The sequence below is a fragment of the Pituophis catenifer genome, unplaced genomic scaffold (genome assembly GCF_029215685.1).
Source record: "Pituophis catenifer annectens isolate HBS135680 unplaced genomic scaffold, rPitCat1.0.hap2 SCAF_8, whole genome shotgun sequence".
Taxonomy (NCBI): Eukaryota; Metazoa; Chordata; class Lepidosauria; order Squamata; family Colubridae; genus Pituophis; species Pituophis catenifer.
In genome coordinates, this window is record NW_027256888.1 from 46,819,800 (window position 1) to 46,939,079 (window position 119,280).

General features: G+C 35.8%; 4 protein-coding genes and 1 long non-coding RNA gene across 7 annotated transcripts; 4 read left to right on the forward strand and 1 right to left on the reverse strand.

The window, feature by feature from the left end:
• The first annotated feature begins 5,799 nt into the window (after window positions 1-5,799).
• Window positions 5,800-29,835, forward strand: INTU (inturned planar cell polarity protein). Of its 2 annotated transcripts, none has more exons than XM_070948785.1 (16): window positions 5,800-5,888; window positions 9,818-10,401; window positions 13,198-13,283; window positions 14,425-14,625; window positions 15,500-15,618; window positions 16,344-16,433; window positions 16,755-16,832; window positions 18,347-18,527; window positions 21,089-21,142; window positions 22,659-22,721; window positions 23,186-23,404; window positions 24,643-24,936; window positions 25,833-25,930; window positions 28,819-29,008; window positions 29,233-29,381; window positions 29,724-29,835. In XM_070948785.1, the coding sequence occupies exons 1-16, from the start codon at window positions 5,800-5,802 to the stop codon at window positions 29,833-29,835; spliced, it is 2,607 nt and encodes an 868-aa protein (XP_070804886.1). The 2 variants fall into 2 exon arrangements, with proteins under 2 accessions (XP_070804886.1, XP_070804885.1); XM_070948784.1 differs by lacking the exon at window positions 5,800-5,888 and adding an exon at window positions 7,493-7,629.
• A 3,256-nt stretch (window positions 29,836-33,091) lies between these two features.
• Window positions 33,092-44,388, forward strand: SLC25A31 (solute carrier family 25 member 31). Its single transcript, XM_070948458.1, has 6 exons — window positions 33,092-33,308; window positions 36,618-36,745; window positions 39,126-39,243; window positions 40,223-40,377; window positions 42,231-42,356; window positions 44,188-44,388. Exons 1-6 carry the CDS (start codon window positions 33,092-33,094, stop codon window positions 44,386-44,388), a joined length of 945 nt encoding a protein of 314 aa, XP_070804559.1.
• A 7,509-nt stretch (window positions 44,389-51,897) lies between these two features.
• HSPA4L (heat shock protein family A (Hsp70) member 4 like) lies at window positions 51,898-84,341 on the forward strand. Its single transcript, XM_070949120.1, has 19 exons — window positions 51,898-52,148; window positions 54,705-54,762; window positions 55,083-55,223; window positions 55,663-55,785; window positions 57,063-57,162; window positions 58,068-58,201; window positions 58,942-59,186; window positions 59,270-59,346; window positions 62,110-62,261; window positions 62,680-62,786; window positions 66,685-66,818; window positions 67,999-68,195; window positions 70,829-70,927; window positions 74,996-75,127; window positions 75,330-75,455; window positions 78,558-78,665; window positions 82,699-82,818; window positions 83,169-83,330; window positions 84,115-84,341. The coding sequence occupies exons 1-19, from the start codon at window positions 52,042-52,044 to the stop codon at window positions 84,298-84,300; spliced, it is 2,508 nt and encodes an 835-aa protein (XP_070805221.1). The 5' UTR covers window positions 51,898-52,041; the 3' UTR covers window positions 84,301-84,341.
• Window positions 61,284-91,594, reverse strand: LOC139320685 (uncharacterized). Of its 2 annotated transcripts, none has more exons than XR_011600718.1 (3): window positions 91,237-91,594; window positions 77,764-77,933; window positions 61,284-61,564 (listed from the first exon to the last, which is right to left on the reverse strand). It is a non-coding gene; the product is annotated as an uncharacterized lncRNA (long non-coding RNA). The 2 variants fall into 2 exon arrangements; XR_011600719.1 differs by lacking the exon at window positions 61,284-61,564 and adding an exon at window positions 75,756-76,115.
• A 336-nt stretch (window positions 91,595-91,930) lies between these two features.
• Window positions 91,931-117,085, forward strand: PLK4 (polo like kinase 4). The gene is made up of 16 exons (XM_070948512.1): window positions 91,931-91,960; window positions 97,592-97,687; window positions 98,292-98,387; window positions 98,464-98,578; window positions 98,868-99,897; window positions 100,287-100,387; window positions 102,343-102,689; window positions 103,600-103,704; window positions 103,992-104,094; window positions 107,315-107,464; window positions 112,016-112,143; window positions 112,492-112,580; window positions 112,707-112,833; window positions 113,097-113,234; window positions 113,824-113,930; window positions 116,782-117,085. The coding sequence occupies exons 1-16, from the start codon at window positions 91,931-91,933 to the stop codon at window positions 116,879-116,881; spliced, it is 2,862 nt and encodes a 953-aa protein (XP_070804613.1). The 3' UTR covers window positions 116,882-117,085.
• The last annotated feature ends 2,195 nt before the right edge of the window (window positions 117,086-119,280 follow it).

The window sequence follows — 119,280 nt, forward strand, 5'->3', positions numbered from 1 at the left end:
TCCTTAGAGAAAAAGTCTGTTATGTAAATAGATGGTTAGGGTGTACATCTCTGCATATTTAAGTAATGCATATTTAAAATGGATGAGAACAATTAAAAAATTGATTTGATGATTGATTTGATTGATTTGAGTGAATTAGCAAAGAATACAACCAAAATGAAAAGGGAGACCATTATTTGAAAGTGTGCAAAGTGGATCTTGGGGACCAAAAAAACTTGGAGGAAGGGAACCAAATTAGAGGAAAGTAGAATTATTACAGGAAGAGTAATCTGCCAACACAATTATGCAGACAAATAGATACAGAAGAAACTACTTTGAAAGAAAATAATGATGTGTACAGAAGGATGTATAGTTTTATTAATTGAGTACTCTAGAAAAAGAATACAATTTTAAAAAAACAATTAAAAGGTGATGAGAGGAAGAAACAACATAATTACAAGATAATTACACTTTACCTGGGGTGGAGATGCATAACTGGGTATCATCAGTGCATTGGTGTTACCTCATCCAATGGAGATAGATAATCTCACCCAGCAGTTTCATGTAGATGTTCAACAGGACCTCCACAACTTGACATGGTCAACACAACCAAAGATCTTTCTATCAATGAAGCACATAGTGTCTTCTTTAGGGATTCTTTGGTTTTCTCAATTTGTCAACTAACCAGAATGGATCAGCAGCATTCCTTAGCCTTTTCTAAAACCTGCTTGAAGCTGGGATATCATTAACTGGGGAGAGACTTTTAAGGATAATTCCACTTTTTAAAATAATTGGTTCTTTCCACGAGTAGAGATACCACACTATATATTTTCAAGTAAACACTAGCTATCAAGTAGTTACACTAAACCTATTATACCTTATCCATTGTTAAAGAAATAATAGACCACTAACTTTTCAGTTATAATCTTATATCTGTAATAAACATAACTAACTTTAAGCTCCTTTTACCATTTAGAATCTAAACATAACACTGTTTTATTTTCTGTGCTGTTCTGTTCTGTACCAACACTAGGTGGAGCTGATTCACTTTAAAAATACAGGGAAAACTCACCATGCATTTGTTAAGACTAATATATTAATACATAAAAACTAAATTTCAGTTTCCCAGATGTGCTTATGATTCTGCAATCGACTTTGCATGAAATTAGAAATATGTGATTTTATCCTAAATTATTTCTGGAGAGTGGACATATCTCAAATGTGCACAAAATGTGGGTCCAAAGCAATTCGCTTTCTACTAAACATTCACTGGTTGCATTTTTTTCAATGAACAAGTTCCTTTCCAGTTGAATAGAATGGAACAATAATGCTTAAGTAATGTAAATAAGTGTTGACCCTGCAGAAAAATAGAAGCGGACCAAATCTTTTGAATTTGTAGACTGATTGCTTTATATTTGTTTTAGCATTTTTAAGGCATGCATTTTAAATAGTACATATGTACTGTATATTTTAGGACTCCAGACAGCACATTTCTGTTGAGCAGTTAATGGTAAATTACTTCTAAAGAAAAAGAAAAAATAATCATTTGCTCTGAAACATATAGGAGGAAAAATATAACCCTTTAATATGATGTATGTTGTACAAACTATATTTAGCTAAAGAAAATGGGCTAAGTTGTATCTCATGATTCAAGAAGATAAATTTTCTTCAAGGTCACAGCAAGTCAAAGTTTAGGCTTTTTCTTTCTTCCTTTACCCCTCCAGATCCTTCCACACAAACTAATGGGATTAGAGCTAGCCTTGACTGATCAGGAAAAGATCGTGTTAGAGATAATGGGGAATGGTATTGAAAAGAGAGATGCCAATATTATAATGCCCTGATAAAAATTAATGGTATGGCTTTATTCATGAATATTGTGTGCAGTTCTGGTCACCGCACCTCTGCACCTCCAAAAGGATATAGTAGAGTCGGAGAAGAATCAGAGAAGGAGAATTAAGATGATCAAAGAGTTGGAGCAATGAGAAAAACTTGTGACATCTGGCTTTTTAGTTTAGAAAGGAGGCAAATGAGAATGAGAGTGATGCATAAAGTTATACTTTCTTTTTTATATATATAAAAAGTTTTTTATTTATAATACAAATTAAAAACAATGGACATAGCATGACATCTCCGGTTTAAACATTTTCATCAAATTTTATCATATAATTGATACATTTCCTTATCTCTATGCATATTTATACTAATTATCATATTTCAAATATATATATTCTTTCATCCATATAAGTTACATCGATATCTAATTCAATCATATCTATCATAACAAATTGGCATAAAAACTTCTAAACATTTTACTCGTCAATGGTCCTTTATCTCAGCATTCCTCCTTCTTTCCAGCCAATAGTAAAATTTGTTCCAGATTTCATGATTCGTTCTTATCTTTAAGTTCCAAAGTCATGCATAAAGTTATACATAGTGTGGATAAAGTGGACAAAGAGAAGCTATTTTCCCCTTCCCAAAATATCAGAACCAGGGGTTATCCAATGAAACTGAATCTTGGAATAATCAGGACAGACAAAAAGAAATATTTTTATATAACATGTAATTAAATTTATAGAATTTGCTATTATGAGACATGATGACGGCTTCCAGCGTGGCTGACTTCAAAAAAGGATTGAACCAATTCATGGAAATCATGAGATCAATGACTATTAGCCTAGATGGCAATATGACTCTCTGAGGGCCATTAGCCGATAGACTACTAGGATTTCTGCAGTTGGTTGGCCACCGTGAAAACAAACTACTAACTAGACCCTTATATCCTATTTTTAGCCTTTTTAGTTCAAGCTAGTTTATGTTTTATGCAACATTCTTGCAATGTTCATTCAAGTAATAATAGTTATTTGCAGTTTTGCCATGGAATTGTGGGGAAAAAATACCAAAGGAATATATTAAGTAAATGCTGCTTGTGAGATTTTAAAATATATTTTAATTAACATTTATGAAGTATAAGAGATCACCTTAAATGAAAGAACTATTGTTTTATTTTATATCTTCTCCAGAATAAAACTGAACAAGTATCAAATAAGAAAAAGAACAGTCAGACTATGTACTGTCTAAAGCATCCTCTGTGAAGTATATTTTTATGCATTTCTTGTACTTCTGCTTATCATTTAATATGAAATGTTCTTCCACACTGTGAAAACTAGATTTTTTTTCTATATTGTTTTTTTTATTTTTATTGATACATTTTTTCCTTTACTATACATAAGTGCTTAGTCAACAATGTATTGTCTGAGTCCATTTACTTATATAAGATCATAGTAGTCGTTCTAGTAATAATAATAACAATAATGATATTTGCTTATATTTAGTAATAATCTTTCCTCATTTACTTTTACATAACAATAAATTTCTACGTCTTTTATCCACTGATAAAACAAGTCTCATGTTATTAAATATTCTCTTTCTTCCTTATCTTTTATTTGTAATGTCAATCTATCCATCTCCGCACAGTCCAAGATTTTTCTAATTATCTTTTCATCTGTAGGGGTATCTTTATTTTTCCAATATTATGCGAATACAATTATCACTATTGTCAACACATTATTATTAATAATATTATTATTAATATTAGATACGTATTCCCTTTATACGTATAAATGATACGTATAACAAATGATTGAGTTGGCTTTGAGTACTGCTAAATAAGTATTAACTACTTACTCAAACAATTCTTTTCTCCCATATTAGGACACAGGATGTGTTCTAATATAGGAGAATCAAATATTTTGATTTATTGACTCCTAGGTATCTTTTTTTCTTAAAAGGTAAGAGAAAGTCCATTAGATTAGATAATGTTTATATGTTACAGGAAGTATGAGCACACAGTAACTCTGATTTCTTATTATCGATACACACTAATTCAAAACTTTTTTAAAAATTGGAAGTTGTAGGGCTTTAGATATAATGACAATATTTTCATCTGCAATTTACATTAACAGATATTCTGCTTCATTTATAGTAATACTTTTAATTTCCTTATTTGGACATAAGGCAATTGCCAGATATTCATATATGTATAGCATTGATAACTGGAGTCATGCTTTGTTCTTTGTTCTTGTTATTTTACTTTATCTACTGCTTTATGCTGAGTGCATTAAATAGGCCATACATATATATTTTATAGAAATCAGAAACAAATCAATATATATTTGAAATTTTTAAAGAAATTTCTATTCAGTCAAATTAATCTCTCCTCCCCCCTCCTCTCTCATGCGTCAAAGTGTTTGTTGATGGAATTGCTTGTGAAGTGCAAGGCACATCAACTTATAACCAGTCTATGAACCTTGAGAATTCAAATCAACCACACAACTAACCAGCGATGCCACCGACCCTCAACCAACCCCCACAACCCCCACCACACCCACAAGGACTTTACCTCCCAATGACTCTCACTTGATGTGGCCTCCCCATCACCAGACCCATCAGCAGACCCATACCTGACTTGACTCTCCCATCACAAGACCTCCTGACCACACAAAACCTTTATAAGCAGAAGAACACCAACACTGACACTCCCTAAATTCTGCCTAAAATGTTACCTAACCTGGTAATGAAACATTACCAACCAACCCATAAGTTCGGAGAATGACCCTTTACCCTCATCCTACACCCAAGCTACAGATATTTGCCACTATCGCAAATTCTAAGTTTAACAGGGAAATCCAGGTCCTAGTCTAGCTATGGAACCTTGCTGGGTGTCTTTCAGTCTAACCTACTTCACAAGATTATTGCCAAGGAATAACATGGAAGAGAGATGTGAGTACCACCTATAGTTCTTCAATGAAAGGTGAAATATCAAATCTAATAAATTGTGTAAATGCAAATTAATAGAGTAGAATTCTTTATTGGCCAAGTGTGATTGGACACACAAGGAATTTGTCTACTTAATCAGTAGAAATCGTACACAGATGAAATGAGATTAGCCAAGGATTCCTATCAGATTTATACCTACTACTATGTATACAATAATAAATGAAACTGTATAAAACATATTGATGTATCATGCTAAAATCAGTTGTGTTTAAGTATTTGTATATAGCATTAAATAATGCCATGTGAAAGAAATGAGAGAGGTGATTTTTGTAGGTTCTGATATATTTATAACTGAGAGTCCCCGCAATGGTCCTATCACTTGGTTACAATGCATTGCATCTTTTTTTGGATCACCAGGATGATTTTCCCCTAATCCCTAAAGCACTAGGTACTAAATTAACAAGGTTTGGGAAGTCTTTAAGACCCAGGAGCGTAATATAAGAAGGACAGGGCTGAAAGGTTCCCACCTGTGTTTTTAGAAGCAGTATTTCTGAATCTTGGCAATTTTAAAACGGGTCGACCTCAATTCCAAAATTCCCCAGCCAGGGGTATTCTGGGAGTTGAAGTCCACGCGTCTTAAAGTTGCCAAGGTTCAGAAACACTGAGCTAGAGAAATGGGCTTTCTTTTCTTTCTTTTTAAACCTGCAGAAGAGTTTCTGTATGAGCGCGGAAACTTAAACTTCTTTCGTGCTTACAGACAATCTGACATCCTCAAGAAAAATCGTTACGGTAAATCGAGACTTTTTAAAGGAGGCGGAGCTCACCGGAGGCTCCGTACACCGGAGAGTAGTTTTTCTCAAACTCTCCCGGCAGCCGGCAGGAGCTGTTAAGCATTATAGCTTTTGATTTCCACATTGCTCCTTCCCTTAGCTGTTATTTTTTGCCTAGGGGGAATGATCCGAAAGGTCCTACATTAAACTCGATAAATACTGCGGACGCCGTTTTGGAGGCAGCTAATGAAGAGGCGCTTACTTCTTCAGCACCATGTTCCACGCTACGAAGCAGAGAATCCCCAGGCCGCTACCTCGGAATTTAGAAGACCTAGACTCGGTGCAGAGCATCCTGCTGCACAGGTAAAGGTGTAAGTTTGCGAAAGGAGGAGATTCCCAGTGAAAAAAGATGTGCTCCAGATTTCTTCTCTGCTAATCTGCATTAGTTGGTCTCAGATGTATGGGATAACAACACCCTAAGTAAACGATGGGTTTTTCAATGCCGCACTGGGGAAAGTTGATGTATATGCAGGTTTTGTCTTTCCAGTTTGCAACTGAGTTGATTTACATTACACATTATATTTCACTAACTCCAGAAGGCCTCTTTCTTTTTTAGTTCCACACAAAATTGATCTGGCAAATCTTAAACTGTCAACTAACCTTCCCACATAAAAGGTTTCTTCCATAGAAAAAGTGTTTATTTTTCTGATGGTGAAAAAGGTAATGCTTTATTATCTAAGTATCACATAATATTGTTTAGTGGACAGGTTTTGGAATGTTAATTTTTATCCAGATACAGCACATTGTAAGATAGACTTGTACATATTCATGCATGCATGTAACACTATTTATACCTGTGAGCACTTTGGAGAGGTTTCTGAATTTATATTATTAATATTAATTGGAGATTGATTAATTGATTTACAAGGCTAATATGCTGCTCTAATCAAGAGCATGTCTGAGCTGCTAGTTACATAATTAAGATAAAAATGAGGTCTTAATATAATAAATAATGCAAAACAAAAGTCAGTAGCACAGGTAGAAAAATACCCCCTTCATCAATTTTCAAATTGCAGAAGGCAAGTCCAAACTCTTTTTGTGTGAGGAGATGGTTACTTTCAGTGTTTCTGGGGATAGATGATAAAGAATAGCCCCAAATAAAATATGATTTAATGTATGGATTTTTTTTTTAACCCAAAGGGACTTGTGCAATGAACATAGAATCGAGGCCAGCAAGGCATTTAAGGTTCAAGACTGATTCAAAGTTAAACCACCACACCATATCCCAAAAGCAGAGAAGTTAATTAGTTGAGACACTGATTTAAACCAGTAAAATGTAATCTTCAATCTCACTTGATCCAGTGGAAATCCCTTATGGAAATCCACTTGATCCAGTGGAAATCCGTTATCCAAGAAATGGATTCCTCGGGACTACTTCTAAGTTAATATACATGTTATTGAACAGTTAATTCTTAGCGTAGAGGGGGGGGGAGTATCAAAGATAGGGTGGCTTTTGAGGAAGGACTTAAAATAATCTTTGCTCTGAAAGGTGAATGATGCCAGGGTCACAGAGTTGGGTTTTGAAGGCAGTTCTTTTATCAGGCTGAATGCATACAAACCAGTATGCAAGTTTTTGAGAGTTTGCAAGAAATGCAATATAATTCAGGCAAGGTGATTGAAAATCTGGGCAAAATGCAAAGCGAAGAAGGGAGACTAAGTATTAAGTCTAATGTTAAGTATTTAAGCCCTAGTCTGATTTTAGGAGTTTTAGGGAAAGTTTTTGGACAGGGGCGGAGCGTATGCTTGTCAGGTCTCTCAGCGCTTCTCTGGTCGCCATGGTTTCCCCAGCCTTTGCCAATCAAGACGCGGCAGAGGGTGACGTTCTGCTTTTTTCGGATTCCAGTGTCATGGCGGCAGAGGGTTTGTAGGGATCTCGGAAGAAACTGGGTTTGCCCCCCCCCCTTGTTATGGAGAAGACGGCGCTGCCTCGCCGGTCTTTTGAGATTCCCCGAGAGCCGTCGGTTGAGGATTATGAGGAGTCTAAGGGCGGCGACTCGACTCAGAGGGGCGATTCCTGCTCTCCGTCTTTGTCCAGCAGTTCCGAGTAAGGAGAGACAGCGCTTCTTTCCCGCTTTTGCGACCGATTAAGGCCTGCAGTCTGCGCATGTGCTGATTCCCGGAGGGAAGGCAGGGAGTTGGGTTGGGAATAAATGATTTGAAATGAACCGCCTTCCAAATGTGCTGTTCCTTGTTGCTTTTAGAAACGCGGAAAGTGTGGAATTGCAATTTACCCAACGGAATGCTTTTCATTTGCCTTCATCTAGGAACTTTACTGATTGATCCCTTAGGCTCTTTTATTCCCTTACCCTTTCCTTCCCAAAGAACAGTTTGGCATTTCAGCATAGGAGATTATGTCTATAGAGATTCTCAGTCATCCAGGTCATGGTTATCTCAAAGGTGCTTTTTCAAGAAGCAACTGGACTTTCTTGTTTTTTTCTTTGAAAAGATGTTTCACTTCTCATCCAAGAAGCTTCTTCAGTTCTGACTGGAGAATGGTGGGGAATGGAAATATTAGAAATAGGATAATGCAGTCGTTTTCTGTGTTTCTTTTTGGAAAGCCTTCATTCTCTCTAGCCTATTTGTATCTGAAAGAGTGAGTGGGAATTTGCCCCGTCTATATTTATTCTGAATGAATGGGGAAGTATCCTGGCTTATTAGCTGGGAAATATTCACTTTTAATCCCAAACCAATAATTAAATACTAAATAAAAATTCTACATGCTTTCTTCTTCCTTCTCAGATCACAGATTTTGCTCTCCTTTTATCAATTGTCCATCTTGAAACTTTGCTGATAGTTATTAAATTTATATGCCGCCTTTCTCACTGTCAAGTATATCTGGGCGGCTAAATGCACAAAGTGAAACATTTCATCTGAAAAGAAGTACAGTATGTAGCAATAACCCCTACGCCTTCAAATATCCAGTTTCTAAACAAATACAAGGTCACACATCACACAATTGGCAATATTTGATCTGATGTGGCAAAAGTGTGCTACATCTCTCAATTATTAGCAATCTGTAAAGATTTAATAATCTTTCCCATATAATATGTGGAATATATAAGATTGAATTCACTATTGGATTATAGGGAATGCTAGCTTCAGTCTTAATAACTTAATGGTAACTTTGGAAGCGGTAGCTCTTTGAAGAAGCAGGTATATACTTAGAGTCGTCCTAGACTTTTAGCTACTACTCAAACGACAGACAGGCTATTCCTGGAGTGATCTTTGTCCATATTTGGCTGGCATGTCAGTTGCATCATTTCCTGGAGAAGGAAATCCTGGCACTGTGACATATTCCATAAACTTTACTGTAATGTTGCTGCTCTTGAAATCTATTTGGAAGCTGTATTTAGTCCAAAATTTGGAAGCCCATCTGTTGGTGGATGACAGATTCCAGGACAATTAAAAGTGCTGGTAGTCACCTTAAAAGCCTGATGGTTTGGGACCTGAATATAAATGGGATCACCTTCACCCATACAATAATACCTAGTGGAGAAGGCACTTAAGTGTTGTTTAACATAATTGAAGCACTGTTTCCATTAGAACACAAAAGTAAGCCTTTTCTGTTGCTGCTTCCTCCTTTGAACAATATTCCATTCAAGTTTAGATCAGAACCAACCTGCTGGCATTTAGACAAACTGCTAAAGCGTGATTATATTGGGAAGTGTTTGCAGATATGTAATGTTGAATTCCTAATTTACAAAAGAATGTTATTATGATGAATTTCACTTAAATGAATGGCATAGGTTATTATAATGCCCAGTGCAGCAAAATAGATTAGAAACCAGTAAAGGAGTTTTGTACCTCAGGATTGAAATGAGGGGTCCTTGGTGCTCTCTGAGCTTGGTTGTTTTCTTGCAGAATTTCATTACCCAAACTAGGTAACATTATCAGTGCTAGTCAGTGATGTTACCTAGTTTGGGTAATGAAACGTCTACAAAAAAACAACCAAGCTCAGAGATCATCAAGGACTCCTCAGATTAGAATCCACCAACCTCTACATATACACTTTTTATATTTTAAAAATCATGATCAATATTCACAACCATTGTTATCATGACTAATTTAGCTCTTTATATGTTGTGACAAAAGTGTTGGTTTCAGAAACCAATGCTTTTGAAGCATCCAAATAGTAAATCTTTTGAGTGATAGTTTCTTGGTCCTCTTCTGCACTTCATAACTGCTTTTATGTTAATTACAAATTAAATATACTGTTGTCATCTTGTTCATAGTGACATTGAACCTGAGTGGTTGGATAGTGTACAGAAAAATGGAGAATTATTCTACCTAGAATTAACTGAAGATGAAGAGGAAACCATCCTTCATGACAATTCTCTTGCTAGATCTATGATGAACCATGTGAGATTTAATGAAAATGAAGCTGAAATTTTTCATGAGAAAGCTGTAAAAGACAGAAAGTGTGAACATAGATTGCAACAGTTTACTAATTTATTAAAGAATAAAGGTCTTCTGAGGCATTCTGAAAAGAAGAAAGCAAGTAGTAAAGACTGTGTCCACAATTATGGCCCAGCATCCATATTGAAACACCATTCTTGCCATAAGATGGGAGATGTCGACCAACAGCTATACAAGGACATCTACATTTATGTAAATCCACATAAAGACTCAAATGCTGCAACAGGGGACCAACATGGGCTTCTGGAATCCTTAATAGGAATTGTCCACCAACCACCATGGACAACAGCTGAAAAATACAGTCATGGTACTGAATCTAGAAGTACTAATGAAGAAAAAATTACAGTGCGTGGTTTTATCCCAGGAAGCTCAGCAATAAAGTCTGGACAGATCTTAATTGGTAAGTTCAATATTTTACACACTTCTAACAAAACCAGTATTGTGGAAGATGGAGGGGCTTATTTCAATTTTGGTATTGGTCTTTTGATTAAGGAATAGTCATGGTTTGAGAGATATTAGTCTTATTTGAGCAATAAATATTTCACATATTATATATCAGGGATGTCAAACTCACGTTGTAATGGTGGCATGTGACATATCATGACTTTTTTCCCCTTCGCTAAACCAGGCCGTGGACGTGGCCAGTGTGTGACACATTCAATCTGCGGGCCACGGGTTTGACAGCCCATGTTCTACATAATAAAACAAGAACATATTAGGAAGTCAAATCACATCTTAAACATATTTTTTAAAATTTCAACAAGTATATCTGATAGTCTTTCTGGGCCTTTAGAATAATATATTTTTTCCCTGATCAGATGTTTGTTAATTCTCAACTTATAGCATACATTCACAAAAGTAACCAATGTAATTGCAATAGATATTAGGAGCAGGAGAATATAAAATAAATTATATTCTAGCCAATATTGTTTTCTGTTTGTCGGTAATATGAAATACAGGTAGACCTCAACTTACAAGTACAATTGAGCCCAAAATTTATGTTGCTAAGTGAGACATTTGTTAAGTGAGTTTTGCCTCATTTTACAACTTTTCTTGCTACAGTTGTGGTTGTGTGGTTGTTAAGTTAGTAACACAGTTGTTAAGTGAATCTGACTTTCCCATTGACTTTGCTTGTCAGAAAGTTACAAAAAGTGATCATATGACCCCAGGACACTGTGACCATCATAAATATGAGTCAGTTGACAAGCGTCTCAATTTTGATCACATGACCTGCAATGTCATATGATGCTGCAATGGTAGTAAGTGTGAAAAATGGCCATGTCACTTTTTTCAATGCTGTTGTAACTTTGAACAGTCATTAAATGAACTGTTGTAAGTCGAGGACTACGTATGCTCTTTGAGTATGTTGAACCAAGAATAATGTAGTTATTGCTTTCATTCATTATAACTTTATGTCATTTGTACAAGTGAAATGTGATTATATAGTATTTTTAATGATCATACAATACATTGGGACTCTTCAAAATCATCAAGCCTACTTAGGGGAAAAGGTAGGGAGTTCAGAAATTGTTACCAACCCAAAGATTCTCAGCATAAAATCATTGTAAAGACTCATATGCAGGGGAATATTGCAAAGCTAAGTAGCAATAGCACTTAGACTTATATACCGCTTCATAGGGCTTTACAAACCTCTCTAAGAGGTTTACAGAATCAGCATATTTCTGTTGTGGCCCGCCAGTAGCCAGCAGAGCTGGCAGCAGATTCGGACAGTGAGGCGGTTGGGGACGAACATGGGCCAGTCCTGGAATCTGGGGAAGGCTCTGATGAGGGCTCTGTGTCAGAGGCAGAGAGGGGGCCATGGCCGGATGCCAGTTATCAGCTCCCTTCAGAGTCAGATATCAGTGAGGCAGACAAACAGCTGGAGCCTGTTCCCAGTGTGCACATGCGCAGAGTTGCCAGACGAAGGGAACAGCTAAAGAACAAGGGTCGACTTGGGAGTAAGGCCATAGGTGGATGATGAATGACCCTTCCCAGAGGGAATAAAAGAGGGGCGAAAGGGGAGTGGAGTTTGCAGGAGACCATTAGTTCACCTAATTGGTTTGTGACTCTCCGAGACTCTTTGCCAAGTTTTGAAGATATCAGCTTGGCAGCTCTCCAAACCAGATAAGGTCTGTGACTGTAAATTCTCCCTTGAAAGACTTTGTTGAAGGTGAATGAGAGGAATTCACTGTTTGTTAATAAAAGAGGTTTTGTCAGGACCAGGATTCTGCTTCGTGCTTTTTGGGGAAGCCTAGGTCATAACAATTTCCCCCAACAATCTGGGCTTCATTTTACTGACCTCGGAAAGATGGAAGGCGGAGTTAACCTTGAGTCAATGAGAATCAAACTGCTGGCAGTTGGCCAGCAGTCATCAGAATTAGCCTGCAGTACTACACTTTAACCACTGTACCACCATAGCTCTTACCTACCTATATGTAGGTATTACATGTAGGATAGCAGGAAGAAAGGAAAACTCCTGTTTTCTTTGAGAAAAATGGAAGATCATATATAGTTGAAAATATTTTGAATAGGATACAGTATGTTATCTTACATTTTATAAGGATATGGTATCTTTTTTGGCAAACAGGCTAACTCTTGATTGTTAACTAGAATTAAAGCCTTAAGCAACTGAGATATAAAATAAACATATGTCATTGACAGTGAATTCCAATTTTAATAGAATGTTCATAAAGATCTAAGGCAAAGGAAAAAATGAGTAGTGCAGATTTTTTAATAATTAATTTTATTTAAATCCAGATTAGCATTTTGGAAAGCATGCTATCATATTCTAATATAGCAGTTGCTCTTTTATAGGCCGGTCAGTTTTTACTTCTGCTCTGGCAAGGTTCTTTTGACTCCAAATTGACAAGCGATTCCCAGCCCACAAAACAAAAACATCAACAACAACAACAAAAAAAACCCTTGTCTGAGGAGAAAATTAGAAGATTATATGTCCTAAACTAAAGCAACATAATTGGAATTGATAGTTGCTCATATCTTGTTACAAGAGCAAATTACATTGCTGGAAAGGGAAGCAAAGAGAGCAGATAATTTGCATATATAAATGTCTCAAATGAAATAAATATTAATCTTCAGTGCATGCGTATAAGTCAGCCATTCTTAAGGAACATCCTATCCATCATTTGGAATTTTATTTTGTTTGCTTCCTTAATTTTGCTTTTCCTTCTGCTTTCAGGAGATGCCCTTGTTGCTGTAAATGATGTTGATGTAGACTCTAAAAATATAGAAAGAATTTTGTCTTGTATTCCTGGTCCTATGCAGGTATACTTCAGTTGACTTTATTTAGACAAGCATGCAAACATTAAGTTTTTTATACTAGTTTTTTATATGAACCTTACATAAAACACAACTTTCTTTGTAATCCTTGATGAAAGTAAGTTGTTGTCAGGGCACTGATTTGCAGAAGAGAGCACATATTTTAGTCACTGACTAGGATGAGTCTCTCAGACTCTTATTTGGTCATATTCCTTTAACTAAAAAGGATAAAATGGATGATCTTGAAAATAAAATATATATCTCATATTTATTTTTTTCAAGGTATGTATGTTTAGAACAATGATGCTCCAGCCGGTCCTGTCTACCTACCTACAATACAAATATTAAAAATTAATAAGACAGGAATAGGGTCAAGGAGAGGCATTAAAACTTTTAGCACTAAGCAGAAAGATTGGACAGACATATTGTTGCCTGAGCAGTTAAGATATTTCACTCTCCTAAACTGAAAAGATGCCTTTTTTACCATTTGACATAGTTTCATAATCAGATGCGATTATGCTGTAAACATCATTTACAGAACTACATTTAGAGAGTTTGGGAGGAACTCTTCTATATTTTGAAAATGGCACCGTGCTCTGAATCGGTGATGTAGAGCCTTAAAAACTTTAAGTAATCATAACAATATAGGGACAAATGTGAAAAACACACAGAAATAGGAATGGGTGGTGCATAGACGGTCAACTTTCATTTGAAGAAAATCAAATCATAAAGTTAATGAACCAATAATAATTACATTAAATGATATTTTTCATAGTGAGACAAAAAGTATGAAGCAAAAAAGACATTCTATAGCAACTGATAATACTGAATATCACTTGCTGATTCCAATATGACAAATGCATTTGACTTACTTAAAACATTTCTATGCTCCATTTTAAAAAATCTGAGAGATTACACTTAAATTATACAGTTGTGTTTACTTCAAGTCTTTACTATCAGGTTTTACTTGTGCACCTGTTAATAGTGAATAATTTGGATTCATTACTTCATTATATTTATGAAAACCATACTGTTGTGTATGTTTAAAACCCCACTGTTGTGTATGTTTAAAACTACTTCCTGTCTAGAAAACATTTCTAAAGATCCAAATTATACCCAGTGAAAATATTATTAATTCTTTTAACAGGTAAAATTTACATTTGAAATAGCAGCATTTGAACCAACAGGAACATCTCAGTCAAGGAGTAAACAGACAGAATCCTCTGAAAACAATTTGGTGAAGCTGCTATGGAGAGACCATAATAACGATTTGCAGTTCTCTCTGCAAAGTATACCACATATTGTAATGTATCTCTCACTTAACTTGGAATCTGATTCATCTGATGAGGTAGGAATACATTTCTAAAATAGTGCATATATCCTCTCTTTCAACAAGAAAGGTGATAATAAGACAAACACAATAATAAGACAAACACAAATACAACAAAAAAGCAATGAAAATAAAAAATTGTTTCCAAGAAACTGGAAACAGCAAGAATCATATATAATTGTAAGCGAAAGAGTGGCAAAACGTGGGGGTGGAATTTAAAAAAGGATCAGCCTAGAGTCCCTATGTAGTCAGGAGAAACTTATCAATAGTTTGAGGACCTATAATTTAAAAGAGAAAAATTGCAAAGTGGGTTTTAGAACTCTCTTATAACTTGAAATGCCAATATTATAATCTCTGTTTTCTGAATTTTAATGCAACAGACTTCACACATAACAGAACAAAGTGTACAATAATATCATTTTACAAAAAAGAGTGACATCATAAGTATTGATTTAAATAATTTGTATAATGTCACTTAGGGAGTTTGTGGGATAGCAGAGACCTATTTGGTCCACTAAAGCAGGATTTCATATTAGAATTTGGATTCAGTGATAATATATAGTCTCTTTATTTTCACAAAACAGTAACATTTTTAACGTGGCTTGCAATTAAAAACTTTTTAATTACAAATGATTTTATTATAAAATTTAAAAAAGGGTGCAAATCATTTAATAATATATAGTTCTAAAATCAGCATTAATGAAATGTATTAGCAAATTGTATACACAAATTTCCCAAGGAATGCATCCTTTATTCTTGAATGTGAAGTTTTTACAATACATTTCCCTGGTGAGGATTTTTAGATGAAATCAAGAAAGATCAATTTTAAGTATGGATATGGATTTTCCCATAATTTTCTTAACTGATACACAAACTGACATTTCTTTGACAGCAAGAAATTATTTACCAATATCCCATATCAAAAGCATCTCAAAAAATAAAAAGTGTAAGAGGAATATTTCTCACGCTGTGTGATATACTGGAAAATATGACTGGGACACAAATAATTAGGCAAGTATTGTTCTTATTAATCATTTTTGCACCACCACCACCATCACCACCAGATTTCTGATTTTTTTCTTTAGAATTTAATAATTTTATATCTTTGCTTTAAATTTGCTGTCCCTGATCTCTCATAAATCATGATTATTGAAAACTATTACCTGTTTTTATGAGAAATAGGAAAATAATATAATATATACCCAAAAATAGACATATCACAATTTTTTAAAAAGTCCATCAAATCAAGTTGAATGCTGTTGAATATTATTAATGGGCTGCCAAGTTATTGTTATTTATATTTATTGTTGGTTTTTGTATTTTAACAATTAGTATAAATTATTTAGGATCATAAGAACTGATTAAGTATTGTAAGCTAAGTAAGTATTGTAAAATAAATAATAAATTGAACATGGTCCTGTGCTTCTTGAATTCTAAATGTTACCCTGGCTATCAAAAGATGTCCAACACTGGATAATATGACAAATCATAGAGTAGTACTAACTTGGCATCCATTATGTTATTTACATAGTCCAAGCTGCCTATTAAGATAATATACATATAGGAGAATAATAAAAAAAAAAAAACTGATGGGAAGAATTTTAGCAATTAACTATTGCCTAAAAGTTAAAATAGGAAAGAAACTGAGTTTTTATGCATGGTAATAACTGACCCATTTGAGCAATGATATAATTGCATGACCATATTTTCTTTATTATTTTGTTGACTTTTTATAGTTCATCTATGTTTTTATGTGGGAAATTGATCCATGTGGCTTATTGGAAGAAGGCTGACAAGCTGCTCATAATTGGTCTTCCAGCTGAAAGGTACATTTCTCTATTTTTCCCTTTTTATTTTATTTTATTTTTTTTGCTACATAAATTTAGTCCCTAAAATTATTCATAAATATTTACTAAAATCAAAAGATCATCCTTCTAAGATAGTTGTAATAAAATATCTAGTCTCTTATGGCATGTAACAAAATTAAAACAATATTTTAAATATAGAACCCTCAAAATAAGTTCATGTCCTTTCCATTTGCTTTTAATGTCAGGATTGTGTGCTATCCTTGCACACATTCTTCCTTCTCCCTTATATGCATTTATTCCATTAGAAAAATTATCTAAAGGATTATTCTGGTTTTCTAGTGTACCTCTCTCTCAGCTAAGGAACGTGATTGCAGATGTTGTGAGAATATTGACCTTCATGTACAATTCCTTGGATAGGTAAGCATTCCATTTCGGGACCATTGTAACTAAGCCTATGCATTTTAGTTTTGGTTGCATACTTACATTGTTTAAAATGTACTTGTAAGATTTTATTTAGATGGACAGATCTAGTTATCGTATACTGAATTATGCTTAAAAATTCTGTCAGTTTCACATGTGATTTGCTCTGCAGAATGGGAAACTGAAAAATCAAACTCAAATTATTTAAATTCCCAGGAGATAAAGTGTAGCTTTGTTTGCTAGATATACTTTATATGTTTTAAATAGCAATATAAAGATGAATCTCTGAATATATCAAGTTAAATATTTTGTTTTGTTTTCTCAGTTTTTCATAATAAAGCAAGTTGTTCACAGAGTCAATTGTTTGTTCAAATGTTTTTTTCTCTTACATTCTTTAAAGATCAGTTTCCTATTGGAATCTCAAACTGTTTCAGAAGCTCCATTTAGAATCTGAAAGTTTTGCTCTTCCACATTTTGACCTGTATATAGAATATTTTTCTATAAGGACCTTTTTCTAACCCCAACATGGTCTAGAACAAGAGTGTCAAACTCGCGGCCGTAAGGTTGGATGCATCACGTTCTGGCCACGCCCATCCCCATTTTAGCGATATGTCACATGACAACAACGTGACAGTGCGAGTTTTAACACTCCTGGTCTAGGAGATGCCACTGTTGTGTTGGATTTTTATCCTTTATACTAGAGGTGTCAAACTCAAGGCCCAGGGTCCGGATTCGGCCCACGGGGTGCTTAGATCTGGCCCGCATGATCACCCTAGAAACAGCAAAGCATTGGTCCGTGGTGCCTCTGCCAGCAAGAACGAAGCTCAGGAGGGCCATATGTGGCCCTCCTGACCTCCATTTTTATTGGCAGAGGGTTGCAGGAATCCATTGCAACCAAAAACTGAGCTTGGGCCCGTTTTCATTGGCAGAGTGCTCGGGCTACCCCAGGCACCCCGACACGAGTGACTTCGAGCTGGCCCTGGCTACTCTGGCCATGCCCACACCGGCCCCCGAGGTCAAACACAAAACTGATGCGGCCATCAATGAAATCAAGTTTGACACCCCTGGTTTATACCATAGCCATTAAACAAAGTCTAAACAATGTAAAAGTGGAAGCATCTTGAAAATCATGTATACTCTTTCATATTACATTTACATATTACATATTGAATTACATGTAAGTACTATTGTCTAATAAAAGAACATAATATATTTAGCTTATAAAGATTGTACTTTTACCAGAATAACAGTAATCAGATCATTCCACGTAGGAGAATGGTTACATTTAAAATAACTTGATTTTAAAAATGATTACAGCCAAATTTTTCTTCCTTTCTTTTTCATACTGTCCTTTCCAGTACCTCTCTCCTTTTTTGTTTCTGTTTTTATTTTGTTTTCTGATTGCTTAAGACTATCTATATCGTGTTATAAATATCTTATGCTAGGTAGATAGATTATAGCAAGAACTAGCATATTTCTCATTTTTTCCAACTTTTCATTTCCTTGTTCAGTGCTTTTTGTAAGGCAGGAAATACTTCTCGATTGGATTACTTCTTCAGCCTGTTTTTCCAGCAAGTTCTTCAGGATACCAACTCCAAAGCCAACCCTGGTTCTCACCACTATGATAACAGCTCATTACTTTTATACAATTTTCCAGGAGTACGATGGCTGTTGTTGCCCCAAAATATTAAAGTAAGCTCGATTACAGATTTTAAAAATCGGACATTAGTCTAATTGAAGTTACCAAGATACACATAGACATTTTCATGTATGTGCCAAAATATTCTGACCAGGGGTGGGTTCTATTTACCTTTACTATCGGTTTGCATCGTGCCCGCACATGTTTTTCTGCGCATGCACAGAGGCTTCTGCGCATGCGCAGATCACCTATGATGACATCCAGGTCTCTGGGCAGAGCTTCCTGCCAGTTTTACTACCGGTTCTTGCGAACCAGGGGCAACCCACCACTGATTCTGACTCAGTATTGTTTTATCCCTCAGTCTGAATAACTAGCATATATATGAATTAACATAGTAAATTCAAATAGTCATAATATACTAACTAGATCATGTCCTGAACTGTAGCTCCAAATAGCATATACTCAGAAGTTTGTATTTCTGAATATTTAGCTGGTAAAATGCAGAGCGCATGCCATGCCCTAATAGAAATTCATGGGAAGTTACAAGGCAGAAGCCACTGCTCATTTAAAAAAATATTAAAATTACTTTTAAGCTTAAAAAATAGCTCATTGATACAGACCTCTGGAAGAATGACGTATGGACAGATGAATCAAATCTAAAAATGTTGGGGCTACCTGGGTATTATTGTGAGTTGCAAGCACTGAATTCCATAATAAAATTTTAATAGCAGCTGTGAAGCATGAAACTTGTAGTGGCATAGTTGGGGATGTTTTGCTTCCTTGGGACCAAAGCAATTTCTGATCTTTGAAGAAATTATCAGTCTGCTTTTTATCAGAAAATTGTACAAGAGAACATCAGAACCTTTGTCAGTTGAACCTGAACTGCCAGTAAGTAATGCAACAAGACAACGTGCCCATGCCTTCAAGAAAATATACAAAAGAATGAATGAACAGGAACAAAATACATGTTTTGGAATAGCCAAGCCCAGACTTGAACACAGTGAGAATGTTTCTTTATGATCTGAAAAAATAAGTTGATGCAAGTAAAGCCTCAAATACTACTGAGTTGAAGCAACTTGTTATGAAAGAATAGATCAGAATATTCATATAGTGATTGCGAAATTGTTCACAATTATAGGGTAATTTTGTTGTAGTTACTGCAGCTAACAGTAGTTAATCAGTTACAAACTTGAAGGGGCAATCAGGTTTTCATGCTAGGTTATCCCATGTTGCATGTCTTTGTCTATGAAAGGAATGAAAGAACTAACAGCTACGGGTGCTGTTTGTTTACTTGGGCTCTTTATATAGAATCCACATGGTAACATTCAGTGCCAAAATAAAATACAAATACAGAATCAAGGTGCTCTTTTCACAGAATCACACATGATCCTCTAAAATTTTTCAAAAGTTTATGTTTTTAAATCTATATTGTTGCAATGCTCCCCTCCCCATCTCTCTATGCCCTCAGACACATGCACACACATAATGTATTTCTACATAGAAATTACTGACAAATTATTTGAATTAACATATAGGTCCCATTCTTGAAGCAGATGATGTTTTAGCAATTCAAGACTGGGACAAATTTAAATGTTATTTAATTTTTGGCCTGATACATTTCTGAGTGAATTTGTTGTGGTATGTGGTTTGACATTTCAAAGTTTGGATTTTAAGAAAAACAGACTATACCAGAAAAGTGGCTTATTATGTTATAAAATGGTAGATTATGATATATCTATAATAAGAATTAAGAAAAAGTGACTTCCCAAAATAGGGAAATGTCATTTGTTTTCAATTTCAGACATAAAAGAACAGAGGAAATGAATGATATAAGCACCAGCTCTGTGGCTAACAATTTTGGTAACATCGGTTAAAAACTACTGTTTTTCAGAATATAGGGAGTACCTCTGCTTTCTGACAAATTTTAGAACAGACATTTTTACATTTGGGATATAATTAGTATAATTAGGTTATATAATTAGGTTATATAAATAAAACTGATTTTTTGTTTCCTAGGCAAAATAAAGATATTATGTGAGAATTTGTGAAAAACGTTCCATAGAGATAAAGGCTAAAGGCTTAATGAAAAAGATTTTCTAATAATTCAGTGAGGATGCTATGTCACATTTCAAGGAAACTGTGCCTTGTAATTCATTAGCATGAGGGTGAATGTCTTACATTTAGCACTGCATTGGAGGCCTAAAAAGTATAATTGTTTTTGCTTTATCTGCAAAACAGCCAATGCCTAATTACTGTATATTTTTCTTTTGATCCAGTTTACAGTAGTTTCCAACAGTTGGCTGATATTTAATTTGTTAATTATTGTGGATTGAAAAATGTAGTTGTGTATATTAAGATATTGTTCAGTATTGAGAAGCTTTTACAAGACTGGGAACAAAAGTCATGCTTGCTTGCTTGCTTAATTAATTAATGTCCACAGATGATTCCGGTGGCTTACAAACATTAAAACTACACATTAAAATAATAATAATAATAAACAACAAAGCACTAAATAACAGTAATCAATACTATTAAAAGATAGGAAGGAGGGGAACACAAAATACACAAACATATATGAATATATATATGAATGTTTTCTGCTTATGTATTTTAGGTAGAAATTGATGCAGCTCTGAGTGACCTGGAGGCAGCAGACTTTGCAGAATTGGTAAAGACTTTATTTTTAATCAAGTGTTTTGTGCATTCTGTCATTTCTTCATCTATTTAGTAGAGAAATAATTTTAAAATTGCTGATTTCAGTGGTATGCCAGTTATTCATGTAAGAGCCAAAATTAGGATGTGATTCATCAATGCTACAATGGAGGCTCTGCTCCTATCATTGTTCTCCTCTTTTTCATTACTCTTGCTTTGGTCATGTGGTTCAAAGGGAGAGTATGAATTAAGAGTAAGGGTCACGCAAAAGAAAGTCTCATCTTCTTTCTCATAGATCCAAATTCCACGTAGTAGTTGTTCCTTCTTACTATCATTTCCTATTTTTTTCATAGGAAAAAAAGTAAGGAGAACAGCAAACTACAGTGTGTTTAATAAGAATTGGATCTATAGGAATTGGGAACAAAAATAAGGTGAAGTACTGCAGGAAAAGATGAGATAATCCAAATAGGTTGACTGTCTTAAAATATGGAATACCATTCATTCATGTTTTAAATGAAAAAATGTAGATGAATTACTTTTTAAAAACATTTCAATATTTATTTCTAATATATGGGTCATTAATGTATGAAATGTCTATTTGCAAACCTTGTAATTAACTGCAAAGACATGGAGTGACAACGATTAGGCCTATATATATATATAACAATCATAAGTACAATTTTGAATTGTAGGATCATGATAAATTCATTTTAATTCCCCAGTTCATGTAAATGGTGAACAAAAGGGATGAGAGCATCAAGACTTGTTGCACCCTACAAGTCAGGGGCTAAAGACACAATTTCGCCTCCTGTTAACACCACTTGAAATTGGGCACAAGGAAAGAATAATCACAAAATAGTACCCTCGATACTGATCAACAGTATAAAAAGCCACTGAGAAATTAAGGAGTACAAAAATGGACATAATAACCTCATAATGGCTCTGCTCCAAGCCGTTCAAAGCGCAACCATTTCCTGTCTCGATTTGGTGATCCGGTCTGAAATCTGAGTGAAAGTAGTTCAGATAATGAATTTCTTCCGCAATCTTCTGCAGGTGAAGCCCAACTAAACAGGGAAGGTTGGAGACCAAACAGAAATTCTCCAAAATCATTGGGTCTAGCAATCAATCACTTCTTAAGGAAGGGTCACACTATAGCCTCCTTCAAGGCTGTTTAATAATGCCCTCCTTCAAAGAAGTAGATGTCACCACATAGACCCAGAGCAGGATCTGGATCTTATAAACAGGTGGCTGAGCTCACAATCCTGACGTGCATTCTACTTCCTCAGGTTTTTTTCACAGGCATACAAGTTTCCAGATAAACATACCAGACTCTGTCCTAGTCATCTTCACTGTATCTGTTCAGTTGGTGTCTTCTCTGGAATATACTGCATCATATTCTGTGTCAAATTATACATCCTGCTGATCAAGAAAATAAGGCAAAATTAGAAATATTCTATTCTATTCTTTAAAATATTCTAAAACTACACATTGGATCAGCTAAAATCCAAAATTCATTGTCTTTCTTTTTATAGTCTGAAGATTACTATGATGTGAGACGACAGTATACATTTTTAGGCTCATGTCTCTTCTATAAGGTAAGCTTTTGCAAACTTTACTGCTTTCTGGTAAATTGATTACATTCAAACAACAAAGCCAATTTTAATTGAACCACAGACAAGGTGTTAATTGAGGGGGGAAAGATTTTAAAGTCACAATAACTATAATAAGACATAAGGTGGGTTTGGGTGGTTTGTCTTATTCTATGTATATACTGTCAAACCTATTGCCTTTCTGAGCTATCTCTACAGAATAATAGTTTTTAATTTTCACAACTCAATTCATCTGAAGATGGTAGGTAATTATACATTAGGAACAAATAAATTTATCATTATCAATAAAAATGACAGTGCTTAATTTAAATTTGTTATGATTCAATTGGTTTGGACTGAGTTTTGTGACAATATGTAGTACTTTTAAAAAAATATGAACTAGTGTAAGAAGTTCTAAAAAAACTAGTGCATGACTGTATAATAATGTGTTGTCTGTGTTTTTATTTTAGGGATATTTAATTAGTAGTCACTTGCCAAAAGAGGACCTTATTGATATTGCATTATACAGCAGGCATTATTGCCTTTTGCCCTTAGCAGCAGAACAGCGAATCGGTCAGTTAGTAATATGGCGAGAAGTATTTCCACAACATCATCTTCAGGATTCTCAAACTTCATATGAAGGATTCCAAGAACCCCTAGCAAGATACTTCTTACTCATTGTTGGCTTGGTAGGTTTTCATAGCATGAACATTGCTTCCTGCGGTCTTTGTTATTCTTAATTGATGCAATTCAGCTTGTAGTGAGAATATGGTAAATTTCCATCTATGTAATCCTGCACCAAGCTTTCAAGGGTCTATGTAATGCTGTGTAAATTATTTCAAAGGGATGCAGATAATTTCAAAAGCAAGCAGGGTACCATTCCTCAAGTCATTAAGGCATTTATGTCCTCTAAAAGACTCACTATAGCTTCTCTGATGGTTCCTCCATGAGCACATGCATAGACAACTCTTTACTCTGTCTATGAGTGAAGTAGCTTTGCATGTACAGGTAATCTTACTTAATGACCAAGTTGTGACTGACAACTCCATTGCTAAGTGAAATGGGCATTAAGTGACAGATCCTGTAACCACAACTTGCAATTGTACTGCCAGTTACTCCAATGACCTTTTTTTGGAAGCCAACTGTGAACTATGCAAATGGAACTCATGTGACCATGGGATGCCGTGATGCTAAAAAGGACAGTTGTTAAGTAAGGACTACATGTATATACACTCAAGAACTGGAAAAAGACTTTAAAATATGTTGCAGGAGAAATATAACTGCTTTAATACTTCAAAGAGGGATTCTTTGCTCATGTCAGGACATGTTGTGATATACCCATCAAATACTTTATACAATGGTAGTAAAAATTAGCATTTCTTGTCTATTCATGTTGCTTCAAGTATCTAGGTTGACCTTGTTTAGCAACTGCTTCATTTAGCAACTATTCACAGTTATGATGATGATAAAATAATAGTGTGACCAACTCTTGGATTTATAACCTTCTCAGGATTGTAAAGCAAAGGGGAGCTGAATTAAAACATAAGCACAATTGTGGTTTCATTTAGCGACTGCTTCGCGTAACAACCAGATTGCTGGCCCTTGTTATAGTCACTAAATCTATATAATAAATACCTGCATAAGGTTGATAAGGGAAGGCTTATCAGCTATTCCCACAACACAAATGCATTCCATATTCTAGTACAGAAGTGTATTTATATAGTTTATTTATAAGTGCTATAGACCATTTCATTTGTTTTTACCCCCAAACCTATTTTTTAATTTTATTTCTCCCAGGTGTTTTGTTGAGTGCTGATTTTTAGTTTTAGAGTTTACTTTTTATGGTTTACTTTTATGTAACCTATTTTGTATGTATGTAAAATAAATGCAGTGGCAGAAATAGTTTTTTTCCCCCTTTTTTTTTTAGAAGCATTTTATACTGAGTGTATTGCTGGAAGCAGGAGGTTGTTCTTCCAAAGCTATTGGAAATCCTGGACCAGATTGCATATATGTTGACCAGGTGAAATCAACTATCCTTCAGCTGGATGGAATAGATCTTAGCATAGATGGGAGATTAGAAACAGCTTCTGCTCCATTGGTGTGTTGCGTAGATTGGTTCTTCCCTTCATCGTCTGACAAATTGGAGGGCTTTTCTAATTCGTCTGTTCTCAGCAAATTGCATCATATGTCAAGTACTGCACCTTCACCACCAAACAAAAAAGTGAGTTCTGGTAACTCTGGCTTGAAGACACATATGTTAAGTCCCTCAAGGAGTAGTCAGTGTCCTGTCAATGGTCATGACACTCCTGAAGGAAGAAATGGGAATTCAGTCCATATACCATATACAATTGAAAAGTCTTAGTGGATTTATTTCTTATTTAAATAATGGTCTGTTTAAGGTGCTGCTGCATTTAATAATGTCCATAGGTAATGTAACTTACTTTCTGTATTTATAAAAAAGAAGTTACAGTGATACTTAATAAGTAAAAGAGAAAATTGTTCATGCCCATGATGTAGCTTTTCAGGATTTTTCTGTTTCATTAAGGTTTTATACTATTCCCCACCTATATGTACAACATACTATAGAGCAAATATGACTTGTCAAAAAGAAGACAGTACTAATAGTATATACACAGCAATATCAAAGGCAACTGTAATTCTGTTTCTAGAATGAACTGACTATGACCATTGCAAAATTGGGCCATTATTTATTGCCATTCTTCCCATAACTCAAGTCAGTTCCTACTGTGGTCTTTTCTCCACAAGAATGAGCTTTTTTAATTCTAAATTTAAGAAGTAAATAAAAGTTGAATGCATTCAGCATAATTTATTATTCGTATAAATTAATGAAATCTCTATATATTTCCCAAATACAAATCATTTAATAAATAACAGCTTTGTTCAAGTGTTAGTTTTGTAAAAATGTATTGCAATAAAAACAGTACTTTTTCATAGCTAGGATGACATGTCCACTAACACAACAACTCAGCATTGTTCACAAAACATATAAATTGCTTTAACAGCTTAGTGCATTTTGAAAACACAGCCATTTGCCATCTATGAATTCTAAGGCTTGCTAACTCTCTTATTATGAGGCTGTTCTTTTTTGTTTCTCAGATCACTAAAAAGAAGCCTGTTCTTCCAAACCCATTTACTTTTGGAACCATGAAAAAGAATGTCTCAGATAAGGAAGCTGAATTATATAATGCTATGAAGTAAGGATTTTTATTTATAGCTAATTTATAGTATTTATAAAATATCTTTTCTGAGTACATTAATATTTTCCTAGAGAATGTGCAGTTGGACATATCAAAAATAACTTTTTGTTGCTGATTTTTTAAAAAAATCCTTTTTTTAAAAAAAAAGTATTTTCAAAAAAGGGATTATTTTTTAATGGATAAATAATTACTGAAATTACACAATGAATGTTCAGCATAATGTTAATAAAAAACAAACTTACGCAGAATATATTAAGTTTTGTCGTGATATACAAGTAATCCTCAAGTCATTCTTTTAGTGACCATTCAAAGTTACAACAGCACTAAAAAAAGTGACTTGTGACCATTTTTCACACTTACTACCATTCAGTATCCCACGATTATGTGATCAAAATTCAGACGCTTAGCAATTGGTTCATATTTATGATGGCTGTAGTGTCGTGGAGTAAGGTCATAAGTAAGTTTTTGTTACCTTCTGACAAGCAAAGTCAATGGGGAAGCCAGATTCATTTAACAACCGTATTATTAACTTAACATCTGTAGTGATTCAATTAACAACTGTGGCAAGAAAGGTTGTAAAATGGGGCAAAACTCACTTAACCACCACTCATATAGGAACAGAAATTTTGGGCTCAATTGTTGTAAGTCCAGGACTACCTGTACATAGTTCAAGACTACCTGCATAAATGTGATAGATAGATAGATGATAGATAGATGATAGATAGATGATAGATAGATAGATAGATAGATAGATAGATAGATAGATAGATAGACAGACAGACAGACAGACAGACAGACAGACAGATAGATTGATTTGAATACTAAAATCTCCATTGTATTATTATTTATAAATGTAAATTATTATGTATTTCTATGTTTATATAAAATATATAAATATGTATTTATAAATGATATAGATGTTATAAACGTTAAAGAAGAAAAGAAAAATAACACAGTGTTGTGTTGGCTAATTTAGAATAAATCTGTAAACCATTCTTACTTAAATTTAACAGACGCTTAACTAAACGTTAATAAGAATGGTTTTCATATTACCAAATTTTGCCATTGCTGCATATTCTTTTAAGCTTAGCTTTCCAATCAAATATTGTTGGTACTATGTCTTTTAAAGGTTTAATTGCTGAATTAACAATAATGTCATTTAGGTGGCAGTCAATCTTTGTTTTCCTATTACAGTGTTTCATGATAATATACCGTATGCATTTCCACAAACAAGTCCTCAAATCATGTTGAACATGGGTGCTGCATAAAGACTTTTTGTTAATATTTTCTCCTACAGGTATCAGCCTGTATTTCAGTGTTAAATCAAAATATAAATTTACACTGTAATAGAATGAGGAGCTGATAGATAGTGATCCTTATGGATAGGTCATGCTGTCTAATAGCAGCTCTAAATATTTTATAACTATAAAGCTACTATCCTCTTTGTATGGGTGGTAGGGATTGGGATTTGGGAGGGAAGTACTGAATTTACTATACCTTGTCAATTGTTGAGATCTTCAGAGATGTAACAAAATTAAGACGTGATCCTGGAATACAGGCCCAATACCCCTGAACTGAATCAGTAAGATATACAAATTCTGCATCCATTTTCAGTCTCTTTGTTTGCTTCACTTATAGCACCAGTCTCCAACCTTTCTAGGCGCAAGTAAAGCTGTGCACATGTGCATGCTTGCACACTGTTTCCACAGCCCTGTTCTGAACAGATTTTGGCTCGTAGTGGGTCACGGCCTGGGGGTTGGGGACCCCTGATTTATAGGACATTGACTTCTAGTTTTAGTATGCAGGTTTCAGCCTCAAATAATATGGTGAAACTAATCAATTGTTTAGTTCTTTATTACCTTTATTAAAATAAAAAGTCTGTTGTATCAGAATTGGGTTTGAACTACCACCACATGCTGCAAACCTGATTGGGCTTGGTAAACTTGTAAAAAAAAATCCTATCAACATTTATCCTATTGTATGGGATTAAATTCTAGTATTTACTATTCCCATATTAAATAAATATAAATATATATGTTCCATATTATTAGCATTATATAACTGCTACCGTGCTTCCCCCAAAATAAGACCTAACCAGAAAATAAGACAGCCTGATTTTTAGTGTGCTCCTAATATAAGCCCTACCCTAAAACTAAGCCCCAGTTAAGGTTGTCATCAGCCAGAGGTGGGTGTGGGTGGGTGTGACCAGCACCAGAGGCAGCGAGGGCATGGGGGCAGCAGCTACAGCCCATGAAGAGCAAGTGAGTTGATTACCTGTCCAAGCAGAGGCAGAGATGGGGAGGCATGCAATCCGGACACACCGTGCAGGCCATGGGAAAGCCAAGGGTCGGTGGCCTGGAATGGGCAGCTGCAGGAGGCTTGTCTTTGCGTGGTGGCACTGGCAGCAGATGGTCCAAGGTCACCCAGGTGGCTTTGTGCCTAAATGGGATTAGAATTTATAGTCCCTAGTCTGATACCTTAAACACTACACCAAACTAGGTCTCATGATTATTAAGTCTGGTTAATTAATTTCTTACCTGTATTAGTTACTAAAGAAATTAATCAGTTATTTCCTGACGATAAGTGCTTTGGGAAGAGTTAGAAAGTACTTTCAAGTATATGTGATGTACTGTATAATATATTCAATTTTTAATGCAGTATACTAATGCTGGGATATGGTATACTAGATGACCTCTGAATATCATTAGAATTCTCTATTATAATGTGTTAACTATTAACTATGTTACTAAAATACAGAATTATCAAATGTTTCCTATTAAATTATATAGAAAATCAAAAGTCCTGATCTTTTTCTTTTTGTAATTTATTATTTATGATGTTTATTTATTAGGTATTTATCTGGTTGTTTTCTTTTGCTGTTGAAGGTTGACTTCGGGTCCAGAAAATACCCTCTTTCATTATATTTGTTTAGAAACAATGCATGGGATTTTTATTACTCCAACACATGCTGAAGTAGCACAACTCAGTGGAACTATCCATCCACAGCTCATCAAGAACTTCCATCACTGTTGTCTTTCCATCCGTTCCATTTTTCAACAAACTATGCTGAGAGAAGTATGTCCTTATATTTTGGGAAGGGGCAAAGGAGAATTCTTTTGTTACAAACACCATTCTAGATATAACTGGGTAGACAGCTATTTCTTTAGACAAATTTCTACTTGTAAAAACTCTCCCTTCACCAGATATTTCATAATTATCATATACAATGTGACATTTTTCTATTACTTCTCCATACTGCTAATTCAGATATTAATTTTGTTGCCCTTGCTTTACTGTAGAATAAAAGGTCTGGGAGAACATCAAAATCCCAAAAAGCAAATTTGGATCTAAATCAAGTGAAAGAACATGGTATATTGTTTGAGTATGCTCCTGACAGCTGTACTGATCAAAAGAAATCCGATTCCACTATAATGTACTGGGTGGTAGGGTAAGTAATACTTTTTTCTTAATTTAGTCTAAATAGTTATTACTTGGTTATCCAAATTCTCAGAACATTTTTGTTTAATAAAAACAACCTGTGCAATGTTTTTTTTAGGTTCTTCGCTAATCCAACATTTGGTAGTAGAAACTGTAGTATATTAAAATGCAGCAAAGCTTAAATTTATACATAAATATACATATTGAATGTTTCAACAATTTCTACTGGACCTTTAGAATAGTATCTAATTTTGATAGGTCTGTTTTAATCCTTTAATAAACTCTTGCTAAAATATTGTTTTTCACATATATTTTAATCCTGTGCTGACACTGAATTATGTTTTTTCTGCAGGAGACTCTTCCTAGATCCAAAGCCTCGGGAATTTTATGTCTGTTTTCATGATTCAGTCGCAGAGGTTGCTGTTGAATTGGCTTTTAAGTTATCATTTGGCTTAGCTGTATAGATTAACATATCTGCAGTTTTTCATTTTCCATGTCACAGAAAACACAAAAGTATTACATTGTGGTTTACTTTGGGGTGCCCTTTATAATATTCCCTAAAATCAGTTGTGTAATATAAAAACATTTACACATTCATAACACTACCCTGTTTCCCCCAAAATAAGACATCCTCTGATAATAAGCCCAATCTGGCTTTTGAGTGCATGCGCTAAAATAAGCCCCACCCCTGAAAATAAGCCCTCCCCAAAAATATTTAAATGCATGCGCAGCAACCCTAACCCTTTCATTAGGGTTAGGGAGACAGAGCTGGAAATCAGGTAAGACGGCAAGAGGAGCCCCATCTTGCTCCACATGCCCCAAAATAATAAGACCTCCCCAAAAATAAGGCCAAGCACTTATTTCAGGGTTCAAAAAAATATAAGACAGGGTCTTATTTTCGGGGAAACACAATATTTAAGGAAGTCATTCCTTTCAGAAGACTGGAAGTTGGATGTATTATATATTAATTATATATTATATGTAAATATTACCTATAGAATCAATGATCAAGATATATACACAACAACATTTTTCCCATAAAGCTATATCCTTGGAAGAAGTACCTTTAGAACTTGCAAAGAATCTCACTCATTATGCAGTTAAAATAGAAATTTCTATTATGTACAGTATGCACCTTTTTGGACTTCATTTAAAGAATACAATGTAATGCTTGCATATTATGTCAGAGGTAGGAAACTGTTTTATTTCAATTTGGTATGGGATTTAAGATCAAAATATGTGGATATCTAAACTAAGGTTCAAAATTTTAGATGATCACAATGATTTTATCAGAGACAGAGAAAAGAAATTTTAGTTTCTGCTGTCATCTAGTGATTGTCCACATTATGCAGTCCTGATCTGGTGGCCTTAACAAAATGGATTCCTTAAGTCTTGCAGAAAATTTATATGCAAATTCTTAGGGGAGGTAGTTTACCTTACCTTAAATGGATATAGTACTTTGTGATACAAAAAGAATATTTAGAAAATACTTGTTATAAAGTAAAACTGAATGTTTCCTAGTACTTGGAGATAAATGGAAGAATTGTCCATTTTGTTTCAGACAATGTTATGACTTTTTTACAATAAAGGAATATTCTTTAAATAGTCTTGCATTTAATTTAATTCTTTTTCATTTAATTTTTAACTAAAATATATCTTTTTGTGGGTTCATTATATTCCTGATAAAGACATGCTTTTTAATTATACTAAAATGTAAAAAACTATCAGTCACATATTCATATCAATAATTTCTTGAACATATAAAAATACATTAGAGAACTATACTTAGCACTAGATTTTTGAAACTAAGGACCAAACTAGATAAATGTCATAAATAACAATCGTGGCTTGATTTAGGGCATGAAGCCATAGATCAACTACAGTGGCTAAGCCAAAGGCAACATACAATATGTCCAGTATGATATATAGACCAGCCAAGGTAGGTTTTTTAAAGGACTTTTAAATCTGGACTTTGATTTTCCTCACTACCGTCCCAATTCAGGAAAGTTTTCATGCTTAGAATTTCTATTGGAAAATTAATGTCTTCTTGTATAAATTAGAGACTTTATTGCAATGCCAACAGCAACAAGTCAATTTAGACTACAAGAAACAAAATATAAATTTATTCCTATTAATGAACAGCATCTTGTCCAACTTGTTCCTTGGAAGATTTCTCCAATCATTGAGAGATGGAAAACAAATATGAATAGTCAGATGTAAAACTAACATCTACTATATGCTAACCCATTTTCAGAATAAGAAAGAACCTCACTAATTCTTTATGACTCCCACTTGAACAGTAAGAGAAGTTATGGCAGCTTCAGTTGGTGTACCAGTGGTATCTTTTTGTGATCCAGCAAATTCTTCAGAACAGAGATTCATGTGTTTATTGCCAAATGATAATTGTAATGCACATTGCTTGGGAATATCTTTGAAGATAATTCAGAAAATTCTCATTTAGAAGGCAATGGTATGAGTGCTGGTAGGTGAGAGACACTTTGCCAATATAAACCTATAGTTGCTGCATTGGTTGCCAAAAGCTTCCAGGTCTACTTCAAAGTGTTATTTTTAATCTATATACCTTATGTGGCTCAGGTCCTCATTACCTTTGGACCATTTATTCTGAATAGAATTTGCTCATCTTGTGTAGTCATGCCAGGTATATATATTTAGGGTCCCTATTCCACAAGAAGGAAATGATGGTGCAAAACCTGATTTTGGCAGCAAATAAAATATTATGGACTATTAGCTTCTGGGGTGCAATTAGTTCCTGCATTGCTATTTTTTTGTAAATCTTTTTTTTTTTTTTTTTGAGATGGGTGATACCATCTCACCAAAATCACTAAAAATGGTGATAATGGGCTTCCTCATTTGTTTCCTTTTGTCTTCTTTTAGAATTAGGTTTCTAAAATTTCTGTTTATGTTTTCTGTGACTGGGAGATATGCAAATAGTTATAGTCTGTTATTCACTAAAATCTTTATATTTTTAGGCATTTGCTTTACTTATCTATTTATCTTAATCTTTTGCCCATTAAAAGGGCAATACCATTTAATTCTATGGGTGCTAACTGTAGTCAAACTGCCCTATCAGAAAGCTTATATTCTGATCATTGTATTTTGTCTTGAATATATATTTATATTTTGGTATTTTATTATGCTACAAACTATTTTGACTCCTTTGGAGTTGGTAATATATAAACATCTCTAAATAAATAGTGATATTACACACTATAATTGACTAGTGCAAGTATTCAATGTAGGAGGGAACAGGAGTGGTGTTCTATATTTTCTTGCTGAAATTAATGTGATAAGCCTTCCGTTTTGCTTTTTTAGTCAGCCAAATTTCTATTTTTAATGTGAAAGGTGGATGACTACTGAAAACCCTTCATAACTATTGGTTGCATTAACTAAGGTGAAAGGTCTTTCTTGAGTCAAATTCTCTCTTGCAAGCTTTCTTCCTTCATTTTAGGCCTCAGCTCACTATACTGAACTTATTAGCTCCATCTTCAAAAGCCCCAACCTTTCCTTTAAAAGGAAAAGGCAGGACGGTTGCTGTGATTGGGTGCTTCTGCATCATGTGGCTTGAGAATGAAGTGGGGGGAGGGGAGGGGAACTCCATTAGCTCTTTCTGAGCAGTGACAGTTAGAAGTGTTGCTGGGTGATGCTGCTTGCAGGCCCTAGTAGTTCCACCAACATCTTTCTTTCTACCCAACTGACATCATGCTGGCTGCTGAGGCGCAGCAGCTTTTCGATCCTGTCTCATTTGGGAAGGACCTCATGATAGGTGGGGTGGCAGCTGCTATTTCCAAAACAACAGTAGCACCCATTGAACGGGTGAAGCTCCTGCTCCAGGTTCAGGGCTCATCCAAGCAGATCCGTGCCGACCAGCGATATAAAGGCATGATAGACTGCTTTGTACGCATTCCTCAGGAGCAAGGTATGTCCCCATTTATTTGTACCCATTTCCTGTATTCATAGTCATGTTTACACTTATATCTGTTATCTTATACATGCTTGACAAAAATAAATAAATAAAATAAATGTTAGCCCTAGAAATTGTTCTCCTTTCAAAGTTATTGTGGCCAAAATCCCTGTTTTAAATCTTTCTCTCCCATGAACACAATAAGTTAAAGGACTTTTTCTTTTAGATATGTTATTATTTATTAAATTTATTTGCCACCATCTCTCCAGAAGGCATCTCTTGAGCTGCAATTTAGCAGAACCCTTTACTACTGGCTATGTGAGTAGGACTTAAGGTGTTGTTGTAGAATTTACAGTAGATGCCCATTAGGTAGTTGGCATTAGGGTGTCTTTTATACAACACCTAATCTATGAACAGGGAAGATGAAAATTATAGTAAAAACATTTAGCAAAATCTAGGTTACCTACACTTACACTTAATTCCATTTCTCCAAACTGCAATATCTTAGCCTAGTGGTGATGGATTAGTTTGAATGTATATGAATTCTTTAAACATCAGTCGTCTTATTGAAACAATTCTAATTATATCCTAAACTTACCTGCCAATTTTCAATTGAATCTTTGCCCTGAATGCATGGGATTGATTGCTGGTCTATACTTGTAAATGCAGAAGATAAAATTGTATATAGTGAGCTACTTAATTCTACAAATAACATTAATATAAATTTCCCATTGCAATATCCATATAACCTGATGCCATTTCTGTTTGAAAGTAAGGCCCACTGAGTAAGATAAAATTTACTGCAAAGTGCATGAGATTGCAACCTTTATTTTTTATTATTTAGTAATTCCAGCCCTGATTTTTTAAGAAAACAACAACTGTGTTTATTTACCATGATTAAATAGTTTAGGATCTTGATTATAGGTTAATTTTTCCAAATAATGTAGTGACAGAATTAGAAGAATGTGAATTTATTCATCTTTAAATGTTATTTAGTATAATTTTTCCATTATAGAACTCAAGAATATGCAACTTTTCAAGTAATATCCCATCCAGCATGTTTGTCTCTGCAAGATAATAATATCTTTTGCCCTCTGGAAATTTTTGTGACATTCTGCCATGCGTGTGTATCTCTGTATATATGCTGTGATCAAATATACTCAAGTTTTTAATGGTTTGTCCTTATGGTTTCATATTGCAGAGATGATTTAAAATAAATCTAAAACTATAGTAAATAATATGTAATATTTCCATATTACATGGAAATATATTCCAACCATCCAGCATGGTTGGAATATACTGAATTTGAAACTAATAATAAGGTTTTCTTTCCATGTCTAAGCCAATACATTCCCCCCCCCATCTTTCTCCCTCCCCACCCCCTCTCTGTATATCTCTTACATGGAATTTTTATGTAAGAATTAACATTCTGAATATTTTAGACTGTAGTCTTAATTTAATGTGCAAACAGAATCAACCAGACTAGGAATGAGGTGCTTCTGTTTGGGAGTAATTTGCAGTAGAACAGATCCGGTAACATTTTATGAGAAAATGGAGTACCATACCATATAGTTTAGAGATTTTAAGCATTATCTGACAACTAGGACTTGGAATATATAATATGACAGACATTGTTATTCTGCTTGAATTTGTTGAATATAGTACTTTTTGAAAGCTGGCAAACATAATTGGATGAGAGCTGCCTTTTTTTAGCTTGAGGCAATAAAGGGTTATTAAGCATTCAAACATATAAAATGCAATTTGATATTTTCAACAAATATTAATAAAATATATAATGAACAATGTTGTATATTAAATATTATCAAATGCTTCTTTAAAAGTCTATAATTTTACAGTGTAAGCTATTGCCACAATAAAGCAAACTTCCTTTTTACACATCTGCAGAATCAACTGACCACAAAGAAGATTTACTCGTGGAATTTAAATCCAAAATATTTACCTATACAAAAATTGTATTTGGATTTTAATAGTCACTAATTCACAACTCTTCTTACCATAGTTTAACGTATTGGTCTAATAGGCAGAAAGTGAAGAAGCTCAGAACCAATATGTTATCATTTCCAAATCAAAAGGATTCATTTGGTTTCATAGAATTTATTCATATGATTTGCCTCTGCATACTGTAGTAGATTTTAATTTTTTTTTAAAAAAAGCTAAATTTGAGAGCGGGAAAATTTTTATCTCTTATCTGTGGTATCTTTGTTGTATTTATCTCTTTATCTCTGATGTAACTCAGTTTTTGTTTAAGCTAGGAACAAATTATCCACTGGTGCCAATATTTGTCTTCCATGGTGAATGCTTATGGAAGTGAGCTGAAACAAAATGGATTGTCACAGAAGCAAATGGGCATCCTACAACTCTAAGCTTAGTAAAATCAGCTACAGTACTGAAAACCATATGAATGTCATCACATAGAACTGGCTTCATTATAAATATTTAATCCTTAAATATTGTGTTCAGGCCTTTGCCAAATTTGTGCTCATATTTAAACAAGTTTTGGGGCTTCCTAATATTGAGAACTACTCTTGGTAGATTCATCAGATAAAGTACAGTAATAAACTGCAGTGTTCAAAACTAGTACTCCAGAAATCGTTCATATTTTGGAAATATTACACAAATTCATCTTGGTACTGTCTTATCATTAGGTCATATGGATCAACTGATGATTTTTTTCCCATTTCTAATCAATTTACCTTGTGTATTATAAAACTTGTTGGGTTTTACAAAAGCCACCATAGCCCGTTTTGTTTTTTTAGCAGATTTTTTGAGAGGTATATTAAGAACAATACCATCTTGTAATGAGAGGTTTTGCTGTAAATAAAATGGATCTTATATATAAAACTCTTGAGTTCTATTGTAAAGTTATTATGCAATTGATGATTAAGTTTCGATATTGTATATTTATTATTATCAAATTTGAAGCAACTCTTACATATCTTAGATATGTAGTAAGAATGGAGTAAGCACATTGGAATGGTCCTGAGAACAGCACAGAATAGTTATATCAACAAATAATCAATTAATTTTATTGCCATTTCTGATCTAGACCTAAGCTTCCACTGCATAGTTATCAAATAGTTAAGATTAGAATAATCTATAATTTGAAAGTTAACCATTGACTTTGGAAACAATATAAATTTTAAAGTTGTTCAGTAGTAATTTAATTTTTGAAATGTTTTCAATTTATTTCAAGTATTTAAACTTGAAATAAATTGAAAAAAATTCAGTAATGAAGTATAGTTGTGCAATTTTAAACTATTTAAAATGAGGAACCCTATACATTTTAAAATCTTCTACCTATAGGATTTCTCAGTTATTGGCGCGGCAATTTTGCCAATGTTATTCGATATTTCCCAACTCAAGCCCTAAACTTTGCCTTTAAGGACAAATACAAGCAGATTTTCATGTCTGGAGTTGATAAAGATACACAGGTAAGTCTGATTTAATAAAGGTTTATTCCAAAAGTTTTCCTTTGTTTTAATCTTAAGAAGTACTGGAAATGTGGGTTTCTTTTGGATGATTATGGGCAAAAAAAAGTTGACTAACACTTATGAGACATGCCTGGCAGGAAAACAATATGTATGTACTTTATATGGCCTGATAGTCTTTCCTACAGCCTTTGATCCTTTGAAACTATAGATAAGGGTCATAGTAAGAAAGGAGAATAATTGAAAATTTGTTTTATTCCTGTCATCAGCAGGATCCTCCATTGGATTTGACTCTAGCTTCTTTTTGTGGAATCCTGTTTAGAATTCAAACCATTGACCTTTGCATAAAAATGCAAAATATTTAATAAAGGATTAATTCAATGGTTACATGAGGAAATGCTGAGTCTTATTACTTGTAATGCCTCCACTTAACACCCAATAATATGTTGGTTTATTTTTTCTGTGTTCTAATATCTGTTGTATTAAGGCAGCAATACTCTGCTTAATCTTTTCTAGATGTGTTTGAATGTCAGCAAGGTAGAAATCACAGATAGCATACTTGCTGACCACTTGAAAATGAAGGAAGGAAATTTGTGAGACAGTGTTTAGGCATGAATATTCAACAAAAAAGGAGTCAGAACTTCAGTTAGTCTTATGCAATCTCATAACTTAAATGTTTTAGGCTATGACACCTATCATCCCAGCCCAGGTTCTAAATTCCAACAACTGTAGTCTAAATGTACCTGGAAAGTATTAGCTTTGGCCAGGTTATATTAAGCAAACAAATTTCAGCATTATCTAATTGTTTGAAATCTGATTGATCAATCATTTGAATGTATGGATGCTTTTGAAAATAATTGTCTGCATTGATATAGCTTATTGGCTGTTGTGTCCCCTAGGTCTTTTCAATCTGTAAATGTTTAAATGAATACATTTCTAAAAGGCATTGAAGAATTAACACCATTTCATTTCCTAGGAAGTAATAATAAAAATAAATAGTTTTTAACCTACTGTACAGTTGTGCAGTATAATAGTAGACAGTAATTTGCTTTCCAAATATTTTAGATTTTAGATTTCATTTTAATGTAGTTAATTAATGTAATCTAATTGTAAACCACTGGGACTCTTGATTAAAATATGCAAATATAAATGTAGTAAATGGTTACTTATTTTTGAAGTTATATGGTAGAGAATAAAGAGAAAGTATACAAAGTTTTGTATCTAATGAGCTTGTCAATCTTTGAGGAAAGGATGTTTTTAAAAAGACATATGTTTATTTACATAAGTGCCCTAAATGTCTGAATATCAAGGAGAATTAAAACTCCCTTTGCCAGTAGGCAATTTGTTTATATTTTAATATCTTCTGAATTAGCAAATACTTATTTAACATTTAGGGTTCTTTTATTTATGAGCACTTGCAAATGACTTTATTTAATCTTCAATATTTTGTATTACATGTTCATCTTCTGTCAACTTGAGACAAATTAATTCTTAAATTATTATTCTAGAGAACATGATACTTTTCTTAAAATACCTTGTGGCAATGTCTCTTTCCAGTGAACAGAACTCTTGATGCCTATATATGAACATGCCCAGGCTATTTTCTTGGCAACAACACAGAAGCAATTTACCATTAACTTTTTACAAAATGCTTTTCTGATTTCTGGGCTAATCTGCAGCTCTTAGTTTTTTCTTGAACTCAGATCTAAGTAGAGAAAAAGCCTACACTGCTTAGCTTTTGAGATCAGCCAAGCTCAGTAAATCTTTCCATTTACTCCATAATATAATGGAGTATAATGAATGAAAGCTAAATTAACTAAGCTTCAGTGCATAAATAAAACCACTGGAAGATGTATTTTAACAAAAGATACGAATAATTGCAAAACTACCACTTGAATCTAAAATTGTAAATGCAGTACTTTTCAAAGAAGTTAATACAGAATACTTGTAAACAAGTAAGTAACTAGTAAATAACACTTTAACACATAAAGTTCAGAGTGGTTTCTTTACGAAAATGTGTCACAGGTAAAAGCTGTGATACCTACAGTCAAAATTATTTTGGGCACTATTTTCTATTTATAGCAATTGACATAGGTTGAAGTGAAATTCAACCTATGTCAATTGCTATAAATAGAAAATAGTGCCCAAAATAATCAAAATTATTATTTTGGGCACTATTAAAAAGGATTTTATGAGTATGTATAATTAGTAATTTTGCTATCCAAACTCCCTAAAATATGGTCATTTGCTTTTATTTGAATTTGATCATACATAAAATCAGTGTTATATCAACATTAGTTTACAATAGTTGAGATATTCATCAGCAAAAAAAGGGCTTGAATGCAACATTGATTTTGAACCGAGCACACTATTTCTATTACAGTTTATGAGATGGTTCGTTTCAAATCTGGCTGCTGGTGGAGCAGCTGGGGCTACTTCATTGTGTGTAGTATATCCATTAGACTTTGCACGAACTCGATTGGGTGCTGACATTGGCAAAGGTAAGGTGCTACATGTTTAAAATATTTTAAAGATGTGTCACCTGACTATTTTAGCTTCTATATGCTGTACTAGCAATACTGAAGATAATCAAAACTTGATATTTTAAACTTTGAATTGCTTGTACATAAATCTCATTAGATAAAGCACATTTAGCTTTTACTTTTTTCAACAGGCATTAGATATCTTTAAAAAGTTCACATCTATGCCCTTTGTTTAATGTTTCCCCACTATTAAGTATTCTGTGGAAAATTGCTCTGGACTTAGCAATTCCATGGAACAATCTATTTACTATGTTAAATTTGAATAACTTTTAGTGCCAGTTACTTTGTGCCAGTCACTTTGAAAATGAAAGATACTATCCAAAGTTTCTTCATTTACACGTCATGTAAAAATATCACAGGATATTTGTTTTTAGTTTACCATGGCATGTTAACTAATTCTAAGAAAAAAAACCAAAATTTATTTCGGGGTAACTGATTTGAATTTATTTTATGACTTGTTTTCATTTTGGATTATTACATTGTAGAAAGAGGGATTATTGAGACTGGTTTGGTTTAGTTTGGTTTGGTTTAAGGCTTGGTGTTCTTCCACTCAGTGGTATTCCTTTTGTAAGTATTCTTTCTTTCTTTTATCTGTAAACTACCTTGAAGTTGGTTGGCCTTAAAATTGGATTAAATAAATAAATAAATTCTTAATTACCTCTAATTTGTTTTTGTGCTCAACATGTTTCTTCTGGAAATTGGCAGAACAGATGGAATAAACAAACCACAAATTGGCCAAACAAAATATAGTTACTTGATTCATCTATAAAATTGACTCTGATTTCTCATCAGATTTGGCAATCTATCCAGATAGAGACATCTAATAGCTGAGGAAATTATTTACAAAATGACGACTAGGGATCTTTTATTTTTACTTATGCTTCAAATATTTTAACATGTTTTTGAAAATTTGCTTTTTTTAAACTTCATTTTTAAGGTCCCTCTGAGAGACAATTTTCAGGTCTAGCTGACTGTATTGTTAAAATTGCTAGAAAAGATGGAATTACTGGTCTATACCAAGGATTTAGCGTTTCAGTACAGGGAATTATTGTATATCGAGCATCATATTTTGGATGTTATGACACCATAAAAGTAAGTTTTGAACTATTTTTTTCTATAACATTGAGTATTGATATACTATATTTATTATACATGTTTTATATGATAATTTATGTAAAATATACAGTCTTATTTCATTCCTTTGCCATCCTGGAGTCAATCTATTCCACCATGTTCCTGGGCTGTAACTTTCTGTCTTGTGTATAAGTTCTACATGACATATTATAGATTTCTATTTCCTAAGAGAATTTAATAGCTTGATATACTGTAGTTGGCACAGCTGAAAGACTTTCTATAATCAATGAAATCTATTAATTATTCACATCTTGACTTCTTTTTCAGTTTTCTTTCACTTTTTCACTTATTCAAGGTACACCAGCACTAATGTATGATATTCCTCAGACTTTTCTAAAACCAGCTTGAATTTCTGATATTTCCCTTTGAGTATATGGCTAAGCTATGTTGAACAATCGTAAGCATTATTTTGCTAAGTAAGGATATAATCTGATGGTTTGCAGATTTTGTTAAATCTTTATTTGACATAGGTATGTAGATTAGCATCTTCCAATCTCTTAGTCTCTGGACTGTTTTTCATATTTGCTGGCATACTTTACTTAAAATTGAATTCTTCTGTGGCTACTTGCCATATTTCTGTAGATATTCTATGACTTCCTCTAGCCTTCTGACTTGGTAACAACTGAGAGTTGATCTAACTTCTTTTGTTCTAGAGGTTGATTATATCCATAATCAAGCATTCATCAATTATTTTTTCTTATGTATCCATGTACCCTGTTTCTCCTAAAATAAGACAACCCCAGATAATAAGCCCAATCGGGCTTTTGAGCGCCTGCACTAAAATAAGGCCTCCCCTGAAAATAAGCCCGGCATGCGCAGCCGGTCCCTGCCATTTCCTCTGGTTTCCTCCATGCACCCCAAAATAATAAGACCTCTCCGAAAATAAGGCCAAATGCTTATTTTTGGGATTCAAAAAAATTTAAGACAGGGTCTTATTTTCGGGGAAACACGGTAATTTTCTTGGTATAATATAAGATTGGTTTACCATGTGTTTCTTCCATGCAATATGAAATTATGCTTTTGTCATTGTCAGTAAAATGATTACTCAGCTTTAGCATTGTCGTGTAATTCTGCTGCTCATATAGGAGTCTGCTTGCTTTAGCTAGACAGATGTGATAAAATTTATACCTTGAATGACTCTACTGATTCTTGATGATCTTGGTTCTTCACTCATCTTTCTCAGAAAGACACAACCACCAACTTGAAGCAGAAGACGTTGGGGGGGGGGCAGTATTTTTACTTCAGATAAAATCAGAATGGTTGCTGACTCTGCTAATGTTCTGAATACATTTTCTCTCTGTGCACTTCTTTAAAAGTAGTTTTAATTACTACTGTCTTTAATTATGTAATTCAGTTAGTATGAATAAATGGATGATGATGACTGACTAAAGAATATACTTTCTAGAAAGTATTCAGAAAGCACAAAAATAATGAAATATAAATGTAATTGATTCAATCTTTAAAATGACTCTTGACAAATATTTATTTTTTACCTAACTAAAATTTGGCAAGATTGTTGCATTTAGATAAATGTGATTTAAGATTTTGGTCTCACCAGTGGACCACAGTTTACCATCTGGACATCTAGCTATATTGCATCTTAGTTTTTCATATATGAAACATTCTTCCTGTTTAATTTGTCTGACACCTAAAACGTAAGATGAAAAATATTTTAAATTACTTCAATAATGTAAAATGATTCATCAAAATACTTTGAACAGGTATAAAATTTTTCTGTGTGAATAAGACTTCATTCATGCTTAAATTTAAATATTTGAATACAAGCCAATGACTACATTTTCTCTTCTTAGGGAATGCTACCAAATCCAAAAGAAACCCCATTCCTTTTATCTTTTGCAATTGCTCAAGTGGTGACAGTATTTTCTGGGATACTCTCCTATCCATTTGACACTGTCAGAAGACGCATGATGATGCAGGTAAGCAATTCATCTAGAAAACATGTGAATGCCCTTGTGACTGTCTGGGCTACATTATTCTTTTCTGATATTACTTGTTACTCTCTTCTTTAATCAGAAAATGTGATATTAAAATATAATGCTGAATAAAGCCATGGCCTATCCAACTCAGTATTACCTACTTATTTGAGCAACAGTTCTTCAGAATCTCAGCAGGAATCTTTTCTACACCTACAAAGATTCTGGAACCTTCTGCAAGCAAGTATTCTGTTACTAAGTAGCCTCTGTATAAGACATACACATGGATCTATACCCTGCATGCAATTACAATTTCAAATGGGGATTTTGGTATTTATAAACTAGCTATGATTTGTAGACAACCTTGATATAGCTAACATTGGAATTGAAAAATAAAATACGGTTTTCCAGTGCGCTGCTTAGATAATCCAAGCATGGGTTATCTCTCATCTATCTGCCAGAGACTGAGTGAAGTTTTTTTTTTTTCTTTTGACCATGCCTCCTCTGCTCAGCTGAGCTTCAGTTTTTTCACTCAATCTAGCTAGAGAGACATGTGGATCACTGCTCTGGCAGTTAGATAGAGTGGATTCCAGTTTGGATTATTTTCTTTCTTTATTTTTTCTTTCTTTTCTATCTGGGGAGCTGAAGATCCTATTACATTGAGGAGATTCTGTGAGGGCAAATTGCAGCTGCAGCTTGCCCTCCGCTGCTGCCGGCTGGTTAGTCGTCCCTGGGGTTCCAGGCCAACTACCATCAACCCGACCAACATAGAGCAGCAACCGGAGTCTATCCCTTTTAGGGCACCTCCAGACAGCTTGATTGATAGCTGCATTGCCACCAGTGGGTGAGCTGGTTTCCCAGTCTGCCGGCACAACAGCCACCGTCTACAGCTCCCTTGTCATCTCTGGAGTCACTGCCCGGTGCACTGCGGCAAACTCTGAGGATTTCTGATGCTTCGCGGCGCTGGGAAAGCATTTAGCAAGAAGAAAATAAAAAGAACCACAATTGTCTCTTTCAGTTTATTATTATTATTTTTATTTATTTACTATAGAGCCAACATTTAAAACATCTAGATATACATTGCAGAATTATAATCATTTGGTGCAAAATCATAGAACATAGAATGACAGAATTGGAAGGAAGCTGGAGGTCATCTAGTCCAACTCCCTGCTCGAGCAGAAGAGTCTATACCATTTCAGACAAATGGCTCTTCTTAAAAGCTTCCAGTAATGGGGCACCAACATGTTCTGAATGCAAGCCATTCCACTGGTTGATTGTTCTCACCATTAGGAAACTACTCCTTTGTTTCTTGGTTGTTTCTTTCCTTTTGATTAGTTTTCATCCATTGGTTCTTGTATTGCCTTCTGATTTTTTGGAAAATAGGTTGACTCCCTCTTCTCTGCAGCAGCCCCTCAAAAATTGCATTTATATCCCCTCTCAACAAATTAATTAAGGAGAATCTAACATTCAATCAATCAGTCTCAGACTGATATTTACTGATAATGAGAAACCTCAGAGTGAAAATTCACTAAAGAACTTTGCACCAAAACCAGACATTTAAAAACTAGTTTTTAAACTAGCAGTTTTTAAAATTTCCTGTGAAGTGACCTCTTGAAGTTTACAGAAAACCTTTTGGGAAAATCATAGACAATTTAAGTATAGTAGCAGAGACGTACATCAGAAAAATATTTCATCATTAAGTTCTTAGCAGTGGCAACATTTGAGGTACCGGTAGTATACCTATAATTTAGTAAAACAAATATTGCAGAATAATTATTTGGTTTATATATGGTTTGCATTAACTTTGGTTATATTTGAATGTTTTTTAATTCAGAGTGGAGAGACTGAACGCCAATATAGAGGAACCATTGACTGCTTTATCAAGATATATGGCCAGGAAGGAATAAGTGCCTTTTTTCGTGGGGCTTTTTCAAATGTTCTTCGTGGGACAGGTGGTGCCTTGGTGCTAGTCCTTTATGACAAAATCAAGGAATTCCTTCATATTGATCCTTCACTAGGCCGAACATCTGACTAAAACCACATTTTACTTGCATTGCACATGTAGAGATAAAAGTCTTATTGTTTTGAATATTGGTTTATTAATTAGTATTCCACTTTGTAACAAGTCAGTAGTATTTACTGTTATGATTTTAAAGCAATTTAAAGGTTTTGTTTACTTAGTTTTTACTTTCAAAAGGCTTTTGCCTATTATTTCCCTGTCCAGTCTTTTTCTTGAGTCCTTATCTTTACCTTCAAAATCAAGATTCCTGGATTTCATCTTGAACATAAGCAATTCTTTGGGAGGAAGAGGGAGAGAGAAACATTGAATTGCCTAGCCAAAGTTGTCTATCATAGTTGACAAATGAGCTTGGATTGGAATCCAGTTTGCTTTGAGCCAAACCGAATAGTTTACATTGGAGTTTAAACTTTTTATTAGTAAGAAATAAAATCTTTTCAAGGCAAAGCTAAAGAAAATTTAGACAGATTATAGCCCGAGTTAGTGCAAGTTTATTCCAATTATTTTGTTCAATAGTTTGAATTAAGGGCATCTTGAAATGAATGTACTGTAATGTTCTGCAGCAAAGTAATAATAGGAGTTTCTTGCTAGGAGACAGTTTTCTTTAACCTTTCCAGTATCACAGAAGTTCTTTAAAAAAGAAAGAATGTGTTTCGAAGCAAAAATGGGACACATTCAGGTAAAGGAATCAAATACAATGTAAGAATTTCAGTTATGTCTTTCCAAAGCAATAAATTAACTTTGTGTAGTAAAAATCATCAGTGTAAAACAGTTAGTAAAGATTATAATCTGTAAATCTGTTGTTCTTCAATGATACTGTTCACAGGATATAAATTGTAGAAATGGGAGGACAGCCTCAGTGTGCCTTTTGTCAGATACCTACAAGGTGATTTACAACAGAAAGCAATAAAATGTAATAAGCAGAGAGAAAAAGCAGTAAATCAGAACAAGAGAGAGAAAGACAATATTAAAATCTAAAATTCATAGGAAATGAAATGAAAAGGAATACTCTCTGTTAAGAATTTACTAACAAATCTGTAAGGCTATTGAAAAAGAATATTTCACCAATGCTAAAAAAGGTTTCTGAGCAGATATAAAGAAATCTGCAGAGAACGATTGATGCTTGTGTAATCATAGTCATCTTTTCAATAGTGTCTTGTTTAATGTCGATTGATGCTGATCTCAGAAAAAGGGGGTTCAGAAGATTTTATGAAAATAATAAAGAACATCATTTAAGTAGTTAACTGAACCCCTAAGGTTTAAAACTACATGCATATTTAAACTGACCCTGATAAACTAGGAGCCAAAAAAAAAAAATCTGTTGATGATATCCATTCAAGAAAATAATCTTATTGTTAACTTCTGTACCAGATTTTTTAGAAGCAAATATCTGGAAGAAATTAGCCTAGTTGTTAATAGAATAGATTAATAAAATCAGACACCTGCCAGAAAAGATTCCTTAAATTCTTAGACAAATATTAGAAAATAACATTTATTTGGTGAATTTAATCCACATATTTTAATAGTCTTCGTTACATAGAGTTTAATAATTAGGAAAATTATATGGATCCAAATAATCAGGATAAGCATTACCTCTATATCAAACAGGGAGAATAATACTGCAGAGCTCAATCTAAAATGGGGTGGGATTGTTTTCTCCTAAATTTAGAATAAAAAATGATGTAGCATTACAACTGGGATGTCTAATTTCTAATTCCAACATCAAGATGGTAATGAGGATAGAAAATCTTGATTGTTTGATAAATGGTGCTAAGAAAAGTCATATATGCCAGTCAACAGGCTTATGAAAAATCTTTTTTTTTCTTCATGCATTACTTGCATTCTCAAAGATCAAATATCTGTCATTATAGCTTGCTCATTTGCACCCTGAAAGGATGGGTGAAGAGCTGAAGAGTGCTTTGAAGCCATTTTTTTGAGACTGTGGCCAGATGGTGTCTTCAGGGAAGACTAAGTTTACCAAAAAATACTTCTATTAAATTGGTTACAGATAGCATCTTGCTATCAGATAGTATCTTGCTAGTGCCATATTAGAAATGAACAACACTGAGACAGTAATTGAAAAAAAGAACAACTTCAACCTTAAACAGGCAGAGATATTATAAACTTGATGTTAAAATGTATTCACAAATAAATGTTAAATAATTGGCCAAGGGCAGCAAAGAGTTAGATAGAATTTGCTATACCTCATTATGGCTCAGAAGTGATAGCCCCAGTAAAGTGCAAGAGTCCAATATGATGTATGTTCACTTGGTATGTTTCTCTTTAAGGTCCATCTTTTTTTGCATTATGATTAAGATTTTGACTAAACCTTTACTTCTGCAATTAGCATAATTCTTTAGGGTATATGTATTCATTTAGGAAGAGGCAACATTTCTTCTGATGGTGAATATATTATGCACAATTGAATAAGCTATCCAGACAATGTAGATTTAACTGAATATGAAAATATTGCAGACTTGAACTGGGAATACAAAGAATTAGCAATTTAAGTAAATCAGAAGTTGGATTCAAAGTCAAATGCAGGTTGTCCTCAAATTACAACAATTGGGAGCAGAATTTCTGTTCCTAAGTGAGGCAGATGTTTAAGTGAGTCACACTTTTTTTTTGCCACATTTGTTAAGTGAATCATATAGTTCAAGTTCAAGAACATGGAGGCATAACCTCAAACTGACAGGAGGGAAGTTCAAAAGTAATATTAGAAAGTATTGCTTCACAGAAAGAGTAGTGGAAGCTTGGAACCTACTTCCAGCAGAGATACTGGGTCAATCATCAGTAACTGAGTTTAAACATGTTTGGGATAAACCAGGGGTGAAATGCTACAGTTTGGACGGGTTCAGGCGAACTAGTAGCGGACATTGGAGCTGGTTTGCTGAACCGGTAGCGACTGCTGGCTGGCCATGCCCCCAAACCGGTCCGCAGCCTGCAGTCCTGCTATGCTACCCTGTCTTCCACGTGGCCTTCCCAGCATCCCCATGGCCAGCTTGCAAAGGCAGGCAAGTGGAAGGCCACGTGGAAGGCAGGCAAGCATGGCAGGGCTGTGGTGAAGGGAGCTAGCAGTCTACTTCCCCGCAGCCCTACCATGCTTGCCTGCCTTCCACGCTGCCTTCCCGGCGGTCCCCCATGCCCACTTGCCTTCTGAGGTCGGTGTCCAGCTAACCCTTGCCCTTGGGGGAGACGCAGCGGCTGCACTGGCACTGAGAGGGGTGGTGGTGCCGGGGAGCAGTGGGTTTAACAAAAAGGGACCAGACATGGCAGTGGCAGACGAATAAAGAAGGGGAGGGGGAGCCCAGCGACAATCCGGGTCTCTTAGAGCCTTTTTATTCTCCTGCTCCAAAAACTCCCCACAATACCTTTGCCCAAAACACCTCTCACATCTTTTGGAAGCGATTGGGGGAGCGGGAGGGGGGGTAGAGCACCTAGCAAAGGCCAGGAAGACCCATCTGCCCCTCCCTACCTCCTCCCCCTCTTTCTCCTGTTTGGCTGGCAAGAAACTGGGCATGAACAGCTGCTGCTGTGCTATTCTACCTCCTCTGCAAAACTGTTCTGTGCACCACTTGCCTCCAGCACCCCGATGCAACGCCAGTGGCTTGTGCTGGGCAGCCCATGGCGCTTGCAAGGCTGAGATACTGCCCATGCAAGGGCAGGAAATGCAGCCATCACACCAAGCAGCCCTCCTCTTCTCCGCTAGCTTCGAGGCAGGGCACGGCTCAGAGCGGCAAGAAGGAAGGCAAGACGATCGTGACTTTCTCCTCCTCCTCCTTGCAGGGTTCATTGAGTTCATTTAGCAAGCTCGCCCATGGTTTGCAACTTTGCATGGCCTTTGGGGTTTTTGTGCAGCAAGCCCCGCTCTTTCTCCTCCTCCTCTGCAGCTCTAACATGGGTTTTTAATTCATGAGGAAGAAAGAGAACCCTAACCCATCCCACCCAAGGACCAGTCTTTTGAGTGGGAGACAGTTGCTTTCTGCTGGCCCGGCAGCCCTTGGGGGAGACACAACTGTTACTGGGGCTGAGACGGGCGGTGCTGCTGGCACTAAGAGACTGCTCACTTTCTTCCTTCTCACTCAGTTATTGCTGGAACCAAGACTGCTGCTCCACTGGGGTTTGCATGGGCAGCCCCAGGAAGGCGGGCACATGTAAGGCCAATACTGGCGGTGGGGAAGGGAGACCTGCTGCACTTGGCTGAAGAGCCATCTCAGGGGAACATGGCAAGGTTTGCTCGCCTTTTGGGCCTGGTGCTCCTGGCTCCCACGGACCTTTCGGCGAATGCCGCCCGCTTGCCTTCCCCTCTGCCTCGGGTCCCGCTGCCTGCATCCAGCCCATGATGCACTGCTTCTGGGCCGGGCCGCCTGCCCTCCCGGAGCACTTTCTTCCTTCTCCTGCATCAGCCACTGCTCAGACCAGGTGTGTGTGTGTGTGAGAGAGAGAGAGAGAGAGAAAGAGAGAGGAAAGAAAGAAAGAAAGAAAGAAAAAGAAAGAAAGAGAAAGGAAGAGAGAAAGAAAGAAAAGAGGAAGGGAGGGAGAGACAAAGAAAAAAAGGAGAAAGAAATAGGAAGGAAGGAAGGGGGAGAGAGAGAGAAAGAAGAGGAAGAAACTCAAAGTGTTGGCTTCAGAAGGGCAGAATGTGCTTCAGAAAGTGCAATTCCTGGCTCTAACAGTGAGTGATGTCAAGTTGCCCACGCCCACCCAGTCACATGACCACCAAGCCATGACCACCCAGTCACATGACCACCAAGTCTCTCATAGAACCAGTAGCAAAAATTTTTAGATTTCACCACTGGGATAAACACGTGAATCATTCAACAAAGATTAAAAATAAATAAGTAATAAAATCAAAATAAATAATTAGACAGAAAACAAAAACAGAAAAACAAACTCAAAGGATAGACTTGATGTACCACTGGGTCTTTTTCTGCCATCAGTTTTCTGTTTCAATTGTTGGAAGAAATGTCCATCTGGGTTAGGTTCCAAGTGGGGAGAAAGACACTGGAAACATGGGGGCTGTTTGGAAAGATGGTTTAATGGTGGGCAGGACCACGTGGGTTTTTTGGGTCCTGGGCAAATGAGCACATGGGTGAGAGAGAGAGATTTATACCCTCTCTTGGGCCCCGCCTTAGAGCTTTCTGTTCCTGCGTAAGGGCAGGTATCCTGATTGGTTGTCGGACTCCCATGGTGCCATGCAGGAATAACTTTGTAGGTTGTCTTGAGTCCCAGGCTTGGTTGAATCTTGCTGGATTGATGATGTAATGAAGAGGATTGTGTTCCGAAAGGGTGTTAGGCAATTCCTATTATGGTTTAATGGCTTTGTCCTGGTTTGGATCTTGAGTGAGGGCTAATCCTATCATGTCCTGAGGATGAAAGTCTTTTGTTTTGTAGATAGGTTGGCCCAGCCTTTCTGGGGCTATTGATAAAGGTGAGGGTTGCTTTCCAAGAGCATGTTTCTCCTTTTCTCATCCAGGGAGGTATAATATTCTGCCTTTTTAATATTTCCTATAATATTTCATTCTTCTAGGAGAGGGGTGGGTGCTAACGTCCTACACTATAAATGGGAGTTGGTTGCCAAGTGCCCAAATTGTGATCATGTAAGCAAGTGGGGGTAATAATCAACTTTGAGGATGGGTCATGTCATTTTTTCCAAGGCTGTTGCAACTTCAAATCATCATTAAATGAATGTTGTGAGTCAAAGACTATCTGTATACAAAAAGAATTCCCATTTAAGAAAAATATTTAGTGCAAAGTATCAAAAAAAATAGAAACTGAAATGCACTACAGACAGTTGTGGGTTATCAGCAAAGTCACAGCCTTCTGCCTGTCCCCTTTATTTGCTGATGGGAAAAGATGGCTGATGGGAGAATATTGTATTTTTGTACAATAATTTGCACCAATTACAGAGTTGCACCAATTGTGGAAACCTAGGGTACACATTAAAATACTGCAAGCCATGGTATTCCCTATGACACTCTATGGAAGCGAAAGTTGAACTTAGAAGAAGCAGGATAGTGAGAGCATTGATATCTTTGAAATATGATGTTGGAGAAAACTCCTGAGAATATTGAGGCAGCCCAAAGAAGTCCCAATGGATTATCAAAGAAATAAATCCAGAATTCTCGCTTCAGGCATACCTCAACATAAATTATTTTATTTTAGACACAGTATATAAAGACCTACTTGCCTAGAGGCTATAATGCTGAGAAAGGTGGAAGGAAAGAGAAGACAACCAAGCAGAAAATAGATTGACTCTGTTATAACTGAAAAAATCTATTTATGTAGTGTTGGAAGAAACATCCTTCTAGGTTCTGCTCCAAGTGGGGAAAAAGACACTGGAAACATGGAGACTGCTTGGAAAGATGGTTTAATGGTGGACAGGATCACATGGCTTGAGTTCCTGAACAGAAAAGGGGCAGATACAGTAAATCCTCGGGTTTTTATGCTCTCTCTGGCTCTGCATTTCTTGGGGCCCCAAAAGAGTATCCTGATTGGTTGTCAGACTCCCAGGGGGTTGGGGTCTTAGCTAGCCTTGCTGTCTGATGGTCACATGTGCTTCCCAGGTCACATGTGGTGAGTTTCTGCTGCTATTGTGTAGAGGGCTAATCCTATCTTTGTTGGATCTTTGGCAATTCCTACTATGGCTCTGCCTGAAGGAGTCAGATCTTTGTTATGTAGAATAGACTGGCCCAGGCCTTAATGGCCCATTGACAAAGGGGGGGGCAGGAAGGTGGGAGCTGCTTTGTCTGTAAAATATGCTTCTCCATTTCTCATCCAGGGAAATATAATATTCAGCCTTTTTCATATTTCCTAAAATTTTTCACTCTTCCAGAAAGGGGTGGGTGCCAACTTCCTACAGTAGTCACTAAGAATTGATATCAACTTGATGGTACATAATTATCTGTCAGAGTAAATATCCTGTACTCATGTCTTGTATATGCTCATCATTTATAATATAAGATAATCAATTGTCCCATTGTACTGTTTTTATTGTTATATTTTTTTTATTCTTTTGAGTGTGAGCCACCCAAAGTTTGGTTTTAAGATAAGCAGCTATTCAAATCTTTAAATAAAAACAAATAAATATCCCAATTATTTATATTTTTATTTCTTATTCTGACACGTGTCTTCTTCATCTTCTTTCATGGTCTATTTATTCTTTCGGTGTTGATTTCATATTTCCTGGGTTCTATTCAATCCGGGAATTGGAGACGTAAAATACAAAGGAAGTAAAATGGTAATAATTTTTGGCTATATAACTGCAAGCTGCCCGTAATCGTATTCCGTGCTTCTTCCGCTTTGGGCCTCTGTGACAACGTCGTTCCGGACCCTGGCCCTTAGAGGGCGTCCTAGACAAGCCTCTTTCGCACTCTCCTCACCAGGATTCCAGATCTTTCTCGAACTCCTGGAGGCTACCCGAGGACGCGCGGAAACTGCCGAAGCCCAAGTCGGAATTTCGCGGTGTCCTCGTCTGGCAATCAGCCGCGCCTGCGCAGATGAGAGAAAGTGCCGGTTGGCGGTTGTTGCTCCGCAGTGACAGAACGAGCGAGCGAGCGAGCCTACTCGCCGAGGTGCCGTCTCCCCGCCGCGAGCACTGTCCCGCCAGGGCCCGCCGCGGTAACGCGGAGGGAGGGGTGAGGAAGAAAGCGGACCGCACCCGCCGCAGTCATGTCTGTGGTGGGCATCGACCTGGGCTTTCAGAACTGCTACATCGCGGTGGCGCGGAGGGGCGGCATCGAGACCATCGCCAATGAGTACAGCGACCGCTGCACCCCGTGAGTCTTAGCCTTCCAACCGGGTTTTGGGCAACAGCCTCCGCTCCGGAGAGATTAACGGCGGCTCGTGATCTTTCCGTTGGCTCCTTTCCCGGCAGCCTCCGCCTCATGAAACCTTTTAAGGAGCTCCCACCCTCCCCCCTTACCGGTGCTACTCTGCCTACCTGCAAATTACGAGGTTGGCAAGGGCCGGTTAGAATTACAAGCCTGCCTGCCTGCCTGCCTCTCTCTCTCTCTCTCTCTCTCTCGATTGTGAGCTGTTATCATAGTTTACAAACCCATAGTAGGTGGGTTCACACGACATCCTAAATCGTGGCTCATTGTCATGTATAAACTTGGACGCTGCTATGTATCAGCATGGAGCACGCATCCTGAACTGTGGTAGTTCGGTGTTGTCAAATTATCCGTTTCTCAGCTTAGCTGGGTGTATTTGACCTCCAACTCATTCTTGAACTGGTCCTGCTGGATAAGACCAATAGGTTTATAACTGCCAAATGTGGAAGATCGCTAGATTGAGATAAAACTAACTTTTCCAGAAGTGTCTTGATCAGCCTTACTTAGAAAGGCTTGGAATTTTCCTGGCACTGTTTTTCACACAAAACGTGTGTTCTAGTGCTGAATTTTTGTTCTTAACAGTGCTGACCTTTTCCAGATATCTTAAAATTCCAACTTCCAGAATCCCGTTCTTGAATCAAATAGTGTTTTGGAGGCTTTGGATTAGAGAAATAGGATTTATCTCTTTTCCAGAAAGATTTTTCTTCTTTTCACTTTAATTGTTATATTGTTATTGTTGTTATTTTTAAGTGTTATTTTGTTCTTCTGGTCTCATTTCTCATCTGATTACTTTTTTAAAAAATGAGAATTGCACATCTAAACATTGTAGCTCTGTTAAAAACTATGATTTGATATTTAAAAGAACCTATTGTGAAGATCATGACATCTACTATCCCACATTATTTTTTACTTTTGTCCATTGCCATTTTTCATCCATCCATCACAATAGCATTGAAACAGAAGCATTTTTAAGTTTTTGCAAATAATTCCATGATTTAACATTTCTTTCTGAACCTCAAAATAATTGTCTCTCTTCAGTTAAAAATATTATAGCTGAGGGCAATTCAGGTCACAGTAATATGTACCATTTTTGCATATTCAACCTTACATGAGAGGATATATAGGGTAAAAGAAGTTGGCCAGTATTTCATCTTTACTGTTTTGTAGCATTCTTTCCTTTTGCCTGACATGTTACTTCTTGTTCTATTGCCTCTCTTAACTATCAGGCGTGGAGGGTGGTACCTGGAAAGAGATGATGTGTACATGATTGTAGAGTATTGCAGAAGTAGGTGGAACTTGTTCACTCTTCCCTGTTTCCATGGGTTACAACCAGGAGTTGTAAATAGGTATTATCTCTTTGTAGATTTAGCAGAATCGAAAATTTATATAATCAAAAGCACCCAATTATTTGTTGCATGTTCTTTGTTCCTTTGAAAAACAATATTTGTCATTGCAAACATTCCACCTATTATTTTCTTTAAATGTAGCAAAAACTGATAATGAATTGATTATACAAAAACATGAATATGTGTGGGAGTGAGAGTGAATGAATGTATTTATGTATCTGTTGGATCAGGCCAAAATTCATCTTGTTCTATGTATTCCCAAAATCAGAAACAGGACTTCAAACTCTTTTGCTTAGCCTTACTCTTTACTACTAGGAAGGGGCTATTTTGCTATATCTGGAGGTTGATAGCTATTTTATGCTCCTGGAATTTACAGTGTTGTATAAAAAAATAAGAATTTAACTTGTGGCTTTGAACTTTAGGATCTTGGATAATTTGCAAACATTTTAAAATTCAATAATTTATGGTTACCCTTAAATCTAGTTCAGTTAAAATGTTTATTTTACAACGACCCAGATTGTTGGGGTCAATGTGCTGACTCTGTAAACTGCTTAGAGAGGGCTGTAAAGTACTATGAAGTGGTATATAAATCTAAGTCAGGGGTGTCAAACTCGTGTTGTCATGCATGATGTATCATTTTTTGTCTTTTTTACTTTTTGTCACCGGGGGTGGGCGTGGCCAGCACGTGACGCATCCGGGCTGCGGGCCACGAGTTTGACACCCCTGGTCTAAGTGCTATTGCTACTTATCAATTATTTACATTGCTGATTCTCAAACAAATCCTTGAAAATTCTACTTTTGTATTGTCATTTTTGATTGTCTGAAGGTCAAAATATATTGATGAGATTAGATTTGCCTCTGAAAGGGGGCTGCTTATGATTCGTGGTTTGGTTATTTGCTCTGTGGAATCAGGTTAGCTTCTTCCTTTACCATCACTACTTTCCATTATATTTGTTTTATATTGATTGTTTTGAATCAAGCTGAACTTCTGTAGACGAACTTCCTAGACTAGATCACATTACTGAAATTTATATACATCTATGTTTAGTGTTGCATACTTATTTTTTCTGTTTTCAGATTGATGAATCTTTCACAGCCCTATAGATAACAATTTGATTTCTTCATGCACATATATAGAGTATCTGTTGTTTTTCAGAGCTTGTATATCTTTGGGATCCAAAGCCCGGACTATTGGAAATGCAGCAAAAAGCCAGGTAAACATAAGTTTATAATTATTTTAAAAGTTATCATTTTATTCAGCAGAAATTTTTAATTTTTTTAAAGAAAATTTATTCACAAAACTCTTTTTAAATCAAAAGCATTGATAGTATTACCACCAGTGGACACTATGAATTTAGGTATTTATGTCTTGCATAAAATAAAATCTTATTACAGAACTAAGGAATTATAAATGCATAATAAGAATGGAATATTGTTTTTACTAATAAATTAATAAAACTATTGAAAAACTGTTAAGATGAAAGGAACTTTAATATGAACATGCAAAATTAATACCTTAATACTATTTTGACAGATTATCACAAATATTAAGAATACATTACATGGATTTAAAAAGCTGCATGGGAGAGCATTTAATGATCCCTTTATAAAATCCGAGAAAGAGAAACTGCCATATGAGCTTCAGAAATTACCTAATGGGAGTGTAGGAGTGAAGGTGAGCATAGAACTTTCTCTTATGATGCCTGTTGTCAGAATACAAGAACAATAAATTTTAAGATCTGGTCTTTCTAATGCAGCGTTCCCCAACCTTTCCAGCTTTGCAGACTGGCAAGGGGGGAGAGGGAATAGTTACATGCGAGTTGTAGGTGAACGCATGGATGCAGGCTCCATTTGTGCGAACGGCAGGCTCATGCACTCGCCACTCGCACAAATGGAGCTGTGCAGATACACACACTCGCCCATGCAAGTGGAGCTGCTCACATGCCACCTGGTAGTGGGCAGTGGCCTGAGGGTTGGGGACCTCTATCTCACTAAATAGAGTTTGCTGGAAATAATAATAAAATGAGTGTGACGCATCCGGGCTTTTATAACATGAGTGCCTACTATGTATTGTAGTTTGTTATTAATTTATCTGGGTGTTTTTTAAACTCTAGGTACGTTATTTGGATGAAGAGAGATTATTTGCTATTGAACAAGTTACTGGTATGCTATTAGTTAAGCTTAAGGAGACATCAGAAAGTACACTTAAAAAGCCTGTAGCAGATTGTGTCATTTCCGTAAGTTTTTATAATGATATACTTATAAAGTAATAATGTCATATAATATTTGGAATGATTAGATTATAATATGTTCCTGGAAATACAGCTGTGTTTATTTGATTTGGTTTGTTTGCCGCTTGTCTTGTGACTTTGGGCAATTATAACATTAAACTATAAGCTAATAAAGTTTTGTTTTCTAAATATTCTTTTCTGATTTCTCAATTACTGATAATGAAATGTGTAAAGAGTAAGCAGTTGTATATATAGTAGACACTTGATAAGCTGAAGTCTGCCCAAATTCAGACATATAGATTTAGGATGTTCATCACATCCTGAAAATTGGTTGCTTTGAGGCAAAGTAAATCATTCACATTGTCACCTCCCTCTCATTGTTTTGTGGCCAGCACATGAAACATTGTTGATATTATTTTGCAAGAAACCCAATTACCAAATAATACATTAGGTTTTGTACCTAAGTTGCTTAATTAGTTATTAGCTTACATTTGTTGCAGGTAGAAGACTTGCTCCAGGCATTACAGGTAGTCCTCAACTCATAACATTTTATTTAGTGACCATTCAAAGTTACAATGGCACTGAAAAAAACTGTCTTATGACCATTTTTCACATTTACAACCATTGCAGCATCCCCATGGTCACATGATCAAAATTCATATATTTGGCAACTGACTCATATTTATGATGGTTGCAGTATCCCAGGCTCACATGATCATCTTTTTCAACTTTCTGACACACAAAGTCAATGGGAAAGCCAAACTAACTTGACAACTACAGTAATTCACTTAATAACTGGCAAGAAAGGTTGAAAAATGAGGCAAAATTCACTCAACAAATCTCTGACTTAGAACTAGAAATGCTGGCCTCAATTGTGGTCGTAAGTCAAGAACTATCCATATATGTACAGCGCTATTCATGAAGCCTTCATTATTGAAATGTAGACTGCTACTCAGCTCCCTTTCTCTTCCCAACCTGGCATTTTGTGGAAAAGCAAAAGTTGAAAATAAGAAATATGTACAGTCAAAATATATGTCTTTCTGCAGCATTGAGATCTAATTTGATTTAGTGCCTCATAGAGCAATAAAATTATTCCAAACTAATCCATTGGAAATATGTGTAATCTATACATTTTAATTAGCCTATTAATACTGAAACGGATTAATTAGCACAAATATATTTAAATTGCATATTTCAGGATTATAATTTAAGTTTTTGTAATGGCATAAGCCACCTGTAGAAAGATGAATATGGTGAAATTAATAGAAAACATTTTTCCACAGATCCCAAGCTTTTTTACTGATGCCGAGAGAAGGTCTGTTATAGCAGCAGTGCAAGTGGCCGGTTTAAATTGCTTGAGACTAATGAATGAAACTACGGCAGGTAAATTTATGTTTTACTTGTGATATATTGCAGTTTTGCAAATCAGAGACAAAGTATATAACATAACAAACTAACAAGATTATACAGTATACAACCAAATTCTGGGGTATCTTACAAGTAAACTATCCTCCAGTATAAGTGATTTCTACTAAAATAAGTATTGTTGTTTCCTCACCATTTTTATAAAGAAGGACTGCAAGTGAGAAAGTTTTTAAGTTTCATAAGTAAGGCAAATTCTTCAAATTATGTCATTTTTAACTAAGTAATTTCAATGAGTTGTAATGAATATCATTAGAACATAAGTAAGAGAAATTAGCGTTCTGGAGTAGCTTTTAATTTTGACAGTATTAAAAAAAATGGCATTTTGAATATTTAGGAGCAGCCTTCAGATGTGAATTTAGCAAATGTGGATTGCCAAGCACAAGAGTAAAGGACTGGCAGGAAAAAATTTTTAAACCCTTTCCCTTAAAAAAAATGGTTAAGTCAAAGTTTCAAAATATTTTAAAATTATCAAACAATATTGTTTCCCTAAAACTAATTGATTTATTTTAGAAAATACTTATATACACAGTGGTAAATTACCAAGATATATGAAACTCTGTTCCATCTTGAAATATTTCAGTGTCCCCATTCCATTTTTTTCCAAGCATATGAAATTTCAGTAAATCTGATTGGTTTGTTATGTTCCAAAAGTAGTTAGAATAATAGTTTTGCACATAACTAGTTATAGTGCAACCAGTGTTTTGAAGCTAATTGTTTCTGATGTTAGAAGAATTTATTAAAAACCCTGCAAAAAGTATGCTTTCTTTATTTTACTTAGTTTATTTTCTTTGGTTTTTCATAATTCTATAAGTTATTTTTAAAGCTTTTCTACTTCATAGAATTTACTCTGTACATTCTTGCAGTTGCTTTAGCCTATGGAATTTATAAACAAGATCTACCAGCCCCAGAAGAGAGACCAAGGAATGTAGTTTTTGTAGACATGGGACATTCTGCCTACCAGATTTCTGTCTGTGCTTTTAACAAAGGAAAATTGAAGGTAAATTATTGAAGCAACATATAAAACAGGATAAAAAATAAGTTCAATCAGAAAATAAATAATATGAGCAATATTATATTATTATTTTACAGGAAAAAAGCCTGTAATAATATTTGCCTCACAGCTGTGCTTTGAATGTTTTATGATATAAATAATAATAATAATAATAATAATAATAATAATAATAGCAGCCACTCAGTATTTGTGATACATCTTTAAATGTTCAGTTGACTGAGTTTCATATTTAATGAATAAAATAATAATAATAACACAATTAGAAAAAAAATAACAAAATACCATGATCTGCAAATCGAAGTTGAGCGAGTGTGGAGGAAGAAATCAATGGTTGTATCAATAGTAATAGGAATCCTTGGTGCAATACCCAAAGGGTTGCCTAGGTACATGGAAATTTTGAATTTATCAGCCCTGAATATTCTGACTTTGCAAAAAACCACCTTACTCGGAACTGCCTATATACACAGACCCTACCTTAATAATCTTAGTTCCTTGGTTAGGACTTGAACTGTTAAGTTTTTATCAGACTCAGACTGTCAATTGATTTGAAGATTAAATCTTAAATAATAGTAATAATGAAGATGAGAATAAGGATGTAATGCCAGCAGAGTTATACATTGCATTATTTTTGCATGGACACTGCATTAGACTTCTATTTGCATTATCTAACCACAAGTTTTTTTTCTTGCTTGCTTTTATGTTCCTTATTGTACTTAATTTCATAGGTACTTGCTACTACATTTGATCCCTTTTTGGGTGGTAGAAACTTTGATGATGCGTTGGTAGATTATTTCTGTGAAGAGTTCAGGATGAAATATAAACTTAATGTTAAGGACAATGGTCGAGCATTGCTGCGGTTATACCAGGAATGTGAAAAACTGAAGAAGCTGATGAGTGCAAATACTTCTGATCTTCCAGTAAACATAGAATGCTTTATGAATGACGTTGATGTCTCTAGCAAAATGAACAGGTATCATATTCATTGTATAAAGTGGGAATTATGAGATAACCATTTATATGCCTGAAATATTTAATATTCTTTTCTCAAAATAGGGCTCAGTTTGAACAACTGTGTGCATCTCTTCTGGCCAGAGTAGAACCTCCTTTGAGAGCAGTGATGGAACAAGCTAGTAAGTAAATGCTGCAACAGCTTATTTTGGATGCTTATATTTAATATAAAGGTCATGCATATCACATTGAATATTCTTTATTTAATGTCTATGGAAATTGAAAATATAATTTTACAAAATTGGGTATATGTGATTCTATCAAGTACAGAAAAGATGCTAAGAAGATGAGGGAAGAAAATAATTACCTAGATCAAGGGTGTCAAATAAAAGGCCCATGGGCCGGATGCAGCCCACAATGTGGTTGGATCCAGCCCACGGGGCTGTCCTGGAAAATGTAAGGGGCTGGCCCATGTTGCCTTGGCCAGGTCTACCCGTGTTGCCTCAGCCCTGTTTACCCGCATCACTTTGGCCTGGTCTACCCAATGCGAAGAGGAAACATTGGGCCAGCGTGGCTTCGGCCTGGTCTACCGAGTACAAAGAGAAAACATGCCAGCAGTTTGGGAAGTGGCGTCAAGCTGGCCACGCTCAGTGAGTGGCATCAAGCTGGCCAGACCCATTCAGTCGGCCATGCCTACCTGGCCCAGAAGTCACCCACAGCCCTGATGCGGCCCTTAATGAAATTGAGTTTGACACCCCTGATATAAATAGAAAAATGGCATCCAGCACAATAGGTAAGAAAGCAAATGAGAAGAAAAACATGCAAAGTATGACTTCTAGAATTTTTTATCCCCTAATAGTTTTGTTCTGTACCATGTGACAAAAAGGAAGGAAGGGTTCTGAGTTTGCAGGAGTTGGTAATATGCTGAGCAGCTCTAAATTGCCTCTTCCCTAAGGAATGCATTTGGGGGAATTTTGTGGATTTTTTTTTTATGCTGCTGTTCCTTGTCTGATCCAGTCTATTTTGAACTTGATCTTTCTCTTGTTCAGTTCTTCAGTTCTTTGATCCTGTTCTACTTAGTTTCTAGACTGTTGTCATGCTAATGGACAGTCAGACGGACAGAGTCCTAACCCATGTACATAATTGTGTTTGAATACTCTGTTGGTTTGGAAAGAGAAGAAAATGTGCTGGAAAGAAAATTTGGTAGAAGATTGGGAAAGGAGAGCTAGATTGTACACATACAGATTCAGATCTAACATTGAATAAGCAACCAAAATCATGAGTCTCAAGAAGAATGTCTTAGAATTAAGTAACAGGTCCTGAGGATTCATAGACTTTGTATAGATCAGGATGGTATAGTCAAGTAACTGGCACAAATGTACAGTAGAAGATGAAAACAATCAAAAAGGGGGTGGGGGGGGGAAACTACCTTATATTTTATACTTGTGAAAAGTCACTAGTTCGCTATAGTTCATTTGTTGAGTGGGAGTTCTCACTATTTAGACATCACTTTGAAATATTGTACCATGCACCAGCAGAGCAGAGTGTGCTGAACTTAATTTCTGGTTATATTGTATAAGTTCAGTATAGGACCGTGATGGCAAATCTGTGGCATGCGTAGCCATATCGGAAGTTCCACCGGACATTGGCAAACGGGCTATTTCTGGCCTCTGGGAGGGCCTCCGGGAGGGTGGGAAAGACCATTTTCACTCTCCCCAGACTCCTAGAAAGGCTCTGGAAGCTGGGGAGAGCAAAAAACGGGCCTACCATGCCATCGGGTGCCAGGAGCATGGGGAGGGTCATGCGCACATGCGTGGGGCGCATAGAATTATGGATGTGGGCGCATGCGCGACTTCCCCCCCACTCCTGGTACGTGATGGCAAAAAGGTTAGCCATCACTGGTATAAGACATCTGTGTATCCAGCCTCCAGATGGCCCCAAAGCTCATTTAAGGTTCTGATGGTTCTTACTTCCACTGATAATGGTTTATGTGTACAGAATCTGAATGAAGACAAGCATTTTATCATACTTTCATTTTTTTTCTATTCCAATAGTAATAGAAGTAGAAATCAGGGTAGAGCAAAATAAATAAAGTTTGCGTTAAAATGCTGCAGTGTGAAATGCTTCTTTTTTAGGATTCTAGTTTCTTTATAGTCTTCATTTTGCTCAAACAGCCATTGAGCATTTCATGTCCATTGAACAAATTTTTCTTTTGTAGAACTGTTTTGAGGCCCTGTCCAGGAATTGCTTTATTTTTGTTAAAATATGCCCATTTCTACAGAAGTTGGTGTTCTCATAAACCTCCTTAGACTTTGCTTCTACTGGATATCAGTTTTGGTTTTGGAAACATGAACATTTGCAATTGGAAAATCAGAAATCCTAAGAACTTAGGGTCTGTAGCTGAAAAACAAAAGTTAGTATTAGAGAAAGATTATTCAATATATCTGCTTACCTTACTTTTATAGTTGTCCCTTTAGAGAGCCAAGAAAAGCATATAAATAATTTTTGGGAGTCTTTTTGTCTTTGTTTTTTAATGAAACTGAACAGATTAAACAGCCTTTTGCCAGCTGCTAAAACTCACTGCCAATTACATTATACCGTATTTATTTTTGTTATTATCTATTTATGTATTCACTTCTGCTAGGTTCTGGAACCAGCAGATAGCTTCCTATGTTATATGTCGCATTAATTTCCCATTGTTATTTTGGCATGCTTATTTAATACTTAGATTTAGAGCCCTATTACCTATAAGAATGGTAAGTACATTTTTGAAACAGAATTTCCACAAGTATTCAGTAGGTTTTAATTTTAACAGAAGAGACATGCCAATATATAATAGAGAAACTGCTTCCTTTCTTGCAGTCTCTCTATCAAATGAATCCATTCCTTTTAAAACTGATTATATTTTTCATCCATAAAAAAAAAATTTCTCGTTTGTCTCCTAGAACTACAGCGTGAAGATATTTACAGTGTAGAAATAGTAGGAGGAGCAACTCGTATTCCAGCTGTGAAGGAACAGATTTGTAATTTTTTCTGTAAAGAGATAAGTACCACATTAAATGCAGATGAAGCTGTTGCAAGGGGTTGTGCATTACAGGTGTGTTAAACTGTTTTTCTTTTCAGTATAGCAACTTAAATTTCTTGGCCTTGCAAATTTATCAAAAAAAGCATGCTATAATTACATTAATCTTCACATTAAGGAGTTGAAGGTAACAAGCTATTTAACCAATTTAACATAAATTAAATTATATATATTTTTAATTAATCATTTTGACTAATCCTGAATCTGTTCTCTGAAACAGCTGAGCTCTGTTTGTGAGCAATGTCACATGTCTTGTATGATTTTTCTGGTCACAGAAAAAAGTTACTAGTCATCTCCAAGAACATAGATTTTGCTACCACAATTTTTCTTAGGTTTTATAATTGTGAAGTTAAAATGTAGTTGACTAGTACCTCATAAATAAAATAAATGTGTACCAGACACATGTCTGAGTGATACTCCATTTCTTTTCTAGTGTGCAATTCTGTCCCCAGCATTTAAAGTTCGTGAATTTTCCATCACAGATGTTGTTCCTTACTCAATTACTCTGAGGTGGCAATCATCTTATGAGGAAGGAACAGGGTAAGAGTTTTGAGATTTAAAAATATGAAAGAACTAAGTAGATAGTATATCTATAAACAAAAGTAGGTTAGATTTGCCATTTGTTAACTTTGTACAGGTATTATTTAGATGAATTATAAACAAGTCCACTGATTTAAATATGAAAAACTATTACATAATTTCTTTATCTTGTAAAGAAATACAATTCTTCATGTTTTTATTTTCCTTGGAGAACAGAGCCCCACAATCCTTTTGCTATTCACATTATAGTAAGCCGCCTTCTCATTTTCCTTTTAGTGAACATTTCCACAATTTATTTAGGCAAAGACAAGGCATTCTCAACTCATCTTTCCTATGAATATGACATTCATGCTCATTAGGGATGAGAAGGCAATATTACTACTGAGCATTGGGATAGAATAATTTTGAAGCTTAACATAACTCTGTTCTTCTAAGTACTCAGATACTTACATGTGAAAAGGAAAGTACACCCTCTTTGACAAAGTTTTATGGTGTTACGTATCAGGACATAGTAAAAATCATCTGGTCCTTTCTATAGTTGCAAGAAAAAGTATGTGAACCCCTTGTGATTACGTGGAGTTTTGCATGAATTGGTCATAAAATGTGCTCTGAACTTCATCACAACAATAGAAAAGCACAGTCTGCTTAAAATAATACTACACAAACATTAGATGTTGCCATGGTTTAATTGAACATAACATCTAAACATTCACAGTGCAGGGAGGAAAAAGTATGTGAACCTTTGGACTTAATAACTGGTTGACCCTCCTTTGGCAGCAATAACCTCAACCAAACATTTCCTGTAGTTGCAGATCAGACCTGCACAACGATCTGGAGTAATTTTGGACCACCCCTCTTCACAAAACTGTTTTAGTGTAGCAATATTCTTGGGATGTCTGGTGTGAATCGCTCTCTTAAGGTCATGCCACAGCATTTCAATCGGGTTGAGGTCAGGACTCTGACTGGGCCACTCCAGAAGGCGTATTCTGTGCTGTTGAAGCCATTTTTTTTGTTGAATTACTTGTATGCTTTGGGTCATTGTCCTGTTGCATCACCCATCCTCTGCAGAGCTTCAGTTGGCGGACAGATGGTCATACGTTTTCCTGCAAAATGTCTTGATAAACTCTGGAATTCATTTTCCCATCAATGACAACAATCCGTCCAGGCCCTGAGGCAGCAAAGCAGCCCCAAACCATGATGCTCCCTCCGCCATGTTTTACAGTGGGGATGAGGTTTTGATGTTGGTGTGCTGTGCCTTTTTTTCTCCACACATAGTGTTGTGTGTTCTTCCCAAACAACTCAATTTTGGTTTCATCTGTCCACAGTATATTTTGTCAGTAGTGCTGTGGAACATCCAGGTGCTCTTTTGCAAACTTCAAACGTGTTGCAATATTTTTTTTGGACAGCAATGGCTTCCTCCGTGGTGTCCTCCCATGTACTCCATTCTTGTTTAATGTTTTCCTTATTGTAGATGTGTCAACAAAAATGTTAGCATGTGCCAGAGATTTCTGTAGGTCTTTAGCTGACACTCTAGGATTCTTCTTTACCTCATGAAGCATTCTGCGCTGTGCTCTTGCAGTCATTTTTACAGGACGACTACGTCTAGGGAGAGTAGCAACAGTGCTAAACTTTCTCCATTTGTAGAAAGTCTGTCTTACCATGGACACATGAACATCAAGGCTTTTGGAGATACTTTTGTAACCCTTTCCAGCTTCATGCAAGTCAACAATTCTTGATCGTAGTCTTCTGAGAGCTCTTCTGCGAGGCATGGTTCACATCTGACACTGCTTCTTGAAACTAGTAAACCCAAACAGGTGTGTGTTTCTAAAGGGCAGGACAGCTGTCAGCAACACATCCAATATCATCACACTGATTGGAGTCAAGGTTGGCTCACTCCTGGCTCCAATTAGCTCTTGGAGAAGTCATTAGGCTAGGGGCTCACATACTTTTTCCTCCCTGCACTGTGAATGTTTACATGTTATGTTCAATTAAACCATGGCAACATCTAATGTTTGTGTAGTATTATTTTAAGCAGACTGTGCTTTTCTATTGTTGTGACTTAGATGAAGTTCAGAGCACATTTTATGACCAATTCATGCAAAACTCCACGTAATCCCAAGGGGTCCATATATTTTTTCTTGCAACTGTAGTTCTTAAGAATAGGTAATGCAAGCTCAGATGAACAACAACCCATGACATATTACACCATATCATTTATTTTACAAAAAGAAAGCAAAAATGGAGAAGCCATGCGTGAAAAACTTAAGTAAACCTTAGGATTCAATAGTTTGCAGAACCACTTTTAGCAGCATTACTTTGAAAGTAATGGTTTTCTGTATGACTTTCTCAGTCTCTCACATAGTTGCAGAGGGATTTTGGTCCACTCTTCTTTACAACATTGCTTCAGTTTAACAAGCTGAAATCATCACTTCACGACCACTGTGCTTGATGGTTGATATGAGATGTGCTGATATGCTGTGTTTGGTTTTCACCAAACATGGCACTGTGCATTATGGCCAGACATCTCTTTAGTCTTGTTTGTCCAAAGGACAATGTTTCAGAAGTCTTATAATCTGTTCAGATGCAACTCTGCAAATCTAAGCCATGCTGCCATGTTCTTTTTAGAGAGAAGAGGCTTTCTCCTGGCAATTCTTCCAAACAAACCATACTTCCTTAGGCTTTTTTAAAAAATTGTATTGTCATGAATGCTCAATGCTTAATAGGCTAACTGAGGCTTGTAGAGTCTGAGGTGTAACTCTTGGATTTTTTGCAATTTTCTGAGCATTATACACTCTAACCTTGGAGTAAATTTGCTGGGATGTCTGCCCCTGGGAAGATTGGCAACTGTCTTGAATGCTTTCCACTTATGAATAATCTTTTTATTATGTCCTGATATGTAAAACCATAGAACTCAAAGAGGGTGTATTTTCTTTTTCACATGACTGTACTTGATTCTGATTTTCTGCTGGGCTTGAGAGTCAATTCAGTGTTAAGTGCAATTTAAAAAACAAATCCCCCCAAGGCACTTAATTACATTGAAAAGAGAAAGGCAGTTCCTTTGCTGCTTTTAAGGTCATGACAGTCTAGTTAATTTGTTTTTTTTTTTAAATGCCTTTGCTTCCAGAAAAAAAAAAAACTTCCAATACATTTATCTTGTACTTCAAAGTAGCTTAGCCAATCTTACATGCTATGCATATTGGGAAAACAGATTGTCTTCTGTCTCAAGCAACAGAATATCTTGACCTAATCCTGCTGATTTCATCTTTTCTGCTTTCATCCCCTTTCCTTCCTCTCCACTCAAGTAGTAAGGACTATAACTATACTACTCTTCCATCAATACTTCCCCTCTTTCTTCCTGACTATTCTAGAAATGCAAGGGAAATAAGGGAACATATTGGGTTTATCCTCATGTCATACTAACTCTGCTATGTACTTTGCTATCCAGTTTATGTAGTCTTGTTTGTCTTCAGTTCATTCTCAATGTACCTTCAGAAGCAATTTAAAGTTAAATTTAACTTTTTCAATTTAAAGTAGGGTTTATCTTAGGTTTTCTCTCTCCCCCCCCATCATGTGTAAGCGCATGTATGTGTGCGGCGGGTGTACACTGCTTGTTAATTGCAAAGACTTGTAAATGGAAGCCATTCTGTGGTTAATTTTTAAATGAGTTCCTCTCAACTTCCTATAGTGTTTGTCTAAGTATTAAGTTGTACATATCCTAGCTTGTTATCTTTAAAGAGGTTACAAATATAATGGAAGTAATCAATGGTTTTATGATTCAGTCTTTAATTCTCTGGCTTCAGATAATTAGTATCACAGAATACATTGTGACTACGTTCCTATTCTTCTCTATTTGTAGTTCTTTTTGAGTTTAAATTATAAACACACTTCTTTTCTATAGTGAATGTGAAGTCTTCAACAAAAATCATGCTTCTCCATTCTCAAAAGTTATTACTTTCCACAAAAAAGAGCCTTTTGAACTAGAAGCATTTTATACACATCCTCATGATGTTCCTTATCCTGATACAAGAATAGGTAAATATTTTTGTTACTTGCTGGGCATGACATCAAAAACCTTTTTAAAGATTTGCTTCAAATTATGAGAATCTAATAGATTTATAAAATAATTGTTTTAATTAGTAATGCCTTGTTTTCTGTGAACAATGCTTTTAGTTTTTTTGCTTTAATGTATTTTGTACTTTTCTGCATATGTCGCTTATTAATAACTAGGGTTTGCTATCACCAAGTGGCACAATCATATCAAGTCACACCTTACAAACACATTGCTTAGCAATATAAATTCTGGTCCCAATTACTATAATTAACTGAGGACTGCTTGTATTTTCTTTTTCTTAGTAGTTGTTGATTTTAGGTGTACAAAATATTTTGGATTCGGAGTATCCTATTATCCTATGTTTATATGTTCCTTATCTACCCTTTCTGGAGAAGGTTATAGAGAGATAAAAGGATGCTGTTGCATAGAGCACTGGAGGAAATGGATTATTTCTACTGTTTTCAATTAGATTTTAGTGCTGGGCCTGGTACTAAGTTTGTAATAAGTTCATCAAGGCTTTCTATACACCAAACAGTTATGGTTTGCTATTGTTCACTTCTATTTCTTCTTAATGGAAACAAATGTCTGGCATTTATTTATTTATTAAATTTCTATGCCCCTCCCTTCTTCCCAAGGTGACTCTAGGCAGCTTACAGTTATTCAACCATAGCTGTAGTAGCAACTTTTTGAGGAAGTTGTCCATCAAAGATCCATGTTTACAGGTATCCTCACCTTACAACCATAATTGGGACTGGAATTTTAGTCATTAAGTAGTGTGATTGTTAAGCAAGTCATCGTGTGAGCAGAACTGAATTTTTTACTATTTTTATCGCTGTGATTAAACAAATCACTGCAGTCATTAGGCAAATCATGTGGTCATTAAGTGATTCTGGCTTCCCCAGTTGGCTTTGTTTCTCAGAAGCTGGCTGGGAAGGTTACGATTATGTGACTGCAAGATGCTGAACCATTGTAAATGGAGCCAGTTGCTAAGTACCCAACTTGCAATCACGCAAACTGGAGGTGAGACCACAGTCTGAGGCATCATAACTTCAAACCATCATTAAAAACAATAAGTGATGTATAAGTTTATAAATGTTTTTGTAATTGTTTTCTATAAGTAAGTAAGCGTACTAATCGGTGACATATTTCTATGTTGTTTAGGCCATTTTGTTATTCAAAATGTTGGTCCCCAAAACGATGGTGATAATTCAAAAGTTAAAGTTAAAGTGCGAGTTAATATCCATGGAATCTTCAGTGTGGCTAATGCATCTGTAGTGGAGAAGCAAAATTTGGACAATGAGCCTAATGATATTCCAATGGACACAGAATTGTCATGTCATCAAAGCAAAGATGAACTGGTATGTAAAAACTATAAATAGAATTCTTAATTCTAAATTGTGATATGTATTGTGCTGATTAAATGCAGTGGTTTTTTTTTTACTTTTAATCTTTGTCATTAAGAATTTTTGTCTTGAAATTCCAGCTTGTTTCAGTAATTTAACTTTTTTCCAAACCTATGAAATTTTTTAATCCTAGTGCTTTCAATATTTTTTTCCTATCTCATATAAATTAACTTGCTTTCTATCTTTAACCTTTCTTATATCCCTTGCTTTTATAAACATACTTATTCACTCTTTCTCTGTACTAAGAAGATAGCAAAGATAGTCTAAATTTTGAGTTCTTTTTGAGTATACAGTAGGATATAAAAGATGGCAAGTGTAAAGATTTTCTAATAGCTGCATTAGTTATTAAAGTCTTAACATTTTGGGGAGTTTGAAGTAAATAAAACCCTGATTCAAAGCATATAGGACTACTCATAAAGCACATGTTGGCAACCTTGTAAAACAGCAGTGACTTTTCCTGGATCATTCTATTACTGTATCCTTTATGTTTTCCGCCCCTATAAAAATATAAATTATTTGGTACTTTACAATTACCGTATTTTCCAGCGTATAAGACGACTTTTTAACACATCAAAATCTTCTCAAAAGTCGGGGGTCTTATATGCCGGGGGTCCTTCTCCTGTAACCAGGCAGACCAGCTCGAAAGACTCTGACCAGCCTTAAATGGCTCTGGCAATCCAAGCTCTGACGATCCCAGCTTTGCCTGCTAATCAGGCAACTCAGCTGGGATGCCAGAGCCATGTAAAAGGAAAAAACTTTTTTCCTTTTACGTGGCTCTGCAAGCTCTGACGATCCCAGCTGAGTTGCCTGCTAATCAGGCAACTCAGCTGGGATCGCCAGAGCCCTGTAAAAGGAAAAAAGTTTTCCCCCTCCAGCTTGCTTACCTTAGCTGCTAATCGCAACGCTTGCCTTGCTTCGCTTGCCTGAATCCATTCCATCAGCAAGCCACTCCCTGCCTGCAATCAAGCAGGCAGGAGTTGTGGACTTCAACTCCCAGAATTCCTCAGCCAGCAAAACAAAGCTGGCTGAGGAATTCTGGGAGTTGAAGTCTACAAGTCTTAAAGTTGCCAAGGTTGGAGACCCCTGTTCTATTTGGTAAGTTTTTTTCCCCTTTGGGAGCTTTAAAAAAAATAGTTAATTGGGGTGTTTTTTAGTTGTTCTTTTTTAGACCTAGCCATTTAAAGTTTAGGAAGTTTTAAATTTAGTTTTCATATAAAAATAAAAATAGAATAAAATAATATTTGTGCAGCTTTCTGAGATTTAGTGTGTTTCTGTAGTGTTTCACTCTAACTACACAAACACACAAAATCTCACAAAGCTGTATGTGGAATTTTGTGTGTGTGAAGTGTGAAAGTTGTTTTTTTTTGGGCTTTTTGTGGCTGTGTGAGGTTCCTGCTTGTTGCAGGGGCCATTTTGGGTCTAGCACAGCTGCTTTTACATTGTGGGTGAGCCAGTTGATGTTTTTTAATTTTTATTTGGTGTGCGTTGGAAGAGGGGTAGACTTATACGGTGAGTATAGCCCAACCCTATATTTTAACAGGAAAAGTCGGGGGTCATCTTATACACCCAGTCGTCTTATACGCTGGAAAATACGGTATAGCAAAAATGCTTCAACTTCAGATGTTGACTAGCAATTGAGCATAATAGTGGTGCCTGTGTACATTAAAAAAATAAACTATTCAAAAATATTGGAATAATTTTTTGACTTAAATCCTAGAAACATAATATATGGCTTGGGGAAGGCTGAGTGGGATAGAGCCCATCAAGTGGCTTTTTGATTCACTGTTGTTGCAATACTGCCTGCAATACTGCATTCTAACCACTGCTTATTTTTGTAAGCCACCCAAAGTCACTGAGAGTGAAAATTGGGGGGGGGGGCAGATATAAATTTTCATAAATAAATAATGATCTTCTGCCTCAAGCTTGTGAATTCTTACAGTAATGAGGTGTTAATACTAGGGATTATTTTCAGCTTTCTATTGTTCTGCTTACTGTTTAAGACTTTACATTTCTTTTTCTAAGGTTCTTTTCCAAAAAACTCCATTATTTATAGAACATTTTAAAATGTTCTTTGTTGTAAATGCAATTACATTTTTTTTGAAGAGGGTTGTTTTACTTTTAATATCTGATTAGTATTGTAATTAGTAATACGATCTCAGTAATGTATAATTAGAATTGTATTATTAAGTAATTAGACTATTTCATAGCCACAATTATTTATCAGTCATGAACACTTCCTTACAGTAACCATGTTGAAGGAACTGAATAATCTTTTATTAGGAAGAAGGCAGTAACAAACTATTCCAAAAGTATTGGTAAAACAGCTGCATGGATTTGTCCATGAGATTGCCAGAAGTTATGACTGACTCAAAGGCACATGCATTGCCCTCCCCCCACAAAAAACCCTCAATATTTTTTTCTCTAAAAACCATGGAGGTAGGGGAATAGTGTATCTCAAGAACAAAATCCTTTTGTGAGGGAGATAGGTGGTTTCAAAATGTGATAAATGAATAAAAATAAAAATTAGTACCATTGCTTTTATTTGTATTTTAAAATAATTAAATAATTTCAAAACTTCTATTTTATAGGCTAAAATGCAGATTGATCAAGATGATGGTAATCAAAAGAGCCAAATAGAACAAAGTCAAACAGATGAAGAAACTGATCATATAGGTACTGAAGGAAAGGTATGTATGAAATTATGATAAAATCAGATTCTAATGTTAGGACTGTCTATCTTTTGATAGTGCTAGGAAACGTTTAAAAAATACTACCATGTTTCTCCAAAAACAGGACATGTCCCGAAAATAAAGCCAAGGCTGATTTTTGGGGTGGGCATAAATATACACCCTCCCCCGAAAATAAGCCCTAGTGAAGGGGTGGGCATGGCCAGCACAGGAGGCAGCTCTTCCCTTCCCCATCACCTGGATCAGCTGAACCAGCGAGGACTGTGCAACTTGGCCCAGATCTTCAGAGTAACTCCACAGCTGCCGGCCTCCTCCCCCTTTTCCTTCTGATCTTTCTTTACTTGGGATCGCAGCACAGACACACATTCCCAAAATGCTCCATCCAAAGCCTTCAGCCTTCCAATCCTGGAAGGGCCATCTGTGCTGTGATCCCAAAGAAAGAATGGTGTGTGTGTGAGAGAGAGAGAAAGAGACATCTGATCCAACCTCGGAGAGTTATCCAGGCTGGCAGAAATGTTCTTTCTATCCCCCCCCCCCTTACACAACACACAGAGGTCCCTCACCCACCCACCCACCCAAACTTCCCAAGGCAGCCACATCCCTTCACTAACCTGCTTTCCACCTCCGTTCTCCACCATCACATGCAGGGCAAGAAAAGTACTGTGGGATTTTTTTTTCTTCATGAAAAGTTGGAAGGTCTGAACTACTGGTTGTTATTTTTTTTACCATAGTCCAACAGACTGCGCGCAGGGGACAACGGAGCTGGAAAGCACGTTAGTGAAGTGATGTGGCTACCCTGAGGGGGGAAGGGGGAGGGTTTGCCAAGGGTGGCCTGGCTGAAGGGCCTTTCAGGTAAGCTAATGCGGGGCCTTGGGGCAGCTCCGCAGCCTCTGCCTTGCTTTGTCCTCCACCCACCCACCCACCCACCCACCCACCCCCATCTTGCTTCGTTCTTCTTTGCAATGTGCAGCCTCTCACAATAAGGAGAATTGCAGGCAATTCTCGTTACTGTGAGAGGCTGCACATTGCTTATGGGCACTGTGCAGTGTTGCATCTTCTGTAACATTGACAAAGGCAGGCCAGGGATGTGTGGGGAGGAGGCCACCCAGTAGAGCCCTGAAGGCAGAACTGGGGGTAAAGGGCTCCCGGCCTGCACCGTATGTAGGCGAGGCTGTGTGGAGATTGTGTGACATTTCTACAAAGCAGCGACCGGCCAGAAAAGGGCACGTCCTCCCTAAGTGAACAGGCTTGCTGCGGGAGCCTCGGGCCAGGGAGGCAGTGACCGAAAGTGGTGAGGCTCAGGATGGGTTCAGCTCGCTGCTGTTTGTACATGCCTCTTGGTTGGTTTATCTCGAGGGGTGGGGAGGCTGCGTGATCGGAGCGCTTGTGAGAGGGGCGGCTGAAGGGGCGGGTGGGCTAGGCGAAGCGCCGCGCTGGGCCTTTAAGTGGGGCGGGTCTTCAGGGAGGAGGAGGAAGAAGAGGAGGAAGCTGCCACTCCGCCCACCAAGGACAGCCTCCCTTCTCAGAAGAGGAGGATGGAGAGGGCTCAGTGTCCAGCGACCGGGAAAGGCTTGGACTCAGGAAGCTGTGCCCGCCCCAGCCAGCCGTGCGATACAGGCTCAGCCGTTCCTGCAGAGCGGGTACTTCCACCCGGTGCTTCGCTTGTGGCAGCCGACAGCCGCTGCCCTCACCACCCGGCATCTTGTCTACCCGATATTCCTGGTTCCCCTCCACCGTTTCTCTTGCTGCTTTTGCAGCCTCAATCGGCTGCAAAAGCAGCCGTGATTCTTGCCGTCTCTTCTCTCACTGGGCATGGCAGGGCTTTCTGCCTCTCACTTCTCCCCCTCTCCACCCCACCTACCACCCCTAAATTGTGCCCCAAAATAATAAGACCCCCCCTGAAAATAAGGCCAAGCCTTTATTTTGGGGTTCAAAAAAATATAAGACAGGGTCTTATTTTCAGGGAAACATGGTATGAGAATAGTGTGCCATGCTTTGACACATTGGCATTCTCACTTATAGTCATGTGAAAAAGAAAGTACACTATGAGTTCTATGGTTTTTACATATCAGAACATAGTAAAAATCATCTAGTCCTTATCAATTCTTAACAGTAAATAGAACCTCAGATGAACAACAATACACATCACACCATGTCATCATTTATTTTATAAAAAGAAAGCCAAACTGGAGAAGTCTTGTGTGAAAAACTAGTAAAGTACATCCTTATTGCTTCCATAAGGATGAAGAGGCTAAGTAGCAGCTTGATCAGCTAAACTTCAGCAAGTGCCCTTGATCAGCTAATCATCAGCAAGTGTGACTGCCTCTATAAAAGCCGAAGTTTTAGGAGTTTTCTGGTGTCCAGCATTGAGGTGTGTGTTAACGCAATGCCACAGAGGAAAAACATTAGCAATGATCTTAAGAGCACTAATCGTTGCTGCCTATCAATCTGGTGCAATGCTCAGAGAAATCAAAAAAGTCCAAGAGTTACATCTCAGACTCTACAGCAGGGGTCCCCAACCTCTGGGCCATGACCCATTAGTGGGCCATGAGCTGTTTGCAACCGGGCTGTGGAAATGGCGGGTGAATGTGGTGCATTCCCACATGCGTAAGCAGAGGGCAAGCATGTGCACATGTGCTCTACTTGCATGAGTGGTGGGCACATATGCATGCCACTTGCACAAATGGTGCTATTTGTGCGCGTTTGCCAGCCTCTTGCACGGAATGATCCCCTTCCCCCACCGCTGGTCCAGAAAGCCAGAAAAGTTGGGGAACTCTGCTGTACAGGACTCAGTTTGCATATTAAATGTTAAAGTTCATGACAGTACAATTAGAAAAAGACTGAAAAAGTATAGTTTGCTTTGAAGGATTGTCAGGAGAAAGCCTCTTCTCTCTAAAAAGAACATGGCAGCATGGCTTAGGTTTGCAAGGTTGCATTTGAACAAATCACAAGACTTCTGAAACATTGTCCTTTGGACAGATGAGACTAAAGTGGAGATGTTTGGCCATAATGCACAATGCCAAATTTGGCAAAAACTAAACGCAGTGTATCAGCGCAAACATCTCATACCAATCATCAAGTACAGTGGTGGAGAGGAGATGATTTGGGCTTGTTTATAACCTGGGAACCTTGTAGTCATCGAGTCAACTGAACTCTGTATACCAAAGTATCCTAGAGTCAAATATGAGGCCATCTGTTTACCAGTTAAAGCTTGGCTGACACTGGGTCATGCAACAGAACAATGATCCTAAGCACAACAGCAAATCTACAACTGAATGACTGAAAAAAGAAAAGAATCAAGGAATTGCAATGGCTCAGTCAAAATCCAGACCTCAAGAGAAATGCTGTGGCAGGACCTCAAGAGAGCTGTGCACAAATATCCACAAAGCTTAATGAATTGAAGCAACGAGGTAAAAAAGAATGGGCTAAAATTCCTCCACAACAATGTGAGAAACTGATAGAGTCATACAGAACACAGTTATTTCAAGTTATTGCTGCTAAAGGCGGTTCTATAAGCTATTGAATCATAAGGTGTATTTAGTTTTTCACAGATGGCTTTTCCATTTGGCTTTCTTTTTGTAATGGTGTAATATGTCATGTATTACTCACCTAAGGTTGTATTTACTAGTTTTGAAAACTGCTAAGGACCAGATGATTTTTACTATGTCCTGATATGTAAAACCATAAAACTCAGAGAGGATATACTTTCCTTCTTCACATGACTGTATGTTAAAAGGGTTTATGTAGAGGTAGGGTGGATGTTTGTCGTGTATAACCCTTGAAGAAACTGATGTGTGGACTGGTCTGACTGCTAGTCTAAAACACTTCAGGGTGAATTTATTTTCAAGCAATGTTGGAAAATAGAATCACTCTATTTTTCAAATCTTGTATTTTAAAATTCATAAGGAGTTAAAATGCAGAAATTGCAAGATAGTGGCTATTAAAAATGGCAGCATATTAGGATATTGCTTTATCTGCTAAATTTACATGTATAGTTTTTTTCATCAGATTTCTATCTTTATGTGTAATGGGAACAAATGTTATGATAACTAATTTCTTATTCTGCAGACTGCTTCAGGAGACAAGATTGATGCAAATCAGTCAAGCAAAACAAAGATCAAGAGCATTGATCTACCTATCCATGTTAACTTATATAGACAGGTTGAACAGGATCTTATTAATTGCTACATTGAAAATGAGGTAAGCAACTGCAGAAATCTTGAACCATAGAAGTGAAATAATTACAATTGTATCAGTGCAGAAAAGAAAAAATCGCTCTAATTGTTACTTGTAAATCCAGTAATTTGGGGTGGAAGAATATATTGTAGATGTATTTCAAGAAAAAAATCAACTGTGTTTTAAATTTGTGATTAAGTTATCTGAATTCTTTTATTTGCTGCAGCGGAAGATGATAATGCAAGACATTCTGGAGAAGGAGAAAAATGATGCCAAAAATGCTGTTGAAGAATATGTGTATGATTTGAGAGATAAGCTTTGTGGCGTCTATGAAAAATTCATAACTGAAGATGTAAGAATTCTCATGAATCTATAACATGATGAAGTCCTTTACAATAACATTAGTATTAAAATGGCTGCATCTGTAATAAAGCATTGCAGTGAGTTGGTTCTAGTTATATTTCTAATTATATTGTCAATAACCCTTTAAAATCAGTGGAGAAAATTAATTAAGATAAATTTGAGCTTCCATTGATTATAACTATTTTACTCTATAAATCAGTTCAAATGCTCCTAAACTTTATTAGATTTTCTCATAAGTTTACATAAATTTCTAACGATCTGTGAATTTTGAGGTGTTTTTCTTTCTTTTTCTTTTTGGACTGGGAGGAAGGGAAGATTGTTAAATGTCTCCATTTTATTACTTAACAGCTTTTAACTCCTTCAAGGTTTTCTCCTCACTGACACATCAAGGCAGATTATGGATGAATTTCTATTAAACTAAAAGTTACACTGAATGCTATTTAAGAAGGAAATGAAAATAAAACTACTGTTTTAATGATTAAATTATATTCATTAAAACAGTAATATACATTCCTGGAGGCCTTCAGGAATGTTGTCTTCCTTACTGCCAGGCATGGACCAGAAGCAAAGATCAAGCCTTCCCTGCTTGTCCTTTAGTAGTATCTTTTCCATTGTATTGGGCCAGAATGATTTATTGAAATGTTCCATTCTAGTAGCAGGAGCATCAGCAGTAATCAAAAGAAGAAAAAGCAGGAGGGAACAAAAAGAAAACAATAATTAATTTTATTTTATGCTCTCTACATGGGGCTCCCCTTGGGGTGCACCCGGAGGCTGCAGTTGGTCCAGAATGCAGCCGCGCAGGGGATTATGGGAGCGACGGGGCGCTCACATATAACACCTCTCCTGCGCGAGCTGCACTGGCTTCCTGTGGTCTTCTGGGTGCGCTTCAAGGTGTTGGTGACCACCTTTAAAGCGCTCCATGGCTTAGGGCCGGGGTATTTGCGAGACCGCCTTCTGCCGCCAATAGCCTCCCACCGACCGGTTCACTCGCAAAGAGAGGGCCTCCTCAGGGTGCCATCGGCCAGGCATGCCGGCTGGCGACCCACAGGGGGAGAGCCTTCTCTGTGGCAGCACCTGCCCTCTGGAATGACCTGCCCCCTGAGATATGCACGATATCAGACCTCCGGACTTTTCGTCGGGCCCTGAAGACACACTTGTTCCATCTAGCTGGGCTGGCTTGATCCCATCCTCTCAGTTTTTTAATCGAATTCGGTTTTAATTGGGCTGTTTTAAATTCAGGCCAAAATTATTTAATTGTTTTTTAAAATGTTTTTAAATTTTATATGCTATGTTTTATTCTGGCTGTACACCGCCCTGAGTCCCGCAGGAGAAGGGCGGTATAGAAATATAATAAAATAAATAATAAATAAATAAATAAATATTTTATTAGATTTTTATACCGCCCTTCTCCCACTGGACTCAGGGCGCTGGACAGCCAAGAATAAAAACATCACATACAAAATTTAATTTTTTTTTAAAAAAAGAATTAAATTTTGGCCCAATAAATTTAAAACACTCCAACTAAAATCAATTAACAATTAAAATATCTAAGGGGGGGTGTTAAGCCAGCCCGGCTTGATGAAATAAAAGTTTTAAGGGCACGGTGAAAAGCACGGAGATCTGGGATCCTACGTATCTCCGAGGGGCAGGTCGTTCCAGAGGACAGGTGCTGCCACAGAGAAGGCCCTACCCCTGGGGGTCACCAGCTGACGTCTGGCCGACGGCACCCTGAGGAGTCCCTCTCTGTGGGAGCGTACTGGCCGGTGGGAGGCTATCGGTGCCAGAAGGCAGTCCCGTAAGTACCCAGGCCCTAAGCCATGGAGCACTTTAAAGGTGGTAACCAGCACCTTGAAGCGCACCCGGAAGACCGCCGGAAGCCAGTGCAGCTCGCGCAGGAGAGGCATCACATGGGAGCGCCCCATCACTCACCTCTACGTGAATTACTGGTGGGATAGTGGGCATGATTTCCTTTAGTTACAAGCCTTCATTCTCTTAGTAAATGCTGAACTTTTAAAGAACAACATATTCATATATGTAGGTGTTTTCAATCCTATACATTAAAATTGTCTTTGCTCATTTAAGCATTCAAACAAAGCTCATTTATTGTTTATTTATTGGTTCGATTTATATGCCGCCCTTTTCCGGAGACTCAGGGCGGCTTACAATGCGTTAAGCAATAGCCTTCATACTTTTGTATATACCTGCTTAGTAGGGCTTTTGCCCCCCCCCAAAGCGGTGTTCTTTTTTATACAAAGTCAGCTTATTGCCCCCACAAACCGGGTCCTCATTTTACCTACCTCGAAAGGATGGAAGGCTGAGTCAATGTTGAGCCTGGTGAGATTTGAACTTGCAGTAATTGCAGGCAGCTGGTGTTACTTAACAATGCTTTAATCTGCGCCACCAAGGCTCCTTGTTTTAATGTCTGTTTCAATTTTTTAAATTCCATGTTCTTGGTGTTACAATATACCTACAGAAATATAAACATTGATATTACATTTATTAAAATCTCTTTCTGCACACTTTGGCAAGGAAAGTAGCATGTATTCCCAATACAGATTTAAATACAGTAAATTCCAGAAGTATTGTCATTATTACGTATAGAATTAAACCAGTTAGATATTTTAATGAGAAAATCTTAAATGGAATTATGGTCTACCTGTGTTGCTGTTAAATTAACCATTAGATTTAGATCTAATGTATATTTATATTACATTTGCCTAACTATTAACATTTACTACAAGGGTTGATGCAGAATGTGTGTAGGAGAGACTTAAAGCTAGATTATGATATTCCTGAAATAACTAAAACCAAGAATTCTCTATTTATACTATATACTTCTAGTAAATATATTATTTTCCTCCAAGTTAACTTTAAAATATTAAATAGCAAGAAGCCCTATCTTTGACATTGCAGTTATAGTTATTTGTTCTTTATGAATGGTGTAGAAATAAGAGCTTACAAAAGATGCTTTGGTTATAATCTTATTACTGTAATTCAGTGTAAGTAGTGAAATATTGTAGAATTATTTTTTCACTAGTTTAAAATGATAAAAGTCAATGGCTTATTATATGCTGTACTATTTTCCCTCTAGGATTCAAGAAAAATAACATTAATGTTAGAGGATGTAGAAATTTGGCTTTATGAAGATGGAGAGGACCAACCAAAACATGTATATGTGGAAAAACTTCAGGAAATGAAAGTAAGCTTTCCATTGTCCCCAAGTGCTTTTTCAAGAGGCAACTGGACTTCCTTTATCTTTGAAGACGTTTTGCTTCTCATCCAAGAAGCTGTTTCAGCTCTGACTAGATGGTGGGGAATGGAAGGATTTATACTCCTTGCAGACAGCTGGTCATTTGCATTCTTGTTGAGAGTTGTTGTTTATCTGTGCTGTCAGGGTCACCTGAATGGTGCAAATGGATGTTGAGCCTTCTTGGAACTGTTGAAAGGACTGTGTTGTAGACTGGAGAGAGATATCATATCCCTCCCCCTCTATTGAGAGGCCTGTTCAATTTTGACATAGATGGCCTCTTTGACCCCTCTTTCAAACCAGTGGTCTTCTATCCAAAATGTGGACTTTGGTGTCTTCAAAAGAGTAGCGTTTGTCTTTTAAATGCATGGGTTTGTTCTATGTCATGCCATGCGTTTATTAAATAGCTGCTTTGTTTCCCCAATGTACAGATCTGCAAATGGCTCACTGCATTGTACTGCATATACTACATTTCTGAGTTTGTGTCTGGGTATTTTATCCTTCAGCTGGATAAGCTTCTACCTTAGTGTATTCTTGGGTTTGAAGTGTATACATATGTTGTGTTGGCTGAAGATCCTCCTGGCTTTTCCGATATTTCTGCAATATATGGAAAGACAACATTGCTTCATTTATTGTTCTCTTCTTTGTCTATTGTGGAGCAGCTCCTGTTGGGTCTTTTTTGAAACTTGATGAAAGCCCACTTGGGATAGCCACACATTCTGAGGGCTTCCTTGATGTGTTTTAGTTCTTTTTCTTTCCCATCTTTGCGGTGGGCAGACCTTCAGCTCAGTGGTGCATGGTTCTGATAACTCCCATTTTGTGCTCTAGTGGGTGATAAAAATCAAAATGATCTGTGTGTGTGTGTGGGGGGGGGGTTTCTGTAAATTTCAATGTTAAGGTTTCTGTCTTTGTTAATGTGTACTGCACAGCCCAGGAAGTCTAGACTATTTTCCTTAACATCTTCCCGTGTGAATTTGATGTATCTGTTCACAGAGTTGATATGTTTGGTGAACACTTACAATTCCTGTCTTTTGATCTTGATCCATCTATCATCCACATACCTATACCAGTCAGTGGGCAGAATTTTGGTGAAGGGCTTTAGGGCTTCTATTTCTACCTCTTCCATGTATAGATTTGGCCACAATGCGGGACATAGGTGAACCCATAGCGCAGCCGTGTTTTTGTCTATAGAAACCTTCACTGTATTTAAAATAGGTAGTGATCAGGCAGAGGTCCAGCACGGCATATATGTGGCCTCGGCTGAGGTTGGCTCTGTCACCTAAGGTGCTGTCTTGTAGCAGTCGTTTCTTCAGTACCGTGATTGCTTCAGTTTATGAAATACAGGTGAAGAGGGAAGTTACATCTTAAGAAACGATTCCATAGTCTCATCCTGGTCCAGTTTTAGTTTCCAAACCTTTCTGACGAAGTCCTGTAAATTGCTGATGTGATGGGTGGTGTGCCAACTAGAGGAGCTAATAAGGTGGTTAGATGTTTCACAATATTGTACGTAACATGACAGAGTTGATGCTGCTGACAGTTGGTCTGAGGGGAGTTCCCTCTTTGTGGATTTTAGGGAGTCCATATATGCATGGTGTGGCTTCCCTAGGGTAAAGACGGTAGCACTGTGGCTTGTCAATGGCATTGGCCTTCAGTTGTTGTTGCAAGAAATAAATGACCTTTTTCTTGTAACTGCTGGTGGGATCTCTCTTCAGAGTCTCATCCTTCCATTCTCTACCATCCAGTCAGCTGGATGAGAAATGAAATTTCTTCAAAGAAAAACAAGGAAGTCCAGTTGCCTCTTGAAAAAGCAGCTTTTTCAAGACATGATTTGGTCAATACTCTGTTCATAAAATATGTATGTGAAAGAAAAAATCAATAAAACATGTTTAAAAAAGAAAGAAAGAAAAAGCATCTTTGGAACAACTATGACCTTGATGACTGAGAATCTCCATAGACATTAAGCTTTCCATTGCTAGAAATAAAGGGCCTGAATTTGTTCTCTGTAGTGTCCTTAATTGTAATCTCTATTTATATTTCTAGAAACTTGATACTGTATTTTTTAAGTTACTGGAATATCAGAGACTGCAAGATTTTATTTGTGTAAATATATATTCATATAAATTAGATGGAATTGCAGTGGATTATCTGACTTCTGTCTTGAGAACTGCTACCAGACTTTCCTGTTGATTTCCCTGACTAAAATGAGTTTTTATCTGTTATTCTTCTTTATATCTTTCTCCACATTTTGTTTCTACCATGTGCATCACTTCCTTATGGATTCCTTTGAGTTTTTAAAACATTTCACTTCTGCTTTGAAGAATCCCAGCAATTCTAACAACTTTTTAAAATTTTCCCCTTTTTATCCCATTCACCCTTCCTTTGTATATTTGTTTGCCATTTGGTTTTTGTTCAGTTTCACTATATGAAACTACCACCTCAATATATTTCTTCAATTCTAATCACTCACATTTGAACTCAATCCACATTAATTATCAAGCCTCTATCTTTATCATAGCACAAACATTTTGAAGTTACTTGCATTTCCATGTATCAAAGAGTAAAAAAACATGGTGTTATACAACAGTCATTTTTTCTTCCAACAAAGATTAATTTCTCAAAATAAACCCATAATTTTGCAGACTGCACTTGTATAGGGAACAGTAACAGTTCTTCCAATCATTCAGTTCTTCACACAGGTTTAAGCAGGTCATATAGCCATTCAATAAGCTTAGCGTATTGCTATGTCATTTGTTCAATTACATCATCAAAATTGTAACCTTAACATTTTCAGCATTCCAATGGAGAGAGAGAGAGAGACTGATTTATCAATTCACTCCTATATTATAAACAAGATATTGTAAAATATCAGGGAATCTCTGTCATTTACACATTGCTGCATTCGTTAATTAGTATAAAGTATCTTTTACAAAACATCACACATTTATGACTGTCATTCCTTGACATCTGGAATAATACCACTTTTCTATTTTTTTAATTAATTATTTTTGACACACACACACACACACACACACACACACACACACACACACACTCATGCTCAACCCAGTCACAGTTCCTTATAAAGTCAAATTCCAAAGCTTTGGTACATAATTCAAGTTTACATTAACATGTAAAGTATTAAAAGATATTTTAAATAGTAAAATTTCCCCATAAATCTAATCACAGTTCAAAAAAGATGTCAAATGATTGCATGACTATATCATATAGTCAATTTTTTAATACCTCCAGCACAAAAAAAATGATGTCCATCCTTTCAAATACATTCTTCGAAGAGTTCTGTACACCCTAAATACATTTTTGATGGATCAATCTTAATCTCAAACCTACAGATACAATTTCAACGTTCTAAGAACATGAAGCCACTGATGTGACTTTATCAGAAATTCCAGTTCTATAGACAATGTTTAAAATAGAGATGTCTACTTTAAAAATAGTGAGCTTTTGACAGATGTTATAGGTTTTATTCTGTCATGGTTCCATCAAGTAAATTATTTTTGAGGAGCTTTGGCTTCCTCAAAAATAGCTTTGGCTTCCTCAAAAATACTTTACTTGATGGATCCATTATCATGATCCCACCTTACAATCTGCTTGAGCATTAGATTTCTTGCCAAGCCTCAGATACTTTTTAGATCTTTTATTGTGTTCGTTTCATTTGTATCCTGCCTTTCTACCAGCGGATTGGAATGGCAGCTATTCCAAACTATAGTCGATAGTGGAAAATGTAAGAAAAAAGCATTGGATTTCCTATTTTAAGCAAGGAACTCAACTACCTATTCTAGAATTCCCACACAATTAAGATATAGGCTTGTTGGCTGTCATATGTGATCTATTTTCTTGGTTTCTTTCATATGGTGATTAGTCATTTATAAGTAGTTCTGATCAATTATTAAAAAGATTTTATCTTCATGTATATTTTTTCTACATTTTAATGAGTATTTCTACAATATATTTCCTCTATTTCTAGAAATTTGGTGGCCCTATTCATGATAGATATAAGGAATACGAAGAAAGACCAAAAGCTTTATTTGATTTAGAAAATAAACTCCAGACCCTTATGAAAGCTCTAGAAGAATACGAAAAAAAGGTAGGGCAGTATATGTGTTTTTAATAATAATTATTCATAAATAATTACATTATATGGACATTTTCAAAAAATGTATATAAAATTGAAATCTAATTTTCAAAATTAGATATATAAGATAATTTGGGCTTATGATAGCAATACTCCAGCTCCACTTGGAACAGGAATTTCTAAAGCCAAAGGCTGTAATAAATAAGGCTGTATTTTCAAATTCCTTTAAATTTATAATTATCTTTAACCAAATGTTTTTGTTCAAGTAACAAATCATTATGAAATCAACTCTTGTATAATCCATTATGGGATAAACCTATTGTTTATTATTTGTTGAATATTTTTAAATATTTTCTCTGTAGGATAAAAAATATGATCACATTGATCCTGTTGATATGGAAAAGGTTGAAAAATATGCCAGTGAAGCTATGAATTGGTTGAGCTCAAAGATGCATATACAGCACAGACTGAATTTGACACAGGATCCTATTATTACGGTGGCAGAAATAAAAGCAAAATCTAAGGTAAATTAACTTTGGGATTGAATTATTCTAATGGAAAAATAGGAGGAATTAGCCTAAGAATAGCTTAGTATTTCAAATGATATCAGGACACAAATATATTTTGGCAAAAGAGAACTACAACAAATAGATATTTCTTAAGTTTCCATAGAAATGCATATGGCGTAGGTCAATCTGCTATACCTGTTCATATGTTAGCAAGGTTCTCTAGGTGATGAAGTTGTCCTACCTTTTTATATAGGCCTATAGGCCATGAATGTATCTTATTCTCCTGCCTCCCGTTTTCCCCCACAAGGTCGGTTGGGCTGAGACTGCTCCAAATTATCCAGCTGGCTTGCATGCCTAAGGGAGGCCTAGAACTTACACTATCCTGATTTGTAGGCCAGTATTTTAACCGCTATCCCTCTCAAGTGTTAAATTCAGATGTTAGCATATACCAAGTATATTTAAATCAGGAGAATATGGTTTGATCCATGAGTTTTTTTATTCCATTGATGAAGAGGTTTCTATTATTAATCTATTAAAGCTAAAATTATTCATCTATGTGCTTTTGCTGCTGGAAGAAAAAACAGTAAAAAATCCCTCTATTTTCAAAATTTAAAAACATGTAAGGAAGTTTATTAGAGACTACTTATGTTGACTTGTATGCTATCGTGTTGTTTAATATCTAATTATGGGCAATTTTATAAATTTATTGCTAAGCTTACTTCTTGTATTTTACATTGTAATAAATTTCATAGGCCATTGTGTTATTTGTATGGTAATTATAATTATTTTTTCCTAATAGGAACTGGACAATTTATGTAATCCAATTATTTACAAACCTAAGTCCAAAGCAGAACCACTGTCTAAAGATCAAGGAAAATCTAATAGTGAACAAAACAGGCCAATGAATGGACAAAGCAGCTCTGATACTAAATTAGACGATAATTGCCAGCAGCCTAAATCATCTGAAGAAATGGACATGGACTAAGTTTTACAATTCTTTGAGTTCATTAAAAACAGTGCAAGTAATCAGAGGGTCCTTTTTTTCTTAATTCACACTACGTATGTTCAGTTATTTAAAAAACTTTCTGTCCTTTATTCTTTTCATTAGGTTTGAAAGTGTTTTTCTATTGAGTACATTCTCATTGTTCATTCCATTAAGCTTATTGTGAAGCTTTAGTTGAATATAGATTGTAATCAGTTTAAGCTTTTATGATATATTTTATATCAAAGAGGCAGAATTGATACATAAATGACAACAATCTACCTTATTCAAAGCTTTTATTGTAAGCCACTGCTCCTTTATTTATGAAAGACCACTGTATTGCACTTTCGATGCTGAAGTGTAGATTTTTGCATCTTCATTTTAGAAAATATTCAGTTTGACATGGCTTGAACATTGCCACAAGACGCACTGACCTTTTTTTTAATTGTTGTATTGTTCTAATATAAATATTAAAATAGAGATTAGTTGGCAAACTAGTTCAGCTTGTTGATGTAACACAAAAACCTGTAAGAATTTTGTTGATCAATATCCAAAGCTTGAAAGGACCTTACACCAGCAGCATTCTTTGTCAGCAAACTAGTAACAAGATTTAAAATAAAACTTGTGGTCCCCGTGTTCACACGGTCCTGTATCATATTTTGTGTTGATGCCGAGATGCTCTTAAAGCTGTAATAGTATGGAATTGGAAGACTGTAACGAGACACACATGCTTTCATTTCTCTTAAATACCTCTGACCTAACTGGCTTCGGTTTATTCAGAATGCTGCCTTTGACTGTTTTTACAAAATGCCCTTCTTGGAATTAAACGTAAAAAATACACACATAATATATTGTCATCAATTAATATTACTTACACAGTATTCCTTATTTTTTTTTACTTGGCAAAAATAATATTCTTGGTTAGAGACTGTGCTTACTGAAAGTTCATACTAGTAATCATTTTTGGTAATTGTCCCAAGCATTTGCAGAATATCATTTGATATATCTTTAACAAATAGATAAAACAAGCTACTAACATTTAAGCTTAATATCAGTACAGATGAATCTAAAAAACAATCTTAAAACATGCTAATATCACTTAGCAATTTTTTAATCAAAGTAATCATGTGGAGACTGAGAATCCTTCATTGCTCATTCCAATTTTTGGCTGAAAAATTATAACATACAATGTATGTATGCTTTTGCAAAAATCTTGTAAATCAGATTTCTATTCTTTTTATTCCACATATAAATTGATTTGCTAAATTATTAAATTTTAGATTTAACTGAAGAAATCAATTTTCTGCTGCTGCCAAAAAAAAAAAAAAAGTTTGTTCTTCAGCAACCAGAGACACATTATTTTGTCCTAAAGAGGAATTACTGGTATATTTATTTTATTTATTTTATTTTATTTTGAATTTGTATACCGCCCTTCTCCCTGAGGACTCAGGGCGGTGAACAGCCAAGTAAAAACATCAAAGTACAAATATTAAAATACAGTTAAAATATACATATATAAATTTGGCCCCATTAATTAAAAATAATAAACAAAACACTTAAAAACACTTAAAAAAATTATGTTCTTTTTCTGAGTATAGCATGTGTTTTAGTATATCATATTCATATTGGTGTAGTATGGTAGACACTGCTTTCCCATCTGTCCCAATTGATTAAAAGAAGAGTGACACAAAAACATTTGCCAACTACTGTTCAGCCAGCCTATCATGCCAGCCAATCGATTATAACCAAATTGCTTTGGAATATAGCATAAATAACCGAGGATAGTTTACTAAGGAGAACCCACTACATAAAGCATTAAGCACATTTTATATTATTTTGTCTTATATTTCTACTGTTTATGCAATCAATTTTGTACAAGCAGTAATTATAGAAGCCTTTTCACGTATATAGTCTTTACCTATGTAAGCCTGTGGTAAATTTTGAATATATGTTTATGTTATTGTATATTAATTCAGTGTATGGTACAATAACAGGTCTACAATTTATGATTTATTTTAAACCTTCTAGTTTAGGGTATTATGCGTCTATATAATGATTTATTCTTTCCACAATTAGCTATGTTTTAGTTGATGGATTTTTGATGGATCATGAAAGGGAAAGTAGTATGTCATCTTTCTGTTTAAATACTCACTTGACATTAGACTGGAGAATTAATTTAAAGTGCAGTATAAAAATATGTGATGGGATATTAATACAAAAAAGCACAATAGTATATAAAAAGTGTACAGAACATTCTATATTGAAAAAATTGTCCTCTTATGAGCATATATAAGAAAAAGTTGCTCAAATACTAACTTAAAGAGTAAATAAAGGAAAATAAATTCCAAAAAGTTTGTGAAATACAAAAGAATATGTAACCTATAATGACAAGCTTTTTATGGGATGGAATCCTTTTCATTAGTTGCATGAAGTACTAGCCTTACAAGGATAGATATGATATAAACAGAGACATGTAAAATGAAGTTAAATACCAATGACATGAAAAAGTTGCAGTCTATGGCACTTCCAGTGTAGAAAAAATAGTTGTCCTTACAATAATAGATGTTAATGAAAAATGCTTATGAGCATAAGGAAATCCTAAAGGAATACTTTGTGCAAGTGCTTCGCAGTTTCATATGGCTTGTTTCCCCACCAGGTTTCGAAAACTGGTTTTCTTGTCTTACACTGTGTTAAACTTAACCAAGGATAAATTTGTTAACTATGATTTATTAAGGGATACTATTCTGAATACACATTCTTAGCCAGGAACAAAACCATCTTGCAAAACCTTATTGGATTCTATCTACTATTACATAAGAATTCCAGGAGATGCTAAACCTGCCAATGATTGGCTAATGTTTCACCTGTGGAATTAATTCTACTCTTTTCTCAATCCTGATATTAGTATATATGAACATGGGCAATTTAGTTTTACAAAAATAGTTTTGATACTACCTGGTTTTATTCCTATGTGACCAGTTGTCTTACAATAGAAAATTGATTAATAAACTTAATTACATTAGCTAATTTTGATCAGCTCCCACTGTTTAGTTATTTAGACATCCCTAACTTCCTCCCATTTCCCTCTTCACATAGTATCAAATTATATTTAATGCCTTGTCTACCTAATTATAGTAATACACTAATTTCTTTCTAAAATAATTTCTTGGAAAATACAATCCATTTTAATAAACTTTTCAAACTATCCTCAAACTAAATTGGACTAAAACTCAAAATATTTTTGTGAAAATATAATGAAGTTTATTGTAGAGAAAGAGAGAAGCATGAATGGCCAGGGCTCCTAGAGGACAATTAGAAACTTGCTTTTTTCTCTCTTATACACAACCAAAACATTATACATGCCTTAAAGGTCAGACTTAATAAGGAAAAATTTTTCAGAGCAGCTTGGATGGAACTGGGATCTCAGCTGCCATTTGCATATTATGGAGGGTATAAATTTGCTAAATTACAATGGCTAATTAGAAAGAAAACATTTTAATAATTTAAGTCTGAACTACGGAAAGTGAATTCATACTTAGTTTATACCCATTTCATGATGTACTGTTTTTTAAAAGTATGATCTACATGGACATAAGTCTCATGATGGTACTCAACACAGACTTGGGGGAGGGGAGGCACTTAAACACTCCATTTGAAAGAAACACTTAAGTATTAGCAAGAAGCTGAATTGAACTCACCTGCCATTGTGAAAGTGATTAGTTCAGCAAATTTTTGTATTATGTAGCAAAGTGTCCTCAACTTGCATAAATCTATAGCAGTGTTACAAAATGTTTCATATATATTTGAACAGATAGACTCTTTCATAGTGACATGCACAAATTGACAAATATGTCAATTGACTTCTAAGTAGCAATACAAATTGCTAGATTGTATGTAATATATTTTTAATAAATATTTAAATTTACTTCTTAAACTTCAACTAATTGTTACATAAGACTTCTTTATTGCTGTTGGTTTCACTGTTGTACAATTATGATTTATTCTCAATTGTATATCTGTGATGGGAGTAATATTCTAGAATTTAGGATGACTTGAGTTCTTCATAGGCTAAAAAAAATGTAAACATTTAAAATGTTTTATCCATTATCCACACAATTAGACTTTCTCCTGAAATCTAAGAAGTTATTACAGCATTATCTATATTATTTATTTATTTAGATTTATTTAGATTTATTTATTTATTTATTTATTTATTTTTAAATTTGATTTATATGCCGCCCTTCTCCGAAGACTCAGGGCGGCTTACAATGCGTTAAGCAATATTGCTACCTATCTCACTTTGAGGTGACTCTGGGCACCTGAACTAACATTAAAAACCAATAAAACCATGAACAATAAAAAATCCATAATAACCGTAAAATTTATTTAGTAACAATAATTTTTAATTATAGTCTGTTAATATACAGTAGAAGAGACAAAGAATTTATAAACCTTATATAATCATGAATGTTTTGATCTGAAATATAAAAGGTAATCTATTTTAAATGTATATATTTTAAGTCATGATAAAATAAAATAGTAGAGAATAGATCCAAATTAAATTTCAGTTGCCACTCTATGTTGGAAAACCATAAGTTTGAGTATATCTTATTCAAGAACAATGATGAGCTATTTAAATTTTCTTTATAAGCTGTAGAATGTTTCATCACAAAATATTCAACATGCAAGATTCAAATCATACCATTTATCTTGGTAACTTTTATCCTTTATAACAAAATGACAAGAACTTCCAAATCCAATAGAAAACGGTGTAACATGCAATAGCTATGCCATTAAAAATAAAGCACAAATGCAGGTGAAATTATTGCAGAACAGTAATTAATTGCAATGTGTGTGGCAGCATATAGCTAATCTTGAAAGTGAATCAAGATGGCCAGGCAGGACTGACTTAATAGGGCGATCTATAAGGGAATCTAGATCTAATACTTTCCTATGAGTGCTAAGAAAATTGCATGGATCAAGCTGCAAAGTCCTACCCTTATGTAAGGATTTTAGTTTTCTTGCAGTAAGTTCATTACCAACCCAAGTTAACAGTACTTTGACATAAAGAAGTGGGTTTGCTAGCTTTTTATATGTTGAAGCTTGTCCTACTTGTCTTGATAGTTCGTGTTTATGATTGGCCTTGGTTGGCTATATTGTTTTATCTTGCATAATTCCTATTTCTTGATCCCCCCCCCACACACACACACCAGAAAATCCTACTCCCCTATGTTGAAGTACTGATGATACTACGGTAGTTTCGTAGTGAAATGTTTCCAAAAAGAAATCTAATTGTGGCAAACACCAAGATTCCAATATTTCAACTCTGATGTATAGCTATGCATTCACTACTACCACAACTTTGTCTTGGCAAGTGTATATACTGCCTATATTATATTATTCTAAAGGCTTCATTGTTAATTGATTCAAAGCTGTTTTACTAGATTAATGGTATTTTTAAAAACTCTTTTAATTGTTGATAGGATTCACACTAAAGCATGCTTCATTTAAAGGTTTATGGTTTATGCTGCAACTCACTGGGTTAACCCATGTCAAGATATGTCACAATAGCCAAATTCACCCACTGTAGTAAGAAAAAAAATCAATTCACAGAATAGTTTAATGTAACATGATCAATCACAGTAATAGCATATGAATCCTCTATTGAGCCCTGGTGTAATGCAAAGTTTACAGGAAGGCTTCCTAAGAAACGGAGATGAGCACTGCCTGCTAGAGTCGGACAGAACTGGACAGAGAAAACCTTTACCTTCGCACTTCTCACATATACAAGCACCACCTTTTTCTTGAACTGGCTCCAAGAACACTTCTGCAGCAACTGCACATAAGTTACAGAAATCCAGCTATCCTTTATACTGATCACTATCTACTGGTCATTAGGTTGACAATCCTAATGACCTAAGAGGCAATTGGCAAAAAATGAACTGGACCCAGGCACCAGAGTCTTACATGCCTCATCCTCATTCTCTATTGCAAGTGAAAGACGTTTTTTTAGCAATTGGTAATGCTTGAATTTCAGCCAAGAAAATTACTCTTCGCTGTTTTTACAAGGGTTGTACAGAGAACATGTAAGGCCCTCTCCACAGCATAGCTCCTATTCCAGATTCATGTCACAGCCACCCTGTTGTGGCAGCATTATATATACTGACATTTTTCTCCCAACTCCAAGATAGTATAGCAAAGTGGCTGTGTGGATAAGCTCAGAATATGGTATGGCTTAATGTGTTATGCAAAGCCAGCCAATTGTGCCTTTTGTTGAAAAAAACCAGTCAAGCAAACACTGGAATAGCAGGCTATAAGAGCCAGGTTGGAGTCAGACATACCCCTCACGTCCTGGACATAAATTGTTTCAACTTCTACCCTCAAAACGAAGCTACAGGGCACTGCACACCAGAACAACTAAACATAAGGACAGTTTTTCCCCCGAATGTCATCACTCTGCTTAACAACAAATTCCCAACTAATTCTCAAATAATTTACTAAGACTATATTACTATTATTCTTCTCTTCCTTTACTAGTATCTATCTTTTCCCACTTATTACTATAACCATGTTGCTTGTATCTTTCAATTTATATTGTTTTTATGTTTCCTAGTACAATTTGATAGCTTATTAGTAACCTTGACTATCACGAAGTGTTGTATCTTTTTATTCTTGATGAATGTATTTTATTCTCCTTATGTACACTGGGAGCATATACACCAAAGACAATTCCTTGTGTGTCCAATTATACTTGACCAATAAAGAATTCTATATTCCAATTAATAATTGTTGACAAAGCTACAATGTTTGGAACCCTAAATTCTCCAATTTTATCCTTATAACACACAGTTGAGATAGATTAATCTTAGACTGGGTGGGATTAATAGAAAAAGTAAAAATTTCTGGATTAGCATGTTTATATAGTATAGTTCAACGTACCTTGGCTTGACACAAGAAGTTTGTAGACTGAAGATAGGGGGAGCACAGAAACAATGAAAGAAGCCTTCAATGTATGCTTATAAGTTTCCTTCCAGTATTTGGACGGCCCCTGAACGAAATAGTTGAATAGCCACCTAATATATTTTGGCTGCGTTTGCTCAGCACACAGAACCACAAACTCATCACTTTTTAGTCGCAAACAATTCCATTCTCAGCCAACAATTCCATTCTTATCTTATGGTTTAGCGCGTTGGATAAACCTAATAAATTGGGACCACTACGTAAACTAGGAGTAGATGTGTTGTATGAATATAGCCCTTTTATTTGTAACATAATTAGCTCCCCAGGCTATAAAGTCTGCCGCCCCGCTTCAGCAAAAATGATTACCCGCCTCCTGCGCGTGCGCTTTTGTACCTCTTTCTCGACGATCATAAACAGTCCAGGGCGCACGCGCTCCTCTCAAAGAACCAGAGAGAGGAAATGACGTGTGACGTCAGACGTAGCCTTTCTGGGCGAAGTTTGCAACGGCGGGATTTTTCAAAATGGAGCCCCGCAAGGAGGGAGTTTCTCCCCGACCCCCATAGCGGGGAAGGACAGGCCTCTGGACCGACAACCGTAGGACAAGGACGCAGACTAGGCGGTCATGCGATAGCGGTAACGGATTACACGACGGAGTGAGAGCATCGCCTTCACCATGGCGACTTGCATCGGCGAGAAGATTGAGGTGCGGAACGGCCATTACACTACGGGCGGGGCGGACAAAAAGGATGGACCTCCTGTCCCTTTGCTCCTCGGGAAAAGATTGCATCCAACCATTATCCGGTCGAGGGGAGGCAGGTTTTCTGAGTGATCCAGTAGTCCCATCTCACTTATCATGACAGATGCTGCGCAAAAGTATCACCCTTGCAGAACACAATTGACGATCAATTATTACCGGCTCAGGTCCCTTTCCTATATAAGATATATTTATTGAGGTTCTTTGTGGGAAAGGACTTCACTCTGTCTAGCCCCGCATAATAGTTGGGCTGATCCCAAAACTTTTACTAAGCTTGACTCCAGGTAAACTTCCTGGATGCGTCTCTGTTTTCTAGTCCGGAAATGATTGCCACTGCTTTTTTCCGAGATGTTTTTTTAAACTTCCGAATCTCAACCTGCTTAACATCTTTGGGATCAGTCGAGATCAGCTACACTACCCCTTGTAAACAAAGAAAAATATATCCCCCCCCCCATTTCCAAAATTTTAAACCTTTGGGTTTAAGATAAAACAATGGAAACAAGTTGGGCATCCAACAGCTGTGCAATTCAGTTATCCTGTGCAAATTATCCCCTCGTGGAAAGCCGTCATAGTAACAATATGCCCGTGGCCTCCTTGATTGTAAAAATACTTTATGAAGCATGCCTTCAATTTTTCAACATTAATATTAGTTTAGATAATTGCAAATTAAATCTAACATTTCTGTACTAAATTCTGTCATAACCCTCTTAAATCATTCAGTTCTTGACAGTTTTCCACATGAAGTAAGCCATTTTGTTCAACTATGGTTAGTTGAATGAGTTAGAAGTGGTGTATAAATGATTCTCTGGTCAGGATTGATTTCTGGTGAATTCATGGGTACTTCTATATTATTGGGATTTATTATTTTTGCAATAATAAGTGGTTTGCCATTGCTTGGTTTCCCAGTTAGGCTAGTCCTGATATTTTCTGGAGCTCTCCTATCCAAGTATTGAGCACGCCTAATCTTGCTTAGATTTTTAATCCAGCTAAGATCAACTAGATAACTTCACAATTAGAGGTAAATTACTGTACACTAACTACACTGAGCCACAAAGCAGTCAACAATATAATCCATCATATTCTGTAGAACTAACTGGTATGGTTAGTTTATATTCAATATGCCTCAAAAAATTGGATGAGAAATCTATAGTTAAGCCTCTTGTAAAAAATAGGAATACTCAATACTTTGAGTGGATATGGACTACAGCTTCCAAAAGCATGATCCTAAATTTATAGTTGCAGCTCAATACAGACTTACCTAGAAGTTAATCCCTTCAAATATTATGAAACTAAATTATTGGCTATCAATTTAGTTCAATTACTATGCTACCTTCCTTGGCCACCTACCATTGTTTCAGAGTCTAATAATGAATAGACAGAAATGTAAACAGAAATTGCTTTCAGTGTCAGAATTCTTATGCCACTTATGTATAATACTTCTGATTCCACTCCAAAAGGTTCTTTGAAAACCAAACACACCACCTCTTTGGAACATCTTAAAGCAGTTACATGCAATGCCAGGAAGACACATAACTGCTTAAGAGTATTGCAATAGGTGCTCCATTTCCTACTGCAATACATTCGGAGACCCCCGTCCCTCACTTTTTTTTATATTGAAAACCTCATTGCCTGATTAGGCATTACAATGACTTCCCAAGTGTAAGTCTGAGTACATGGTAGCTTTCCTACCTTCTCAGATCTATTATTTCTTTGCATACAGTACAGATAGTCTCTGAATTATGACAACAGTTGACCCCTACATTTCTGTTGCTAAGACCATTGTTAAGTGAATTTTGCCCCCATTTTACAACCTTTCTTGCCACAATTGTTAAGTGAATCACTGCAGTTGTTAAGTGAATCTGGTTTCTCTATTGCTATTCCTTGTCAGAAGGTCACAAAAGGTGATCACTGACCCTGAAACACTATAACCGTCATGAATCAGTTGCCAAGTGTCTGAATTTGGATCATGTGATTGTGGGGGATGCTGCAATGGTCATAAGTGTGAAAACTGATCATAGGTCACTTCTTTCAGTTTCAGTTCCAAACTTTGAATGGCCACTAAATGAACTGTTGTAAATCAAGGACTATATGTATTATAGATTGTAAAATAATGCTGTTTCTGAAAGTGATAAGAAATGGAAAGGAAAGCTGGCAGAAAGAAAATACTTCACAGGAAATACATACTGTATATATGTTGGTCTCAATTATGCATGGATTGATGGTCTAGAAAAGGAACTAACAACCCTCTATTGTTTGCAAAGTCTTTTTTAATCTGGTTACTAGAAGATTTTTAAGGTAGACACCAGAGACCAAGCTGAAATATTCTATAAAGTTTCTGAGAATGTTTTGTATTTTATAATTGTATATGTGTGTGTGTATGTGTGCGCACACAGAGGTATATACATACACAGATCAGTTTTGCTGATCTGTTTTGATCAGTTTTGCTCACAGAGGTTGTCTAAGAGAAAAATGAATAAGAGTAAATATTACCGAGGAACACATGTTTATGTGATATTATATTACCTTTGGTAATGCTCATCTGTTCAGTATGTAATTCTAGAAGTTCCTTGGAAGGATCTCTTACAGATTCTTATTTAAGTCAATAGTACAACAAATAATCCCCTATTTCAGTCATCTTCCAAAAAGTTATGAAAACACAGCTGTTTAAAAGATGGCATATGCCATCTATTTGATTGGCATTGTTCCCGTTTTAAGCTTTTTTATGACTACAGGTATTAAAATCAGATGTTATTTTTACAGTATTTAATAATTTTGGCTTGTGCAACTCTAGCATATAACAAAAAATAGAAAACATGTATTTACAAAATACTAATATTCACACATTGTTAAATTCAAAATATGATAGTTCTTGTGTTTAGAAACAAAGTTTTAGTCTAATTGACAATTCAAGATTTGAATTGATGTTAAAAAATTGAATCCTTGGGAAAATATGTGTAGCAGTTGCAGTAGTATGCTGAAAGCTCATCTGTCAAATTAGAGCTTTTGTCAAAAATTGGATTCTTTGTAGGATTGTGTATGCTAGTATCAGTCAGTACTGCAAAATCTGTATAATGGTGTAAAGAGCTCTTTTATGTTAAAAATTTGGCCTGTTGCCTTAACTGGAAGAGGTAGCCATGTTGGCAGATTTTCTTGAAGAATTTCTCTTAGTTGTGTTTTTTGAAAATGCAGGATGGAATGTCTTTTGTGCTTACAAGCATTTTGTTATATCGTACAGTCATGTAGCCTTTGCAATCCAGCCATTACATTGAGGAATATGTCTAGAGCATGAATATTGTCCGATATCCAATTATATTCTATTAGTGGCTGCAGGATTTGACAGGAATTGTTTCTCAAACTATGAAGAGTATTTAGCCTGATTTTTTAAAATAAATCAGCAGTCTATCTGACATAAATAATGTATTTGTTTTATAATTCTTTCTAGTTTATAATCCTGATACAGGTAGCCCTTGATTTACAATTATTTGTTTAGTGACACTTCAAAGTTACAAATAGTATTGAAAAAAGCAACTTATGACCATTTTTCACAATTACGACTGTTGCAGCATACTCATGGTCACGTAATCAAAATTTGGATGCCACTGGTTCATATTTATGATGGTTGAATACCCGAGGGTGTAAGTAATTTACTGTTTTGCGACTTTCTGACAAGCAAAGTCAATGGGGAAGCCAGATTCCCTTAAGAAGTGTGTTACTAACTTAACAGCTGCAGTGATTCACTTAATAACTTGGCAAAAAAGGTCATACAATGGGGCACAACTCATTTAACAACTGTCTTGTTTAGCAACCAAAATGTTGGGTTCAATTGTGCCCTCTGGAACGAGCTACCCCCAGGAATATGACTAATCCCGGACCTCTGTACCTTCCGTCGAGCTTTGAAGACCTTCCTATTCCAGCAAGCTGGGCTGGCTTGAAATTTTTAAAGGGTTTTTAAGGGGTAATGGGTTTTAAATACTTCGGGAAGCCAATTGGATTTAATTCTGTTTTAAATTATTTTAAATTTTGTATTGTATGTATTTTAATCTGGCTGTGCACCGCCCTGAGTCCTTCGGGAGAAGGGCGGTATACAAAATTAAATATAATAATAATATAATAATAATAATAATAATTGTGGTCATAAATCGAGGACCACCTGTATTTTATACTTCAACCCATCCTTAAATTCAGAGTGCTTTACAATCTAAAGCACATCCAAAAACTGACAGGAAAGAAGAAAAAAAGTTTCCATTAAACAATAGAACGACAGGTTGCCCTTTAGAAAAGGCTGTTTTACTAAAGCTTTAGAGAATTATCCTACTCTGTGTATATGTGTAGTTTATCCACATACACACGCATATGTAGCAGATTTAAAGTCTCTGTTTCAAATGGAATTCAGGCACTCGCTTCTTTCCTGAGGGAAAGAAGGGAGGTCTAACGCTCCTAAAAGCATCGGGCTTGGTTTCAAAGTGAAGTCTCTACGCCATCGTTGAGATAATTTGACTCGGTCCGATCGGTTTTGTTCGCGGGTTCACTCCCGGTTGAAACGAACAGACTTTGAAGTTCCGTACTTCTCGGCCGGGCGGCAATAGTTTAAACCACCGCGGGATCCCGAGGGGCAGGGAGGGTATTCTGGCTCCCCTCCGGAGTTTTTCCTCGGCGGCGGCTGCTGCTGCTATGGAAGCGGGTGTTGGAAGCCGCGTCTCCCTCGGGAGCGGGAGAAAGGGCGGCAAGATCGCCCGTCTGCATAGCTTAAGCTTCAGACCTCTCAGTGGGCTCGACTCCCGGGCAGGATGCCGCAGTGGCTCCTCAGTCTTCTGCTCTCCCCTCTGCCCGGCGACGGCGTATCCTGCGCCGGCATGTCCCATTGCTTGCCTTGTGAGAGCTCCATTAAGGTAGAGCACTGCCTAAGCAAAACCGCGGATCGAAGATTTTTCTCCAAATTACGGACGGGCTAGTTCTCTTTTGGAAGGGGATATATATATAGAGAGAATAAGTATCACGGAAATTGTGCGGAGGGAGAAGTGTTGAAGGAACAGGTGGTTTACATTACCCCCCAGTCCTGTCCTCCCCCAAAAATCAGGAATTTCGCATGAGCTTACAAATTTAGTCTGAAGGACTTTTCATTAGGTCTTTATCTCTTATTAATGCAAACAAGGAGAGAGTTGAAGGCTTCTATAGCCAACTTTTGAAAAGTCTATGGAATAAGAAAAGTTAAGCCAGCAACGCTGTGAATTTTGTAGAATAAATTTTTGTAGACTCAGACCTAGGGCCAACATTGTAGTCATATTTGCATCTGGTAAGTCTTTTCCCTGGGACACAGAAGCAATTTTTTTCTTCCAGTATTATAATATTCTTACTTGGCCTCAACTTTATTTATTTCAAAACATTTCACTATTATTATTTTTTTTGAAGAAAGGTAACATGATTTTAAATTGTTAATTAAATTTTAATACTTTTTTTCCTCACTTTTCTATAAAAATTCTTTTCAGAATGGGAAAACGTGCATGTAGCATATTTAAAAATAGTGGCTAATATTGGATAAACAATAAATTAAGTAATATGAGATTATTTTTTCATTTGTAGGAGTTCAAGGTAGGGAACCTTTTGGGCAAGGGTTCCTTTGCAGGCGTATACAGAGCTGTATCCTTGAAAACTGGGCTTGAAGTGGCTATTAAAATGGTAAGTGACCAGCAGGGCAATAAATAGACTAATAGACTAATAAACTCCATGTTTCATGCTTGATATTCTTTCATTTGCACCAGTTTGGCTGATTTCTCACTCGGACCTGACACTGGTAGAGTTTTAAAAATATTACTGGTTTGAATGTTGTCCTTCATCATCTACCAGTTTGAAAATGATGTTTATTGCCACAGAAAACTTATAGTGTAAAAGTATGTTACATTTATATCCCAGTCTATCCCCCCGACATCCTTTGATTGCTATTTAAATTTAAAACAACAGCCAAACCATGTTTTAAGATAAGAAGTTGGCTTTTGTTTTATGAGAAAATTCATTATATTTCCATACATCTTACAAGGTATTCAAAGCAATGTTTATATTCAGATCCTAACGATATACTTGAAGTAATGCTGTTTTGATTCAGTTTATGTATTTCTTTGTGATCAAAGGTGAGATTATAGCACCAAAACTCACTCAAACTGAGAGTAAAAAAGCAGTCTGTACCTGGAATAATAGTGTTATTATTCATTATACTGTTAAATGTGTTTGCTCATTCTTATTTTCACTTTTGTATATAAGCTAAAAAGATTTGTTATCTTTTTAGATTGACAAAAAAGCTATGCACAAAGCTGGTATGGTACAAAGGGTACAAAATGAGGTGAAGATTCATTGTCAACTAAAGCATCCCTCCATACTTGAGGTAAGAAATTACCTTTAGAAGTTAAACATCTATAATTAAGGTTTAACTTGTTATAACTATTTATTTTTTTTCCTAGTTGTATAACTACTTTGAAGATAGTAACTATGTGTATTTGATACTTGAGATGTGCCATAATGGAGAAATGAGCAGATATTTAAAAAATAGGAAGAATCATTTTTCTGAAGAAGAAGGTAAGATTGCTACATGTTGATTGTATACAAATATATATGCATTTTAAAACTTTTACATAAAAAATCTTTACATTTCTTTATATTTCTCCCAACAATTTTGCTCCTCATTTTATTGATCTCGGAAGAATGGAAGGCTGAGTCAACCCCTGAGCCAGACAGAGTTGAGATTTTCTTAAATCCTCTGTTTATGAGTTCTGTGAATGGGTCAGCTTTCTCTCTGAATGTGTACGATATATATTTGGTATGAGAAAGACTTAAAGCATCCTATATCTCTTTTTGTTCTATACAGTTCGGAACTTCATGCATCAAATTATTACAGGAATGTTGTATCTGCATTCCCATGGAATACTCCATCGGGATCTTACACTCTCTAATCTCTTACTCACCAACAATATGAATATCAAGATAGCTGATTTTGGACTTGCAACACAACTGAAAATGCCTCACGAAAAGCATTATACAATGTGTGGGACTCCTAATTATATTTCTCCAGAAATAGCTACAAGAAGTGCACATGGGCTTGAGTCTGATGTCTGGTCTTTAGGATGTATGTTCTTTACACTTCTGGCTGGAAAGCCACCTTTTGATACTGATACAGTAAAAAACACTCTGAGCAAAGTTGTACTAGCAGATTATGAAATGCCAGCGTTTGTGTCAAGAGAAGCTCAGGATCTCATTCACCAGTTACTTCGGAAAAACCCAGCAGATCGTTTAAGCCTTTCATCTGTATTGGATCATCCTTTTATGTCCAGTGGTAGGTCAGTAAGAAGTAAAGATTTAGGAAACGTAGAAGATTCAATGGATAGTGGAAATGCCACAATTTCTATCGCTTCCACTGCTTCTCCCAGTGTCAGTACAAGTGGCTGCTTAAAAGAAAAGAAAAGACTTTTAATCGAGCATCCACTTCCCAACAAAATGACAGTTTTTCCTAAACACAAGAGTGCTAACAATGTTGCAACTGGTTGTGGAAGCCTTCACGACAACCAGGGACTTCCAATAAATGAAGTTGTCAATACTGGAAGGGGAAGAACAACACAGCTAATTGAAGAAAGACCTCATTCACGCTATCTCAGGAGGGCCCACTCCTCTGAAAGATCAGGCACATCTCATAGTCAGAATTCAGAAATATCAAGTCAAGTGGAAAGGTGCCAGTCCTTGGAAATCCTCCCAAAACCAAGACATGGACTAATAGAAAATAAAAAAGATTTTTCTCCTATAAATTGTTATCGTGATTTCCCAATTGTATTTAAGGAAGACTTTCCCGCTAACTGTGACTCAGTGGAAAAACATTTTTCACCACCTATAAAACAACAACCTTGGTAAAAATTGAAATCTTATTTTGATTGGGTTTATTTGGGTTTTTATTATCTTTCTTTTACATTATGATAAGTAATGATTTAGAATCTGGTTTGCTAATACTTTCATGGCAGGTGTAATATTAGAAATGTACATTTCAGTTTGTATTCAATTACAGTTCAATAAGTGGACATCTTAAGCTGGAAACGCTTAAATGTGGTTTAAAGAAATAAGCCAGCTACTATATCAATTTAAAATACAACTTCTGTCTGAAGTAATTCGTTAAATTGTATTATGCTGATTTATAACCTAGCGTCCTAGCCCATTAAGTAAACATATATTTAAAGATTAGCAAGTTACGTGTGTGCAAATTAATGGAGAGTGCTTATAGATGCTTACATTTTGTTTTTAGTTCAGATTTTCCCTGTCCAGTGAAGACTGACAATGCTTTTTTAGAACTGAAGACTCAAACTGAAACAATGCAGCAATGGCTTGGAAATATACAGCTTGGTGGTATGGATTTATTTAATCTGAGTACATTAAATTTGTATAAAACAAGTAATTCTTATAATGAAAATTTTCAGGAAAACTTTGTGGACATATCCAATAATGATGTAAAAGATAGAAATTTGCTTTGGGGAGGGGTTAGAGAATATAGGGGAGATTGTTTTGAAGAATAAATATGCTCTAGAGGAAGAGGAAGTTGCTTTTCTAAGCCTGTTGTGTACAACAGAAGAAAAACATAGTCTTTGCATATATTCAAGCATACTTGCAATATTATAGTAAGTTGTAAATTGGGACAGGATAGCATGTTTGATAGTAATATAAGTTGCTTTATTATTTCCAAATATTTTCAGGAAAAATTAACATGTATAGTTTAGGGGCGGGGTGTGTGTGAGTGGAATCACAGGGATCTCTGTCTTTATGTCTGAGTTGAGATATCTTTATTCATCCTTAGATGAATCCCAAGTTAGATTTCCTGATTATAATGCAGAGTTCTGGAATGTAGGAACTAGCTTTTACTTGATACAAAATGTTTCGGTGTTTGAATGAAAACAAACAGGTGTTCCAGAATAGATCACACTATAATTTGAAAATAAGAAAAACAGAGTACTAACTACTCTTTCAATAAACATTAGAATTGTCCACATCTGTCCTTAAAATTTGTTACTTTAATTCTTAAGTAATACTTTCTTTATCTTTCAAAACTTTTTAAATAATAATAATAAAATTTTTATTCTCTTCAAAATGCTTAGGTATTGCCTGGAAATATATATAATAAGTAATTATTAGCATTAGTTTATATGTGGGCTGGGAGAGAATAATAGGAACAGACGGGAAGGAGGAGTTTTCTTTCCACTGCATCACATTACAACAGGAATTGAAAGAATACAAACATAGAGCTGTAATTTAAAACTATGGGAGTTAAATCTTAAGCATCTTTAATTAGTAGGAAACCCTTGGGGAATTGAAACCAAGGATAAACAGTTAGGATTATCTGAATCCTTGGATAATGCTCTTTTCAATTCTTGTTCTTAATTGTGTTTCTACTTTGACAGAAGGGATGTGTTGATTCATATACTTTATCAGGATAGTTGTTGGGATTTATTTTTACCACTCCCTATCCATATGCTTATCTTGAAAGGAAGAACACATATAATTAGATGTTTTCTAATGCAGGAGACTGACAGAAATCTGATCAGGGCATATATATACCGAATGCCGAAAAATTCAAATTCATATTCTAAGTATCAGGATGGATTTGATTTAAATCGAGTCGATTTAAATCATGATTTAAATCACTAGTAAAAAGACTTGATTTAAATCAACTCAATTTAAATCATAATTTTTAAAGAGCAACTGTCATCTCTGCTACTCCTTTGACCTACTGTTGACTCACCAATAGTCCCAGTGTTGCAGAATATATAGCCTTGTGCTACATAACTAAGCTCCATTTCATGCTGAATAAACTAAATTATTTATGTATCTTAAATATAAAACTATCTTACGATAGATTTTTACCCCAAAAGTTTTTTATTAAAATAAATTCAATAAAAATAAAAAAAAATCTGATTTAAATAAAAAAATCCGATTTAAATTAAAAAAATCCGATTTTTTTAATTTTTTTTAAAAAAATCATTGATTTTTATCCACCCTGCTAAGTATTGTCAATAGAAATATTATTGCTGTTCATTTATACTCAGGAAAACAGTTTACACAGTAAGAAACCTAATTTATCAGTTATATAATAATATATGCTATCTTAATCAGGTAATTTAAGTGGAACTGAACTTTGTTGAACCTTTTCATATTTGAATTAGACCCTTAGATTAAAATTATATGCTATATCAGTTATGAAAGAGTTAACCTGATTTATTTTTAAAAGAAAATGTACTTTTCCTTTATTAAGGAAAAATTCCACAACAATGCATTTCCAAAATGATTAAAATGTTATTTTGCTACTTCAGTTCAGGTATCAGAACCTTCATATAAAATAAATGGGGATTGTCGGTTCTATCTTGGTATGCCTCAAGAGACTCTAAAGACAGTGAGAAATGGTTCACAGAGTAAAAATTCTCCTGATTCTGCACCAACTATGGGATCACAAGAATTAAGAAAATATACAGCTAGACTTCCAAGTAAATCTGAAAAGGCCCTGCTAGCACCTGCATTTGGTCACCATCTTGTGTCTGAAATCAAAAACAGAGACAAAGAATCACAGTATGGACACCCAAAAGCTCTCCTGCGAAATATCGTATCTCCTCTGAGTGCTCATAGACTGAAACCAATAAGGCAGAAAACAAAAAATGCTGTGGTAAGAGCTTTGTACGTTTCTAAATAATATCTCTGCAGAAATAAAAAGTAAAATAGAAAAGTAATACTATTATAGAAATTACTTTGAAAAATGTGATTATAAATATAAGCATGGTTAAATGTGTCTAAATTGCTAAAGTATAAAATAGTGTTTATGATTAACATTCTTTTTTTCTTCGAAAATATTGAACCCCAAACATTAACCACAACCAGCTCTGCTCTTGCATTGAGTTTAAGTACGTGGGTACAAACAATAAATATATAGATTCAATTTATTTCTGTTGCTTATAAGCAGAGTGCAGACTTAGTTCTCAATGCTACAAAACCTGAACCTTCAGGATTTCCCTCAGTGGAAATACAAATTGAGTGGAATTCTCAGTGGAATATGAAAATAAAATTAGTGCTGGCTGAACTTTATGCAGATAAATTTCTGTTCAGATTCAGTACCTAAAAAGATAACATTGGTATAATCTTGCATGTTTTTGTGATGCTTAGTGACTATTTTTTTGAAATATAACTGGCTTTAATGTTTCCAATTTAGTTATTGGACTCAAAAGGCTTCTTCTCAATCCTTAATTTTTAATTTAACATCTGTCTCTATTTGAATGCTGTTGGTTTTTTTTCTCTCTCTCTCATCTTTAGTTCAAATCTCTTGGTTTAACTCTCATGATATTTTTCCATTGATCATCTCCTTTTTTTCTACTAATATCCATGTCTAGTATATTGGTTGTCATAAAACTGTAATTACTGTTCAGTGACATAAAAAGATTTTTTCTGTGTAGGTTGATAACAATATGTAATATATTATAAATGATTTTTTGGCACTACAGATATGAATATTTGGTGAAGGAAGTTTTTCTTTAGATTTCTTGCACTATATTTATTTTGTTGATTTTCAACATATATTCTAGGTGAGTATTCTAGATACAGGAGAAGTATGTATGGAATTTCTAAAGGAATATAATTCACAGGAGTTTGTAAAAGAAGTACTAAAGATTTCTTGTGATGGAAATGAGGTAACTATTAATTTCTATTATTCAAATTTAAATATTACTAAACTAAATGTTTATGCCAACATTACCATATTATGTAGAATTCAGCTGAAGATCTTAAAATCTCTAAATCTGTGTCTGTAAAATTTGCAGTTGATGTTGGTCAATAAAGATAGCAAAGCATTCTAGAGAAAATTAATTTGAATTGATAACCTATGCAGTTTTAATTTGAAGTACTCTTTATTGTTTAACTGTTGTTTACTTTATAATTTAGTTTAATGATACTTTTTATTTTTTTACTGTATATTAAGGTCACAGTTTACCATCCAAATGAAGGTATAGGTGTTCCTCTTAATGACAGACCACCGGCATCTCCTGAGCACCTAAACGTATATAGCTTTGATAACTTGCCAGGTAATTATAATTTCTTTGAGTCATTTAGAATTTGTTTTTCTTTTAAGATCACATATTTGGCTGGAATTTGTGACAGGAATCAGATTGACGCAGAGTGAAACCAGGATCAAGTGGAAGTGATTGATCAGTGGGTATTAGTACACTGCTGATTGAGGATAAGCCAGTAATTTAAAGAATTATGATTTACAGTGATTTCTTATAAAGTTATAAAACATGCAATATAATCTTGATAACTTTCCATTTTTTCTCAGCTCATTCATTAGGTTTCCTACTATCCTCTGTGTCAGCAAGTATATAAATATACACCGCTTTAAGTATGTGTGTGTATATGTGTGTATAAATGACTAAATGACTCATAATATTATATGGATATTTATATGAATCATCTATCAATTGCATACGGAGTCCTTTTGAAAATATTGATGCTATAACCATAACTATCTTTCAAAAGTTTTTTCCTTAACTGTTTTGAGTGATATAATTACTCCCATTAAATAAATAGCTTTTAAAAGGCATTGTTGTCACTGATTTTGTACTTCCAAAGTATACTTTCTATTCATTATATGAGATGTGAAAGTTCAGGTAAAACCTCTTACACATACTTTCCCTCACTCACACAATGCCTTTTGTGCATCCCTATGGCCCTGACTTGTGCCATACCTCTTATGCATGCCCTCAATATATCATCTGTGACCTGCACTGTGCCTCTCATGCTCCTGTTTGCAACTTCCTGCACTCACACTGTGCCTCCCTCACACTCTATTCAACCTTCCCCTACATCTCCATTGCTTCTCCCTCACCTGGCAATAGTGACTTACTTACTTTCCTGTGGCCTATAACTTCCTGCCAACTTCCTCAATGATTTTGGTTGTGGGAAGCCAGCCAATGGTTGCATCGACCATGCGATTCATTTAACAACAGCAATTGGGGCTGCCGGGATTGCCATCTCTAAGCAATGTGGTTGCACTTTACAACTGCATTGCTTAGCCATGGAAATTCTGGTTCCAATTGCTATTGTAAGTCAACGATTACCTTTATGATAATATGCAGCAACTTATTAGCCTACCTGCATTGCTTTGCAGTACTAAATTTAAATATTAAAATAAATTCTAGACTTTTTAAATGAAAATATTGAATTACTGGAATAAACATTAAAAGTTGTTAAAGGACTTTTGCTAATACTAACCTTGAACTAATTGAGATCAGAATTTCTGTCACTAAGTAGTCATTAGGTGAAATATCATGTAACTGCATCATTTAGCTATGCTAATTGTGGTAGTCCCAGTTGTAGTCATTAGGCCAGATTCTCATGCTTCTTCTGCCTGTCACACTTCTGCTTCAACTCTCCCCAATCTCTCTACCTCTCTCCATCCTCTTTAGACCATCCTCGCTTCACCACTGCTTATCTCTGATGCCTTCAACTGACCTTGCCTGTTTTCTTCTTCCTTCTGGGTATGGTGGCTTTGTCAGTGCCGGGCTTGCTGCCACTACCTCCCCTTTTCTGGCAACTGGTTTCCTGGCTTGCCTGTCCCAGTACAAACAGCAGTCTTAACCTCCTACGCATTCCCACCAGCATGTCTGATTTGCCTGCTGAGGCTCTTTGTGCCAGACATGGCTCTCTGCCTTCTCTGCTGCAGGCCCTACTCCATTAGTCTCAGCCCCCTGCCTGCCAGTGACTATTTTATTATTATTATTATTATTATTATTATTATTATTATTATTATTATTATTTAATAATTAAATTTAATATTATTTATTATACACCTTGAAGCGCACCCGGAAGACCACTGGAAGCCAATGCAGCTCGTGCAGGAGAGGCATCACATGGGAGCGCCCTCTTGCTCCCATAATCCCCCGCGCGGCCGCATTCTGCACCAGTTGGAGCCTTTGGGTGCTCCTCAAGGGGAGCCCCATGTAGAGAGCATTGCAGTAGTCCAGGCGGGAAGTGACAAGCGCCTGAGTGACTGTGCATAAGGAGTCCCAATCCAGAAAGGGACGCAACTGGCGAATCAGGTGGACCTGATGAAAAGCCCCCCTGGCCACGTCCGTCATATGCTCTTCCAAAGACAGCCGTGTATCCAGGAGGACGCCCAAGTTGCGAGACTATGCACACATGCTTGCCTTCAACCCTCACCATTGCCATCTCCATAAGACTACATTTATTTACAGGCTGACTGAGCAGCCTCTGTTTAGCGAGTTGTCTTGCACAAAATGAGTCCATTGTTGTCTACTGTTGCTGGTGGCAGTTTGCCAATTTCAGGCAAGAATGTTTCAATCCTGCATGAAAATACAAGAGGTACATTACCCCTGAACTAGAGCAGTTCCTCTTCCATGTATTGTGTTAGTCAGGTGCCACTGAAGTTTCTTTGACTTTTACAGTTTTTTGGACAGAAGCTTGTTACCTTGACCTGTCTCTAGGAATAACTTTAGTTTTTCACAGTTCTGTCATCCTATTAGAAATGCCCGACAATTATGTTGTCCGTCCGTCCTTCCTTCCTTCCTTCCTTCCTTCCTTCCTTCCTTCCTTCCTTCCTTCCTTCCTTCCTTCTCCACTCTCCCTCCCTCCATTTCATCCACAGTGACCCATCCATCTTAAATATATGACTCTGGGCAGATAACAGTATTTAAACACAGAACTAAAAATATAGCAAATCAATAAATAATATATATGGCTGCCAAGGTACAAAATCAACCAACACATCAATAGAAGTAACTGTGATATGGGTTCAACCACACGCTTGGCTAAGTAGCAAAACCACGTCTTCATGGCCTTAGAAAGATCAGCAAGTCAAGTTCCCAAAGGGAAGATTTATCAGGAGCACTGCATATTCATAGAGGCTGATTTATTTATTCTGGCAACTTGTTCAAAGTTTTTTTCAAGTGGCTTTAGTAGGCAACATGTTATTTAAAGTTTACTGCCACATGCTTTCTGTATAATAATAAGTAGGGTTGCCACAATATGCATTTTCTTATCAATTTACAATAACAGCAATACATAAGCATAAATCTGTATATGAATGAAGTTTGGAATTATGACCCATAGGAGATATATCAAAACAAAGGAAGGAAAAGAAATGAAATATGGAATGATTTACATATATGGGGATGAAGAACATACGGAAAAATGATTTTTTTTCCTTAAGTTAAAATCAAGATATATTCACTTGTTATAAGTAAAAAGATAAACTGAACTGTAACAACTTTCTTTTCTTTCTTTTAGAGAAGTACTGGAAAAAGTATCAATATGCTGCCAAATTTGTGCAGTTGGTAAGATCCAAAACACCCAAAGTCACTTTCTATACAAGATATGCCAAGTGCATGTTGATGGAAAATTCGGCTCCTGCAGATGTGGAAATTTGTTTTTATGATGGTACATGTCCTTCGGTTCTTCCGCACATTTCCTTCAACTGTTAAATTTGTAATTAAACTATTAGTTGACCCTGACTTTATTCTGCTAATAGTTCCTTAACTTGTATATTTTAAGGAATTTTGCTAATTGAGTCATCATACACTAAATATACTAAAACTCTTAATTGAAATTAATATATTTATATATTTGAATCTGTAGAGATTCTCAGTCATCCAGGTCATGGTTGTTCCAAAGGTGCTTTTTCAGGAGGCAACTGGACTTTCTTGTTTTTTCTTTGAAGACATTTTCATTCTTATCAAAGAAGCTTCTTCACCTCTGACAGGATAGTGAGGAATGGAAGGGTTTATATTCCTTGCAGACACCTCAGGTCACCTGATTAGTACTCCTGGTTCCTGTAGTCTACCGTTTATAGGACTACAGGAACCAGGACACAGATAAACCTCCAAGTGCTTCAATGACCCTCTAAAACAGCGGTTCTCAACCTGGGGGTCGCGACCCCTTTGGGGGTCGAACGGCCATTTCCCAGGGGTCGCCAAAGCCCTCTCTCGCCCCCCCCCCCCCGCCTTCACTCACCCTCTGCCTCTGCTGGATCGCCCAGTCGCCGTTCGCTTACCCCGCCCACTCCCAATCTATTGCTGCTCCGGAGTCCCAGCTGATGGCTAGAGGGAAAAAAACTTTAAATTCTTGCCGCGGGGCTTCAAAGAGCTAGCTGCAAAGAGGTAAATTCCTGGAGCAAGTTTTTTTCCCCCTAGCTATACTGAAAAGAAAGCGAAAGCAGGGTCTTAGCTGCAACGTGACAAAATGAGGCAGAGAGGTTTCTTTTTCTTTTTCCTCACCAAAAAAGGTAGGTACAAAACTGCAAATAATGGGAAATTTAGGGCAAGAGGAGGTTCAAGATTTTAAAACACAAAAGAAAAAAAGCTCTATTTAACTAGGGAATTGTAATAATTGAGATACTATTAATTGTATATTGTGTTGAAAGCAGAAATGGTTAAGTTGTGGTTTGGAGGAATATATGGGGGAAATTATTTGGTTTATTATTATTGGTAAATATTAATTGATTTGTAAGAAATTGGATTGCATGGAAATAATTGGAATATTCATGTTCATATTGATAAATATACAAAAAAGATAGTTATATAACTAATTGATTTATATTAAAATGTTGAATTTGTATTAAACAACTGTATTACATAATTAACCAATGTGAGGATGGATATAAAAATAGATGACAATGCAAAGGGGTATAATATAGAATAGAAGGGAAAAATTGAATTTGATTAAGATTAGAGATGAGGATGAAGGGTAATATTGGTTTTTTAAAAAAATAGTTGAATAAATATGGTAAAAAGGAAATATAGAAATTGTAAATTTAATTGAAATGACTAAATACTGTGTTGGAAGAAATATCCTTCTGGGTTCTGCTCCAAGTGGGGAAAAAGACACTGGAAACATGGAGACTGTTTGGAAAGATGTTTTAATAGTGGACAGAATCACATGGCTTGATGGGGCCCATTGTGTTAGTTTCTGTTGCTATTGTGTTGCAAATGTCCTTTGACAAAGGATTGACTTTCTGCCTCTGGCCCATTAACAAAGGGTGGGGGGCAGGAAGGTGGGAGCTGCTTTATCTGTAAAATATGCTTCTCCATTTCTCATCCAGAGAAATATAATATTCTGCCTTTTTAATATTTCCCAAAATATTTCATTCTTCTAGGAAAGGGGTGGCTGCTAACCTCCTACAACTGTTTAAATTTGTGGACCGGCCAAATACTCTGTTCAAAGAAAATATGTTGTATGTTTGTATGTGTGTTTCTAATTATTGCTATTTATTCCTATTTGTTCTCTTTTATTCTTTAAAGTTTAACAATTCATTCTTTATCTTAATATCTTTATATTTGTTTGGGGTTGGCTTTCTTCCCTTTCATCTTTTTTATTGTACAGCAATCTTTCTCCTCAAACCTACCACCTCTGTCTTTTCTTTCTTACTTACTTTCTCTTCCCCCCCTCTTCTTCTTCTCCCTACTTCCTCTTTCTCCTTCTCCTCCTCTCTTCCTCCCTCTCTTACCTTCACTCCTATTCTAATTTCCCTTCCCTTCCTTCATCCCTCTCTATTGCTGTATCCTTTTATGCATATGGACTACTCAGAGGGCTGAAAAAGTTATTTTTGACTGGTCCTCTCACTTTTGACCAGTCCTCGAACTTACGACTGTCCTCACATTTTACGTTTTTGCCCTATCTTGTCACCATAGTGAAGAGAAGCAGTTGTGAAATGAGTGACATGGTTGTTAAGAATGCTACAATGGGCATAAATGATGACCAGTCATAAGTGCGAAGACCGGTCAAAAGTGCGAGGACCTGTAGAAATCACTTTTTTCAGCCCTCTGGGTAGTCCTTTTGTGCACAGGGACTACTCAGAGGGCTGAAAAAGTTATTTTTGACTGGTCCTCGCACTTTTGACCAGTCCTCGAATTTACGACTGTCCTCACATTTTACGTTTTTTGCCCTATCTTATACCATGTTGAAGAGAAGCAGTTGTGAAATGAGTGACATGGTTGTTAAGAATGCTGCACAGGCATAAATGTGAGGATGGTCATAAGTGTGAGGACCAGTCAAAAGTGCGAAGACCTGTCAGAAATGACTTTTTTTCAGCCCTCTGAGTAGTCCCTATACACATAGCCATGGCCACCCGGTCACATGACCAGCTAGCCATGCCCACTCGGTCACATGACCTCCAAGCCACGCCCACAAAATAAGCCACGCCCACAGAACCGGTAGTAAAATAAATTTAGAACCCACCCCTGGTTGGGGGTCACCACAACATGAGGAACTGTATTAAAGGGTCGCGGCATTAGGAAGGTTGAGAACCACTGCTCTAAAAGGATGCAAATGACCAGCTGTCTGCAAGAAATATAAATCCTTCCATTCCCCACTATCCTGTCAGAGGTGAAGAAGCTTCTTGGATGAGAAGCAAAACGTCTTAAAAGAAAAAACAAGTCCAGTTGCCACCTCAAAAAGTATCTTTGGGACATATTTGGCTATCACATGCTGAGCACTACTAAATATGTATTTCTTGTGCTTTTATAGCAATATCGCTTAGACTTATATACCATTTCATAGTGGAGACAATTTTTTAATTACTTAAGGAATTTTTTGTTTTATAATATTCATAAGTGATTATGATTATTATAAAACTTAATTATTTGAAAATTAAATGTTAGTATTTACACTTCATTTTTACCGACTTCTGCGTGCAATTGACATGGCCATGAGTAATTCAAAGCCCCTTTAAGTGGCCTTCAGAATCTCCTCTGATCACAATAGCTGAAAACTGGCAGAAACTTCCTTTTTCAGAGAAGCAGAGTTAAAAGTTTTTTTTAGTTTTCAAACTCCTTCAGCAAAATGTCCACATGCAGCTGATCATTGGAGGTAATCCTCAGGTTTCAGTAGCAACAGGGACTGATTTTCTGTTGCTTAGCAATCTGGTTGCAAAGTACAACATTGCGTCACCATGTTGCTTAACAGTGGCAATTCCAGGGGTCCCAGTTGCTGTCATTGAACCAGGACTGCATGACTGCAACTTCTGACTTCCTGCTAGATTCTCCGTTGATTTTATTTATTTATCTATATATCAAATTTATTTTTTTATTTATTAAATGTCTATATCATCAATTGTGCTGCTACAGCAATTCTGCGCAGCTTACAATATAATAAAAAGTTAAAAAGTGCTAAAAGCAATTGCAATTAGAAAAATTGAATAGAGAGTTAAATCTTAAATGATAATGACCAGCTTTTTTGGGGGGGGGGAATCTACCCTGTCAGGCACCCCCCACTGTAGCAGGTCCCTTTTGGGACCCCAGGCCAAGCAACCAGAGCCAAGTTTTTAGGCTCTTCTAGAAGGCCAAGAATGGGGGGGGGGGCTCATTTCCAATGGGAGAATATTCCAGAGGGCAGGGGTCACAGAATAGGTTCTTTTCTTGGATTCTGCGAGCTGAAATTCTTTCGCCTACATGATCCGAAGTGGGCCCTTTCCATTGAAATGAGTAGGGTGGATTAGTCCCATTGGGGTAAAATGGTTCCTCAGATATCCTTATATAGCTGTCCATGTCACCAAACAAATAACTGGGCAATGTAGCAGTGGAGGAATATCAGGTCGTGACTGTGAGGATGCTGTGATATCTGGAACTACTAGGATCTATTATAAGTACCATTGATTCAGTGCTTTCATAATTCTGAATGGACATTGGAACGAGTGATCATAATCTGAGGACTATCTATAAAATATTTTCTAACATTGAAGCTCATAAAAGAGAGCTTCTATTCCTGTGCAATTTTTTTATAGAAAGTTTTGAAGGCAGTGAGAAATTTGTATTCCAAGGAATTTTTTTTTCACAATATTTATTCTTCAGGCAGACAGATTGCATTTGTGTTTTATTCTGGTCCTGAATAATACTGAACTGTTGGAAATTTTCAACTGTAATTTTATTTTATTTTAATATACATCAAAGAGTATGAGAGTACATTTCCTCTACTTGACCATTTTTTTCCTTCTAGGGGCAAAAATACACAAAGCAGCAGGAGCAATACGAATAATTGAAAAATCCGGAAAAGCCTATACAATAAGAGAAGAAAATGAAATTTTACAGAAGGATATACAAATATATGTGCATCATGCAAATGAGGTGAGTATTGTTTATATTTTTAAAGGTGGAGGTGTGAAAGTGCATTTTCCAATTCATCTATTTTGTTCCAGTTCTATGTTTGAAAAACTGTAAGAAGTTGTGATAGATAGTTGGGGCAAATGAATCAATGAAAAATAATATCAATTGGTGAATAACTTTTAATAGATTGATCAATTTCAAATATATAGCTTTTAAATTGCCTTTTTTTATAGAATTATCAATACTTTCATTATATAATACTGTTATTGCTGTTGTCCGCTGTACTCCTATTCCATCATAAAGGAACAAAACTGCATTATCAGTGTAATTTTAATGTGCCTGTATGTATTTATTTCCTTATTTTAATAGGCTCATCGCATTTGCCTTGCACTAGAAACTGCCATTCTGGCAGAAGAAAGAAGTGAAAGTGTTCCATTTTTCCCCATTATTGTTGGTCGGTAAGCTGTCACATTTGGTGTTCTTTATTTTCCAATATAATTGCTTCTCACATGGCAGACATTTTTTAATAGAGATTTTCATTTATGCTTTCATGTAGAGCTAAATATATCTTTTCTCTACCTCAGTAAACCAGGAAATCCTGAATCTCCAAAAGCTTTATCAAGTACAGCCCCATCTTTGATGAGTACAGCTTTGAAGAGAGATGTTGCCAAATCTGAATCTTCAACTCAAGTGTCTAATATTAACCTATCTGTAAGTAAGCAAATGCACAGATCATTCTTTTATTATGAGATTTTTAAATATATATATATATATATACTATACATTTAAATTTTAATTTTGGTAACTGCCCTAGATTGTTTAAAGAGACCCAAGCAATGGTGTTAGGGTGCATAAAGACAAGATTGAATTCCTGGCATATAGCTAATGAAATTAAATTATTTTGTTAAATACTGAAGCCTCTGGCAAAGTTTGATCTATTATTGCAATCTTATATTTCCATGAATACCTTCTAGATGTGTTATGAAGGATCTGCATTCACAGAAGCTACATCTGAATCAAAGAACTCTTCTGGTAGCTCCAATGACTGTGTTCCACATTCAGCCCAATTGCTAAAGTCTGTCTTTGTAAAGAATGTTGGCTGGGCTTCTCAGGTGAGTCTGTAATTCACTCCAAAAAACCCAATCAGATTTATATGATCACAGTGGAGGAGAGAGCAAGTTACAAATTGATATTTAAAGCTGTAACTCTGTTATCACTCTGCTCATGTTTTGATATTTGCTACGGATTAGACTGTAGTTAATAGTAGAACATAATATTACCATTAGTTTCTTATTGTACTTGATACACAAAAATTGCCAGGATTACAATGCATATGAATAGGTTCATGAGCCAGAATATAATTTGCCAAAAAACCTGATTATACCTTGCTCAAATAGTAGGCAACACTATTTGCATTGAAAAAGGAATGCAATGATTTCCATCCAATGCAACATTTTCTCTCCAGTGGAATGAGTAATTTCTCTGAATAAATTACTACTTTGAGACGAAACCAAATAACCAAAATAATGGAGACTGCTTCTCATTTAAGCCTGAAGCCAGATCCTAATTATGAAACCACTTTAATATAATGTAATGGCCTTACAATGTGGGATACTTTTTTTGATAATTCTTGTTGAGTGATTAGGTAAACAGCTATTTTATAGACTTCCATATATGAAATAATCTTTTCTTCCCTTCTAGTTCACAAGTGGGGCAGTATGGGTTCAATTTAATGATGGATCCCAATTGGTTGCTCAGGCTGGTGTTCCCTCTATTACTTACACATCTCCAGCTGGTGACACAGTTAGGTATGTATTAGTTTTGTTATTATTAAGTAATCCTTCAATAAATATCAGTCTCTAGACTTTATATTTTCTCATTTGATTTTTAAGCAAGAGTGTGGGGACTGTGCACATTTTAGTATGTGGGAAGTTCCAAGCAAGGTGATTTTTTGTAAAGTCAGTGTGTCAATTTTGATTTAAAAAATTAATTATTAAAATTTCAGTTTGCAAATTCTGATATTTTGTTACTTTCTCCATTTGTTTTTCATCAACTATCTGTTGTACTACTACATGTATATTTTTAAAATGCTTTGACAGAAAAAACTGTTATATAATAAATTATGTTTAACAAATCTGAGCTAAAATTAAGAGAGAAAAGAAGAACTCCCCCTAAAAACAAGAAAAACAAGAAAACCAATAAACAATAAAAATGTTATGTGGGTATGTATATTGAGAAACAGGTTTAAATGTCAAATTATTTAAATGCCAAATTATGTTTTTCAATATTATGATTCAATTTTTAAATGAAAAATTAAATCTAGACTGCCCTGAATCATATAGTTTTTATATTGCTTGTCCTTTAACACTGAACTAATTCAGAGGCCAAGTTAAAGAAAGTAATTAAGCTAGAGGTGGGATTCACTTACCTTTGCAAATGTGAGCGCATGCATGCGTGCACTAGGTTCGCTCACATGCGCCTCCTCTGTGCATATGCACAGCCTTCCATGCATGCGCTTTGCTTGCGCATTGCGGATGGGCAGAACCTCGCACGTTGCGGGTAGATGGAGCCTCCTGCAGTGACCACTACCTGTTCACCAGAACCAGCTGAATTCCACCACTGAATTAAGCCACCCTTGGAAACATGACACATGAATGTTTTCTAAGAGTACAGGAGCCACCTTTTTACAAGCTCTTAATTGTAAGCCATTTTATAAATGGACAGTCTTCCAATTATACAGTAATCCCCATCTTTTTGATATTATAATTCATGTTCTGAAAACTCACTTTCATGAAAAGACTAGGAAAACAGGGAACATATAATATAATCCATTAGTAGGCATGTGTTGAACTGTGACTTGAAATGAATGCTTTGTTTGCATGTTTTCACTCAATTGGAATTATTGAGCTGAAATAATCTGTGAAGCCTGATATATATATATATATATATATATACCAAAAAATGTGATGAAAGCAAACTATAATAACTCAAAATTCTTAAAACTCTTAATTCTTAGACAAATTTATTTAAAAACACAATTCCTGATTTGTATATAATGACAAAAATAGGAATCTGCTAATGAACTAAGTTTTTGTTGACTCCCCCTGCCTTGAGGGTAGCAGCTGGATAACTGCTTTCTTACAATATGCATATACACTTGTGCAGAAACCAATGTTCTACAATTATGTGCACATTCATCTAGTGGTTGTGTTTTAACATTATACAACAAAAACTCCTGATGTTACAAAACAGCAGTTGAGGAATCAATTTTAGGAACTTCCGGTATTTAAAATATATTTATGTAGGAGAAATGTGAAAAAAATATAACCTATTTATGGTTAATATAACTACAGTATAATTTACTCAATCCTGGTTTCTGAATTTGTACCACACTCCAACACACGTTATTGTCCACAGTGCAGGTTATATATGTGGTTGACCAATTTTTGTTCTGTATGTGCAAAATACAACCATAGTATACAATTTTTTTTAATCCCTTATCTTTTGTCTGAAAGTGTGGTTTAAATCATTAGACCATTGGTTTCATTTGTTAATAAGATAATAGCTCTAATCAGAACATTTAATGCAAGAGATGAAAGCTTGTAGACTCCACTTTGATCCTCTTCTAACTTACCTGATTTTTTAAAAAATGACTTTTAATAAAACAAAATTAGAAAACTGGCCTGTTGCAAAGCCAAGCACCAGCTTTCAGCATATTTAGTGGGAAAATGCTTTAGGGGCTCCAGAAAGATACTTCAGGAGAGAATAGCCTAGGAGGCTAGTTCACAAATGAGTTCTTAGCAGGGGTGAAATCCAGCAGGTTCTGACAGGTTCTGGAGAACCAGTAGTGGAAATGTTGAGTAGTTTTGAGAACCGGCAAATACCACCTCTGGCTGGCCTCAGAGTGGGGAGGGAATGGGGATTTTGCAGTATCCTTCCCCTGCCCACCAAGTCACACCACGCCCACAGAACAGGTAGTAAAAAAATTGGATTTCACCACTGGTTCTTAGTAACTGGTTATGCCTGTCATCATAGTTGTCATTTCAGGAGTTTATTCTTCACATATGCTCACAAAATCCAATATTGTCTGGCTCAATAGGGTTGTTTTTCCATTTTAAATAAATTGAATGAATTAGAAATTACCATCACCTAGCAAGATCAGGAATGGAAACTTTTTAACCTTTAAATACATGAGTAATTAATTCCTGGCTAATTCTGCCTTATAAATGAAGATCCTGCTTCCACAGGTTATTCATGGGTGGATTAATATCAGCTTTCCTAAATTCTCTTCAGTGCCAGAGAATATTGTAAAGAATCTCTTATGCTTCAGAGATCTACATCCACTTTGTAGCTGAGGACAAACATCCTGAGTATCACTATAGATTACGCCTCCTATCCCTTCATTGCACTGAAACATAGTTGGGAATCCATTGTCAAACCATTTTAGGTTTGCACAATTTAATATAGTTTTGAGAACTAAAACCTAGCCTCCCTCCCCCAAAAAAACTGCAATAGAGTTCATTACAATTTTTTGTACCTTCCCAAGTATTCAGTACAGTTCTTACTTACTGTAAGATTATTTCTCTTACATACTAGAATGATGTAAAATAAAAAGTGTTATCCCAAAAGATTAAAATTGGAATATTGGTATCTTCTTAGGTATAGAGAAGATGAAAAACTTCCAGAATTCATCAAAGAAAAGTTGCACTGTCTATCTTCCATTCTGGTAATGTTTACCAATCCAGTTGGCCCTCACTGACGAAACTGCGTATGACAAATTTAAATAACTCGATGGTAATAAATTTTTTTTATACTCAGAATAGTAGACTTTCCTCAAAAAATCTAGACTGGTTTTTCCTGACTGGAATTAATGTATAAGTGTTCTACTTTTAAAACATTAAAGCAAAATTACTTGCATTTCATGTAATTTATAGAAAATCCTGTAACCATCTTGGTTCCCTACTCCCACCCCACAAATGTATATATGTGCGTGTTCTGTTTTTGCAGCTCTCAAGAAAAAAACACCTCTATTGCAATATATGCCTGTAAATATTTTGTATTTTATGCTATTTTCAGATATGAAAAGTATTGTTTTATGATTTTTTATATTTTTGTAACTTTTTAATGCAATATCCCTGCAAAAGTGTTAAAAAATAAATGCAGTGATAATTTAGATCCCTTGATTTATTTAACACAAATGTCTACGTATGCACAGTAATATTAGTTTACTAATAAAACTCTAATCTACAGTAGAATCCATACGTTTTGTACACTTGCATGCACCCCAAGTAACAGGTTTATAATGGTTCTGGTGTTTTATTATTTAATTTGGGAAAGAAATCTATTGTGACTGAAACATTCCTGAGGGTGTTCTTCTAGAAACTATCTCTAGGTTTGTATTGTAGTTTAAAGAGAAATTGAAAGTTCAAACAGGAATAATAGAACTAATGTAGTTAAAAAAATGTTATTGAGCCAACAGAAGTATTTGTCTTGCTTTCTTTGCATTGGAAGTAAAAGCTAATATAAAAAAGCAAACAAGGCTGACAAAAGAAACCCCCCTCCTGTAGCACTGAAAGAGTTCTGGAGAAAACAATAATCCGGGTCCCAATTGTAAAAGTTTCAAAATAAGGAAAAAGCAGGTCAGAGAATAAAATATAAATTAGGCAAATTTTATCACAGATCTGTATGATTTTATTACCTAGCCGTTACCGGTATGTGGCACTATTTACTTGTTTCGGTCTATATTATATTTAACTGATCAATAAATAAACATCTCATATAATAGAAACTATTATCTATTTATAAACAACCATATCCTATGTTGAGGAAGCAGCACAGCACATTTCATGACATCAGACAGGATTAATTGCCATTTCTCTCTTCTAAAACTTTTTTTAACTTTCATTGTGAAACAGGAAGCATTAGGACTTTCATTAATATTCTCAACTGTCTTCTTTGTGAAGATCACTGTAAAATACATTGTTTCACAAATTAAAAAAATGAAAAACAGGAGAAGGAATTTTTACCATGGCTATACAGTACTGGTTTGAATCTCTATGGTGCTTCAGAGTGGAAGAAAGCACTAAAATAGTAATTATCTGCCAAATTTTGAAGTAATCCCACTCTTTTCCACGATAACAGCTGCTCTAAAATGTTGCAAAACATATATTGGAGACCAAACCTGAAATATTGTACAGTCCTGGTTTTTGCATTGTTCACTATTGGTAGACAGTTCAGTAAAAAAAATGTAGAAATGATAATATATGCATGTATATTATATATAGAACATAAGAATGTAAAGACTTTTATGTATTTTATTTATTATGCTTTGACTTAAATGAACAGAAACAAAAACAGGTGTGCACAGAATAGAAAATGTTTTTTTCAAATTTCAGATATACATATTCTGCCAAACCATTCTGGATGAGTTATGCTTTGATCTTTTAAGCAATATTATTGTACCAAGGGTATGGATGAAACAAAATCACCAGGGGTTTAACGTGATTTTTATAAAGTGAATAAGCCAAGACTGCTACGTGTTTCCCTTTCAGAGTTTCCATTTGTAATATAGCCCCACACACCTGAATAATGGCCTGCCTCACCATCTTCCAATGCATTCCCTTCCCTGTTTGACCATAGATAGCGATGTGTCTACATGGGATATCCCATCACACTTTGCAGTCTTCCTAATATTTTCCTTCCCTTCCTACTACTTTCCTGATCTGTCATTGCTATATTTGACTTTTCCCCATTCTCATTACCTTCCCACCAAACAGTTCAGCCCAGATATCCGCACTTTAGTATTTTGTTGGAACAACATAGCCCTATAATATTTCATTTTGTTTCAGAATGAAACTCATTTCATTTAAGAAAACAATCAACTGATACCAGCTCTATCAGTGTATGAATTCACCATTTTCTATACCCCTATTCAAAATCTTGTTATCAAACATGTCATATAAGGTAAAGGTAAAGGTTCCCCTCACACATATGTGCTAGTCGTTCCTAACTCTAGGGGGCGGTGCTCATCTCCAATTCAAAGCCGAAGATAAGTAAGTGATCTACAGATAAATGAAAGGGCATGCTGTGCAACCAGAACCCCACCTCTGTGACATCACAAGGGGTCTACTATATCCATTTCTCCTCCTGAGTTTCAGC

Excerpts from the sequence above, each read along its gene's own strand:
- INTU (XM_070948784.1), top strand. The coding sequence starts at position 7,493 with ATGGAGAAGACGGCGCTGCCTCGCCGGTCTTTTGAGATTCCCCGAGAG. Across the intron at positions 7,630-9,817 it reads TCTTTGTCCAGCAGTTCCGA|TGACATTGAACCTGAGTGGT; the intron begins GTAAGGAGAGAC and ends TCTTGTTCATAG. Across the intron at positions 16,434-16,754 it reads ATTGGTCTTCCAGCTGAAAG|TGTACCTCTCTCTCAGCTAA; the intron begins GTACATTTCTCT and ends CTGGTTTTCTAG.
- SLC25A31 (XM_070948458.1), top strand. The coding sequence starts at position 33,092 with ATGCTGGCTGCTGAGGCGCAGCAGCTTTTCGATCCTGTCTCATTTGGG. Across the intron at positions 40,378-42,230 it reads GATGTTATGACACCATAAAA|GGAATGCTACCAAATCCAAA; the intron begins GTAAGTTTTGAA and ends TTCTCTTCTTAG. Across the intron at positions 42,357-44,187 it reads GAAGACGCATGATGATGCAG|AGTGGAGAGACTGAACGCCA; the intron begins GTAAGCAATTCA and ends TTTTTAATTCAG.
- HSPA4L (XM_070949120.1), top strand. The coding sequence starts at position 52,042 with ATGTCTGTGGTGGGCATCGACCTGGGCTTTCAGAACTGCTACATCGCG. Across the intron at positions 55,224-55,662 it reads ATGGGAGTGTAGGAGTGAAG|GTACGTTATTTGGATGAAGA; the intron begins GTGAGCATAGAA and ends TTTAAACTCTAG. Across the intron at positions 59,187-59,269 it reads GTCTCTAGCAAAATGAACAG|GGCTCAGTTTGAACAACTGT; the intron begins GTATCATATTCA and ends TTCTCAAAATAG.
- PLK4 (XM_070948512.1), top strand. The coding sequence starts at position 91,931 with ATGGCGACTTGCATCGGCGAGAAGATTGAG. Across the intron at positions 91,961-97,591 it reads GCATCGGCGAGAAGATTGAG|GAGTTCAAGGTAGGGAACCT; the intron begins GTGCGGAACGGC and ends TTTCATTTGTAG. Across the intron at positions 98,388-98,463 it reads AGCATCCCTCCATACTTGAG|TTGTATAACTACTTTGAAGA; the intron begins GTAAGAAATTAC and ends TTTTTTTCCTAG.